This window comes from Oncorhynchus clarkii, chromosome 27 (assembly GCF_045791955.1).
Source record: "Oncorhynchus clarkii lewisi isolate Uvic-CL-2024 chromosome 27, UVic_Ocla_1.0, whole genome shotgun sequence".
In the NCBI taxonomy this organism is placed as follows: domain Eukaryota; kingdom Metazoa; phylum Chordata; class Actinopteri; order Salmoniformes; family Salmonidae; genus Oncorhynchus; species Oncorhynchus clarkii.
In genome coordinates this window covers 8,546,985-8,682,469 of record NC_092173.1, presented here as the reverse complement: position 1 = coordinate 8,682,469, position 135,485 = coordinate 8,546,985, and the positions used below count along the sequence as shown (strand labels likewise).

Below are 135,485 nucleotides of genomic sequence, written 5' to 3'. Positions count from 1 at the left end.
TTACAGGAAACTTAGAAGAAGCAGCGCTTTTTCCTCTTCACCAAGACAATGTTTAACAATAATGCCATTCAGCTGAAATGCAAGTACTATCTTGGAGAAATTACAAGATTGTGATAATAATACTGTTATTTGATCAAATGGTTGTTTTATGCTACAATATAGGGTTCTTAGAACTCTATTGTGTCTGTGTGAACTGAGAGGAGCTTCTGAGATTGAACTCTAGCAAGTGATTTATGATCGTCTTATTGTCTCTCGGAGCCCGCATTCCATAGAATGAGTTGGTGTTTGTGTGCCGGGAGGTACCAAGGTGGAGATGGCTCCGGTATGGATAATGATGAGAGGAACTTTGTTTTGGGGGTCAGACCCTGGTTTCTACACAATGAGAACAGTCTTTACAGCAGATAATGTCTGCTGTGAATTATTAGTATCTTTCATACAAATCCTAACCTTGTGACCCATTCCATACATCTGTTGTTTGTCATGAACATTCATGAGGATGTACTTTGCTATAAAATACTGTGGCTCAAATCCGCTCGTTGGGCTCTCAACAAATCACCCATTGGTGGGTCGTTGACAAGCTCCATTACTGCAGTAATTAAATAATAAAGTTTGATTGTTTTGAAGAAATCTAAAAGTCTCTTCTTTTGATTAGAATAATTCCATGACAGTAGGCTATAACCTCTCTTATGTTTCTGCAAGTTAGGATAAAACTCAGTTATTTACTGAACCATGTAGAATATCATATAGCAAGAACATGATTGCCCCTTCCTATGACTAGAATTGTAGGATGGTATACTGTCAATGCAGGATATTTATATGATTGTCACAGATCCCCCAGTACTGCTGCTTATTCCATTCAACTGCTCCGGAGGTCTACGTCACCGGCCTTCTAGGCGTCACTGAACTGGACTCATTACCACCTACCCCGGACTGTCTTGTCTCATTATGCACACCTGGTTCCCATTCCCCCTGATTAGTAAGTTATATATGTGCCCTCTGGTTCCCCAACCGTCCTTATTGTTACCATGTCCGTTGGTCCCGTGAGTACCTGCGCTGTTGCTTCCATGCTACGTGTATTTGTGCACTTGCTTTATGGCTATTGTCCCATGTATTATTTCGAAGTTTACACCTTGCTCTTTTGTTTTGGTGTAGAAAATGTAAAAAAAACTATTACGTATTCTTGTGCCTGTCTCCAATCATTAGACAACGTGGCAATGATATCATTACTGTATACAATAAGCTACTTTATTGTGTCTACAGTAAGAGCATGTGGAGGAAGTTGTTGGGGGAGGAAGTAGTAGCCTCTAGCCCTGGCTCTGGCCCTCAGACAGGAACAGATCTGGAGGGAGCTCTGTGACTAAGTTGTTTTCATAAGATGTCTGCTGTTTCAGGGTTGACAGAACACTGTGAACCTCCGTAAAACTCACCATCTCCTGGTGCCTAAGGAGCTCCCGCTTCCACGAGGTATTCTGTCTCCACATAAGTTCCTCTCTCTCATTTAGAAACTCACTGCACTCTGAATGGGCTCATTCAGGCTGTTGTATTCCATAAACTCTCCAGCTTTTCCTTTTTTCAGCTTATTCCTTGTTCTCAGTTTAACAACAGGAAATGCAAGATATAGGGTCTCGATAAGGATTCATGTTTTTTGACTGTATAGACAGTGTGGTTTGTGCAAATACTTATTAACTTATTGACTTTATCATACCTGTTTGATTTGCAACTTCAGAACGACAGCTGTGAAACAGGAAGGAGGCAGTGGGATCTATGTGTATTATCAGTACCCTGCCATTTGAGTGCACACAGCACATGATCCACAGTGAGGTACAGTAGGTGGCAATGGAGGATCTCATAAGAAAGTATAGTGGCACTTTATTTTACGGTACCTCAGAAATATCCCTGCATTTACATGGTAAAATTTTATTTACACACAGTAATGATAGACTCTATAGCTACGCCATATAATGCAATATTCAGAGATACATGTCTGGTTCTGCGAGATTAATTACACATGAATGATCTTTCGTTTTAAATAAGAGCTTTGATCGTAGTTAACTTCCTATTAAATGGCAAGTAGAACTAGTGGGATCAGTACAGTGAAATAAAGTGAGGGAAAAAGCATACTGCAAACAGCACAACGGTGAAACAAATACCATAACCTCATATGTTCCACCTCACTCTTTCATGTCGTCTTCCTGAGTTTCTTTGTTCACAAGTGTGACCTAATGGCCTGGTACTCAGGGCTCTATTGTTCCTCCATCAGGTCTTAATGGCCTGGTACTCAGGGCTCTATTGTCCCTCCATCAGGTCTTAATGGCCTGGTACTCAGGGCTCTATTGTCCCTCCCTCAGGTCTTAATGGCATGGTACTCAGGGCTCTATTGTCCCTCCATCAGGTCCTAATGGCCGGGTACTCAGGGCTCAAATATCACTCTGACATCAATGCATGGAAAATCACAACAAACACTTATCATCAAAACAGTAAGACCATTCTACTTTTAAAACTCACCTCACTATGATGATACATTTGAAGAAAGAAGTTCAACAGCAGGTTGAGAGTGCAAAACATGGATGATGTGGTTTCAAAGCCTAACATAATGAAACGGACAGCGCATTCTAAGGTGATTAATTCAAAACACTCCTATGCATATTAGAGCTTATGCATATGCCTAGGCTTATGAGCCCAAGCCCAACAAAAAAAACGGAATTAAAATTATTATTGTTGAATACAATACATAGCCTACCGCATATTACGCATGGCAGAAAAACGTTAACGTTATTTTCTAATTGAACTTTTATTTAACTAGGCAAGACAGTTAAGAACATGTTCTTATTTACAATGACGGCCTACCAAAAGGCCTCCTGCGGGGATAGGGGCTGGGATTAAAAATACATTAAATATAAATATAGGACAATACACACATCACGACAAGGGAGACAACACAACACTACATAAAGAGAGACCTAAGATGACAACATAGCATGGCAGCAATACATGACAACACAGCATGGTAGCAACACAACATGACAACAACATGGTAGCAACACAACATGGTAGCAACACAACATGGTAGCAGCACATGGTACCAATACAAAACAGGGTACAAACATTGTTGGGCACAGACAACAGCACAAAGGGCAAGAAGGTAGAGACAACAATACATCACGCAAAGCAGCCACAACTGTCAGTAAGAGTGTCCATGATTGAGTCTTTGAATGAAGAGATTGAGAAAACTATCCAGTTTGAGTTTTTGTTGCAGCTCATTCCAGTCGCTAGCAGCACTGAACTGAAAGTGGAAAGGAAAGCGGGATACCTAGTCAGTTGTACAACTGAATGCCTTCAACTGAAATGTGTCTTCCACATTAAGACATGCGACCCAGGGATGTGTGCGCTTTGGGGACCTTTAACAGAATGTGTCTGGCAGAACGGGTGTTGTATGTGGAGGATGAGGGCTGCAGTAGATATCTCAGATAGGGGGGAGTGAGGCCTGAGAGGGTTTTATAAATAAGCATCAACCAGTGGGTCTTGTGACGGGTATACAGAGATGACCAGTTTACAGAAGAGTATAGAGTGCAGTGATGTGTCCTATAAGGAGCATTGGTGGCAAATCTGATGACCGAATGGTAAAGAACATCTAGCCACTCGAGAGAACCCTTACCTGCCAATCTATAAATTACGTCTCCGTAATCTAGTATTTGTAGGATGGTCATCTGAATCAGGGTTCGTTTGGCAGCTGGGGTGAAAGAGGAGCGATTACGATAGAGGAAATCAAGTCTAGATTTAACGTTAGCCTGCAGCTTTGATATGTGCTTACAGAAGGACAGTGTACCGTCTAGCCATACTCCCAAGTACTTGTATGAAGTGACTACCTTAAGCTCTAAACCCTCAGAGGTAGTAATCACACCTGTGGGGAGAGGGGCATTCTTCTTACCAAACTAGATTACCTTTGTTTCTGGAAGCGTTCAGAACAAGGTTAAAGGCAGAGAAAGCTAGTTGGACACTAAGAAAGCTTTGTTGTAGAGCGTTTAACACATAATCCAGGGAGGGGCCAGTTGAGTATAAGACTGTATCATCTGCATATAAATGGAGGGGAGAACTTCCTACTGCCTGAGCTATGTTGTTGATGTAAATTGAGAAGGGCGTGGGGCCTAGAACTGAGCCTTGGGGTACTCCCTTGGTGACAGGCAGTGCCTGGGACAGCAGATTTTCTGACTCTATACACTGCACTCTTAGAGAGAGCTAGTTAGCAAACCAGGCCAAAGACCCCTCAGAGACATCAATACTCCTGAGCCGGCCCACAAGAATGGAGTGGTCTTCCGCAGGTATTCCCAAACTGGGGTACGCGCAATGCCGTCGGGGGTATGACAGCTTGGTGGACAAAGGGAAGAAGTTGTGGACTGAGAAAGAAGCAGGATCACTACACACAGTTGAACATTTCCCTGAAGATCAAAGTATTTCACTGTTAGAATGCATACTTCAGAGTACCATTCAAAAATGTTCTCATAGATTAGATGTTTTGGCGGTTGTTGGTATTCTCGTCCCAGGTTTACATAATTTCTAGCTGCAGACTAGTAATTAGTATCTAAGGTTTGCTCTCATTCTGTAGGGATAGATAGGCTCAGAGTTTTAACTATTTCCATCTGTGTAGCCAATGCTCAACGTGGTATGGTTATAAATTCAATAACTATTCGCAATCACAGCTCATGCTGTGGTTTTGCTTAGTCTTGGTACTCAAACCTGTGCCACCTCAGCTTACACCGAGGTATGCGTGGTCTGGAGAGGATTTACCTCAGGAGGGGGTTTTATTCGTAACAATAGAAAATGCGGTTCCATGACGCCAGATCATGTCTGTGCTCACAGGGGCGGGCCAATGACTTAGTTCAACTTTAAAGGGAATACAATTCTCCCACATTAAAGTTTTGACATCACATTACATCATTTCACAAATAGTTTAATCTTTACTCATTCATTTTATACAAGAATTAGATGCAAACACCATAATTGAGAAACGTTCACATTCAGAGATATAGTTATGTGTGTTTCCTGTCCTTCGTGAGGTCACCAAATGAAACACACTTAACATAACTGTCCCTTAAGTGTCCACGGACATTTCCCACATTCTCACAAGTGGACATATTGTTTCATTTTCCCATTTTGGGTATTTAAGTGTTCGGCCACGTGAAATCCTTTGTTTACTCTGTGGTCTCTCTTTGCATGAAAAGGGGGAGAGAGTCTCCGCCAGGAATTTACAACCTGAGATAACAGAACCTGGGTGTAGGAGAGAGTGAGAAGCCATGATCTATACCCAGAAAGGGCCACATCATGACAGCATTAACATGGAGTTGGTCCCCTCTTTTCTGCTATAACAGTCTCTACTCTTCTGGGAAGGCATACCACTAGATTTCTGTGGGGACTTCATCCATTCATTCATCCACAAGAGCATTAGTGAGGTTGGGCAGTGACGTTGGGCGATTAGGCCTGGCTCGCAGTCGGCATTCCAAATCATCCCAAAGGTTTTCGATGTGTTTGAGGTCAGGGCTCTGTGGAGGTAAGCCAAGTTCTTCCCCACCGATCCTGACAAACAATTTCTGTATGGATCTTGCTTTGTGCACAGGGGCATTGTCGTGCTGAAATAGGAAAGGGCCTTCCCCAAACTGTTGCCACAAAGTTGGAAGCACAGAATCGTCTAGAAAATATGTGCAAGAGGCCTAGCCCGAACCATAAACTGCCCCCGATCATTATTCCTTCTCCACCAAACTTTACAGTTGGCACTATGCATTCGGGCAGGTAGAGTTCTACTGGCATCCGCCAAACCCAGATTAGTCCGTAGGACTGCCAGATTGTGAAGAGTGATTCATCACTCCAGAGAACATGTTTCCACTGCTCCAGAGTCCAATGGCGGTGAGCTTTACACCGCTCAAGCCAATGCTTGACATTGTGCATGGTGATCTTGGGTTTTTTGTGTGCAGCTGCTCGGCCATGAAACCCACTTCATGAAGTTCCCCATGAACAGTTATTGTGCTGACGTTGCTTCCAGAGGCAGTTTGTAACTCAATAGTGAGTGTTGCAACCGAGGACTGACAATTTTTACACGCTACGTGCTTGTCACGCCCTGACCTTAGAGATCATTTGAATTCTCTATTTGGTTAGGTCAGGGTGTGACTAGGGTGGGAAATCTATGTTTTCTATTTCTTTGTTGGCCTGGTATGGTTCCCAATCCTAGGCAGGTGTCTATCGTTGTCTCTGATTGGGGATCATATTTAGGCAGCCATTTCCCACCTGTTGTTTGTGGGATCTTGTTTTTGTGTAGCTGCCTGTGAGCAGGCCAGAACGTCACATTTAGTTTCCTTCTGTATTGTTTTTGGTGAGTTGCATATTTATTAAACATGTGGAACTCTAAGTACACTGCGCCTTGGTCCATTCATTCCAACGATCGATCGTGACAGTGCTTCAGCACTCGGTGGTCCAGTTCTGTAAGATTGTGTGGCCTACAACTTCACGTCTGAGGAGTTGTTTCTCCTAGATGTTTCCACTTCACAACAACAGCACTTACAGTTGACCGGGGCAGCTCTAGCAGGGCAGAAATGTTATGAACAAACTAGTTGGAAAGGTGGCATCCTATGACGTAGCCATGTTGAAAGTCACTGACCGCTTCAGTAAGGCCATTCTACTGCCAATATTTGTCTATGGAGATTGCATGGCTTTGTGTTCGATTTAAAACACCCGTCAGCAACAGGTGTGGCTGAAATAGCCACACCTGTTGAAAAAGAGAAAAAGCCCACTAATTTGAAGGGGTGTCCAGATACACTTGGCCAAAAGTATCTAATGGTAATGTGTAACAATAAATTGGGACTTTATTAACACAAGCTGATCTTCATTTTACCACAAATAACTAATTGCACTATTTTATATAAGGAAAATAATAGCCTTTTTTTGCGCCATGATGGTGTAGGCTATGTAGATGTTCCAAAGGTCTGCATCAGTGGTTTGTAGGCTATGTGTGGAAGGAAGGAGCTGCTAAATGTTTTTATGTTAATTAACGTTCAATTACCGTGAGACCTACAGTTGTTTGCGTGACAATCACTGGCTGATGAAATTTCGTGACTGCCACAGCCCTAGGTGTGTGCCTTTCCAAATCATGCCCAATCAATTGAATTTACCACAGGTGGAATTACAATCAAGATGTGGAAACATCTCAAGGATGATCAATGGAAACAGGATGCACCTGAGCTCAATATCAAATCTCATAGCAAAGGGTCTGAATAGTTATGTAAATAAGGTGTTTCTGTTTTGTATTTGTAATAAATTAGCAAAATATCTAAACCTGTTTTCACTTTGTCATTATGAGGTGTTGTGTGGAGATTCATGAGGGGAAACAATTATTTCATACATTTATGAATAAGGCTGTAATGTAACAAAACGTGGAAAAGGTCCAGGGGTCTGAATACTACAGCTATATTGATCACTTTGGCTATAAGAAATGGCATTTGACACTTTTCAGAGCTGTTTCCTCAAAGCCAAGTCTCTGTGGTAGATATCTAAATGAATAAGTGTTGTGGCTCTTCAAGGGAAAACATACTTGGCTTGAATATGAGGTGGATATTCACAATAAGCTCCTAGAACTAGGTGACCCAGCAACTTGTTTAATTCTATTTACTCAGGACCACCAACAACCTCTATACGTTGAAGTCATTTCACACAAGATGTAAACAGATGTCTCAACGTCTTCATTTGGCTGTGTCATGGCTCCCATGTTTTTTCCTACTTTTTCAATACATGCTGATCCAGTTCTATGCAAATTTCTCAGTTTGCATGTAACAACTGATATTTCTAATGGTTCCTCAACTGCCTCCGTAGGTGGTCATCCGCAGCCAATCACGATCAGACACTCAACCAGGACCTCATTGTCTGACATTCATCCAATCACAGGAAGCGATTTGATATTTGTCATTTTACTGGTGTAGACGGGGTCAGATGGTTTCCCTTTCTATTCAGTCCTGTATTGTGGCGACACAGCCCTGTGAGCTTCTGTACAAAAGGCTTTATCAGTAGCTCCTGGCCCAGAGCTCCTCGCTTTGACAGGAGAACTAAAAGTCAGAGGAGTCAAGCAGACTCTGGAGCTAACATGATTACTGGTGACATGGTTGTGGGGCTCCCGAGTGGAACCAGGGGCTGAACCTGTTTTTAATTCTAATTTTCTTTATGGGGGCGTGTTTGTTAACAATATCATTGAAGATATCAAAAAAAGGAACGTTCAAGCTTCTTCGACAGAGTGGATCAAGCTGATTCTATTCCAATTTACAGGGGCACTGGCAGGGGGGCCAGTGCCCCTGTGACAACAATTTTGGACCCCCTTGTGGTCCCCCTAAATGTGGAGTATGAAATAATTTTTTACATAACTAATTTTTGCTATCTGTCGTTTTTACATTCATTATTAGACAGTGGCAACGATGATGATTATGAACATGGTCTTTTGTCTGCTAATGCCTGCAATGCAGTGAAGAAAACGAAATGGCAACAATAACGTCTAATGTAACTGGCCCCTCTAACAGTACAACTGTCCCCAGCTTGGCCCCCCCAGTTGAAATGGTCTAGAACCGCCACTGCTGGGTAGATGCAGGAACAGAGTTGGAGAGCCCATGGCATTCAGAGTTTGAGCGGAATATCACCTGTAGGCAGCGAGAGCATGCTCCTCAAACAGTGGTTGATCCGTGGAGGTTGGTTGCTAGATCAAAAGGATGCTAGATCAAATCCCAGAGCTACCAAGGAAAAAAATATGTCGTTCTGCATTTGAACAAGGCAGTTAACCCGCTGTTCCTAGGCCTTCATTGTAAATAAGACTTTGTTCTTAACTGACTTGCCTAGTTAAATAAAAATAAATAATGGACCGGCGGAAAAGCGTGCAGCATTCAGATAACACGCATTTTTTCCCCCTCTTCCTGACAATTTGATAATGGGCTACTCTAAATCGAAACTAATTTGACATAATTTGGCATATCTTGTCAGCTAAATCAACAAGCCTACAGTTTAGCCAGAAAACATAGGCTTACAGTAGGCCAGCTTTTATTCCGTTCTTTTAAAATACATATTCTTCGATGAAAATGTTTCTTTTAGACCTGACTAAAATAAATAATGGTTTTATTGTGATGGTGTATATTAAGATTTATTAGACTTTGTAAATGTAGATGTTCCAAAGGGGAGATGCTAAACCTGTTTTTGCTGACTAACGGTCAATTACCGTGAGACCAGCAATCTGCATAACAATAACTAGCTGACAAAATGTCATGACCGCCACAGCCCTAACTCCTTAGCATCACTTTGATGCAATGGCTCAGACCTGGGAGGATGGCCTTACATGTTCATCGTCCACATCAAAGAGATCAAGGAGAAGAGCAGCGCAACCACTGACTCTGTCCCACCACAGAACTGGGACATCCAACATAAAGAGGTCCATGAAACCTGAATCCAATACATTAAAACTACATTAGCTAATAGGCTAATATTACTGTTATGTCCTTCACCCCCTGCAGTGGAAGTCAGTATGAACGGGAAACCATGATTACATTTCAGCTTCAGAATGGCCTCTTATGATTGTAAGTCAATGATGTTGTGTGGTATATATGTATAACACACTCTATATTCTAGTTTCATTACTTGTAGTATGATAACTACACGTCCAGTTCGCCACTGAGTGTGTTGTTGACTAAATTAGTTTTTCTAGCCCGAGTTATAATACTCTACACTGCCATTCATTTTTCACATTGTGAATTTCACAAAAATTCAAAGGAATGGTGTGTTTGGTGTAAGCTTACCTTGACCTGACATTTTTGATAGCCATGTGGTTCTCTCTCAGACAAATTGGGAGTGTCCTGTCAAGTGGAGAGAAATGGAGGCCCAGCTGGTTTAGCTAGCCTAGCTAGCATGGAGCCTCAAATGGAGGACGCTAACAAACATTTTATGTAAGGATCGATGCTGGTAGAGACGAGAAGCAGGTACAGGGAGTGAACATTTAACTATCAATGGACATGGAACGGCACAGGACAGTGTCTGGACATGAACACGTAATGACATTAATGTAGACACAAGGAACAAACGGGGGAGTAGACAGTTATAGACTGGGCAATCAACAAAGGGAAGGAGTCCAGGTGAGTCCATGAGCGCTGCTGCGCGTAATGATGGTGACAGGTGTGCGTAATGAAGGGCAGCCTGGAGCTCTAAGGGAGAGCGGGAGCAGGCGGGACAGTTTTCAACGCTGCATGAGCTGTGTTTATTTTGCTTTCTTCCGGGACAATGTGGACCGCCCAAACTTTAAATGTAGCAACTGTTTGCTTGCAGAGGACTACAGAGGCAAAGTGGCAACTCTCAGCAAACAATTAGTGAACCTACACAAGCTACTGGGGAATCCAGGGCTGCTAACTTTTTCTTTATCTTTGACCCCTGTATCCGGACACCACTCTGGCCTGGTGGAAGTGTCGCAGCCGTGTCGGCTCTCCGCAGCCAACTGGCCAATACTCTGCAGGGATCCCTGCCTGTTTTCAATCCTATCGACCAGCCATGGAGATATGTCACTTGCTGTAGAAATCGAAAACATCATCCTCTAGCAATGGGGGCTTCCTTGGAGATGTTAATCCTGGCCCGGACACAGACCAGAAACAGCTTTGCCTCCCTGGATCCAGAGGTTCCGGCGCCTTCTTGCCTGTGGGCTTCGGATTCGAGATCGGATACGGAGGTACCTGCGCCTTCGTCCTCTGTTCTTTTTCCCTCTCCGATGGCTTCTACCTCGGGTTCAGATCCTCAGCGCTCCCACCCTCATCAGACCATGTGGCTATCTGAGACTCCGGCCCATTCATCATCCAAGATGGATACCACAGCTGGCTCGTATCCATCGGGCCGCACCGCACTTCAGTCCTCGAGGGGTTTGCAAAATCACTCAATGGAAAGAACGGCTGGACCTCCTCAGCCATTGCACCAGCTGTCATCATCGGCAGTTCTATGGTAAGAAACATAATGGTTCCCGGGGACAAAACCCTGTGCTATCCTGGAGCACGAGTACAGGACATTACAAGGCATAACACGGTGTCTGCCCGGTCCACCTCTCTCCACGGTAAGCACGGGGAGTTGGCGCAGGTCTCCTACCTGACTTAGCCACACTCCCCGTGTGCCACCCCCCCAATACATTTTTGGGGCTGTCAGAGTCTTCCTCCTGCCCAGCGCTGTCCGAGTCTCCCGTCTGTCCAGAGCTGCCAGAGTCTCCCTCCTGTCCAGAGCTGCCGGAGTCTCCCTCCTGTCCAGAGCTGCCGGAGTCTCCCTCCTGTCCAGAGCTGCCGGAGTCTCCCTCCTGTCCAGAGCTGCCGGAGTCTCCCTCCTGTCCAGAGCTGCCGGAGTCTCCCTCCTGTCCAGAGCTGCCGGAGTGTCCCTCCTGTCCAGAGCTCCCGGAGTGTCCCTCCTGTCCAGAGCTCCCGGAGTCTCCCTCCTGTCCAGAGCTGCCGGAGTCTCCCTCCTGTCCAGAGCTGCCGGAGTCTCCCTCCTGTCCAGAGCTGCCGGAGTCTCCCGTCTGTCCTGAGCTGCCGGAGTCTCCCGTCTGTCCTGAGCTGCCGGAGTCTCCCGTCTGTCCTGAGCTGCCGGAGTCTCCCGTCTGTCCTGAGCTGCCGGAGTCTCCCGTCTGTCCTGAGCTGCCGGAGTCTCCCGTCCATTCAGGAGTCGGTGGCAAGGGTCGGCACTCCTGAGGTCACATAAGTGGGCCGAGACTATGGTCCCGCTCCAGAGCCGCCATCGCGGTAAATGCCCACCCAGACCCTCCCCTATAGGTTCAGGTTTTGCGCCCGGAGTCCGCACCTTTGGGGGGGGGGGGGGGGGTACTGTCACGATCTGACCCTAGTTCCTTTTTTATGTCTTTATTTTAGTTGGTCAGGGCGTGAGTTGGGGTGGGCATTCTATGTTGTTTTTCTATGTTTTGTTCTGTTATATTTCTATGTGTTTGGCCTAGTATGGTTCTCAATCAGAGGCAGGTGTCAGTCATTGACTCTGGTTGGGAGCCATATTTAGGTAGCCTGTTTTCTGTTGTGTTTTGTGGGTGGTTGTACCCTGTCTTAGTGTTTTCACCATACAGGACTGTTTCGATTGTTTGTTTGTACTTTTGTAATTTTGTTCAGTGTTCTGTTGATTTATTAAATGTATCATTATGGACACTTATCACGCTACACATTGGTCTGGTCCTTGCTGCTACTCCTCTGAAGAAGAGGAATTTCATTACAGCTACCCAAGAATAGTAAAGCCCCCTTTACTGACTCAAATTGCCGACCAATCAGCCTGTTACCAACCCTTATTAATCATTTGGAAAAAATTGTGTTTGACCAGACACAATGCTATTTTGCAGTAAACAAATCGACAGACTTTCAGCACGCTTATATGGAAGGACATTCAACAAGCACAACACTTAAACAAATGACTGATGATTGGTTGAGAGAAATTGATGATAAAAAGATTGTGGGAGCTGTCTTGTTAGTGGCTTTTGACATTATCGATCATAGTCTGCTGCTGGAAAAACGTATGTGTTATGGCTTTACACCCCCTACTATAATGTGTATAAAGACTTACCTGTTTAACAGAACGGAGGGTTTCTTTAGTCTCTCCAACATAAACCAGGTAGAATCAGGAATTCCCCAGGGAAGCTGTCTTTGAGCAAAGCCAATGCGTCTATGCATGCGGATGACTGAACACTATACACGTCAGCTACTACAGCGACTGAAATAACTGCAACACTTAACAGCTGCAGAGCTGCAGTTAGTTTCAGAATGGGTGGCAAAGAATAAGTTAGTCCTAAATATTTCCAAAACTAAAAGCATTGTGTTTGGGACAAATCATTCACTAAACCCTAAACCTCAACTAAATCTTGTAATGAATAATGTGGAAATTGAGCAAGCTGAGGTGACTAACCCTGGATTGTGAACTGTCATGGTCCAAACGTGTTGATACAACAGTAGCAAAGGTGGGGAGAAGTCTGCCCATAATAAAGTGCTGTTCTATATTCTTAACAACACTATCAACAAGGCAGGTCCTACAGGCCCTAGTTTTGTCGCACCTGGACTACTGTTCAGTTGTGTGGTCAGGTGCCACAAAGAGACACTTAGGAAAATTACAATTGGTTCAGAACAGGGCAACATGGCTGGCCCTTAAATGTACACGGAGAGCTAACATTAATAATATGCATATCAATCTCTCATGGCTCAAAGTGTAGGAGAGATTGACTTCATCGCTACTTGTTTTTGTAAGAAGTGTTGAAAAGCTGAATGCACTGAGCAGTCTGTTTTAACTACTAGCACACAGCTCAAAAAATACACCTCATGGAACAGCAGGTACTGTGAAGAGAAACACACACAGGTACAGACAAACGCATACGCACACACGCTAGCACACGCACTCTAAACACGCTTACGTTGTGGTATGGTGGTATTATACATTTTGTATTGTAGATACACTACCGGTCAAAAGTTTTAGAACACCTACTCATTCAAGGGTTTTTCTTTATTTTTAAAAACTATTTTCTAAATTGTAGAATAATAGTGAAAACATTAGAACTATGAAATAACATACATGGAAATATGTAGTAACCAAAAAAGTGTTAAACAAATCAAAATATATTTTACATTTGACATTCTTCAAATAGTTACCCTTTGCCTTGATGACAGCTTTGCACACTCTTAGCATTATCTCAACCAACTTCACCTGGAATGCTTTTCCAACAGTCTTGAAGGAGTTCCCACATATGCTGAGCACTTGTTGGCTGCTTTTCCTTCACTCTGCGGTCCGACTCATCCCAAACCATCTCAATTTGGTTGAGGACAGGGGATTGTGGAGGCCAGTTCATCTGATGCAGCACTCCATCACTCTCCTTCTTGGTAAAATAGCCCTTACACAGCCTGGAGGTAGGTTGGGTCATGGTCCTGTTGAAAAACAAATGATAGTCCCACTAAGCCCAAACCAGATGGGATGACGTATCGCTGCAGAATGCTGTGGTAGCCATGCTGGTCAAGTGTGCCTTGAATTCAAAATAAATCACAGACAGTGTCACCAGCAAGCACCCCCACACCATAACACCTCCTCCTCCATGCTTTACGGTGGGAAATACACATGCGGAGATCATCCGTTCACCCACACAGTGTCTCACAAAGACACGGCGGTTGGAACCAGAAATCTCAAATTTGGACTCCAGACCTAAGGACAAATTTCCACCAGTCTAATGTCCATTGCTCATGTTTCTTGGCCCAAGCAAGTCGTTTCTTCTTATTGGTGTCCTTTAGTCGTGATTTCTTTGCAGCAAATCGACCATTGAATGAGTAGGTGTTTCTAAAACTTTTGACTGGTAGTGTATGTAGTGGAATAATAATGTTATATGATGTATTGTTTTATCTTTTGTTTTATGTGTGATGCAATTGCCTTAATGTGTTTGGACCCCAGGAAGAGAGGGGGAGAGGTAGGGGATGGAGAAAGACAGAAGGAAAGAAAAGAGACAACCAGAACTAACAACAGTGTATTTTCTCTGGGAATGATGGGCTGCAAAGACTGTGACACATACTGTCTACATGATGATGGTTAGAAGTTGTTGTGTAAGGATGCCCACAGGAAAAGCTGGTTTTCTGTGGAGTCACACCTGGAATGAAACTTTGAGAACTTTGAACCAGAGCTGATTTATCTGAACCAGAGCTCTGAACCAGAGCTGATTTATATTTATCTGCCCTTGATTCAATGACCACTGTATCTGCTGTACCAGATATACAGATCAGAATGAGACAGACAATACATCTCAACCAAAAGCTTCCTGTTGCACTCCTACTGCCCCACCTACGCATCACATCGTTGATGGTAATGACTGCCATTTCCATAACTCATAAGGGTTGCCTATCTTTCAAACACAGAACTAGCTGTGAAGTAGTGTGCAACATGGGCCTGGTTTCGTATGCTTAAATAGAAGAACAGAATGAATATATAATATAAAAGTCACAGTCACAAACAACACAGTTTTATGACGAGCAGAGGTAGTTAGTTAGGGTGTTCTCATAACACGGTTGAGGAATGAATAAAACAGAAGGATTGAAATGTGACAAGCATGCTGATTCATATCTTAGCCATGGGGAAAATTGGCACCTTTTTGGCACGTTTTGATGCTTTTTAAAAGGCTGATTAAGTGGTGGTGTAGGGTGTATTATTATCTTCCATGAGTTGCTTGATGTAGTACAAGCTGTTATGCCACCCACCAACCCCTCTGTAACCAGTGGTGACCCAGTCATTCAGGGCAGGTGGGCCCCACATTTTTAGATTTTTTTTGGGGAGGGGGGGTTGCCTGTTTTGCATGTTATTTTGGCAGTAATACATGACACATATCAGTTTGAAAACAATGTAGACAAATATAATACTAATTGAATTAATAAAGCTGCATACAAATTGCTTTCTTGAGTAAGGCAGCTCCAAAATGCAGATGTTTCAGCCTACCTAGCTCAGTGCTTTCTGTGGTGTTGGGGCAGCCAGCAGAATATACGGAGCGTAGGGGTTGGTAATGTTCTCTAGTTGCGCTGTGATTGTCTCAGTGTTCTGCCACTTGTGGGGACACTACATCACAGCCAAATCTAAGAATAGACATCGAAAAATCAAGCCCCTTGGGTGTTGCCATAAATTTACATTAGAACTTCCCATCCAAGACGTCTTAATGTCATTGGCCACAGATAGAATTACATAAAATCTCGTTATATCTACAGTAGCTTTGATTGGACTGACAATGGCAGCAACATACAAATCTTAGTTATCAGTCAACATCATGAAACATGTCGACAATCTACTGGCAAATAATTTTTAAATCCTTGTCATATGAAGAGCAATAATGAAGAGAAATTATAGATAAAACATATCGGTGCTCATCGGCCATTGGACATAAACACTACACAACAAGTTAGAAATAGCAAGTTTAGCAATGAGTGGTTTGGAAGGAATCGGTGGCTAAGTGCAAGCATTGTAAAGCAATCACTAGCCTGGCATTCAATGAAGTGGCTGTGTGGTCCCAAGTCTGGGTTTAAGAGTCTCTTTTTTTATGGGCTCTTTTTAGGCTCCTGAGCGGCGCGGTGGTCTAAGACACTGCATCGTAGTGCAAGAGGTGTCCCTGCAGCACCTGGTTCAAATTCAGGCTGCATCACATCTGGCCATGATTGGGAGTCCCATAGGGCGGCGCACAATTGGTCCAGCGTTGTCTTAACTTAACTGTTCTTAACTGACTTGCCTAGTAAAATTTTAAAAAATATTAAACATTGGCCATGCTGTCAATCCAGCATAATTTCTGCCACGCTCAAAACATCTGTTAACTCAGAACTGGGAAATCTGACTTCAGTGAGTTCAAGGCTGGGAACTTGGGCAAAAACGAGCTCTGACTGGGAAAATACTTCTTGAAAGGTCATCCAACTCAGTATTGTAAGTTGGGAACTCGGGCCTTTTTCTAGAGCTCCGGCCTGAAGGTCACTGACGTCATAATGATTCGACCTTGTTATTTTCCGAGTTCCCAGTTGTCTTGAAAGCACCATAAATCCAGAGAGTGCCAGACTTTGATGACAAAATTTGCGCACAAAGGTCCGCCGCAACACCTTTCTGTTCAAGTGAGCTCAGCACAACAAGGTGAGTCCAAAAATGTATTGTATGCTGCTGCATAAATGATGTAATATGCCAGGGCTCCTGGCTGTAGCTAAGAAAGTACTACTAAGTGTATGTTGTGCAGTAAGCTGTTAGTAGCCTATGTGCCTCAACCTAAAAATTTGGTTTATTTTCCCCTCTTAATTTTGCCTACTGTTCTGACTTGGTGGTGCACATGTAGCCTATAACCTGTTTTTGAGAAATGTAATCATTGAATATTGTAAGAGCTTTCATTGTCTGTTTATTATGCCTCCTTTATTTATACTACGATTCTGACTTGGTGTACAGGGAGAACACTGTAAGAACGGCCCATGTTCTGAATTCTGTTGCTGTACATTTCAAAAGTTCTGAACAAATAGTTATATTGACTACGTCCATCTTAGCTCGCTCATTAATGTCTTAATCGAAATTACGGATTGCCTCTTATCCTCTTGTCGTCCCCTTTTGCCATAGTTTGTACATCTCAATTGTCAGTAGAAACCATGTTTTTTTAACCAAGTCAGCCATATCAGCTCAGTTTTTTTTAAAGGCAGTAAACAAGGCTGAATGAACTGTTTTGTTGCCAGGCAAGGCTCCGCTTATAGCCAGGTGTAGCAGTGGTAAGGTGTTGGGACTGCTGTTGGGACTCTGCTGTTAGGACAGCTATGTATCCCCCTAACAGTTTGTGGACACTGTCTGTCACCGTTATAGTGAAATTAATGTATTGTTCAGTGATGTGTTCTGTGGTGGCCTTGCCAGCATTTTTTGGTTTGCCCCACAAAGATTGACATGCTAAAATCGCCACTGCCTGTAACGTACCACAAAGGAGATCACATCAATCCCCCTCATCCGCCGATGTCGCACTTCCACTCAATGGAAGGGAACACGATGGTGGTCTCCGTTTTGCTCTACAACCCCCGCTAGTATCACAGGACTCGTCTGAACGTAACCCATACAAACAAATGGAGGAAAGGAGGTACTGTAATTTTGTGCCCAAAGAAAGAAGTTACATTTGTGAAACAAATATATATATATATATATATATATATATATATATATATATATATTTCCTGAGCTTTTTTACATCTCCTAGATATAGGACAGACGCTTCAAAACCTTGTTTCTTATGATCTATTTTTTGATCGTCCTTTTTTACATTTATGAATGTGTTATTTAATGCGTTTCTATGGGCTTTAGTAGTAAAGGCCAAAAACTTTATATCTTTTTCAAATTCTTTCTTGAAATGTTTTTTTTTATATACCTAAGGGGGTACTAAAATTCTAAACCAAATGGCTAAATGATGCATGGTATGAGCATCTTAAAACAATTCCATGTCAGCTTACTTCTTTATTAACGTTTCGACCCTTAGGTCTTCACCGGGCATCCATAGACCTAACGTTGTTAATAAATATCATCTGGGAGCAGCAGTGTGCAGCTTTTTCCTTTCTGGTTTCCATGAGTTTGCATACAACTCCAGCATCTACGGAAAGTACCTGGATGTGTGTATGTTCTTCAGCCTTTGTACACAGGTTACTTATTTAGCCATACTTTGTAACTATTTTAAGCTATAAATAAATAGATAAACAGTGTCAAAGCGAATAAATAAATAGATCAACAGTGTTGATGCGATGGGTCAAGCTTAGCCTCCACATAGCCTATATTATAAGATAAAAGCACCTACGTCTATAAAGTGATAAACACTGTTAAATCGCCTCTAAACTTACCTTTAACTTAATGTATATGAGTGGTCGTGTTTGCCTCGACTTTGCCCAACAATCCCCTGGAACATCCGTCCCCTGTTTGTTCATTGATCTACCCGGTCCCTCAGCATCATCTCAAAGGGTTTTGTTCCTGCCTTCCAGGTCCGCTCTGCACCCAGGAAAGTCCGATGACACGCCCCGATTACCACCCGCTCACCCAATTGGTGGCTGACTTCGACCTTACGCCCTGATGAGTGGTGCCTCATTTTATTGTCTCTAGTCCTTCCTCCGCGATCACGCCCCCTTGAACAGCCGCTCTCTCGATGCTCTGGAAACAGCCCGGGTACCTGTGCTTGGCATCAGCCGCTGTTCTATGTTCTTCTCCTTTTGCCCATGCAGTGTGTGTTACTGTAATTTAATTATACCAATATGTATTCATTAATTGAATTCCCTTAATCTATTTTATGAGAATTTGTAAGATTCTTGTTTGCATAAAATAGACGGAGACCAGTCTTTTCAATAATAGGTAACAGAATTTATTCTCAGAGCGCGCTGCCACGTTACCACGAGCAACAGTTTATATACAATAACATGAAGTCATTTCATTGCTTAACAGAATCCCCTCCTCTCGACCGGGACAAAGGGAACTTTAAAAGTTAATTCTGACCCCCCCTAGCACATACACAGGACACACAACACAACTGAATTAACTTTTGAACCCTCAACATTATCGATCACCACTTAGCTGACAGTTCTAATTAACAGAAAACCTAGGAATGCACTCAGTCTTATCTAAAACACCCCAGAGCTAAGTTTCGTCGGGTTCAACCATAGGTTAACTACCTTGTCTGTTTACTTAATCCACAACCCATTTCTTTCTTCCTAGTTGGAATGGTGTTCATTAACTGTAATTACTCCTTGTCCGTGTCACACAATCCCTTCTTATGAACTCATATTGTTAATCAGATATAATAAAACAGAGTATAAGTTTACTTAGTTACAGTTCCATTTAAAATGATTTGTTCAGTCATTTAGTCATAATTTTCCTAACAGTGTGTAAATCAAATGAATAGGCTGGCAAGCGTAGGCTATTAGCAGTGGTGGAAAAAGTACCCAATTGCCATACTTGAGTAAAAGTAAAGATTCCTCAATAGAAAATTACTCAAATAAAAGTGAAAGTCAGCCAGTAAAATACTACTTGAGTAAAAGTCTAAAAGTATTTGGTTTTAGATATATTTAAGTATCAAAAGTATAAAATTTAAATCATTTCAAATTGCTTATATTAGGCAAACCAGACGTTTGTTTTTGTTATTTATGGATAGCCAGCGGCACACTCCAACACGCAGATATAATTTACAAACAAAGTATTTTTGTTTAGTGAGTCCACCAGATCTGAGGCAGTAGGGATGACCAGGAATGTTCTCTTGATAAGTGCGTGGACCATTTTCCTGTCCTGCTAAGCATTCAAAATGTAATGAGTACTTTTGGGTGTCAGGGAAAATGTATGGAGTAAAAAGCACATTATTTTCATTAGGAATGTAGTGAAGAAAAAGTAAGTTGTCAAAATTATAAATAGTAAAATACAGATACCCGCAAAATCGACTTAAGTAGTACTTTAAAGTATTTTTTACTATTTTTTTAAAGTACTTTCCACCACGGGCTATTAGTCGGCAGAGGTGGAAGTTAAAAGAGGTGCTGATGAATAACTGAATAACAATCAACTTTATTCATGAATTGGTTTGTAAAAGTCTGTGAAATTACTACAGTAACACAAAAATATTAGTTATTTACAAACACATGAGAGAACATTTCTTTAATGAGCAAAAGCAGAACATAGAAACTGTAATAAATGAGATAGCTGCAAGTATTAGGTAATATTTCCCCCTTTATTGAGCACTAGAATGTATATATTACATTACATAGCAGTGTGGAATGTTTGACCAAAGGTGTGTTGCCAGAAAAAAGGAAAACAAAAAAAACGTTCAAATATTTGGACTGTAGAAAGTCTAGTAAAGTAAATGTGTGCTTTCCTGGTGTTTCTGCAATGCTGCTATCTAGTGATAAATTGAATGAACATTCACGACAATGATGTATGAACATCTGTCAAACAATAACAACAATGGCAATATAAAATACAAATCTTAAAATGGAGCGAGAGATTAATGTAGGATTTTTGTAGGCTTTCCCTGATGTTTTATGAGTACATGGTCAACTGAAGCCACTGTGGAGAAAGCAGAACACAAAAAGATGTGTGGTTATTTAGGTCTAATTTCAGTTCCTATATCCAGTCATTCATCTTAAAAATGGTCCCGTACCCTAAACACACCGTTCAAATGCAAAGAGAAAATAGTGAAAACTAATTTACCTCCTGGATGTTGACTTTGATAGTTCCATTATCATCTTTGTCCAGAGTCTTGAAAGCTCCTGAAAATGCACAAAACACTATTACTGAAGGGTAATGAAAAGGAAATAGTCTGAAATCAAGAACATAATCGAACTGAGCAGGGGAGCGTTGAGGATCAGTCACTTACGACACATAGCGTCCAGTCTGACCAGGCACCCAATGAAGTTGTCAAAGTCCATGTTGCCCTGTTCATCACTGTACCTGCGGACCATCAACTGGAAGAGCTGGTCGTTGAGAGGGAAGCCTGCACAAGGACATAACAGGAGAGAAACACCAATGAGAACAAACACATAAATGCAGGGACAAGCTGGCTTTCATCAGTTGTCATGGCTGTTTGTTGTCACTGTTATAAAGGGCCTTACAGTATGATGTCAAAGATATGCAATTCCATGTTCCGTTTCTCCTGGTCTCTGAGCTCACCTGCAGCTTTGAAGGTAGCAGGAAGCTCTTGTGAGGAGATGAGCCCGGAGCGGTCCGCGTCATTTGATATGTAGATGCACTGAATCATAGAGGGAAAAAAGTTACACCTAGAGGTCAAAGTTCATCAAATCAAACTTTATTTGTCACCTGCGCCGAATACAACAGGTGTAGACCTTACCGTGAAATGCTTACTTACAAGCCCTTAACCAACAGTGCAGTTCAAGAAGAGTTAAGAAAATATTTACATAAAATAAATTATAAAAAGTAACAACGAGGCTATATACAGGGAGTACCGGTACCAAGGCAGTGTGCGGGTGGTTCAGGTTAGTCAAGGTAATTTGTACATGTAGGTAGGGGTGAAGTGCCTATGCATAGATAATAAACAGCGAGTAACAGTAGTGTACAAAACAAATGGAAGGGGGGGGGGGGTCAATGTAATAGTCCTGTGGCCACAGCACCTTTTATAAAGAGTGTATTAACATAACATTTATAAAACAACATTCTTACATTACTGGAGTAAGAGGACAGTTGGAAGTTGTATGGGGTGTTATAGGAATTTCTTGCAAATACATGTAAATCATTTCTAGTTCAAGGCAAACGTTTCACAGAAATGTCCATCATTTCACACAATTGTTCATACAGTGCCAATTGTCAAAAATGTAACAAGTGGACTGAACTCACCTGCCATTTCTTGATGTTGTTCCATAAAAACTTGAACTCATGGAAACCTAGTTTTCCTGTGCTGTCGCTCTGTGTGCTCAGGGTTAAGGTAAAACTTAATATCAACTACTCTGATAGTATAGTATAGTACAGTAAAGAATAGAATAGTATAGAATAGTATAGTCCTCCATCCTAATACAGACACTGATGTGGAAGGATACGTCCATGACAGCCACCATGCTCCTGCATGACTCGATGCTAAAGCCATCAGTCTTCAGGTCACTACCTGAAATGAACACAGACAGACCACTCCTTGACTACAATACAGAATTCCCTGGAACCAGTCTTGCGCTTCGACTCCATTATGTGTGCAAGAGGTGTACAAAGACAAATATAGACACAAGCATGGTGTTTGTGTAAGAATAGGACTCACGTTTGCCAATGATCCTGTTGAGGATGTTCATCAATTCAGTGGGGCTCACCTCCATGTCCTATAATACACAGAGAGATGCAGTAAATCCTCATACGCTCTATATGCCTACATGTACTTGGGTCACAAGTCAACTCGCAAAAGGATAAGGACACCGAGACTACTTTAATGAACATACAGTGCCTTGCGAAAGTATTCGCCCCCTTGAACTTTGCGACCTTTTTGCCACATTTCAGGCTTCAAACATAAAGATATAAAACTGTATTTTTTTGTGAAGAATCAACAACAAGTGGGACACAATCATGAAGTGGAACGACATTTATTGGATATTTCAAACTTTTTTAACAAATAAAAAACTGAAAAATTGGGCGTGCAAAATTATTCAGCCCCTTTACTTTCAGTGCAGCAAACTCTCTCCAGAAGTTCAGTGAGGATCTCTGAATGATCCAATGTTGACCTAAATGACTAATGATGATAAATACAATCCACCTGTGTGTAATCAAGTCTCTGTATAAATGCACCTGCACTGTGATAGTCTCAGAGGTCCGTTAAAAGCGCAGAGAGCATCATGAAGAACAAGGAACACACCAGACAGGTCCGAGATACTGTTGTGAAGAAGTTTAAAGCCGGATTTGGATACAAAAAGATTTCCCAAGCTTTAAACATCCCAAGGAGCACTGTGCAAGCGATAATATTGAAATGGGAGTGTCAGACCACTACAAATCTACCAAGACCTGGCCGTTCCTCTAAACTTTCAGCTCATACAAGGAGAAGACTGATCAGTGATGCAGCCAAGAGGCCCATGATCACTCTGGATGAACTGCAGAGATCTACAGCTGAGGTGGGAGACTCTGTCCATAGGACAACAATCAGTCGTATATTGCACAAATCTGGCCTTTATGGAAGAGTGGCAAGAAGAAAGACATTTCTTAAAGATTTTCCATAAAAAGTGTTGTTTAAAGTTTGCCACAAGCCACCTGGGAGACACACCAAACATGTGGAAGAAGGTGCTCTGGTCAGATGAAACCAAAATTGAACTTTTTGGCTACATTGCAAAACGTTATGTTTGGCGTAAAAGCAACACAGCTCATCACCCTGAACACACCATCCCCACTGTCAAACATGGTGGTGGCAGCATCATGGTTTGGGCCTGCTTTTCTTCAGCAGGGACAGGGAAGATGGTTAAAATTGATGGGAAGATGGATGGAGCCAAATACAGGACCATTCTGGAAGAAAACCTGATGGAGTCTGCAAAAGACCTGAGACTGGGACGGAGATTTGTCTTCCAACAAGACAATGATCCAAAACATAAAGCAAAATCTACAATGGAATGGTTCAAAAATAAACATCCAGGTGTTAGAATGGCCAAGTCAAAGTCCAGACCTGAATCCAATCGAGAATCTGTGGAAAGAACTGAAAACTGCTGTTCACAAATGCACTCCATCCAACCTCACTGAGCTCGAGCTGTTTTGCAAGGAGGAATGGGAAAAATGTCAGTCTCTCGATGTGCAAAACTGATAGAGACATACCCCAAGCGACTTACAGCTGTAATCGCAGCAAAAGGTGGCGCTACAAAGTATTAACTTAAGGGGGCTGAATAATTTTGCACGCCCAATATTTCAGTTTTTGATTTGTTAAAAAAGTTTGAAATATCCAATAAATGTCGTTCCACTTCATGATTGTCTCCCACTTGTTGTTGATTCTTCACAAAAAATACAGTTTTATATCTTTATGTTTGAAGCCTGAAATGTGGCAAAAGGTCGCAAAGTTCAAGGGGGCCAAATACTTTCGCAAGGCACTGTATGTTTTAGGAGTACAATCATGGACCCAATGCATCGCTCTCTCTGGATTTGTGCGTGACATATTAGAACAACCTAAGTCATTTGTATCAACTTTCAACAGACACATTTGCGGCAGGTATATCTTCAGGTTTCATTCCATATGAATCTTCTGTTCCCCCCCTTTATGAGTAAGGCCTCAATGAGTTTGGGCAGTTGAAAGTCGATCGTTGCCAGCTGAGCCTACCAGTAGAACATGTATCCACCCCTATCTATGACTCACACAATCTACAACCCCACCCCCACAAAACCTAAACAGGCAAGAGAGCCGCCCTGTCAGACAATGGTAGGAAGCACATAGAGGAGGAACCAGTCCCTCTTCTTGTCAGTGGAATAAACCAGGGTTGGGTTGTCAGCAAACCACATCCCGGTCTCTTACTCCACCACTGCCTGATCCAACAGCAGTGAATCATTGTGAGCAACGAGGCACCCAATGAAGTTGTCAAAGTCCATGATGCAGTGTTCGTCACGGGAAGGAAATGTCTGTGGAGCCCTGGGCTTTAGTGACTATAACCAATGGGGCAGAATCAATGATTTAAGCCAACCGGAGCTCTTCACTGTACTCTTCCAAAATGCTTCTATTAGTTGGTAGCAGTGCATGACAGAGCACATTTGAAGCCTCAAATTCACCATGTCTGTGTAGATGGTTGAACCACATTCTGAAGACTGGCTCCAGATTAAGCAGGGTGAATGGCTGGAGGGGAGGGGTTTGGAATGCAAACAAGACTTAACTGGGATACAAGAGGCAACAACAGGGTTACACTGATTGTGCCAGTGTATCATCAGCCCAAAAATGAAATACCATCCATGCCATGGATAGTTGGCTGCACCTCCAAAAGATAATACACCACAAACAATACTGGAACTGAATTAACACACTGGTCGTTGGTCTGCACTATATTACAATAAACCACTAACAGTAGGTTAATGTAAATCATTTGTACAACTGTGTGTTGTCCTTGTGGAAACCCACATAACGAAACAGCCTCTTTAAAACATTCAACAACAGACCTGATTATACAATGGCACACTTATGGAAACTGAATTTGATAGCCGAAAGCCTTAGGTGAACGTCTCTCAATGACTCATAGCTGGAATCAAGAGAATCAAGAGGCACTCTTGACTTGACTTATCTGGGCTCTTTACTTCTCTGAATAGGATAGGAAAGGACAGTAGGTTTGGAGGTGCAATAGGATCAGATATGATAGTAGTAGGAGTGCATAAGTTGAAAAACAATAGGTACTTACATCCCCAGCAAGTTGCTGGAACACCTTGCGGAACTGTCTCTCCTCGTCGTTCTCATTCTGCTCCGCGTAGGCCAGAGGTCTGCGTGGTGGGGGCTAGGACACAAACACAGAGTTCTGTTAACACTAACACTCACATCCCTCTTCACTGCGGTCTGGCATGCAGGACAGCAACAGTTGTGGCTCCTTTGCTCAAAAGAGTAGTGTTAACTTCTAAAACTTTCCAGTCGGCAGTGAGTGCACTATCATAAGACAACCCATTGGGTTGTGCTGTGGCGGAGATCTTTGTGGGCTATACTCGGCCTTTTCTCAGGATGGTAAGTTGGTGGTTGAAGATATCTCTCTAGTGGTGTGGGGGCTGTGCTTCGGCAAAGTGGGTGGGGTTTTATCCTGCCTGTTTGGCCCTGTCCGGGTGTATCGTCAGATGGGGCCACAGTATCTCCCGACCCCTCCTGTCTCAGCCTCCAGTATTTATGCTGCAGTAGTTTGTGTCGGGGGGCTTGGGTCAGTCTGTTATATCTGGAGTATTTCTCCTGTCTTATCCGGTGTCCTGTGTGAATTGAAGTATGCTCTCTCTAATTCTCACTCTCTCTTTTTTTTAAAAATCTTTCTTTCTTTCTCGGAGGACCTGACCTGAGCCTCAGGACTACCTGGCCTGATGACTCCTTGCTGTCCCCAGTCCACCTGGCCGTGCTGCTGCTCCAGTTTGAACTGTTCTGCCTGCAGCTATGGAACCCTGACCTGTTCACCGGACGTGCTACCTGTCCCAGACCTGCTGTTTTCAACTCTCTAGAGACAGCAGGAGCAGTAGAGATACTCTGAATGATCGGCTTTGAAAAGCCAACTGACATTTACTCCTAAGGACCTGACCTGTTGCACCCTCGACAACTACTGTTGTCAACTACTGTTGACCCTGCTGGTCATCTATGAACATTTGAACATCTTGGCCATGTTCATAGCCTGGTTCCTCTCTAGGTTTCTTCCTAGCTTCTGGCCTTTCTAGGGAGTTTTTCCTAGCCACTGTGCTTCTACACCTGCATTGCTTGCTGTTTGGGGTTTTAGGCTGGGTGTCTGTACAGCACTTTGTGACATCAGCTGATGTAAGAAGGGCTATATAAATACATTTGATTGATTGATTGATGATGTTCTGAAGGAAAATTGGTGCTAAAGGGTTTACTCACAGGATCTGATGGCACAAATTGACCAGGGTCGATGTTGCTGTTGGAGAAAACAAGAAAGACCTATTACTATTTAATAAATGTTAGAAATGTCATGAATGAAGTCAGTATACTGACAGTGTTTGTGCGTGTGTGCGTGTGTGCGTGTGTGTGTGTGTGTGTGTGTGTCTGAAAAGGAGCCAGGCCTACCTCACAACATCCAGGATGCCACCAATGAGTCTTTTGGCCAGAAACATCTTGTGAAGGGACAGAGGCGAAAATCTACAAAAGGAGTCAAGAGAGAAACATCTGACATCAAACATCTGATCGATTAAACAAAAAGGCGACAACAGAGAGAGAAAACGAGCCATAATACAGTATGTCCGGCTGTAATAAATGTGTTATTGGTGTTGGGGCTCCCTCTGAAAACTTTTTCTCCCTGGCCTGTATTGGTAAGTAGCACAAACAGTATAACCTCTGCAGCAGATGTCAAAAGTGACGAAGAAGACAAAACAAATCAACGTCAAACAGTCTGATAAACTTGTGAAAGCAATCTGATTTCCTTAAATTTATAATAATACTTACAGGGAACAAATGCGTTGCTGAATTCGGCAGATACTGACTTGACGGCACTCCTTTTTGGTACAAACCCAATTCCGCAAGGAGTTATTTTTCAATGCATCAGAGCTCCACGCCCCTGCCCAATAGAGAAGTGCGCACCATAGGGCGAGACAGGTCGGAAGGACTCTGGGTCCTACAACCCGTAGGGTTATGTCAAGAATAACTAGCATTTCCCTATTGATGATATTAGGGATGATGAGACTAATTCAGACGACACTTTTAAAACACTTGTATTATGTTTGAGTCACATAGATTTAAAATAATGATCAATTGAGGGTACAAGGCCTAATGTTCATTGCATTAACTGATGCTGTTTTACAAAACAATGGCATAAGATTTAATGTCCTAATAAAAATAAATTTAGAATGCCATTTTTTCCTTTCGAACTATAGACCTATTTGCATAACCTACATCTTGCATGCAATGTAGATGTCTGAAACGGGGGGAAACATTTGAAAACGAAGAAGCAACGCTGTGTGAACTTGTCCAATAAGAAAGTACATTCTCCTTCCCAAGTTGAAAACGTTTTCTCCGGTTTGTTGTCCACGGAAGGCCGCCTACATTGTGATGTCAGACAAAGGACCCAGGCAGGATGCAGGAGCGCTCGGGAAGTCGTCGCTGTGGATTCGTCCTGGTACAAATGGCGAGCGCCATGAAAACAGTGTTATTGACCACGCACAAGACAAGACAACGTACACTGTTCACGTGTAAGGTAGGTTTACCCGGCTCTGACACTGCATTTAACGGGCGTGTAAAGTGAATACAAGTTAATAAAAATGTCACTTTTATTATGCTATCAAAGCATCATAGGTAGCCTAGATAGGCTATGATATCTTGTTAAGAACATTGTTTAGTTCAGCCAGATTAATCTATTTCAACAGTTGATTAAACTGTCGCAATCTACAAAAGGAGGCATTGAGACAATACTTGCCTTCGTTTTACGCACCGTGCACCATTCTGGCGACAATGTAACATTGTAACCGCTTCCACTGTATTATACGCAATGTAACACTATGATTCTCCCTTGATTAGGCCGGCCAAATGATCCTTATTTTTTTACTCTATCAGTGTTAGTCAATATGGGTTTGTTTCACGACTAGTCAATACAAGTAATAAATAGTAAGTGATCCGATCCATTCATTCATAGACATCCTGCCCCTGCAAATATTGAATCTTGGCTCACCATCATGACTACCTACGTTCCAACTATTCAGCTATTTTGTTCAGATCATTTAAAACCCAACAGGTTTTTAATCTAAATGTTGTCCAAATCTATTTGCAGTACTCATATGTTTGCCATTTTTTCACAGCTTGTGTTACAGGAAACTTTGAAAAAGCAGAGCTTTTTTTTCCCTCTTCACCAAGACAATGTTTAACAATACTGTCATTCAGCTGAAATGTAAGTAGGCGATAACCTTGCTTATGTTCCTGAAAGTTAGGATAAAACTCAGTTATTTACTGAACCTTGTAGAATATCATATAGCAAGAACATGATTGCCCCTTCTTCTAACTAGTATTGTAGGATGGTGTACTGTCAATGCAGGATATTTGTATGATATCATTACTGTACACAATAAGCTACTTTATAAGAGCATGTTGAGGAAGTTGGGGGAGGAAGTAGTAGCCTCTAGCCCTGGCTCTGGTCCTCAGACAGGAACAGATCTGGAGAGAGCTCTGTGACTAAGTTGTTTTCATAAGATGTCTGCTGTTTCAGGGTTGACAGAACACTGTGAACCTCCGGTAAAACTCAACATCTCCTGGTGCCTAAGGAGCTCCCGCTGCTTCCACAAGGTATTCGGTCTCCACGTAAGTTCCTCTCTCTCATTTAGAAACTCACTGCACTCTGAATGGGCTCATTCAGGCTGTTGTATTCCATAAACTCTCCAGCTTTTCCTTTTTTTCAGCTAGTTCCAATTGTTCTCAATTTAACAACAGGCAATGCAAGATTTAGGGTCTCGATAGGGAGAGTAGTGTCATTCATGTTTTTTGACTGTATAGACAGTGTGGTTTGTGCAAATACTTATTAACTTACTTATTAACTTTATCATACCTGTTTGATTTGCAGCCTCTGAAGGCAGGGAGCTACTTCAGAACGACAACTGTGAAGCAGGAAGGATGCAGTGGGTTCTATGTGTTTTATCAGTACCCTGCCATTGAGTGCAAACAGCACATGACCCACAGTGAGGTACAGTATATGGCAATGGAGGGTCTCATAAGAAAGTATGGTGGCACTTTATTTTATGGTACCTCAAAAATATCCCTGCATTTACATGGTCAAATATTAATTACACAGTAATGTTGTGTGCCAGACTCTACAGCTACGCCATATAATGCAATATTCAGAGATACACATCTGTCACGCCCTCACCTTAGAGATCCTTATTTATTCTATATGTTTGGTTAGGTCAGGGTTTGACTCGGGTGGGAGAATCTATGTTTTCTATTTCTTTTTGCCTAGTGATGTTCCCAATCAGAGGCAGCTGTCTATCGTTGTCTCTGATTGGGGATCATATATAAGTTGTGATTTTCCATTAGGGTTTTGTGGGGGGAGTTATTTTCTGTTTAGCTGTTTTGTTGCATGACAGAACTAGGCACGTTTGTTTTTTCTACTTTGTTATTTTGTTGCGGTGTTCAGTTAACGCCTACCACGCTGCACGTTGGTCTCCTTCCTCAACCCACGAGAGCCGTTACAACATCTGGTTTTGTGAGATTAATAACACAGCAATGACCTTCTTTGGTTCTAAATAAGATAGCTACTAGCGAAGTTAACTTCCTATTCAATGGCAAGTAGAACTAGTGGGATCAGTATAGTGAAATAAAGTGAGGGGAAAAAGCATACTACAAACAGCATAACGGTGAAACAAATACCACAACCTCATATGTTCCACCTCACTCTTTCATGTTGTCTTCCTGAGTTTGTTTGTTCACAAAAGTGTGACCTAAATATAGCAGCTCGTAACTGATCATTGTGAAGTGCTTGTAATTCTGAATAAGTGTTTTCATACATTACAGCTCATGGCGAGGCTATGTTATGGAGTTATGGAGTTCACAGCATATCATTGTCTAATGGTTGCTACTCTGCTTTGTTTTCAGTAACAGGTCTTTCTCAACAGATTTGAGGAGCCGACTAGGCTTACTGTAAACTAAAGCTTTTTTTTCTAATTCTGTAAACTAAAGCTTTGGTTGTTTTCCTCTCAGGCTTCCATGTCTTCTCCCTGGACCTCCTCAATGTCCACCTCTGGAACATCAGACTCTGAGGCCTCATCTTCACTGTCACTTTCCAACCTTGTTGAGGATGGCTTGTTGTCAGGCTCCTCAAAGAACCTTGCCCTCATCCAGGCCAAGGGGGCGAGACACGGTAGTGATGACACCATAGGCCTTGTTGATCTCTGCGCCAGACAGGATGCTCTTGCCAGCATACTTGGGGTCCAACATGTACGCTGTGCTATGTATGGGCTTCAGGCTGATGTTTTCACGCTTTTTGATGTATTTCAGAACTGCAGTTTCCTCTGCTTGGAACAACAGTGAAGTGGGCAGGGCAGTATGGATTTCTTCTCTTACATCTGCAAGCAGAGTTTGAACATCAGACAGGATGGCATTGTCTCCCTCAATCCGTGCAATGTCTAGTTTCAAGTTTCAGGCTGCTTACCACTCTCTCCCAAAATACATCATCCAGGAGGATCCTCTTGATGGGGCTGTCCATATCGGCAGACTGTGATATGGGGATTTTATGGAGAGACACCTTCCCCTCCAGGAGACTGTCAAACATGATGACAACACCACCCCAATGGGTGTTGCTGGGCAGCTTCAATGTAATGCTCTTATTCTTCTCACTTTGCTTTGTGAGGTAGATTGCAGCTATAACTTGATGACCCTTCACATACCTAACCATTTCCTTGGCTCTCTTGTAGAGTGTATCCACTGTTTTCAGTGCCATGACGTCCTTGAGGAGCAGATTCAATGCATGAGCAGCACAGCCAATGGGTATGATGTGAGGGTAGGACTCCACTTTACACAAAGCAGCCTTCATGTTTGCAGCATTGACTGTCACCAATACCTTCTGTGGTCCAAGGTCATTGACTGCCTTCAGCTCATCTGCAATGTAGAGACCGGTGTGTCTGTTGTCCCTTGTGTCTGTGCTCTTGTAAAATACTGGTTGAGGGGTGGAGATGATGTAGTTAATAATTCCTTGCACGTGAACATTTGACCGCCCATCAGAGATGATTTCAATACAGTCTGCTTTCTCTATGATTTACTTGAACTCTGCATCCAGCAAATGAGTAGATAAAGCATATCTGGTTGGAAGGGTGTATGCTGGGTGACGAACATTCAGAAATCTCTTCCAATATACATTGCCTGTGAGCATCAGAGGTGAACCAGTTGCATACACAGCTCGAGCAAGACATTCATTAGCATTTCTCTGACTACGTTCCTCCATTGAGTAAAAAAAAAACGTATAATTCCAGGAGGAACATGAGCTGTTGCTATCAATAAAGGGGTCTGCTTCATCATTTTCACCTCGAATATAAGTAGAGGGACTTTTGTCAGAGGTTGCTTGTGAGCGCTGAGGGAACTTTATGCACTTGGCCAGATGATTCTGCGTCTTTGTTGCATTCTTCACATATGATTTGGCACAGTATTTGCAAATATACACAGCTTTTCCTTCTACATTAGCTGCAGTGAAATTTCTCCACACATCAGATAGTGCCGTGGCATTTTCCTGTAAAGATTAGAAACAAATTAGTAAAAAAAACACAAACGCAATTCCATGTACAGATAAATAGTTAAGCAGTTAGATTAAACAACTCCTTTGTAAGATAAATGTTTTAAAATAAAACGTATAGAAACAGGCAAATTAACACTCCTCAGTTAGCAGGCTCAAGTAAGCTAAAACCGGCCTCCCGGGTGGCGCAGTGGTTAAGGGCGCTGTACTGCAGCGCCAGCTGTGCCATCAGAGTCCCTGGGTTCGCGCCCAGGCTCTGTCGTAACCGGCCGCGACCGGGAGGTCCGTGGGGTGATGCACAATTGGCCTAGCGTCGTCCGGGTTAGGGAGGGATTGGTCTCCTTGTCTCATCGCGCACCAGCGACTCCTGTGGCGGGCCGGGCGCAGTGCGCGCTAGCCAAGGTTGCCGGGTGCACGGTGTAGCCTCCGACACATTGGTGCGGCTGGCTTCCGGGTTGGATGCGCGCTGTGTTAAGAAGCAGTACGGCTGGTTGGGTTGTGTATCGGAGGACGCATGACGTTCAACCTTCGTCTCTCCCGAGCCCGTACGGGAGTTGTAGCAATGAGACAAGATAGTAGCTACTAACAACTGGATACCACGAAATTGGGGAGAAAAAAGGGGTAAAAAAAAAAAAATTACAAATAAAAAGTGAGCTAAAACCCACATATTAGCAAAAACTAACTACCAGAAATTGTAAACAAGTTAGAAATGATTGAAACACTTAGCAGTGAAAGATTTTTTGAAAGATTTAAGCAAAGTACTCCAAATTCCCAGGCTTGACTTCCCATGGAAAATTTTCTGAAAAATTCCGGAAATTTACCGGAAAGTTTCCGACCCTTTGCAACCCTAATAGTAACACAGTAATTCACCTAGGTGTCATTGGAATGACTGTCTTTATCCCCCTGTTTTAGCCTGTCACTGTCAAGGACAAAGAGATGAGGAAAAGGAGCGCTGAGGATCCAAAGGAGGTAAATCAACTCAAACACCCTCTGATATCATAATCAAATATATGCTAAGTGTATGTAAATGTAGATGTATGTGAATAAGGCGATTTGGGTCCTGTGATTCCCAGCCTAGCAACAGGCCTCCATATCAGGGAAATCAGCTTAATCATATTTTCTCTCTTTTAGACGTTTTCTGTCAAAGCAGAGGCAGCTGTGGCCACAGGCAAAGCCCCAGCCCCCGCTGCAAAGAAACAAGTGGTGAGTGTTTCCTTGTCCCCTAAGAGCCATGCCAGAATGAAGACACAGTTGAAGTCAGAAGTTTGCATGCACCTTAGCCAAATACATTTAAACTCAGTTTTTCACAATTCCTGACATTTAATCCTAGTAAAAAACCCTGTTTTAGGTCAGTTAGGATCACCACTTTGTGATGGCCACTCCAATACCTTGACTTTGTTGTCCTTAAGCCATTTTGCCACAACTTTGGAAGTATGCTTGGGGTCATTGTCCATTTGGAAGACCCATTTGCGACCGAGCTTTAACTTCCTGACTGATCTCTTGAGATGTCGCTTCAATATATCCACATGCTTTCCCTTCCTTGTGATGCCATCTATTTTGTGAAGTGCACCAGTCCCTCCTGCAGCAAAGCACCCCCACAACATGATGCTGCCACGGGTTTTAATGACTCCAACCTGAGTGTATGTAAACCTCCGACTTCAACTGTATGTATGGTGTACATACACATTGGCTAAACAAGCAGTGTGATTTAGATACACCAGCACACAATTTCTTTAATTGCCGTTCTGCATTTCTTGTACCGCAGGGAAAACATTTGTTCAGCTATTTCCTAATGCCTGGCTGTCTTAGACGTAGAGATCCTAAAATGTAGCTCTATGCTCCTAGACTCCCCAGCATCACTTTGATGCAATGGCTCAGACCTGGGAGGATGGCCTTACATGTTCATCATCCCACATCAAAGAGATCAAGGAGAAGAGCAGCGCCGCCACTGACTGTCCCACCACAGAACTGGGACATCCAACATAACGAGGTCCACCGATCACATGAAACCTGTGTCCAATACATTAAAACTGCATTAACGTATAGGCTAATATTATGTCCTTCACCCCCTGCAGTGGAAGTCAGTAGGAACGGGAACCTTTTGACTACATCTGTTTCAATTCTGCCGTGGTAAGTTGTCTACATGGAAAACACTCTACGCTACAGCTTCATTACATGTAGTATAATGAACACAAGTAGCTTCTAAGGTGTGGTCCTATAGGACATACTCTCTATCTTACCGGACAATACAGACTCTCTAGTTCCTTGCCAGCTCACCTAACTGTCCCTTTTGCAGTTCTACATGGTGATGTGTGTCATCTATGTGTTGCTGGGCCTGCTGTGGCCTTGGCTGTCAGCCTGCTACTGGAGAGAGCTGCTCGGGATCCAGTTCTGGATCGGCGGGGTCATCTTCCTGGGCATGCTGGGGAAGGCCGTGTACTACGCCGAGTTCCAGAGCATCCGCTATGACGGCCTCTCCGGTCAGGAGGGGGAGAGACAAGAACCTTACAGAAAAGCCACTTGATTTCACTTATGAAATTTCACTTGAAATTCACGTGATCACTTGAGAAACACGTTTTTGTCTGTTAAGGAAATCAACATGGGGTTTAAGTGGTCATTTTTGGTGGACACCCCTAAACACATATTTTCAGCCAATTTTGTTTTTCTACCTAAATCTTCCTGGTGGGCAAGGTTGGAATTGGGTAAAAGATAGTTGTTCCTAGTGTGGTGCTAACTGTGCTGTTGTACTCCATTTTAATAAGCTTTATTTGTGTGCTGTGTCCTCCAACAGTCCAGGGGGCAGTAGTTTTTGTGGAGATCCTTTCAGCAGTGCGGACACTGGCCCGTGTGCTCGTCATCATCGCTAGTCTTGGTTATGGAATTGTCAAGGGAGTCAGTCCCTTCATAAGAGGTCACATTGTTAAGACAGTGGAGAGTGTTAAACTCTATTTCCAATTCTGTCTCTCTCTCTCTCTCTCTCTCACTCTGTCTGTCTGTCGCTCTCTCTCTCTCTGCCTGCCTCTCTCTCTCTCTCTCTCTCTCTCCGTAGGCCAAGGCTCAGTGCATTGATACACAGGGTGGTTGGGGTGGGACTGCTCATTTCATTTTGACCTTATATTCTCCGTTGTCGAGGGAATCCTGAGGGTCAATTCGGGTAAGTCTGGTCTCTGTCCTCTCCTTTCTGATCAATATACTACCTCGGTATTCCCCAAAATATATTGTCCACCTAACTAGACTATTAAAACATGTTGATACGAAACTAAACTAAACAATGCCATGATGCTCTTTGTTGAATATCTTCATCTTTGGCCAAAGGATGCCAGGTATCTTGTGTGTGTAGTAGTACCGTCATTCCACTGTCAGTGTTTGCCTGTCTTTCTCACAGGGTCAAGGGGGTAGTAGCAGACTACTGTGTGACATTATTCTGGCGTTCACTGACTCGTGCGTTGTGTGGTGGATGTCCTTTTGGAGTGGTCAGACATTAGAGGCCATCAGTCTGCCTGTCTGTCAGTCAGCGTGTTAATCTAGTTGTCACTGTATGCAGTTAGTCTGTCAGTATTAAGACCTCTTTTATTTTTCTCCCTCCTGGGCATGTTTGTCTTGAGCTGTGTTTCCAAAGCTTACTCAGATCTCCTCATCCCTTTTACCAGTGTCTCTCATAACTTCTCCAACAAGTTTGATTCCAACCCTCTTTGAGTGGCAGTTTGGTTATACACGGGTCCTCTTGGTGTGTATCTGTCTATCTGCATGGCTGCCTGAAGAGTATGTGATAATGTCCCCTCGCTCCCTCTGTCACTCCCCCCTGTGCTTGTATCCGTTCCCCTCTCTGTCCCTTTCAGGCTGAAGATGATCTGGTGCCGCTTGCTGCCATTCCGTTAGCTGTGCTCGACTCTACCCTCTGCTGGTGGATATCCTGTACTGTACTTCCCTTCACATCTCACTTTCTCTCCCTCTCACCCCCCCTCCCACCCCTCCCCTCCGACTTCATCTTCCAACGCTCTCACTTCCTGAAATCCCTGTGTGCGACAGTGCCTTGGTGGTGGTTGGTGTTGGCACTTCTCCCTCTATTTCCGCCTGCCTTCGCCTTTGTCTCAGAGAAGGGAATAACCCAGAAGGGAATATTTCCAGAAAATATCCTCCGCCTCACCAAAACAAATGTAGACATCAGAGGGAGCCATAGTCACATGGATTTATGACGTGTAATTACAGGGCCACTTATAGCAAGGCTATCAATAACTTTATTTAGAAGAGCTCGTAGGCACTGCTGACTTTTGACAAATGCATTATTTTATTCTCACGGATGGCCACATTCTTTTTCTCCTGCAGTTTGACAGGACAGTATTTTAGTGGATTCAGTTAGTTAACCAATTAGCCAGAAAACCAGTTAGTATAGCGATGACTAAGACCATACCAGGTTTTCCAGCCGTGCTTAACCTGGCCATGGGGGGCAGAGGGGAGCTCAACGCCTCCTGAGTGATGAGAAAATGGCTGAAAACCCTCACACTTACACCCTGATTAGCTTGGGTTTACGTTCAGGTATATCAGCTCGGTTGACAAGGTAGTCAAACTCTTCGGTGTTGGTTATGTTGAAAGTCAATGGAAGAAGACTGGTATTATTGGGTTAACTGTTTCTGTTGAGAATTGTATTTCAAAAGGTGGGCTGTTAGTTAGCCGCGTGTGTCCTGGAGTTATGTTGGGAGTCCTTGACAGCCAATCACATCTTTATCAGCCTGGCCCAGACCATGAAGCTCCTTCGCCTCCGAAGAAACGTGGTCAAGCTCTCCTTGTATCGCCACTTTACCAACACCCTCATATTCGCCGTTATTGGTGAGGAGCTGTCTGCGGCTGTGCTACTGCAACCACTTAACAGAGACATTTCATACATAGTGTACCCATGATTACAAGCATTCACTAATCAAATATATTTGGCCTGTCACTGTTCTACTCTGCAGCCTCAGTCATTTTCATTATCTGGATGATGAAGACCTAGGTTTCAAAGTGCCAGTCGGTGAGTAGTGTTTGTTTACTACGTTACGTAACTTTTTAAGCCACGGGTGTCCAAACACGTGCGTGTGGTTTGAGTAAAAATAATAATAATCGAACTCAATATACTTTAAAATGTCTAAAACAAAATCGAAACTGTAGAAATTATAATGAACCCACATTCATAGTTTCTTGACTGTTTCCAGCGCGCTAACAAATGATAAGCTAGACGGTCAGAGAGCATCGGAAATAACATTTTCTTGACAATTTTGACGGCGAGGAAATATAACCAATTTTCCGCACACACACACAGTTGACCTCTAGTGAACTGGTATTTGGCATTAGATATATTATCTTTCACATTCTCTTCCTCTCCCGTCTCTCTTATTCACTCTCTCTTTGTATCTCTCCAGGACTGGAGGGAGCTGTGGATAGACTGCTTTCTGGCGGTTCCTCTTCTCCACCATCCTTCTGGTCATCATGTTTCTGTGGAGGCCGTCTGCCAACAACCAGAGGTAAGAGGTCACGGCTAAACAGTTCAACACAAGGCCAAAACCCTCTCAACCAAAGTCATGTTTGTTTTTTAATCTAGGGATTGGGTTACTGGCTAGGATCTTTCAGTATGTCAACAGAGACATCTGTGGCAAAGTTAGGGTCAATTCAGGACATAAAATTGCACTTGTATGGAGAAATCCCATGTCCAAGTCAACTCAAATTGAATTGAGATGGCACTGAGCCTAAGTGGGCCACGTTCAGTAGCCAAATGTTGTCGACCGTTGCCGATAGGAATCCCATGAATAGAGCCGGCGTGATCCCTTAGTCTGTATGTCAGAGAATATTGATTGTTCCACATAGACATATGCTATCTGAACGTTCCACAACATTGTGTCATGTTGAACGTGCCCCTGATCTGTGATGTCATGTCCTGTTCCCCTTAGATACGCCTTCAGCCCCTTAGTGGACGAGGAGCGTGACGACGAGGCAAAGGAACAGCTGATGAATGATACATTTGGTAAGAGTCACTGCTGTTTTGGTATTTCAGTCATAGGAACACAAGTTGATACTGCATATGGTTCACTGGAGGATGAAATACAGTATCTTACCCGGTCTTGATAGGTAGTTAGACCTCTTTGGCCTAGTTGTCACACGCCCGTAGTGTGTTGATAGTCTATGAGATGAATGTACCTTGGTTCTCTCTCCAAGCAGCCATTTTTGATAGAACGTAATTGACTCAGCCAACATACGGTAATCATATCTGTGTTTCTGATCCTATCCTATTTAGTGTACTTCCAGAGGGCGTGAAGACGAGGGGTCCGAAGTCCGAGACAAATGGAACAGCCAAGCCGAACAAAGTGGTAAGAGCCTCCTCCATAGCACAGCGATACCACCCATACTAAGAATATAGGCTATAAACTACATTTTCTGGCTCAGAGAAGTTGTTTTGGTGATAGGATTATTATTTTTTTCCCCAGGATGAGGATCTGAAATGGGTCGAAGAGAATATCCCATCTTCAATGGCAGATGTGTAAGTGCGAACAAATTGAAGTTGTGGAAACGTTAGAAACATTAACCATGATTGACAGTGATAATATAATCACTTTGACTAGAAGTGTATTACAGGGTGGTTATTACATAGTAAGAACATTGAAACTCTCAACTTAATTAAATCAGTTTTACACTCTGTGATGATGTGCGAAACAAGCACAGAAAGGATAGTTGATTTTTCTGACTGAGAAGACAACTGTAATCCAGTTCAGCTGTAAATCAAGCCAACATATTTTCCTTTCTGTCCCAGTGCACTGCCCCCTCTACTGGACTGACGAGTTAAGACAAGGTGTTATTCCTGGTGTGAACAGCAGGTGGTGCCAGCTCCATGCTTATTAAAGAGCAGTAGCTCGTCGGGTTTACATCAGCTTGTTTATCCCTCCCTGTTTTCTTGCTGGCTTGAACAATGAGAGGGTGTGGAAGGGTGGTGGATCTTTTTCATTTTTTTTAAACCCCACATCAAATAAAGCCATTAGGATTGTCAATGCAAGGGATATCTTTAAGATATATTTTTTACTTCAAAATGTGAATATACTTGTATGGAAAGGGTCGTCGGTAGATCAGATCGCATGTATCTTTTCTATTAAAGCTTTTGTGAAGATCGATGGACTTCAATGTCCATCTTTGTTTTTCAGTCCACCATGTCGCCTTTGGAAAGTCATTCCAACTATGCTTTTATTTACCCACAGGAGACCATGACAACCAATTTTGAGATGTCTAAAATGGAATAGACCGAGGGAGACGATGTGCACTGCAGACAGAGACCGTGCGTTGGACAACCCTATGTCTGTATATGAAGGATATTATCCCTTATGAGCTTTGTAAGCAGCGGTTGTAAATACGATGGGATAAACTATGACGTAATGAGCTCACTATTTTAATTTTATTTTTGAATGCCTGCTTATTTATATTTTTGTGGATATCTGTTTTTTTTATTTTTTAGATTCTTTACTACAAATTGTATCTTGCCTTTCACTGTTTACATAGGTAAAGTGCGGGAATGTGATTAAATGTGTTTTTTTGTCCAGTATGCAGTCTTGCACTTGGCCCAGCACAATCATACACACTCCCCTACAAATCTCCCCATACACAGACTCGTTATTTTTCTTCTGATCTCTGACTGTCCCTCTCTCGCTTTCTCTCGCTCACTGTTATACACACACACACTGCACTACAGTCCCTGGTTCACCCTTTTCTTTCATTTTTCTACACAAGTGGCCATTAGTGACATTCCACTGATCTGTGTATCATACAGTAGCCTTTTTAAAGAGTGACTGTTTATCTAAGCGGGTGAAATGCTCCAGACATTATAGTCAATACACAGTGACCTGCCTGAGGGCAGAGCACCATCACTGCGTGGGTCAGAATGGATTTATTGTGTCTGTTCCCACTGATAACCACCAACTATCTGGTCAACACATCCAACAACGAGACCCCTGGGGTGTTTTATCTTACAGCTTCCACTTAGTATTTCCAACAATATTGTATTACAGTTGTGCAACATTGCCAAAAACAAATACCTTTTAAGTCATATTGTGAGCTTTTGTTTGTTCCTAAAAAAATGAACTGCTAACACACATACGAAAACAACGGCGCCTTTATTTGTCCTAATTGATTTGTCATTTGGCAGAACAACAGGAATGTAATGACTATGTCATGATCATGTCATGAACACCTTTAGATGGTTGAAGACCACATTCCTGGGATGGCTGTGGCTTGTGGGTAACATCCCGTTTCAGTGATGCCGCCCTGTATTTGCCTGTCACTGCAGGTTATCACTTCATGCCCATTTTGTGTCCTATTTTTCTTTTTCTAGCCTATAACGTTACATAACATGTATCTATTATGTTGGGTTAATATCTGTTATAATATGCTCTTACTGTCTGTCATCTCTATAATAACTTAATCCCAGAGATTTAGTTTTAACAGACAACAGTATGGTGGTGATTTCATGTATCGTGCTGTATCAAGCGTATTTACTAGAACGGTAACAGACATGTCCCTCAACTGCCAGGGCAGTGACACTGACTATAGCAGACATGTTTATCTGCAACAGGATGTCATTTACTCTGAAGGAGCTCACCTGTTGACGCAATTCATTGTGAAATGGAAGTACTCCAGATAATGCATACTGCACAAATCTGCCATTATGTAAAAGGATGTAGGATTATCAAAATAGAGATTAATGACCAATAGCATTTCCATAATGCCTTCCTACACACAGTACGTCAACATTTTATGCATAAATAGCCTCCACAATTGTTTTTTTAGTTGTTCGATTTGAATCTTTATTGTTCTAGTTTTTGACAATTTCCTAGCGAACACGTGACATCATTGATCAACAAAACATATCAACGGCAGATCAATCTGCATTAACAGTGAGAAGATGTGTTTAGAAGAAAAAAAAACATTTTGACTTCATATTTTATGGTGGTTTATTCATGTACACAGCAGTCTAAAAACAACACAGAAAGAGATTAAAACACATTACTTAATTAAGGAATCCACATTGGGGGTGGGGGGAGGCAGTCTTTAGGGCAATCATTTCAAATGTGCACTTTGAAATATCTATTGACAAAACTACAAACAAAAATGGCAATTGATATAAAACTAAGTATTTTTGATCCTGGAATGAGAGATCATAGAGATTAACATTTGACAAGGATGGAATGTATTCCCTTCTGCTGACAATATAAAATCTCACTAGTAGAGGACAAGCAAAACATTTACATTGATCATGGAATGGTAAGCAAGAACTGCGCTGATTGATGACTGATTTATTGCTTTTGAGTATTTTTTCATCTATATGGATTGCATCGCTCTCACCATGAAGAATCGTGGCGAAAAACATGTGATTACTCCGTGGGGGGGGGGGGGGGGGGGGGGGTGTCAAAGCTCCTTGCTGAACGAATCCCATGCAGATCTAATCCTCTTTGTGTGTCGTCACACGTTTCCCGCCTTTTTCTCTGGTGAATGATAACAGAAAAAAATGAAATGTATTAAAATATACATTTAAATCAGAACATTCATAGAAAACATTTTAATTAGTCTTTGTGAAGTGTTAGTATTACTCAAAGACTATTGGACAGATTCACAGCACATTCGACTTACTCCTTAGAGTGAATCACAATATTGTAGACATGGCCCCTGACTGAAAACTGTGAATCGAACATGCAGGAAAAACTACTTTCATCGATAAACTGGTACCCCAGGGAGAAAGGTGCTTAATCTTGTTCCTAGACAGCCCAAGTGACACTTTGATTTAACTAATCCTTTGATTGACTAAATGTTATTGATGTTCTTTGACCCTCTTTCCCTACAATAATGAAGTGGCCCTGTTATACACAGTGACCTGTCTATTGTGTGCTGTGACATGGATACCTATGAGTAACCGTTTGGTTCAGTGGTTCTTTCCCTGACTATTTACATGCTTCATGTTACCTACTGCAGCGTTGAGTGTCCTTAAAGGGATTTCAAAGTGTTGCATCAAAGTAGTTGAACGGCTTCCAGTATCACATAACTACACTACGCTTCCACTTAAAGCTTCACCCAGCACCATATTTGTAAACGCTCAATGACGAAAACTGAGGTCAATATCACATGACCTTTTCTTGAACAGTTAGAAAATGAGAAGAACTTTCTGGACAACGGTCAAAAGTGTTCCCACTATTGGCACAATGAGAACACTTTTGACCATTGTCCAGAAAGTCATTTTCCAACTGTCCAGTGGCCGCTGACATAATTATCTGTACGGTGGATGCAGCAGCCTCATAGAACATCCTCTTCCGCGCTTCCTCTTGGTCACGTGGCTCAGCGTTGGCCTCCCCTGACTCAGAATGGGACCCTCCATTTTGAGGAATCCCCACCCCCCTCTCAAAGCTAGTCCCTAGTTCTAATTTGGCCTGTGTCATCATGTTAGCTCTATTTTGCTGGAGGTCACCATCACCACAGTCTATTTCTACTGCAAACTCACCAATTTGGGCAACTGCATTTCCTGTACCGAGGTTCAGCATCTTCGCGTCCTTCATGGAGTTTGTGTTTTCTTGTTTGGCCTCGTCTGTTGGTCCGTCTTTCTTCGGGGTCGTTTCATGATTGTGTATGGCGTCTTCTTCGGGCGTGCCGTTCGAGCACCCATTCTCACCGTTGATTTTCACCTCTTCCACGGGCTCTGCTGGTGCTGCGGGCTTAGCTGAGTTGGCCTTCTCTGGCTCAGGACCAGACGGTGTGCTCGTTGTGGGCTCCTTTGCCTCTCCGTCGGCGACTGTGTGCTCATTGACCACCTGAACCTCTCCTTTGTCGTTGCTCTCGCCCTGGGCAGCGTCTGCTTCTCCCTGCCGGCTGTCAGACGTGCCAGCTGGGGCAGCCGCTCCCTCTGTGTTCTTCGCCTCCCCGTCTTCTGCCTCCTCACCCTCTTTCGGAGCTCCGTCTCCCTGGTCCACGCTGGTGCTCTTCCCCTTTCTCATGATGAAGTTTTTCAGCGAAACGGCACGGTTGAAGTGCGTTCGCTTGGTCTTGGCCGACTTGGCCTGTTCTTTGCCTGCCTCTTCCGTCTGCTCGGCCAGTTCAGATGCGGCAGCACCTTCCTCCTCCCCGCTGGCAGCCACCGTGTCTGCTGACCGCTTGGACTTGGGGATCACGCGTTTCTTGAAGGAGGTCCAGATCTCATCTGCGTGTTGGTTCATTGATTTGTGTGGGGCGGCGGTGGCTCCTTTTTCCTCCTCTCCGTCTGTGTTGGTCTTCTCCTGTGTTTCACCGTCTACCTGTGCCTTGGCTTCGTCTGTTTCAGGCGCAGCCGCTTCATCGTTCTCTGTGGGGTTTTCCTCCCCTTCCGCCTTCTCGCTCTTATCGGCTTTGCTGATGCCTACGACTGACGGGTCTCTCTTCAGCCCTTGGAATGTCCATGACCTTTTCAGTTTCCACCGTTTCTGGCCACTGGATTCTGAAGCCTTGGAGTCCAGTGTACTTGTGTCACCAGGTGTGCCCCCAGATGCACCCTCGCTGCCCTCAGCGTCCTTAGACTCTTCTGTGCTCTTCTTGTGACTCTTCTGGGCCATAAGCTTCTTGAAGGAATGCCAGCGTTTCATGTGTTTGGTCGCTGCACTAGAGGCAGGCTTCTCTGACTCTTCTGCTGCCGGGGCATCTTCCAATGTGTCCACTGTGGCATTGAGGGCCTCAGGGTCCTCTAACCTGTCCAAGGATTTGGATCGGACCTTCACCTGGTTCTCCGGCACTTTCTCATTGGCCTGGTCCTCTGCCGCTGCCTCTGTGCCATTGGCTGCCGGCTCTTCTGCTTGGGCAGAGGCCTTTTTCTGCTCTGTGTTGCCCTCTCCATTAGCCTCCACAGCCTCAGTGCTCTGCTCCTTCTTCTTCTTCCCTCCCATGACTTTTCCCAGCCCACTCTTATTCAGGAAGGAAGAGAAAATATTCTCAGAGGCCTGTTTAGCTTTGCCATCGGCCGGCTGCTCTGTGCTCTCTGTGGTCTCTCCGGCAGGTTGTACCTCTTCGGGTGGAGACGTGACAGCCTCTGTGACAGTGTCTGAGTTTGTGGGCTCCACCTCTGTTTTGGTCTCGGTGGTGGTGGTGCCATCTTCCTGTACAGGTGCTGCACATGCATCTGTCGCCGCCATATCCGCAAAAAGGTGTCTGTGTCGTTATATCCCCTCTTTTTCTTCAGTAGTTCAGGTTAGTTCCGTTTGTGCTTGAATGGACTGAGTTCATTGATCACGAGCTGACACGTATGGCAGTATTCCCATCCAACTTCCCTTCGGAGAGGAGGACCTCTGCATCATATTCCGTGGTGAGAATGGGGGCCACGAACCTGGTGGAAATGAAATGAGAAAGGATTCAATGTATAAATCAACAACACAGACAGTCCATTACTTAGTCTAGGGTACTCCTGACAGAGCAGATGCAATACACACGGCATCTCTACAACAGCAAAGCTCTGCTCAAAAGGATTTAAAGCCAATGCATCCAACCACAAACCAACATAATGTGACAAATTCTACGTGAGAGGTGATGGGTAATTTGAAGAATGTGGAAATGACATGTATGGCCCAGAGCAGTCAGAGGGGAATAAACACAGGGCATAACATGCCCCAGATAATCTCATGTTGCCACAAGGGTTTGACTCCTGTCACCTAGAGGCTAGAGAGCATTGCTGTTTAGAAAAGTGGATCAGTGGTTTTGTTTAGTATTCAGCACCATTTGAAGGGTTTATGTCTGGGCTTTAGTATCCAGGAAAAACAAGCTGACATTCTAGATAGTACGCTTACACAATAACATGGAATGACAGCAGAGGCGAGTGAAAATCAAAAATCTTCATAATGGAAAATGACAAAGAAAAAGGCTTGGCTAATTTTAAAATGTCTATTGCTTTAAGACATAAAATGTCTGCTTCCAAAGTAAAAGCCACCTTGATCATTTTTTTTATCTGGGAAAGTGTTTATTAATGCATCATAACATCATTACAAGGTTATAGGCAAAAGAGAAACGAACAAATGCCCTATTTTCTCTGGCCATGATTTTCTATAGACTCGACTCCCCTGATAATAGACATCTCTTCACCCACAGACAACCCCTTTATCTCATATTGTGTTTTGGAGCACTGCCCTTGTTCTCCAGTCTGCATTGGGTTATTTTGCAACGTAGCAATGTCATCCATGGTTAAGCTATCTTTATAGATTAATACCGATTTCACGTTCTCTCCGAATCATCCATCTGAGAATTTGAAATAGATTCTCCCTCCAATCTAAAACACCAGAGGTGCGTGCACCTTATGATGTCGGCTAGTCATACTTTGGCATATTCGATGATTCAAACGGTCCCTGTGACTGCATGTGACGTACAATGAATACAGCAACATACATTGTAAAACAATTTTCTTGTATTTCGAGAAAGGAGCACGATACTAATAACACATTTTAATCTGATATCCCAGTTAGGTTTCTACTGCGGGCAAATGTGCGTCTGTGGAGGGAGTGGAGACCACGCTTGCATGTCCTGCCACAAGGACAATCGCGCGCTTTAGCCTTTTTGTCTGGTTTTCAGCCGAGTACTCTATTCCCCCTTTGTTATGTTAAACCGGCAGTGAGAGCGAGGGGGTTTAAGATGCCCCTGCGATTGAGTTTAGCTGTGAGCTCCAATCAAGCGCTGCAGAAATAGAACATCATTTTAATGAGGGAGAGACCGAGAGAAATGGGGGGGGGGGGGGGGGGGGGGCATCGGCAGTTCGCATTCAAAATAAAGGTACCCCATTGAAACTAATGCAAATAGATAACAAAATAGTGGAATCATGCCACAATTGGACTAGATTTTTGTGGGCGAATGTTGTTATATAAAGTCAACAAAGGACAAGTATTAGTTTACCCCCCCCCCCCCCCCCCAATATATAGATCTTGTAATTGCACTTCTTGTAATTGCACTGCACTACTTATCAATGGTGTAAAGTACTTAGGTTTTTTTTTTAATTAAGTACTACTTAGTGGCAGAATTTAACTTTTTGGGCGACCCGACCAAATTCACATAGAAATGTGAGTTATAGATCTATCATTCTACTTGAAGGCAAGTTTAAGAAGCGGTAGATTTGTTCTATGTGCCCTATTTCTATGCTTCCCGTTTTCAAGTTTTGTTTTTGCATATTTTACTTTCAGTTTTGTACACCAACTTCAAATGGAACAAATATTTCACAGATGGTACAATGATTCTCTCCATTTTGTCACGTAAACAAAAATTAGGTGAACTGTTAAAAGTTTTAGCAACCAGGAAATGACAGAGCGATTTCTTTATAGTGTAACTAACTAAGTAGGGAAAGAGGGATACCTAGTCAGTTGTACAACTAAATGCATTCAACTGAAATGTGTCTTCCGCATTTAACCCAACCCCTCTGAATCAGAGGGGCTGCCTTAAATCAACATCCACGGAGCTTGGGGAACAGTGGGTTAACTGCCCTGTTCAAGAGCAGAACAACATAATGTTTTTTTTATTTTACCTTATCAGCTCAGGGATTCGATCCAGCAACCTTTCGGTTACTGGCCAAACACTCCTACCCTCCAGGCCACCTGCCGCCCCATGTAGGCTTTGGGGTATTTGTACTTTACTATTTACTAGGGATGCACCGATATTACATTTTTGGCCGATACCAATATCCAATATAGTTTTTTTTGGCAAGTAGCTCACAGATGTGCATTTCAACTAGAGGTCGACCAATTAATCAGAATGGCCGATTAATTAGGGCCGATTTCAAGTTTTCATAACAATCGGTAATCAGTATTTTTGGACACCGATTATATTGCACTCCACGAGGAGACTGCATGGCAGGCTGACTACCTTTTACACGAGTGCAGCAAGAGCCAAGGTAAGTTGCTAGCTAGCATTAAACTTAACTTATAAAAAACAATCAATCAATCTTAACATAATCACTAGTTAACTACACATGGTTGATGATATTACTAGTTTATCTAGCTTGTCCTGCGTTGCATATAATCGATGCGGTACCTGTTAATTTATCATCGAATCACAGCCTATTTCGCCAAACAGGTGATGATTTAACAAGCGCATCCGCGAAAAAAAGCACTGTCGTTGCACCAAAGTGTACGTAACCATAAACATCAATGCCTTTCTTAAAATCAATACACATGTATATATTTTAAAACCTGCATATTTAGTTAATATTGCCTGCTAACATGAATTTATTTTAGCTAGGGAAATTGTGTCACTTCTCTTGCGTTCTGTGCAAGCAGAGTCAGGGTATATGCAGCAGTTTGGGCTGCCTGGCTCGTTGCGAACTGTGTGAAGACCATTTCTTCCTAACAAAGACCGTAATTAATTTGCCGGAATTGTACATAATTATGACATAACGTTGAAGATTGTACAATGTAACAGCAATATTTAGACTTAGGGATGCCACCCGTTAGATAAAATACGGAACGGTTCCGTATATCACTGAAATAATAAAAGTTTTGTTTTCAAAATTATAGCTTCCAGATTTTACCATATTAATGACCTACGGCTTGTATTTCTGTGTGTTATATTATAATTAGGTCTATGATTGGATATAACAGTATGACTGAGCGGTGGTAGGCAGCAGCAGGCTCGTAAGCATTCATTCAAACACCACTTTCCTGCATTTACCAGTAGCTCTTCGCTGTGCTTCAAGCATTGCACTGTTTATGACTTCAAGCCTATAAACTCCCAGGATTAGGCTGGCAATACTATAGTGCCTATAAGAACATCCAATAGTCAAAGGTATATGAAATACAAATGGTATAGAGAGAAATAGTCCTATAATTCCTATAATAACTACAACCTAGAACCTCTTACCTGGGAATATTGAGACTCGTGTTAAAAGGAACCACCAGCTTTCATATGTTCTCATGTTCTGAGCAAGGAACTTAAACGTTAGCTTTTTTACATGGCACATATTGCACTTTTACTTTCTTCTCCAACACTTTGTTTTTGCATTATTTAATCCAAATTGAACATGTTTCATTATTTATTTGCGACTAAATAGATTTTATTGATGTATTAAGTTAAAATAAAAGTGTTCATTCAGTATTGTTGTAATTGTCATTATTACAAATATATATATGTGTCCGCTTAGTAATTTTCTGCTTTTGTTCTGTGTAGCGCTGTATTTTTCGTGGCGTCATTACGTCATCTACCTATGTTTTATAGGTATGCACGTCAGCATTGACATTGGTTTTGCACATCGGTGTTAACCTAGACAATCGGCCAATGTCGATGTTGGCATTTTTAGCTAATATCGGCCCGATTCCGATATGCTCACCGATATATCGTGCATCCCTACTATTTACTTTTAGTCCACTATATTCCTAAAGAAAACATGTACTTTGTACTCCCATGTATTTTCCCTGACACCAAATAGTGTGTTTGTACATGATGTCTGAGTGTTGGGAGTGTGCCCTTGTACGTCCGTAAATAAAATAAAAAAACAAGCCATTTGTGCCGGATGGTTTGCTTAATATACTGAACAAAAATATAAACACACATGTAAAGTGTTGGTCCCATGTTCCATGAGCTGAAATAAGATAGCATACATTTTCCAAAAAAACGTATTTCTCTCACATTTTGAGAATACATTTGTTTACATCCCTGTTAGTGAGCATTTCTCATTTGCCAAGATAATCTATCCACCTGACAGGTGTGGTATATCAAGAAGCTGATTAAACAGCATGATCATTACACAACTGCAGCTTGTGCTGGGGGACAATAAAAGGCCACTCTAAAATGTGTTTTTTCACACAAGTTTTGTCACACAACACAATGCCACAAGTTGAGGGAGCGTGCAATTGGCATGCTGACTGCAGCAATGTCCTCAAGAGCTGTTGCCAGATAATTGAATGTGCATTCCTCTACCAAAGGTTGTTTTTGAGAATTTGGCAGTACGTCCAACCGGCCTCACAAACGCAGACCAAGTGTAACCATGCCAGCCCAGGACCTCCACATTCGGCTTCTTCATCTGCTGGATCGTCTGAGATCAGCCACCCGGACAGCTGATGAAACTGTGGGTTTGCACAACCAAAGAATTTCTGCACAATCTGTCAGAAACCGTCTCAGGGAAACTCAATGGGCCGACTTCTACAAAGGTGAGCATTTGCCCTTTGAAGTGTGCTCTTCATGGATTACTCCCATGTTCAACTGTACTGGGCAGATGGCATGCACTCGTGTGGACGAGCGGTTTGCTGATGTCAACATTTTGAACAGAGTGACCCATGGTGGCGGTGGGGTTATGGTATGGGCATGCATAAGCTAAGGACAACGAACACAATTGCATTTTATCGATGGCAAGTTGAATGCACAGAGATACCGTGACGAGATCCTGAGGCTCACTGTCGTGCCATTCATCCGCCTCCATCACCTCATGTTTCAGCATGATAATGCACGGCCCCATGTCGCAAAAAATCTGTACACAATTCCTGGAAGCAGAAAATGTCCCAGTTCCTCCACGGCCTGCATACTCACCAGACATGTCACCTATTGAGCATGTTTGGGATGCTCTGGATCAACGTTCCCGCCAATATCCAGTTACTTTGCACAGCCAAATGTGTCACGTTGCATGAAGCAAATGGGGGTCACCCCATTTTTATCCACACCCCCTACCTTTTTTTAAGGCATTGTCCAACAGATGCATATCTGTATTCCCAGTCATGTGAAAACCTTACGATAAGGCCTAATGAATTTATTTAAATTGACTGACTTGCATAAACAATGCAAAAAAAGCTAAAAGTAACCCAAGCATAAACAATGCAAAAAAGCTAAATGTAACCCAAGGTTACTCATTAAGTACAAAAAAAGCAACCCTGCTCCTAAATCCATGGCACACCAGCCCCGTAACTCAGTAAAACACTTGAAATTGTTGCATGTTGCGTTTACATTTTTGTTCAGGATATAAGGAATTTTACTCAAGTATGAAAAGGTTGTAGTTTTTCCACCACTGATATGTATATATGCACTGCACAACCTATGGATTCTGAACCCATTAAATTGGGTATCGGCCTACCCAGTGACACACACACAGAACACAACTCTGTAGAGTTTACACAAATATTAGCGTCTTAGCTCTTATTGCAGGGCTTTGACTGGGGAAAATCACCTCCCCAGTTAGTCTATCGTGCGTATTGAAACTCATATTGCACTCTACAGCCTAACCCAGCGTTTCTCAAACTCGGTAACCCAAAGGTTGCACATCTTGGTTTTGGCCCTAACACTAGACAGCTGATTCAAATGATCAAAGCTTCGTGATTAGTTGAATCAGCTGTGTTGTACTAGGGCAAACACCAAAATGTGCATCCATTGGGATCCTGAGGAACGAGTTTGGGAAACCTTGGCCTAACCTATGGATTGTGCACCCATAAAATGTATCAGCCTACTCAGTGACACCCACAGAACAAAAATCTGTAGAGTTTACACACATATTAGCGTCTTTTGCGCAATACAAGCCAAGTTGGGAGTTGATTTTCTACAGTCAAAGTCCTGCAATAAGAACTAAGATGATAATCTTATGTTATGTTCTGTGGGTGTCACTGGGCATGCTGATACCCCATTTCATGGGTGCACAATCCATAGATTAAGCTGTACAGTGCATATTAGTTGAATGTAGTCCAATTGTGACAGGATTCCACTATTTGTATACATTTCAATTAAGGGACTTTTATTTTGAAAGCAAAACACTGTTGTTGCTCACGCTAATGTTTTTCACTACACACTGGTGAAAAAACCAATGCATATGCTTGAGACAGCAGGTGCCCGTGCTTTTCAAACGCTCATTTGCATTGCTAATGTAACAAAGCCACAAGCCCAGTTTTGTGTAGGCTAGCCTAAAATAAACGTCTACCGAATTATTTTAAACTTATGCTTTCCTCTCGAAATGTTTGGGCTATTGCCTATGTAAGGGAATTCAATCCGTTAATTTAATTACAACAGAAATTATTTCCAAGTTGTAGCCAAGACGCATTCCGAACAATAGATAGGCTGGCCTATTGAGAAAGCTGTCCCGCGTTATAACGCGTAAATGCATCATCACTGCCAAAAGTAATGTCGAGGGAAAAAAATGCTTTGTAGCCATCTTTTCGATGAATGAGTCAATATTACATTCATATAATCCTGGAATCAACACATGTGTGATTAGTAATATGAAATCCTCACTGACAAAAAACAACAACAGCGCCACATTCCCAACAAATCCAGCGCTTGTCTATTCTCTTATAATGTTTTCCCTCTCGTGAGAGATCACATTTGTAAAAACGGAATTAAGGTCATACTTGGCCCCGTTAAAATTCACACTTGAATGCCCTTAAATTATAACGTGTAAGGAGGCAGTCTGGCGAATGGGAGTGGAAGTTGATTTAATGAGGAGCCTCAGGTCCTCAGGCACCAAAGTACGTTTTGGAGCGCACAATTGTCTTCCCAAACAAGTGTCTATCGAACCAAAGCAATGCCAGAAAAAGACAAACATTTAATTTATGTAGGCTATCCATAGTTGAGATGCACCGAGCGCGCACGTTCACCCATCAACAGCCTGTTCATAGTCCCTCAACGTTGAGATCCTTCAACAAAAACCAAGCTGTGCTGCCCATCCAAGATCTTCATCATCAATAGCCATATTGTATGACTAAAAAGGTTAATCAAACGGTAAATGTAAATCACATAAATTAATCATCATATGCATTTAATAGCTTATTTAACAAACAGGCTACAAGAAAAAAACGAATAATCTCTGCAAACCTTGTTTCGTGTGGCTAAATCCGTTTCTGTGTGCGGGAGAAAGGTAATAAACTGCTCCAGACGGGAAAGACACAAACTAAATCCCTGCTCGCATCCTCATGCCTTGAAGCAGCCAACCCAGTGTGGAGAATTGCGCGGGGACGTGAGGGTCGCGTTGGTATTAACAGACGCGCAGCTGCGGCTCCGCAAATACAGACCATCTATCTCACCCGTTGCCCTTAGCAACCATGGAGATCACCCACCCCACCCCCACTACTAAGCGGGTTAATTTTAGTAATTTAACCTTTATTTAACTAGGCAAGAGGGTTAGAGTACGGTTCGGATTTGTTTCCCCTCAGTAATTTGCCCAGTTAGAGCGAAGAGCCACTTGCATTTGATATGCGTAAAATTGTGCGATTTAAAGCGCAAACTCGTGTAATCTTAGGACAGGTTATCCTCCCATGTGCTCCCATTCCCATAATTTTGGTGTGCAGCCAACCGTTGCTTTGTATCTTAGTCTTGAACTCATGTGACTTGGGAACAATGGCCCTTCAAGCACATGAAGAACAATTGACACCTCAAGTGGATGAACTGTCCATTGAAAAGTAAATTCATTTAATCAATCACCAATTAAATACACAGAGGAAAAGCCCTTTAATTACATGATTTTTCTTCTTCTGGAAACCATCTCTTGATTCCACAGGATGTATCCGCCTTCGCCTCACCAATCAGCATTGTTCAGCCATGTTGGAGAGCCAATTGGCCATTTGCTTGCCACACAGTGAGACAGCAACACAGAAGACAAATGAAGGTGTATGGAGAGAAATAGCCAATCACAAAAATTCCATCAGTGGGCCTGGGGCGCCAGAGCAGAGGGAGGATGCAGTGGAACATTGTGCTGTGGGCTCAGGCAGTCTGTATGGATGCCATCATATCTGTCTGTGCCTATCCGTTTTCATATTGGACAACATTTGTCCCCTGGATAGAGTAAATTGTGCGCTGCACTGGAAAAGCATTGCTGCGTGATTCATATTTTATAAGACAGTACATCTGCGAGGACTTGGTCTCTTTCGTTCCCTGAGCCTTCATTTCCTTGTGGAGGATGCCAGCGTGTCTATCTGTGCAGGCTAGGCTACACTGCTGGCTTTGAGTCAGCAAGGCATCCATTTAATGGTTAAGGGCACAGGGGGCATGGTGCAGCCGAGCTAGCCCCGTGTCATGCATGGCTCCATGTGAAATCCTCTCCTTATATGGGATGTTGCATGGTGCATCAAAGGGTTTAAGAAAGGTGCAGACATTAGCTGAAGCGGGAATTCAGAATGTTACCAAAGTTTGGCACAATAAATCATTTGGTGGGCATGGCTTGGTAGGGTGGAGGATGGCACCTCTGTTACAGTAGGTGGAGTTTCTACCATCTATGCTTCCTCAACAACAATACACAGTGGGCTCTTCCCAGTAGCCCTGTTAGCTGTTCTTTTTGGGGTGGTCATTTATCTCCAGAGTGGGGTGTTTGTCTTTTGTGTGGGATCATCCGCTAGAACTTCTGGGTCTCCTATGCCTCTGACCAGCTTAGGCAGGTTGGAGCCAACGTGCTTGAAATATTTCATCATTCCTTCCCCTCCATCACTGGCTGATCCAATCAGAGAATACATTATTTTCAGCCGCTATCCGAGTGAGCAAATCCCAATGTCATTTGGATGTCGCAGACAGGCAGAGGGAAAGCTGTCTGTGCCTGGAGAGGCTCTTGCCGCCTCTGGTGACGTGTGTGTAGGGTAATGACATATTTTCCATTCAAGGGCTTGATCATAAATAACACTCATTCAGATGCACCACTACATTTCAGTCATTTAGCAGACACTCTTATCCAGAGTGATTTACAGGAGTAATTAGGGTTAAGTGCCTCACTCAATGGCACACCGACAGATATTTCACCTAGTCAGCTCAGGGATTCGAACCATCAACATTTTGGTTACTGGCCTAAAGCTCTTAACTGCTAGTCTACCTGTCACCATAACAGTCAGTACAAATTAAGTTCCAACCTACAAGGGATGGGAGCTTGGAACAGTGTCAAAGTAATGGCTTTAGTTTTTGGCATTCTGTATCGGATGTCTGTCTGCTCTCAGACCCAGACATCCCACAGCCAGCAGACAGCAGAGTCCCTACAGGGACTGAAACATAAAAACAAATGTCCCCCAAGCGGAGGGATTTCAGTGTGAACACATTTAAGTGAAGCCTCACTAATGCCAGGCGACAGCGTGTGCATGTATGTCAGGCTCACACTTCCTGTCAACTCCATTTCCCGGTCTCTTGTCCAGGGCGACAAGGTCTTATTTTAAGAAGCCGGTTTCTGCAGCCTGATGACCAGCACGTGCTCTGACACCCAGCCGTAAACACACTGGCTCGGAGGCGCTGGCAACCAATCTAATTGCATCTGCAGCCCCTTCATTTACTGCAAATAGATTTACAATAGGCCGACATCACTATCTATAAAAGTATGGTGTTAGAAGGATTAAGCCTTCCATTTAATCAATGTGGACTGCAGAAACAATGACGAACAATAGGAAGACCATGGAGGAGGAGTCAGGGTTAAAAAGAGGAGGGGGGGGGGGTACTTTTCAATGCCTGTGCTTTGATGCATGCCTCGGTCAGCCTCCGAATATTTCTCACAAGACATCCATTCAGACGAATTACAACAGAGTGGAGGCGATAGGGAAGGGGGGATTTATCTGGGCTAACAGTCATTGTCAACTGAAGTAGCCTAGGCACTGGAATGAAAGAGTGCTCAAAATCGTATCCATCTTAGGAGAGAGCAAGGCAGTGCAAAGATATGTTTTTTCATCTGGCCGATTTGAGGCATCCATTAGCATTTAGACCGAAAATGTTTGGGTTTTGATGTGCGGAGTCCTCCACTCTCTTTTTGGGTCCATTTAGGTAATGGCACTTTCCACGGTACATTAATCTGTGTAATTAGGTTTGAGCCACACTCTCCTCTGAAACAGATCGTGACGGGCCATGGTACCTCTTCTTTTTTTTTTTTTTTGCAGTTCCTGCCCTGGAGGAAAATACGTGGAATGCTTTATTCTTTTTTATCATCTGAATTCAGTGCTCATCGAGAGCAGGGAGGAAGCAATGGAGTACATGACTGTTTGACAATGTTGACTGATGGACCCGCTGATGTACTGTGATTCACTGATGAGGCAAATATGGAACACACCTCTGGTTATCTATCCAAATGAGGGAGGTGGTTTGCTTCCTCTGCGTTGTCAGACCATCCCAATCAACCTTCCCATAACCAGACAAACCAATGATTGGTTAAACCATAGACTATCATCCCATACCTCAACCAACGGCCACTTCAGAGTTCATCCGCACCAAAATGGATGCCCTGACTGTGTCTTCACACGTCCATCCACCACCACCTGTAGGTGTCTTATGGGCACGTCTCCCCGCATCGGTGTTCACAATGCATTTAGATACTTCATCTGGATGTCCAGGGAACGGTCCACACACACACACAGCACAGAAAGCTGACCTTTCTAGATGTGCCGACTGGTTGTGTCGCTCACAGCAGAGGCCACGTTGACGCCACTGCTCATGCATGGGAGACTGACGTTGCAGCTGTCATAGCCACCCAATACTACAACAATCCTGTCCTGAAGTGATGCCTTCCCAGGGATTTCCCTATAATCTCTTTATGTGTGCACAACCTGTCAATCTCAATCATGGCTGTTGTTGTGCCAGCCTCCCGCTGAGGGTTGGATGGGAGGGGTGTGATGTGGGGCCCTGGCCAATGGTGATCCATTCTGTCGATTAGCTGCATGCTATCTCCCCCCACCAGTGCTAGGCTGAGGGCAGAGATACGATGGGGAACAACCATGGATTTAGCCATTGTGACATAGGGTAGGGGACCGGTCACAGAATACCTATGGAACAACAGAGCTACACAACTGTGAAACACCATTTTGTTAGTCAATCCCTCTGCCAACCCTAGTGGATGTGAAAAACCTCTTTCCACAGGTGGGGAACATGTAAACCCTGTGCCCTAAATCCCAGGAGGTCAACATGTGTGTATTCCTCCAACACTTGACATTTTCATTAGCTTAGTTGTAACCAGTAGTGTAAAGTACTTAAATAAAAATACTTTAGTACTTTAAAGTATTTTTCAGCAGTATCTATACTTTCCTATTTATATTTTTGACAACTTTTACTTCACTACATTCCTAAAGAAAATGTACTTTTTACTCCATACATTTTCCCCAACACCCAAAACTACTCGTTACATTTTGATTTTATTTTGATTTTCTTAACCTTTATTTAACGAGGCAAGTCAGTTAAGAACAAATTCTTCTTTTCAATGACGGTCTAGGAACAGTGGGTTAACTGCCTGTTCAGGTTACTAGTCCAACGCTCTAACCACTAGGCTACCCTGCCGCCATTCTGTCTCCACTTTGCAGGACAGAAAATGGTCCAATTCGCACACTTATCAAGAGAACATCCCTGGTCATCCATACTGCCTCTGATCTGGCAGACTCACTAAACACAAATGCTTTGTTTGCAAATTATGTCTGAGTGTTGGAGTGTGACCCTGGCTATCCATAAATTAAAAAGAAAATTGTGCCATCTGGTTTGCTTAAAGGAATTTAAATTTGTACTTTTACTTTGATACTTAAGTATATATAAAACCACATACTTTTAGACTTACTCAAGTAATTTTACTGGATGACTTTCACTTTTGATTCATTTTCTATTAAGGCATCTTTACTTTTACTCAAGTATGACAATTGAGTATTTTTTTTCCACCTTTGTGTGTAGTGCAGAAAGCAGGATGAAGGAGTTACTCACTAAATATCCTGACAACTAGCCAAGTGAGCCAGCATGACAACACTTCCTCCCCTCCATATTGTTTTTTTACATGTAGACATACTCTGACAAATATGCAAATATTAAATATGTGATATGAGAAAGTTGATACTTTTATAGCTGACAATTTAATCAGACATAAAATTCAAGGCAAAGGACGGAGTAAAGTAAAGGATTTCAACTCAGGAAGCCCAATGGCTTGTGCAGTTTGGTTTGTGTTGTGATTCAATTAACTTGTTTTTCTTATTTACAGTGCTAAACAATGCCTCCTTGTTAGAGCTCTGTTGGAATTTTGGCCAGCTTATTCACAAGAGCAGCTTCACAAGAACATACATTTTTTGCTTCTCTTAAGTTGAGGTAAGATACTGTATAACCTGTGATATATAGTGGGAACACTTCAGGCAAGGCTTCTATTGAGCGTAGAGACTTGTAGTACTGTCTGTCTATGCACTTTCTTTCTGCAAGGTCAGTTGCTCCTTCTGGAGTCCAAACTTCAAATAGTTAGCCTGATCATAGCAGTCCTTCTCAGGAGCCATCTCAAAACTCAGTTGGCGATGGTAACTAACGCGAGTCATGCTAGCTCATACTTACATATTTATTTTATAGGCTCTGAAATATACTGCTGGTGCTTTAGCAGGAATATAGCAAAACAAATCACTTTGCTGCAGAGAACCATATCCACAGAGAAAAACAATAAGTTCCTTTCATCTCAGCTTTTACTAGATTGGCCTAAAAACATTGGCCAGTACTGTACAGTTAGAGAAGGATTCAGGGACAAATCCAGGGGAATAATGCAGACATTCTTCACACTGGCTTTTACAGTACGCACACTTGCTGTGCAAACGGTACATCAGTGTCAGTGCCTTAGAAGTCAGCTGGAAAGGTCTGTTTACTCAGAATGTCTCGGGGGACAAGTCTCATTTACTCAGCAGACACCCGTTTCTCCACTGGGCCCGCAATGCTTGTCCTTCAAGGGATAATAGCAGCATTTACTTGTTCCGTTTTTTACAGTCATATGGCCGGTGGCATCAGATCCCCGGCAGTATAGCTCGGTCCAGAGTCCAATCTAGCGTGCCGTGCCCTTCCGTCTTTACACAGGTCCTAAATTATGTTGTTAACAGTTGTGCCAAACACACAAACCAGCAATTTGCTCTCTATAATCGACTCCCCCTCTACTAGTCATTGGGAAAACAGGACAAAAACAACCAAAAAGCATAGATTGAAAACATCACAATTTGCCTCATTAGCATGGGTGAACTGAGTGGCCCTGTTAATCAAGACTATGTCTCCTCTTTAGCCACACAATCCTGATTCCCTGACCCTATGCATCAGAATTCACTTTCACTGGCCAGCCATGGACAGGTCATCTGCAAATTCTTCCGACATTCACTCATTTGCGTACTAACTGAATTTATAACATTCTTGGGAGCATTTTTTGCATGCACCAGCACAAAAACCCCTTTCAGTTCACCCACTAGCCCAGATACTTACAGGCCGTCGCACTATGGCAAAAATCAGAATCACACAACATACCATTCCACACACACACACACACACACACACACACACACACACACACACACACACACACACACTCCATAGTAGAAGAAAAATAGATCTATACTCCTCTGTTCACACTGTTCTTTAATTTCATGACGCATGTACAGATCTTGAAATCCACATATATAAAAAAAACAAAAAACAAAAACAGGAATCCTTTACTGTATAAAGGGGAAGTTTAAAAATCATCCATGAAAATGCAAGAAGCTGAGGAATCTGATTTGAAGAAATCTGATTAGTTACACTTCGCTACATTTCCACGCTGATACACACTGGATGGACAAGAATCAAAACTCTGTGCAAACACTCCCCCACAAACAAACACACACACACCTACAAGCATAAGGCAGACATATTCCAACATTTTCAGATGAGCTGCATGTACCTCACATAATATTATGGAGTTTTGATCCATTCACTTCTTAAGACTGACTTTACATTTGTGACATACGGATGAGATCCAGGATTGCATCCACTATGTCAAAAACATAGCCATTGACCATAAACCATTACATAACACATACAGTATGTTTAGAGGCTTACACGGTCTTCACTGGCCTCAGATGAGTTGGCTTTTGCCTGATTGTTTTCCAGCTGGACCCCGTTGGCGTCGCAGCAGATGTAAAAGAAATTCATTGAGTATATAGGAACGACCCACGCACATGCAAACAAGGTCTCACCCACAGCGGCAGCACAAAAGGAGTGCTAATTTATCCTAAGTGCATTAACCAGGTCACCTATCCCATTGACCTACAAATGGGTTATCTCTGCAAGTCGCCCTAGTAAATCCGAACTCGGGCATTCAGTATTTTTCATTTGAGGAAACCCCATGTGAAATGGAGAGCTTGGGACTAACGATTACCTGCAAATAGATGATTCTAATGTTTGTCTGATATTCTTTTGAATTTAACAAGATTGGGGTGTTGAGTACTATATGGGTAGAGAACATTGAACAGAACAAGGCTTGATCAATAACTCAATTTGGACAAAAATGCAGATCGAACCAATAGTCCCAAGCTCTTGCAATATAGAGTGCAGAATAAATCGAAAGCTCTCTCTAGTTTTGACATAATAAATATTGATATACAGATCATTTCAAATGCCCAAAAGAGAATTGCTCAAAGTATTTGCTATCATTAAGTTGTCCATATAGATTATAATCACCACATAAATAAGCTACAAATCCATCATGACAGACCAATCAACAAAAGTGCTACCCTGGCATAGTAAGACATTATGAATGCCATTAGAGAGCGTTATAAAATGAGGCCTATTAAGTCATGAGCTACTTCTGCCAGCAGGCTGGTGGAGGGATTCAGATAATAAATACCAAGGCCACATTTTTATTGGGCCTAATAGTTCTTAATTTCTCTCATTTCTCATACGGCCTCCTTGTTAATGCCTTACTCATGGTTTTGAAATGGAAAGGCTTTCTGGGACTGTCCCCCCTGAATAAGGTGTGTTCAGGGCTCACCACAGATTTAATGTGACCACCTTCTGGGACACTTTTGTCCCTCAGGTTGGCGGGGGCCCGTTGACGTAGCTCAGGGCCAGTTGGAAGGTGCGGGCAAGGGAGTTGGAGCGGTGGCACTCTGGGTCCATGAAGAGTGTTGTGGGCCAGACCAGCAGGGCTAGGAACACAGCCAGCAGGATGACCAGGAACACTGGGCTCCTCAGAGTCTTTAGTGCCCCCAGGGGCCACGAGCTGCACTGGGTTTGTCTGTCAGGGCACTCATTTGGCCTAGAGGAGGAGGGAAATGGATAGAAGGAGCATGATAGAATTACAAAGTCTCAGCATCGTTGAAGTCAGGGGTTGTTATTGACCTTGGGGACTGGGAGTGTGTGCTGTTTTTAATGTCTATAAATCACATGGAGGAGTGAGATTTGCTATCATCTTCTAATTGGTATTGAGTGGAATATCAAATGTCACGACGGGTACTTGCAGTGTTGTAGTTATGAAAGTTAAGCCTATTTGAGTGCATCTACGTATAATAAGTAAAAACTATGATAGTACAGTAATATAAGTTGAACCAAAGCATTGAATATTAAAACATATAGGCTACGTTTACACAGGAAGACCAATGCTGATCTTTTGCACAATTATTGGCAAAAGATCTGATTGGTCAAAAGATCAGAATTGGTCTTCCTGTTTAAAGGCAGCCAAAATTTACACGTGAATAACACTTTACTCACAGTTGCTCACTATGGACCACCTCCCATGAGGCATTGCAGTGCAGCTCTTCCTCTGGAGACTGGCAGATAAACAGGGGAATCAACAGAGAGGGACTGTGTGTGTGTGTGTGTGTGTGTGCGCGCACACACACACACACACCCCCCCCCCCCCCCCCCCCGACAGGGGATGCATTAATTTTGGCCTCTGCTCTGTAGGCCTATACAACATTTTACAAGGCAGCTGGCAAAGGTTTTTACTTTTAGTGTGATCTGCATGCATACAACCTGCCATCTTCATAAATAATGTGATACTGTTACCTGTGGGTTTGATTGAAGTCTACAAGTCATCGTATCAGACTGGAGCTGGAGGTCACATGACTGTGAGTTGCAGGCGGCCAAGCACAGCTTCTGGGCGTGTGTCTGAACAGCTATGTCCCCAAGACTGTGGCTTCCCTCAGAGCAACAAGCACACTGACACACAGCAACAGCAGTTTGGGTTACGGCACAGGCTAGACTCATTCTACATGCAGTGTTTCTATGCAACAAAGGCCAATTGTAAATGAAAAGAGACGCCGAGACGTGGTCCAATGAGGTTCCCGTGCACCCCCCCCCCCCTCTCTCTCATGGGACCAAACCACCAGCGCCTCTATCCACTCACTGGGTTCTAACGACCGCTCGTGGCCTATGGTGTGTCTTTATTCGCTCGTCTGCAATTACAACAGACATAAAAAAAAATCCAGTTAACGCTAGAGCGTTCCGCCGTCCCTGTAAAGCTGCCAATTAAGCCACGAGCGCAAAGAAATGACAAGAACCCCTTTGAATTGGAAAAGTTTCCTCTGCAAGGTTTGAGGCTTTGCAGTGAAATCAGGCTTTCCATCAGCACAGCGATTCACTTTCTTATGGACGTGTCCCCCTCTGGCGAACAGAATGCTTTAGTCAGGCTGGGCTTCAGACTGCTTAATTAGAAAGTAAAAAGCACCCTCCACAAAAAAAAAACAGAAGGGAAATGTTCCTGGGCTGTTTCTGTTCTGGTGACACTTAAAACGTGGCCTCTGCTACACCGATATATTTATAAATCTCAATTTTATTGTTTTGTTTACGAGTGAGACGAGGTATAAGATACTCTTTGTAGGCGGTGACACTTCCAAAATAGTGGGCAATGAATTTAAAGCTGCATGCAATGACACAAAACACAAAAGTGTGGATGAGTCTATGGATATTCACTTTGGTCGTGATGCCACTGAAGTCTCCATGCATTTCTGCAAATATTGAAAAGGAAAGTCGATTCCTAGAGCTCGTCACAGTATAATTTGTATTTATTTTTTTATTTAAAAAAAGTGAGCCTTTTCCACAAAGCAGGTCTGCATAGAACCAAACACCTTTGTGTGTATGTCTCACTATACATGCCCCTCTCTGGACCAATGCTAGTAAAGAGGAACATAAGCAGAATGTAATCAGTGTGGAAGGTCAGGAGTCTTGGAGGCTCCAAGGCACATCTTCTCAGCCGTTCCAGAAAGCTACACACACGCACACGTGAAGATTCTCATGTGATGCAGTACGCCGCTCAATGAAGGCTACTGTTGCTAGCAGCTCATTCCTCCAACTTTACTCGTTTGACTGCAGAGGCTATACTTTTTTGGGTGTGGGCAAAGTCAATGTCCTCAAAGGATCAGAGGGTTTCTGTCTAAGTCATTATTTCCACCAATTAACTGAGACGACAATGAATTCTAATTTTGAGGAGATATGGGTCAGAGGGGACACTAGATCAGTCTTAAAAAGGCAGAGGAGTTTTACTGGGTTTAAGGCATACCTTCCCAGTACTGTCGGTCTGGACAGCCTTGGAGTAGGCTCTGTGCTGTTGGACCGAAAGGACCCTAGTGGGGACGGTGTGGCCACGCGTCTGTCCCAGCCAAGCGCTGATGCGAGCAGGGTCAAAGGTCACAGGCTCCGGGGAGGGTCCATCGGGCGTGGAGGTCGTCCAGCGGCCAGAGAGTAGAGGTCTGTCATCTCTGACACTCTGGGTTGTGGGAGGTGAGAACACCTCTGGACCTGCATACTCAAACCTCTCCAGACTCTGGAAACACCAGCCACAAGTGAGGATAGATTGTGTAATTTTACCTGGAATGAACTAACACATTTCATTGAGGTTTCCTGCTTTAATATGCAAAATCCTCAGAGGCTTTGATGTCTTTATATTGCTGGCTTAATCAGATGCTAAAAATCAGTCCTACACTAATGTATCTTCCACTATTAATTCCAATGGGTTTTGGTTTGAGTTCAACAGCAGTGCAACACAATCAGCATTATATTAGTCTCACCAGCAAAACAAAACTTCTCCCTACTGACACCGATGATAATGGAAGTATTGGCTTTAGGGTTAACTAGAAACAGAGCACTAAGATTGCTTTCGCTCTAACACACACATTTTCCACCTCTCGCGCACACACACACACACACACACACACACACTAACTCCTTGTTAATCAAATTGAACAACAACATTGTGCCTCATCATAATTTCAATGGATCATTTGTTTCACCCTGACAGGCGGCTTGCACATACTTCAGTATACACCAAATTCTTTTGCCGGTTGAACATAAGTTTACATTCCTGATAATATTGCAAAAACATGTTGACCTGCCTCTGAGCCTAAGGGAACAGTGGCCAAGCGAAGCGCCAGAATACAGATCAGTAGGAGGAGCTACTCACCATGTCCTCTGCTGCGCTGTTATTTAGATCAGACTGAGAGCCTATGGAGCTGAGGTAACTCCGCCTCTTCACACCATCTCTGGCCAATGGCTTCTCTCGATCTGTTTGAACGACACAAGCACACCTCAAATCTGGTGCCAAGCCTCACCGACGCACATCGGAAACAATGACAGCGTCAATCATTTAAAAATGTTCTAATGGTATCCCAATGTTTGAGGATAGAACATGTGGATTATTCTAGAAGCGTCATTAACTTTTAATCCATTGTAAATTGTTTCATTGCCTACCTGTGTGGGCGCTGAAATATGACAAGTCAGCGTCGTATTGGGAGACGGGGCCCCCGATGTCGACGGAGGGGTCCCACTCCAGCACCATGTGGTCCAGGTTGGGGGGGTTACGCTGGTCTGGGGCGCTGCTCTTCTCAAACACACCATCCTGCTCCAACAGGATCTCAGATGGACAGCCGGAGTCAGAGGCTTGAGTCAGTACCCAGTCATCCTCATACACCTGACATAGGGAGGAGGGAGCAAAGGAGGAGGTATAAGCGGAAGGTAATAACGATAAGGATGCTATAAAACACACTACTGGTAGAGTTGTTCTCGGTGTTTGGCCTGCAACAGCTGATCAGAGCCAAGAGAGAAATTGACATTTCACAACCCAAAAACCACCTCGCTTTTCTTCACTAGCTTCCTGTAAACCATATATGCCTTTCAGAACAGCAGACAGAAGCTTAGAAGAGCAGGGTCTTAGAGTGGCAGGTGCAGTTAAAGATACAGGTTAAGCAGACCATACCAGTCTCATGCTGAGCAGGCGTGTGTGCAGACGGCCCACTCCCTCAAATACTTGGGCACAGTAGAGCAGCAGCTCCTGCAGCCCCGCCTCGATGTCTTGGGCGTCCTCTGGCTCGCTCCTCTGGATTAACGCCTCACCCCGCTCCAGGAGACAGTTCAGACGCCTCGCATTCTCCCCCACTGCCTCCTGGAAGGTCTGAGGTCACACACACACACAAAATCAGAGAGGAGACATTTACCAGGGGAGAGGCCTGGTACTGGCATCTGGTAGTCAGGGACAGTTAATGGGAATTACAGATAAATTACCAGGTAAAGCAGACACAAAATGATGTTAGGCACAAGTGAGGACCGCTGATTACGTGGTCAGATTACTTAGCTGGTCAGTCCTGTCCAGTACAGTCCCAGGCCATGTCCTTTACCTGCAGCTCCCGCATCTTGTCACAGGTGTCCCTTCCAGAGAAGTGTTCCACCTCGGTCAGCCTAAGGTCCATGTCAGCAAGCCACACAGCCATCTCCTCCCTCTGGCCCTCAAACTCCTCCCGCTGGGACACACGGTGCTGGGGGAGGTGCAGGAGAAGACAGGGTAGGAAAGAGAGCATGTGAAGCGGGGGGAGGAATTGGATGTAGCACAAAAAATAAATGTCCCCTATATACACTGCCTTAGACATCTTGTGCCTTCTACCTTGAGTCTGCGGCAGACACTCTCAACGGTTCCGTGTAGGCGGTCCCAGCGCTGACCACAGTCCTTGGCCATGCCCAGCAGGCGTGACCGCATGGCCCCATCAAAGAGCCTGGTCAGGGTCCTGTTCCTAAGGGTCAGACTGTCCAGCTGCACTAACCGAGCCCCAGCCTGGGTCCTCAGGCTCTGGGAGGGGAGGGGAGAGCACAACAACTGGGGGTTTAGATAGAGACTTGTTGTTCTGTCTGTTCTATTATACAGGTGAACAAAACAGTGCCGTAATAACACCACCAACATGGGGCTTTAGACGGCCATTAGACAGCCTGATCTGGTCTCTTTTACCTCAAATTTCTTGAGCTCCTCCTTGGCAGTGACAAAGAGCACATTGGCAGATCTCGGGGAGTCGGCAGACTTCTCAGCCAATTGGAGCCAGTCGCCGAGAGAGGAGCACTCCTTCATGAACTCATGCCATAGCACCCATTTTCTTTCCAGCCTTTGTGAGATAAAAACAAAGGCCAGACTGGTAAACAGAAAAGCACATTGATTAGGGTAGTATGGTTCACTGCTAGGAGAGACTGCAGAATCGCCCCGTTGATCAATATAATCTACTATCCATTAATTAACTGTCCACGTTAATTAGGTCTTAATCCTTCAAGTCAGCAAATACACATGAAAAAACCCCATAGGGGAAGAGAAAACAAATGTGTTGAGTTGAGAAAGGGGACTTTTCTGATACACACTTACTGGACACATCCATCCAGAGACAGGCTTCCATCTTGGATCAAGCAGCTTCCCAGTGGCAGACAGTCTTGGGGCTCCTCACTGATATCTAGAAGAGGAAGGAAATGGGACTCAGAAAGTAGGGGCTCAGTGTGCTCTAGGATCAGGTCCAATCCCAAGGGGCTGTTCACAGACTGGGTAGCGACTCGACGTTCATCCTCCTCCGACATTATGTCACTTCCAATGCTGCAGGGACAATGGTGTCCATGACTACCGGCTGGGAGTTGCACCTCCACAGGCATCTTGGGCTCCACCTGTCACCTGGGCAGCTCCACCTGTTTGGGGTGGGAAAGTGTCGCTGCATTACAACACTCCGAAATGAGGGAACAATCACAACACATATACCCAATGCAATTCATTTGAAAGCATTTTTCACACGAACATGTAACAATGTCTATAGTATGTTATCAGATGGAAACTACATGCTTTCAATGCACTCCGTAAAAAGGTGCGATCTTTGAAGAAACTATAAATCAAGGGTTGGATGTCTTGGAGCATTGTGTTGGGTGAGCACCTGAGTTAACCCATCCGGGTTATTCATAGAAGTAATTACAAACAGAGTTCTGAATGACTGCCCAGGAATTGAGAGAGACAGCGTAGATGGTGCGTAGCTGAATGCCTCTCCCAAAGTGTGGCAACTACCCGAATGGTCAAGAGGTAATTTTCTGGGCCATCTAATCGTTTTGTAGTAGCAATCCCTCTTATGAATTATGACTCAGCAGTCCCACACTTCAGACCATTCTAAAAAAGGGGTTAGGAGCTGAAAACAGAGGAAGTTTTCACATTACAGACTGTTAGATAGGAAATTAAAACAGTAAAGAGTAGTCTTTCAGTCGCGTCGATGTTGACATTAACCATTTCTGCCTGCCTCTAGAAAATCATACAACAAAAGATGAGGGTGTGTAATTAAACCAGTCTGAAACATGCACTTGTCTGGTCAGTGCATAGGAGATGTTGTACCCACCGTGACTATTAAAACCTACCCAGAAACCGTGGATGGATGGCGGCATTCACGCAAAACTGAAAGCGCGAGCCACCGCATTTAACCGTGGAAATGTGACTGGGATTATGGCAGAATACAAACAGTGTAGTTATTCTCTCCGCAAGGCAATCGAACAAGTGAAATGTCAGCAGAAAAGTGGAGTCGCAATTCAATTCAACGTATGTGGCAGGGTTTACAAACAATCACGGACTACAAAAAGAAAACCAGCCACGTCACGGACACCGACGTCTTGCTTACAGAAAAACTAAACACCTTCTTTGCCAGCTTTGAGGAAAATACAGTGCCACCGACGCGGCCCGCTACCAAGGACTCTGGTCTCTCCTCTGTGGCCGACGTGAGTAAGACATTTAAGCGTGTTAAGCCTCACAAGGCTGCCGGCGCAGACCAGCTGGCCGGTGTGCTGACAGACATGCTTCAATATGGCCGCCACTGTTCCCCAACCCAAAAAGGCAAGAGAACTAAAGGACTATCGCCCCGTATCATGCACTTCTGTCATCATGAAGTGCTGAGTCTAGATAAGGATCAGATCACCTCTACCTTACCTGACACCCGAGACCCGCTTCAATTTGCTTACCGCCCCAATAGATCCAGACGATGCAATCGCCATCGCACTGCACAATCCTCTACCCCATCTGGACAAGAGGAATACCTATGTAAGAATGCTGTTCATTGACTATAGCTCAGAATTGAACACCATAGTAACCTCCAAGCTCATCATTAAGCTAGAGGCCCTGGGTCTCAACCCTGCCCTGTGCAATTGGGTCTTGGACTTCCTGACAGGCCGCCCCCAAGTGGTGACTGTAGGAAACACATCCACTTCACTGATCCTTAACACTGGGGCCCCACAAGGGTGCGTGCTCAGCCCGTTCCTGTACTCCCTGTTCACCAATGACAGCGTGGCCATACACGCCTCCAACTTAAACATCAAGTTTGCAGACGACAACAGTTGTAGGCCTGATTACCAACAACGAGAGCCTACAGGGAGGTGGTGAGGGCACTGAGTATAGTGTCTGCAAACCAACCTCTCAATGTCAACAAAACATTGGAGATGATCGTGGACCTCATGAAACAGCAGAGGGAGCACCCACCTATCCACATCGACAGGACAGCAGTGGAGAAGGTGGAGAGTTAAGTTCCTCGGCGTGCATATCCCAGACAAACTGAAATGGTCCACCCACAGACAGTGTGGTGAAGAAGGCGCAACAGAGCCTCTTCAACCTCAGGAGGCTAAAGAAATGTTGCTTGTCACCTAAAACTTTTACGGATGCACAATTGAGAGCATCCTGTCGGGCTGCATCACCGCCTGGTACAGCAACTGCACCGCCCACAACTGCAAGGCTGTCCAGAGGATGGTGCGGTCTACACAACGCATCATGGTGGGCAAACTACCTGCCCTCCAGGACCCCTACAACACCCGATGTCACAGGTAGGCCAAAAAGATCAAAGATAACAACCACCCGAGCCACTGCCTGTTCACCCCGCTATCATCCAGAAGTTGAGGTCAGTACAGGTGCATCAAAGATGGGACCGAGAGCCTGAAAAACAGCTTCTATCTCAAGGCCATCAGACTGTTAAACAGCCACCACTAACCGAGAGGCTGCTGCCAACATACAGACTTGAAATCATTGGCCACTTGAATAAATGGATCACTAGTCATTTTAATTATGTTTACATATCTTGCATTACTCATCTCATATGTATATACACACTGAATTTTAGATAATCTTGCCTATCCTTTACTTAGATGTGTGTGTATTAAGTAGTTGTGTAATTGTTAGATTACATGTTAGATATTGCTGCACTGTCGGAACTAGAAGCACAAGCATTTCACTACACTCGCAATAACATCTGCATGTGACCAATAACATCTGATTAGATTCATGCAGGCCGGTCTGTTTAATCCTGGTTGTAGGCCCGGTCTATTTAATCCTGGTTTTGTCTGTTATCTCTACAGTATAGTATATATAGTTTCTCTTTCCTTCTTTCTCTCGCTTTTATTCAGTGATTGATGGCACATTGGGCAGCAGCCTGTGAGATAACGTTTCAGAGTGGGCACAGGTTTTTGAGGCTGTCAGATCTTTAAATCGTGAATTATAAACAGAAAAGATTGGCAAAAAGACTAACATTTATCTACAGTGCCTTGCGAAAGTATTCGCCCCCCTTGAACTTTGCGACCTTTTGCCACATTTCAGGCTTCAAACAAAGATATAAAACTGTATTTTTTTGTGAATAATCAACAAGTGGGACACAATCATGAAGTGGAACGACATTTATTGGATATTTCAAACGTTTTTAACAAATCAAAAACTGAAAAATTGGGCGTGCAAAATTATTCAGCCCCTTTACTTTCAGTGCAGCAAACTCTCTCCAGAAGTTCAGTGAGGATCTCTGAATGATCCAATGTTGACCTAAATGACTAATGATGATAAATACAATCCACCTGTGTGTAATCAAGTCTCCGTATAAATGCACCTGCACTGTGATAGTCTCAGAGGTCCGTTAAAAGCACAGAGAGCATCATGAAGAACAAGGAACACACCAGGCAGGTCCGAGATACTGTTGTGAAGAAGTTTTAAGCCGGATTCGGATACAAAAAGATTTCCCAAGCTTTAAACATCCCAAGGAGCACTGTGCAAGCGATAATATTGAAATGGAAGGAGTATCAGACCACTGCAAATCTACCAAGACCTGGCCGTCCCTCTAAACTTTCAGCTCATACAAGGAGAAGACTGATCAGAGATGCAGCCAAGAGGCCCATGATCACTCTGAATGAACTGCAGAGATCTACAGCTGAGGTGGGAGACTCTGTCCATAGGACAACAATCAGTCGTATATTGCACAAATCTGGCCTTTATGGAAGAGTGGCAAGAAGAAAGCCATTTCTTAAAGATATCCATAAAAAGTGTTGTTTAAAATTTGCCACAAGCCACCTGGGAGACACACCAAACATGTGGAAGAAGGTGCTCTGGTCAGATGAAACCAAAATTGAACTTTTTGGCAACAATGCAAAACGTTATGTTTGGCGTAAAAGCAACACAGCTCATCACCCTGAACACACCATCCCCACTGTCAAACATGGTGGTGGCAGCATCTTGGTTTGGGCCTGCTTTTCTTCAGCAGGGACAGGGAAGATGATGGGAAGATGGATGGAGCCAAATACAGGACCATTCTGGAAGAAAACCTGATGGAGTCTGCAAAAGACCTGAGACTGGGACGGAGATTTCTCTTCCAACAAGACAATGATCCAAAACATAAAGCAAAATATACAATGGAATGGTTCAAAAATAAACATATACAGGTGTTAGAATGGCCAAGTCAAAGTCCAGACCTGAATCCAATCGAGAATCTGTGGAAAGAACTGAAAACTGCTGTTCACAAATGCTCTCCATCCAACCTCACTGAGCTCGAGCTGTTTTGCAAGGAGGAATGGGAAAAAATGTCAGTCTCTCGATGTGCAAAACTGATAGAGACATACCCCAAGCGACTTACAGCTGTAATCGCAGCAAAAGGTGGCGCTACAAACTAACTTAAGGGGGCTGAATAATTTTGCACGCCCAATTTTTCAGTTTTTGATTTGTTAAAAAAGTTTGAAATATCCAATAAATGTCGTTCCACTTCATGATTGTGTCCCACTTGTTGATTCTTCACAAAAAAATACAGTTTTATATCTTTATGTTTGAAGCCTGAAATGTGGCAAAAGGTCGAAAAGTTCAAGGGGGCCGAATACTTTCGCAAGGCACTGTAAATACCATTTAGAGCAGTGATATTCAAAGTTGGGGTTGTGACCCCTAGTAGTATCACGGGGGAACTTCAGTGGCGTTACCAAAAACAAAACCTTTCGAGTACAGATCATTGTATGGGACAACAAAATGTTTTTGAGAAAGATAATTGTATTTATTGGTTTCTTTCATTTTGATGTAATGAATTGATGGTTATTTGTTGATGTAAAAATGTAAATTTGTCATTCAATTTTGGGTGGGGTCGCAAATAATTATTGGGAGAAAAATATGGGCTCCCTGCGAGAAAAAAAAAACATTTGAATACCACAGATTTAAAAATGTATTTTTTGCATTCATTAGCTACGGAGGATACTTTTTGATGCAGTCTTCTCATTGTCGTTCATGACTAATTTCCATGTTGCCATGCTTCAGGGCGGAAGGCATGTTGCCATGTGAAAGGAATGACAGCTCCTTCCAGGGGAAGTAGAACAGTGTGGAGGATGTTTCCAACACACATCACTGGCAATCTGCAATCCCACTTGTGAGAGTCCATCGACCCAACTGTCTAAACTTAGTATTCCTTTCAGATCCTCTTGAGGAACAGTCAGGATTGCAGAAGTTCTTTAGTCAGTGCAGAGAACTTCTTACGTGGTTCTCAGTTTGTTCATTTGTGTGGCACAAAGACGTGAGCAACTCTCCATTTGAGCCAACCTCTCAGACAGTGACATGCCCACAACTAATGACTAAACTGAAGTCCATAGGTCACAGAGCCTGCCAGGAAAAACGTTATGTAGGGCAGATGTGAGACCAGGCTGTCGGTGGAGTCTGAACTACTATCATGTGCGATACAGTTATGGACAACATCAATAAAAATGGAAGGGGATGATTATATGACCCAAAAGTAAATATTGCTTATCTTACGGTGACATGAAACAGGGAACACAAGGTTCACATGGTTACCACTGCGTTATGCCAACCCAATCTGCTTACATTACTAGTGTTGTCAATCAAAATGTCCCGTAAACAACTTGATTGAGATGCCCTGGAGACTTAACACTTCACAACAAATTACCACAGGACTGTTCTTTTCCATGGCAGCCATTTTTTGTATGCAGTTAAATAGAAATCCAGATTGTGGAAGTAGCCTGTAGGCTCTTTAAGAATTCCCTCAGCCTTGGAGGCCGATAAACCACTTCTTCACACTTGTGTCCGGAAGAGTTAAGTGGGCACCACTGTTTCCCTGGTATAAAAAAAAGCCAAATAGATTTCCCCCGGTCCTTTACCTGATGAATACGCCATGGAATATACGCTTTGGCAAGTCAACGGCCCTCTCCGGACTAATGTCACACTTGATAATCCGGCACAGGAGACTGCTGCCGCACCGACCGGCCTGAGGTTGACCTCTGCCCTTAGACTAATCATCCAGAGTGAGACTGGGAATAACACTACCAATCAGACAGATTTCTCAATGGTCATCTTCTCTTCATATTCAGATAGAAGAGAACGCAGGGCTCTCAAAATGGCTGCCAGCCATTGGTTAAATATGAACACCATGAAAAATCCTTTCTTTTTTACTCGAGAGAGCAACATCAGTCAGTCGCATCTGAACATTCATACGCGTGTGTGGCTGACTGCTCCATTGAAAGAGGGCAAGGAGTCACTGGATTGGGCCTCGAGGCGATGGGAGTTGAAAGCAGTTTTATTACTTTCGTACCTGTTAGAGGAGCTCAGTCCATTCTGGAGTATAATGGAACACGCAGATGTCACAGCTTCTGAAGGGCACTCGTAATTTCTGCAGGCTGGGAGGGAGAGGGGGCTGGGCGGCAACGAGGCTCCAGATCTATGGTGAGACGTTAATCAATTCTCCAGTGTTGAGTAGTGTGTTTGTGTGTGTGAGGGGGTTAGGGTTGCAGTATATGATGGAAGCTGACAGCCAGTAGTTGAGTAACATGTAATTCCATGGGGACTCGGGCCAGAAGCTCAGGTTTCTACACATACATGCCTGTATCATATACACCCTCCATACATTTTTTTTTTTTTTTTTTTAAAGTGTAATGTTAGGTTTCAGTCCCCATCTAGACAGCACAAAGGGCAGGGGGCTTCTCTGTCTGCAGGTGATGATACAGTCTCAATAGGCTACTTCTCAATGACATTACATTTACTCTGTTAAAACCTTCCTCTTTACAGTATGGCAAAGGCCATCCGTGTATATAGTACAGTCCCAAGACACTGGATGTTAAGTCACCATTTCTGCACAGATCAGAGTAACTACCTGCCCATGAATAAATTAATAGGGATATGACAAGTAAACTAATGTCAGCTTACGCCCACAATGTGCATGAGTCATATTACTGTCGGGGTAGGGGTGGAGGGGGGCAAAGCAGGTGCATATTGGTAGTTTTCCATAACAATACCCGCATTTGAATAAGTGAGAGCTGAATGAACCCAAACAGTGAAACTGCTGTCTGCTATGGAAGAAAAAAAAACTATACCTCTCCGGCTCAAACAAAAGGTGAGCTGCTGACATCATCAGCCAACGATTGCCCAGATGAGCCCTGCTGCGCGAGAGACACATGAAAAATAATGACAGCGTCAACACAGCCATTAAAGCATGATTGGCCGCTGACATTTCCTTGATGGATGCCTCATCAGCTGACACCAGTAGCATCCTGGACCACCTGACGGACAGGCTGGGAGCGAGAAGCAGGAACATTACCAGGGAAAAGAGGTTAATCCGCGGAGTCAGTCTGCTATTCAGTCTTTGACAGAAAGTATCAACTGTCATTTGCCTAAACATTGACTCAACCTTCAGGTCACGTACTGCTGGCTACATGTTCTTATTGGGACAGTGTTCGGGGACAATCATTAAATGGCAATTGCATCCCTTTAGCAGTCTGACTTGTGGTGGACACAAAGTTTATAAGCAGCTGGGACAGGTCGTTCTTTGTCCGGGTGTGTAAAGGCAGCTCCTCTCCTCTTCTGATGGTGAAAAAAACCCACAAAAAAAAAAAACAGCTATTGGTATGCAGGTCCTATACCCGGAGGAGAGGCTCAGGGCTGAACAGACCGAGGCACCACACCGCTGCATGAATCACATTTATCTGCCTGGATACTATTAGATGGGCTCTACAGCACCACCAGTGACCACGTAGTTAGTCTTGCTCAACAAAACTTAACTTTGACTTCAGCACTTTTTAGTCCATGCCAACTAGTTCAGTACTTCAACAACACTCGGAGGGCGAATGCAGTTCAGTCGAAAGGACTAGGCACAGCAGGCAAAATTAAACAAATAACAAGTACAGAGCCATTGGAAACATTACATACTATTTGTGAAAAGTGACAACTGTGCACGTCACCATAGCTGAAATAATGACATCTTAACAAAACACCTTGATCTGTTCTCATCCCAACAGTTAGCATGCCTATCGACACGTTTACAGTGCCCGTCTCTTTTGCAGCATGTCCGACCACTCCCTTCTGTGCCATACCACGGGCAGAGTGAGGAAAAGCAGCCGTGGGGGACATCCGGTGGGACAGCCAGTGAGTAGCAGAGAAAATGGAGCGCAGCGTCACATCTTCAACTGCTCCCAACCCATCCCCCTCAAACTCACTCCCCTCACCCCAATGGCCCAGAGACTGCGGCCATTGTCTCGGTAGCACAAAAGACTCAAAGTGAACAAATGCGCCTTTCTGCTGTCCGGATGGAGTGCGGAAGACAGGCCTGCGGAAGACAGGCCTGGGACACCTGATCTATCCCTCCATCTGCACAGAGAAAGAGGCAGCCAGGGAGAGAAACTCACCGTTAGTCATCCCTGAAACTGATCCAAGATCAGAACACAGTCAGTTGCGGGAGAGGAAAGGAGCAGGTCCAGAGGAGAGATCTGGTGACCCTCAATGGAAACTTTTTCACCCTCCAACTAAGTCTCTGCATTAATTGAGTGAGAACGAGAAAGAAAATGGCAGAGACAAAATGGAGGGCGAAGCAGAATGAGAAAGGAGAGAAACAGCGATTGAAAGACAGTGGGACAGATAGGAGAAAGGATGATAGGAGAAAGGATGATAGAGTGAGTGAGTTGTGTACTGTAGTACCGAGACTGTAGAATTCAGCCCTCAGTGACTGAAAGACAAATATTAGTTTGTAACTACTGCACTCTATTCAGCCCTCAGTGACTGAAAGACAAATATTAGTTTGTAACTACTGCACTCTAATAAAAAAGTGGTTAAACATCAAATAGACTACAAAAGCTCTCATATTTCATAGGCTGCTAGAATTACTGAGCCTTCCCTACTAATATTTACTAAAAAGGTGCGTTTGGAAGCAATGCTACGTTGGTTAAACCCGACCCCATGTTTCCAACAGCAATACCTCAGTCTTTAGATTTCAAGTCTCTGTATAAAAATGCCTAAAGTATGTGATGAGTACAAAACAACAAAGACCCAAAACAGAGAAATTACGTGAACACAATGGAACAAGAAGCCTGGCTGTGAACAGGAAGAGATTGTGTGGTCAAGTACACTTTAGGTTACACAGATTATGTTTGGTGTCAGATAAAATCTCTTTTAATGAGGGCTGTATCTAATGTTGTGCTTGATCAGGCATGGGAAACTGGTGCTCTGGATATCATAGCTATACTATCGCTAAGAGGAGAGAGGGAATAACCCAAGTCACACAAGAGCCCAGGACTGAAGAGTACAATATTATTATTATTTATTTATTTATTTTTGAATTTTTTGGGGGGGGGTCATCTTTCTCCAAATGCAGAGCACATTCCTCCATCATTGACCGCACCTCTCGTTAGGGTGACCATCATGCAGCCACACACAATGCCGTATAGGATAAGGGAATGTAACAATTCTTAGGGCTAGAGCACTCAATTAGACTCAGTGGTTCGCAATGTTCCTTGTGTCCTACAATTAATTTATTAGACATCAGGGGAAATTAACAGAATGAAATGTGTTTTGCTAAATAACTAAAAGAGCAAGCTAATGAATGCAACGGAAATTGACTGGAATGAAAGCCAAAAAAAAAAAAAACCTTTCTGGAAACAATTTAGAGGCCTGCGATGGACGTCTGCAAGACGGACAGATAGAGACTTAATCAAAATGGATGTCTGGACGGAAACCAAAATAAATCACAACACTTTAGAGTCCCTGTTAAACAATACAGTTTTGGTTATAGGAGAGCAGCAGGTAAATGAAACCGACCCTGAATCCAGTTCAGAAATCTTTTATCTGTTTATTTACCCTCTCAGCTCCACGTAGGGAGCTTGGAGAGACACTCTACTGCCAGATGCTATTCTTGAGGAGCTGAGCCCCTGAAGAGGGGACATTTTGTGACCACGATTAAGAGATCTGTAACCTTCAATGATGAGAGGGTATCATATCAATACCGAAATGAGAAAGGCCTGCAATTCTCCTTCTGATTAATGTCCTTACACCCTTTATCTCTAGGTCAGGGATAGTAAATTAAATAGCTATCTAAGATATCCTGATAGACATCTGCTCACAAAATCACGAGTTGGGTTTCACCGTTTCACAGACAGCACCGTTGTCAGCTTTCTGGTCCAGGGCCTGGCACTTGTCTGAGGGACGTTGCTGACTGATTCAGTAGTTAATTAGCCGACACCAATTTCTTCAGGTCAAGCACTGCTCAAAGGAGCAGAATCATTTTTATTTAATTGCTGGTCACTAATGAAAAAAGGACTGTCAAAGGGCTGTGAAGATACACGGTCATTCCCATTAGGCCTATACAAACTTGCTTTATTTCACTGGCATTACAAGGTTTAGACATCGGCCCGCAAGCGACGTGCAATTTGTTGTGTAAAAGTACTCTACCTTTTTTTCTTTCACCAGGTAGGCCAGTTAAGAACAAGTTCTCATTTTTCAACTGCGACCTGGCCAAGATAAAGCAAAGCAGTGCGACACAAACAGAGGTACACATGGGATAAACAAACGTAGTCAATAACACAATAGAAAAAACCTACATACAGTGTGAGGAAATGAGGTAAGATTAGGGAGGTAAGGCAATAACTAGACTATAGTGGCAAAATAATTACAATTTAGCAACTAAACACTGGAGTGATAGACCTTGTGAAAAAGAGCACAATTTTCAGTGAAAATTAGACGGCTGAGGAGTATTTGGTTCCACTAAGAGTTGTAGGTCCAGCAGTAAGGCTATTGATGCCACATCCTCAAAAAGTAATAACCTCAAGGCATGACAGGGAATTCACTTGTAAAAATGAGTCATGCATACTGTAGTTTCATAGTACAGCAGCCAGACATTAACCGGTTCCTTGTGAAAACAATTTAAGTGGAAATGACACTTTAGGCCTACATGTTAGTACTACCTGAGATAAACACCATTCCTGCCTGCTCTTGGAATTTGTAATAACATTGACGAAACTCGAATGTTGTTAATGACCCACTTTGTCTCTCGCCAAACAAAAAGTTAATGAAATAACGTTATAATTGTACATTTTAATAGACCTACCCGAACGTTTAAACTATGCTGACGTCAACAACAAAAAAAATCACCAATAGCATTGAGACAGTGAAACAAACGGGCAACTTACGATTCTATTTCGTCTGGATTCACAGGTAGAATTCATACAGCTGGGAGGTCTTGACACTTGGAAGCCCCATTTCGCTTAACGCCTAAATATGACAAACACCTATTCGAAAATGCGGCGGGACGTTTGTGCACACTTAAAGAAACAACCATAGGATGACATTTGTGAAGTTGATCTGCTTTCTCTTGTAGATGTAACCACTATCGAATGAGCACGCCGGTGTTATGAATGTAGCAGGTAACTTGACCTGTCACAGGTAGTTTGAAACCACACCCCTCGCGTTCTACTCACCTGCATTTAACTTCCGCCTACCTGCATGTGTCCCAAACAAAAATAGGATCTATCAAAAAATGTTGCCTTATCCATTCTTTCATAACTGAAAAATACAGTGGACAATTCAATTGAAGTTTCTCTTACAGATTTTTTTTTTTTTAACTCAAAAGGTTATTTCCAGACTGTGATACAAAAAATATATAATTCAAAGACAGATGTCTGGATCATTTTAAATAAATGCAAACGTTTACATGTATTATACAGGCCATGTGCACAGCTCTTCTAGCCCTTATATGTAATTATTCAAATGAAGGCATACTGTAGGCCAGTTACATAAGGATGGTATAAAAAGAGGTTGAAGTGTCTTGTATAAGATTTTAATTCTAAATTGCAGACATTTTATACTCATATGAGTATAACTTAACTGACTTGCCTAGTTAAATAAAGGTTCAATACAAAAATGAGTATATTATAATTTTCACCCCAGTTGTCTTGAACACAGAGAATATCTTGGTAAATCTATTTGGCTCAGGCCTCCAGAAATAGTGGAGTGACTAGTATAAAGATGTGACTCATAACCCCCATGATTTACAGTAGATCCTGTGGTTTTAGGGGACAGTGAAATAAGATAGAATTTATACAGATTCAGGGTGCATTGTAATTGTATTTGTGTCATTAGAGAAGGCACAGCTGATTAACTCACACTGTACTAATAGGTAGCCAACCCCCCCCCCCCCCCCCCCCCCCCAAGGAGTCCCTTTGTTGTTGATTACAGTGAAACAAAGGAGGGGCATCAGAAAGGCAAACATTCCCCTCACTGTAGTCACATATACAGGCTACAGAGCCTCAGTGTGGGGCATGAACACAGCATGCCAGAGAGAGAGCGATTGTAATGTCTTTATTATTTTGAAACTTCTGCGAGTGTAATGTTTACTGTTAATTGTCATTGTTTATTTCACTTTTGTATATTATCTACCTCACTTGCTTTGGCAATGTTAACATGTTTCCCATGCCAATAAAGCCCCTTGAATTGAATTGAGAGAGAGACAGACAGATTCAGGCTTTTACATTGATTGCTTCACTCTCTCAGCTCATGTCTTAGAGGAGGGCTCAGTCAGACGGTTTTCGTTGGTGCTTCAGTAGAAACAGGGGGAGTGAGTGAGAGAGATAGAGATTATATGCTTACCGCGTTCCCACTCTCCAACCGAATCTAACGCCAAATCTCTTTTTAACAAGGGGAGAGGGGAGATGGGGGAGGGGCAAGGCATGCGAGATAACTCACTGAGCACGACTGAATGGATTACCCAATCGGCTAATTATGACAAAAAACACTGTAAATATACATCAGAGTGGTTTTACTCTCCATGCTCTCTCTCTCTCTGTTTTAATTATGCTATGGAGTGGGAAGGGGGCTTACCAATTGGCCTTTCCGGAGAAACAAAAGAGAAGAGCCACTGGTGAGGAGGCCACACACTTCCTTTAGACAGAGTGCAGGGAGGAAGTTCATCATCAGAGCTCCACAGAGAGAATGAGATGGCATCTCAGTAGTCAATACAGAAGACGATGACAGCCCTCACTGGACGGTGTGCGTTAACTCGTTTTTTTCTACCTGATTTGAGACACAAGGAAGGAACCTAGTTTGAATGGTCTTCTGTGGCCAACTTAATTCATTCCATTGAGATATGTAATATACAGTTAGTACTATAAAGTGGACACGGTTGTGAGCAAGGTAGGCAGTCAATGGCAGAGTAGGTGGGATAGTCGTTTAGCGAAGCATGCCGAGTGCAGAGGTCTGACAGGGTTCACAGCAGCATCAGCAGGAAGGCGACTCAAACAGCGGATCCCTTCCATTTATGGAGAGCCCTTCCAGGAGACACAGCCTTAAATAAAAGCCACATCTAATGGACAAAATGTCCGTCCCTGGTCTGGCCTATTAACCTAGAATGAAATGGTGCCCCTATTCTGTTGATGTTTATGCTGATTGGTCCCTCCAATGTAATTCACAGCCTTCTTTTTTGTGACTGACTTGTCTACTGCCTTTGTTAGACTTAGCACATCTATAGGAGTACTCTAAAGCATGGAATGTTATGTAATGGCTGTGGATGGTATTATAATTTTGGGGCATGTGTATTGCCTACTACTGCCCATAGCCTGAACTACACTAGACAGACAGTAGGTAGGCACATTGAATCTTTGATCAGCAGAATCATTATGTAAGTGGGCTGGCAAATTGAGCTACTTTTCCATGCATACTTGATGCGATACTCACATAATATTCACATTCCCTGTATGGTGACGAATTGAAGATAAATTATGATTAAGTCATTGGCATTGATTTGTAGAGCTAAAACATGAGAAGAATACTATCATTTCGAGCCATTACCTATCTATTACTGGTGTGAGACACAATTTACAGTATGTAAGCGATTCTTCAGGCATTAAGATTGTTTTTAAGATGTCAGTTTAACAAGTCACATCATCTCGATAACCCCAAGAGGATATCATTTCCACAAATTAAACCTAGTAATAAACACTGAGAAAAAAAAACATCTCTTTAACATGAACCCTCCCTCCCTATTTTAGAGTTTCTTACTCCCATTGGAAAAAGCTGCAGTTGTCAGCTCAGGTCTTCATCTCAACCAAGAGTAAATATTTTAGCGTTACACTTAGCGGGAGCAAGGCAAGTAGAAGCCTTGGTTAGCATCCTAGCTGATTGAATCTTAGAGGAGTCAATGATTAAAAAAAAACATTCCAATGCTGTGCTTTGTCAGGGAGGAATGCTTACGCTGACCAAAGATGTCTCTTAATTTGCCACGCAAACAGACATTATGTATGACTGAATGATTGGTGCAGAGGACATAATATCTCATCGGGAAAGAAGACTCCCTGTATTTTGATTATTCAGTTTAACGAGATTGGCCCTGATGGTAACATATTGTACAATATGCACATTTTATTTCTGTATTTCACGTAGGTTCACTTTATGAGAATTAGGTCATTTCTGGGTTAAAGCCCAAAACTCTAGAATAGTCAACTCTCAGTGTGTGCAGACAGGGAAGCTGAGTGATGACGTGAGTCTTGTTAAGTGAATGCTTGTCCAAATCATTCACAGCAGGCAGAGGAAGTCAGGTGAAGTAAATTGACATTGAAGGGTAATATTTTGTCAGAGGTTGTACCTTCAAACTAGGGTACTCGGTAGTAATAATGAATCCTTGTAACAAAGGCCCGGTATGCTTTCTCCTGTCTGATTGTGTTTGTGCAATGATGTCTGGTTTCACATGCAAGGATGTCATATGCTTTTCTTTGGCAGCATGTGCAATGTTACATACTGCAATTGTCAAGACAATGTAACCACATAAATTACTACGTTAACCATAGAATCCCATTCATTAAACATTCAACTGCCACTGGGAGACAGATCACTCCATTCAAAATGTCGTTTTTTATACATACGCTCCCATTTTGAGTTCATTGTTACATATAGTTTAACATCAAAGAGCCAGCTATGGTCTGGTTTCTTATCTCCTTCATTGATGACCATATGAGTTTCTTTACATTGACGATCAGTACTGTCAACATTTGCAAGTCTAACATGCCTGAGATGACAACTCTTTTATCTAAAACATGGATTTACATATAACCTACATAAATCATATGCCATCTAAATATCATATGGACACTTGTGTCATAACTGAGTTCAAGAGGGCCACCATTGTTCCTGTTCCCAAGAAAGCTAAGGTAACTGAGCTAAACGACTACCGCCCCCGTAGCACTCACATCCGTCATCATGAAGTGCTTTGAGAGACTAGTCAAGGACCATATCACCTCCACCCTACCTGACACCCTAGACCCACTCCAATTTGCTTACCGCCCAAATAGGTCCACAGACGATGCAATCTCAACCACACGGCACACTGCCCTAACCCATCTGGACAAGAGGAATACCTATGTGAGAATGCTGTTCATCGACTACAGCTCGGCATTCAACACCATAGTACCCTCCAAGCTCGTCATCAAGCTCGAGACCCTGGGTCTCGACCCCGCCCTGTGCAACTGGGTACTGGACTTCCTGACGGGCCGCCCCCAGGTGGTGAGGGTAGGCAACAACATCTCCTCCCCGCTGATCCTCAACACTGGGGCCCCACAAGGGTGCGTTCTGAGCCCTCTCCTGTACTCCCTGTTCACCCACGACTGCGTGGCCACGCACGCCTCCAACTCAATCATCAAGTTTGCGGACGACACAACAGTGGTAGGCTTGATTACCAACAACGACGAGACGGCCTACAGGGAGGAGGTGAGGGCCCTCGGAGTGTGGTGTCAGGAAAATAACCTCACACTCAACGTCAACAAAACTAAGGAGATGATTGTGGACTTCAGGAAACAGCAGAGGGAACACCCCCCTATCCACATCGATGGAACAGTAGTGGAGAGGGTAGCAAGTTTTAAGTTCCTCGGCATACACATCACAGACAAACTGAATTGGTCCACTCACACAGACAGAATTGTGAAGAAGGCGCAGCAGCGCCTCTTCAACCTCAGGAGGCTGAAGAAATTCGGCTTGTCACCAAAAGCACTCACAAACTTCTACAGATGCACAATCGAGAGCATCCTGGCGGGCTGTATCACCGCCTGGTATGGCAACTGCACTGCCCTCAACCGTAAGGCTCTCCAGAGGGTAGTGAGGTCTGCACAACGCATCACCGGGGGCAAACTACCTGCCCTCCAGGACACCTACACCACCCGATGTCACAGGAAGGCCATAAAGATCATCAAGGACATCAACCACCCGAGCCACTGCCTGTTCACCCCGCTATCATCCAGAAGGCGAGGTCAGTACAGGTGCATCAAAGCTGGGACCGAGAGACTGAAAAACAGCTTCTATCTCAAGGCCATCAGACTGTTAAACAGCCACCACTAACACTGAGTGGCTGCTGCCAACACACTGACACTGACTCAACTCCAGCCACTTTAATAATGGGAATTGATGGGAAATGATGTAAATATATCACTAGCCACTTTAAACAACGCTACCTTATATAATGTTACTTACCCTACATTATTCATCTCATATGCATACGTATATACTGTACTCTATATCATCGACTGTATCCTTATGTAATACATGTATCACTAGCCACTTTAAACTATGCCACTTTGTTTACATACTCATCTCATTTGTACATACTGTACTCGATACCATCTACTGTATCTTGCCTATGCTGCTCTGTACCATCACTCATTCATATATCCTTATGTACATATTCTTTATCCCCTTACACTGTGTACAAGACAGTAGTTTTGGAATTGTTAGTTAGATTACTTGTTATTACTGCATTGTCGGAACTAGAAGCACAAGCATTTCGCTACACTCGCATTAACATCTGCTAACCATGTGTATGTGACAAATACAATTTGATTTGATTTGATTTGTTTTGAGTTCTAACAGACACATCTTTCTTTGAACATAAACAACCCTTTGGTCAAAGGTCTGAATGGTCATACATAATGTATTCCTAACGATACAGTATGATTTTAAAACAAATTTCCCAAACATTATTGATATTCCTATATAGTATCCCCTCATGATTGAGGATGCCCTGCCTCCTATGTACAAAAAAACGGATCGTATGTTAGTCTATTGGACAGATATGAATAGCGTACATAAAAAACTAATAGAAATGTTAACCTATACTCGGTTATTTACGTAGGGATTTTACAAAGCATCTCTGATTGGCTCCAGTAATTGACTGGAATGGAGTAGGCTAGGCGCATTACTCTTGATCCGTTCAGTGCATAAACAGTGACATGTGCCGTCTCAAACCACCGATCAAAAGAAGGTTTCAAACACGACAATTTGGGGATTAAATATTTCACAAACGTTGTTCGTGGATAGGATTCGGGTGCTAGTATCGGGTAGTTGATTATTTCCTTGTCTCATGAAGTGTTTTCGCTTTGCTCAATTGATTGTGCTCGTGCCCTACTTACGCTTCTAATCAACAAAGTAAACAAACACATTTTTAGTCTTTAGGAAAGGGCACCACCAGCTGGTTACAAAGATAATTGCAGCATATTTCAGACAAAGGACACACATAACTGGGTTATGAATAACTATGCCAACAAAAGGCTACTGTGAATGCTCACAAAATAATTGTGACGTTGAAAATGGAAGTCTGGGTAGCCCACATATACGAAAGATCATAAGACTCACTCATGCGACTGTCTTTTCTAGGCTACAGGTGTAGGATCTTAATTTGAGCCAGTTTGCTACCGCAGGAAAATAATAACGGTACTACAGGAACTTTGAATTATTATGTGCACTATAATTAGACATTTTTGTAGGGGTTGATGCAATTTTAGTAAGGGAAAATCAAATAGAACATTTCAAAGTGTAAATGAGAAACTCTAGAAGCCTTTGAAACCTCAAATACACTACAATTTATCCAGCAAAAGGGTGATCAAATTAAGATCCTACACCTGTATTTATATTCCAGAGCGTGTAAAACCTGTCTATGCTTAAAACAAACAGTAGGCCTTTCTTTCCTTGAAGTCTCTGTAGTATGCAGTGACACCTAAATGCACTGTACATAACTGTACATAACCTAGCCTATTATTTAATTTGATAGCACATCTGGCATTATAGTTTGACACCATTTTAACATAAATGATTGACATGTTAATCCACTTTTTTAAAAAAACTTTAAAAAAAACGTATAAACCAAGAAGCACCATAAGGCACCATAAAGTTAGTATCATCCGTTTCGACCGTACTATCTAATCAGTCAATAGACAAATTCCAAGCAATCACGTGTATGACTTTGATTCAAGGACATCAAAGACATTATCCTTTGAACCAAAGATGTATTTGGTATTTTATGATGAACCAGGACAGTTTGAGATGGACATATTCAAGAAAGGTGAATCCATGATGCGCCATTAGGCATTTCATTTGACAGCTACTCTTTTTTTGAAGTGTCAACGGAGGAGTATATAATCTGGGGTTCATCATAAGAGTGTACATTTGAAGGACAGTTACCTTGGTTGGAGAGGTGAGACAAAAAGTAGCCCTGAGCACCAACCTAACTATTTTTAGGGACTTTTAACTCTGAGCATGGATGCGAAAAAAATCTCAAACTTAAGTATCGATCACATTTTAGGCACTGGATAATGACCTTCTTTTCCAACTTGGACCGAATCTTTACAACATTTTGGATGTTTGTCTGGCATCTTTCTGCACGGACACTCAAAAGGACATAATGGAAACTGGAAATATGGTATGCCGAGGGATCTGACAACCGCCCACATGCTGCAGGTTTCGACCATATCACACACGTTTGATTATAGTAGCAGTTACCTTAGCTATGGGTCATTTAATTGTCATCATGCAGATATAAAGCTGTATTCTAGAGCAACTCAAAACAGAGTTTTCAACGATGGAAGAGGTGAGATCGTGTTACATTTGATTATTTCACAACATCGACTGTCGAGGCCACAAAGTATTGAACTGTAGAGCTACATTGTTACAAAGTATTAGGCCTATTTTTCAGACCTACCGTTTTTTCTCTCTCTCTCTGCTTGCTTTCGACTACTTAATCATGTATTTTTTTTGTATCTCAGGGTCTCAGCCTCTGTGCACTTACTTGCACCGAGATGGAAACTAGACCAAACCAGACCAAGATGGACAGCCAGACCAAACAACTGGAACAGCTGTTTGAATAAACGGATTACACTGGCGACGGGCGGACGGGCCTAACTAGCCAGGAACACGGGCCTCACGGATGAAACCGTTAGGGCAAGAGAAGGATACGTTTGCTCTTAACTTAAAATTTGTTTAGAAAGTGGTTGTGAAACTGTAAGTCACACGTTATTTTCTGGACTTCTCTAGCTATGGTTAAAAAACCGTTGTGCGCTCCGAAAGAGGCAGAAGAGCGGCACCAAGGCAAAATCTCCAGATTTGACTACGACGAAAAGAGATTTGCAAACAGTCTATAACAACCGCAGCTTCCAGGGAAACAACTTCTCACGATTCTTCAGACGATAACAAGCACATTTGCTTTCTTTACTCTAATTTATGTTCACTTGAGTTCATAGGCCATTAGGCCTACTCACCATGCGCAAATATCCCCACATAGCAATTCATTGGTGGCATTTAATGTAAAAACTAAATTCAATTGTTAGACCTGCAATAAATGCACATTTGAGCAATTACAATAAATGTCAGAGTGATTGAATCTCTAGTTGTTTGAACAAAAGCAAGCAACAGAAAATGTAGAAAACAACAAACTTTTATTAGATTCATAGTCAGAGTTGTAATTATAAGCATTTTCATGCTGAGATACACCGTTGGAAAAAGAAACTTTCAGAAAATGAAGAGCATGCAAAAAATATTATTCCTGACACTAATAAATCCAACATTACAGCCCCCTTTACCTGTTTTGGGACACAGACACCAACACACTACAAAACTAAATAAAAGTACACTTAGTGAAATTATCCAAATATATTTTTAACAAACTGCTATGACATGTCTGTGAAGAAAATGAACCATTGTTGAGATCAAGTTTTAGAATAACATTTTTTAAAAACTTTTTTAAATAATGACAGTACACCACTTAATAAGGTTATATCAACGTACATAATGTTGAATAAATAAAAAACATTTGAAGAGTGGAGGACTGACTCATCAATGTAGATTCTTGTCGTGTTGTTAGTTGTAGAGATGATAAAAGTGACACATTAGTGACATCTACTGGCATATTGTGGGACTTATTATGCTACTAGAGTGTTATAAAGGTCAGGCAATAACTACACCATCTTGGTCACTTTACTTGAGCATTAAATCTGCCAGTCAACCACCTACTCAACGCAACCATTTAGTAAATACGAACAATGTTGCTATACTTATTTCTAATGACATTTCTCCAACATAAGTAGTAAAGACAAGAAATGGTTAATGTATTCTTACTCATTATCAAGCACTTCAGCATGAGGCGAGGATTATTTTCTTATCTACTAAACAATGCTCACAATAGTAAAGAAACTCAGTCCTTCTTGACACAATATCATTTTAGTATATTTGGCTAACAGAAGTGAGCTGTCCTGACAAAGTTTGCAACACTTTGTGTTGACATAGTTATAATTCAATTCAATTAAAAAGGAGAAAAGTTCCAATTGCCACAGGTTACTAAGTATCCCATTACATGACTTTGAGGTGTAATGAACAAGTTCCTCTCAAACTGGATATACTAATGTCCCTTATTCAGATCAAATGAAGCTGAAGCCGACTCCCTCATAGCATCCTCGTTGTTCTGCGGCTCTCTCACAGACCCAGTCATAACCGTACGCTAGCAATATCAAAAACAACCACACATTGTTGCCTTCAGTTCCACATTGTTCAGTACCACATTGGATAAGTGGCGATTTCGGAATACGACATGGTGCACAAGTTTTTAGACCCTTCCTGATAATGAGTATTTCTTGCCGTTTCACGGTGCTGTTATTAACACAGGATGTTCACAACGGTGTTCAAAGAGTGCAGGAGCAAGTTCAGGTGTTTTTTTCTCCTCCTCATGATGTGCTTACATAGTGTTCAGTAGACAAAGACACTATCCATATCCACATAGCTAAGTACACAGGTTAAATATTTCAGTTTTTATGCACACTCGTAGGTTTTGACATTAAGCACACACAAGTTTAGACGGTCAGATTTGTATCTAATGCTCACACTCACAAACCAACCAAAGTCTAACTTTGAGAGAGAAGGAGAGAGAAGCATGGGAGGATAGTCAACAGGGGGTGTAAACTGTGGTAGCACTGAGCTAGCAGGTGTTCCGTCTGTGCAGATTTAGCCTGAGATTAACACCATTGCTGCAACAACAAACCTAGAGATGGGGAGGAGGGCACTGGTTTATCAAGAAATGTACCTTTAAAAAGTATATTGTGGTACCCTTGTAGATTTCATATTTCTATAAACAAAATGTAACTGTGGGAAAATAAATACTTTTCGCTAACAGTACGTTTAAGTTAAAGTTAAGCAAAAGTTATGTTATTGGTACTTCATGCTACACAATAAAGACAACAGCTTAAACAATATTAATCTAGGTGGTTTTCCCTTACATTACCTGCCATTACATTTTGGGGTTAGCAGACATTTTGGTTAGCATAACTTGGATTTGAGACCAACTGGCTCAAAGTGCAATAAACACCTACGACCAAGTTATGAAAGTCTTATTTGACCCAGTTATTGACAAATTGCGCTGTCTATATTACCACGATTTAAACCATTGCTAGAAAATTGTCTTTCAAGGGTACAGAAGATATCTGCGCAGATAAAGTTCTCCTTCTGCAATTAAGTTGGGACATTATGATGAACATATATGTACGTGCTAGCATTACCTTACCTAAAACAGGTAACTAGTATTTAACAGGGCTCTGTCAACAAATTTAGTAGGCTACCAGAGACCACGAACCTTGTTTTTGTATCACCTGTGAGCATACTACAATTAACACAAGCCCATTAACAAGCATATCAATATTATATACATCATTCCAATTGCATATTTGGGAAAATGCTCAGAGTGCAAGTGGAGAAATAGCAGATGTCGGAATCCTGAATAATATTAAACCCTGTTTACTTTTGAACATACGGCATCAGAAGAACATGACCGATGTTCATATCACATCTTTTCACAATAAAAGGCATGTTGACGTGAACATTTATTTGGAACACAATTTGACTCACACATCCACATTTTGGATAAATCCCTTTAGCGCAACATGGCCATCTACAGTCGGTTCACACTGACAGACCAGGCATTACTTTGAGGCCCTTGGTCTCCTCTGAAATACAGGGAATTAGGATGAAGCAGCAGAAAAACAACAGAGTACAGCATCATGTACTTAGTCATTTGAAAGGTTTCCTAGTAGAAGCTCCATGGCATAAGAAGTTGGCTGACTGGACAAAGGGTGTTGGCAACTTCTGACGTTTTGGCAACTTCTGAAATAGAGTAACTTAGAAAAAACTAAGTGATTTATATCTATTAGATAATTGCTTTTGTAGGGTTTGTATCCCAGATTTCGGGTTACAATGATTTAGTCTCGTTATTAGTGTTACAAACGGAATGCGGGATGTTAGTTAACGTACAAGGCACTAGGTTTTGCTATAGGACTGACTGAGATCATGGGGGGGGGGGGGGCGTGGTTCACTACTGTAATTCTGACAGCAACAGCCAGAGGAAAGCACAAATAAAAGATGGACATTAAGAGGAGGAGAGCAGTAGATCTTTTGAGGAGGAGGAAGAGGAGGAGGAAGGAGGAGGGTGGTTAGGACTGCATCTCAGCACGCAGCATCCAGGGGAACCAGCAGCAGAACAGCAATCTGAGAAAGAGGATGAGCAGGAGGAAGAGGAGAGGGATTCGAATCAGTGGACACATTCATAAACAGGAGCTTATTTCTAATCTGCTATTTGTTGACTCAGAGACAACAGAGGCAGGAAAAGAAGAGGCTGTACCTTGATATTGAATTCTCAGAGGTGATGTCCTTGGGTGACCTCACCGTGTTGAATTTACGCTTTGGCTGGTTCACTAGAATAAACAAAGAACATATTTGGATAGAATGCAGACGTGGGAGTAGAAGGTACATCATGGCATGGGGTGGCATGGCACGCTGGCTAACATGGCCGGACGGATTTGACCTTAGATACTTACTAGACACCTGGTGGACTTTCTTCACCATCGTGCCGTCACCGCTATGACCGTCCTTTGGTCCGCAGATTCTGAGAGATCATTAACAGCATTAGCTAGTATTGTTCCAGACGGTCAGTCTGTTCAGAATGAACCTTTACAAATCACAACAGAGCATGTCGTATATTGTCTAGCTCTCCGTCTGAGAATGACTGATAAGCATGGTTACACAAGGTAACTGTAAAATGCTTTCTTATCAATAAAGTTGTTACGTTATTTTATTTCCGGGTCCTTTTTTGAACCAGGCGTTAAAGTAGGTGTTATGTTACCTCTGCACGCGAGATGGGGGTGCAAAGACGCCGTACTTGGGCATGCAGTTGAAGTAGCGGACACCAAAAACAGACCCATCATGCTTTCCTGTGGGATTCTCCAGCTCCACACCAAACCAGTAACCTGGACACACACACATCATCAATCATTAAACTTGACTAAACATCTATAATCATTTGTCAAACATTGCTGCAGTGACTTGATTTCACAACAGACCTACCTGGGGCAAAGTCTGTCTTTCCGTAATAGCGTATGATTCCCTGCTTCACACCAGCAACCAGCACCTGATCTCCAAGTTCCACCTTCACCCCATCTGGGTCCAGACTGGCTACGGACATGGACTTTTTCCTCAGAGCTGACAGAGAAAATCAATCAAATGTTTGTTAACATAATATATAATAGTGTGTTATAACGTCTATGAGTCATGCGTTATTTATGTGCTGTGCTCATATCAGAATGAATGCAATGGCCCTTGATGGGAAGACTCTTGTACCTCTCAATTAAATTAAATTCAAGGGCTTTATATTGGCATGGGAAACATATGTTATCATTGTCAAAGCAAACCTTTCTCTCTCTCCATTATTTCCTTCTTTTCTTTCTTGTTCTTTCCTGTGACGCGGGAGAAGTCCATGCGGGGCGTCTTGGGTGTGGAGGTGACAGAGGAGGGGGCCAGCTCAACAGCTTTAGCGATTTTTGACACTGGAGCAAAGATACCTTCAGGACAATAGAAGTGATTAGAGAAAACACTGAAAAAAGCTGCAAGCTCAAATCAGGTTTACCACAGCTGTTTTTCTGAAAACTAGCTGTACACAAAAGTCATGAAATCAAGTCTTCTCTTTGCTCTTTTCTCAAGGGGAATCTTGACACACTTCAACAATAGATTCAATAAAAAAATCCCAAAATGGTCATGTGAAATAAGAAATCAAAATCAAATCAAATCAAATGTATTTATAGAGCCCTTCTGACATCAGCTGATATATCAAAGTGCTGTACAGAAACCCAGCCTAAAACCCCAAACAGCAAGCAATGCAGGTGTAGAAGCAATAACAGGTGGTTACCCAGTTTGGGGGGGCAGATGAAGTAACGCACCCCTCCCACACTTCCGTCGTTCTTGCCCTCTGGCTCGTCCAGCTCCACCCCCACCCACTGGCCACTGGCGAACTCCGTGGTCCCACAGAAGCGCAGGGTGCCCGTCTGTGGAGGAGAGACTGTGTGAGGGCCAGGATTCAACATCAGCTCTGACATTTACCTCTGTTGTTTATGTTGGATTTTTACTAGCAAATTGAAATAACCTTGTTGCTCTCCACAGGGGCCCATTGGAGAAAAAAAACACATGATTTGTATTCTTGAAGGTGATACCAGGCAAGATTAAATAGTTAACAACACTTCTCCACAGCACTCAGACTTCTCTAGACCAGGGCAGCATACTGATCTGCTGTTTTTCTGTCATACTTGACTACTGACATACTAGGCTATGGTTAGTAGAGTAGTCTACACATCTCAACACAATACCATGTTTTAAGAGGTTATATTGTGGTCAGTAGGACATACACTATATATGCAAAAGTGTGTGGGCACCTCAAATCAAATCAAATCAAATTTTATTTGTCACATACACATGGTTAGCAGATGTTAATGCGAGTGTAGCGAAATGCTTGTGCTTCTAGTTCCGACAATGCAGTAATAACAAGTAATCTAACTAACAATTCCAAAACTACTGTCTTGTACACAGTGTAAGGGGATAAAGAATATGTACATAAGGATATATGAATGAGTGATGGTACAGAGCAGCATAGGCAAGATACAGTAGATGGTATCGAGTACAGTATGTACAAATGAGATGAGTATGTAAACAAAGTGGCATAGTTTAAAGTGGCTAGTGATACATGTATTACATAAGGATACAGTCGATGATATAGAGTACAGTATATACGTATGCATATGAGATGAATAATGTAGGGTAAGTAAAATTATATAAGGTAGCGTTGTTTAAAGTGGCTAGTGATATATTTACATCATTTCCCATCAATTCCCATTATTAAAGTGGCTGGAGTTGAGTCAGTGTCAGTGTGTTGGCAGCAGCCACTCAGTGTTAGTGGTGGCTGTTTAACAGTCTGATGGCCTTGAGATAGAAGCTGTTTTTCAGTCTCTCGGTCCCAGCTTTGATGCACCTGTACTGACCTCGCCTTCTGGATGATAGCGGGGTGAACAGGCAGTGGCTCGGGTGGTTGATGTCCTTGATGATCTTTATGGCCTTCCTGTGACATCGGGTGGTGTAGGTGTCCTGGAGGGCAGGTAGTTTGCCCCCGGTGATGCGTTGTGCAGACCTCACTACCCTCTGGAGAGCCTTACGGTTGAGGGCGGTGCAGTTGCCATACCAGGCGGTGATACAGCCCGCCAGGATGCTCTCGATTGTGCATCTGTAGAAGTTTGTGAGTGCTTTTGGTGACAAGCCGAATTTCTTCAGCCTCCTGAGGTTGAAGAGGCGCTGCTGCGCCTTCTTCACGATGCTGTCTGTGTGAGTGGACCAATTCAGTTTGTCTGTGATGTGTATGCCGAGGAACTTAAAACTTGCTACCCTCTCCACTACTGTTCCATCGATGTGGATAGGGGGGTGTTCCCTCTGCTGTTTCCTGAAGTCCACAATCATCTCCTTAGTTTTGTTGACGTTGAGTGTGAGGTTATTTTCCTGACACCACACTCCGAGGGCCCTCACCTCCTCCCTGTAGGCCGTCTCGTCGTTGTTGGTAATCAAGCCTACCACTGTTGTGTCGTCCGCAAACTTGATGATTGAGTTGGAGGCGTGCGTGGCCACGCAGTCGTGGGTGAACAGGGAGTACAGGAGAAGGCTCAGAACGCACCCTTGTGGGGCCCCAGTGTTGAGGATCAGCGGGGAGGAGATGTTGTTGCCTACCCTCACCACTCTTCAGGTTGTTATAGCAGCAAAGGGGAGACCCTCCCAATATTAATGCCCATGATTTTGAAACGAGATGTTCGACGCGCAGGTGTCCACATACGTTTGGTCACGTAGTGTATGTTTGAACACAGTGAGAGGTGCAATACAGTTGCACATTATAGACAGAAAAACCCCCCACATAGTCCACACATTGGTTTCCAATGCATTTGAACTGCAGTGAGTGATGCATAGTTAATGGCAAATGAATGCATCAAGTGAGACTACGTCATTTAGTGCAGTCAGTAATGCAGTCAGTCATGGAAATACACCTGAAAACACAATTAAATGTGTTCAGTTACGCAAGTAGACACACAGGTCGAAGGGCTACCCACCTGCTTCAGGTGATGCAGAGCTGAGTTGTCAATTTCATCACTGCTCGATTTTTTGGGGAGCTATACATGTTAACACAAGTTGGAATAAATGTTTGCTACAATTCACATGTTCTCTTCTCACACAGTACAACAAGCAGCAGGGCTCCACCATATAGGATGAATGCCTCACACTGGCCACTTTAAAAAAAAGATAAAGATAATTGAAAGCCATTTAAATGGTCTCATGCACATAAACGTGCTCACAAAATTCTGCAGTTCATTTTAATTCACGGTTTCAAATCTTTGAGGCTCCCATTTCTCACCCTTTGCTTCCCAATCCCGACAAAACACACAGACCTTCATGTCGTCCAGCACCACACGGTCGCCCAGTTTCAGGCCGATGGAGGTGAGCATGAGGTTGCCAGGGATGTTGTCGTAGTTGAGCAGGGTGGCACGGGGCAGGTTGCAGCTGAGTGGCACAGAGTCCAGCAGCAGCTGCTTCAGCTCCTTGGCCACCATGGCCGCCTCCGCTTTGTCCAGAGTCATGTCCATGGGGTCAGGGACCACCTCGGCTGGCCCCTGCCCTTTATCATTCTGTTAGAGACAGAGAGACAGAGAGACAGAGAGACAGAGAGACAGACAGACAGACAGACAGACAGACAGACAGACAGACAGACAGACAGACAGACAGACAGACAGACAGAGGAGCATGGAGGGAGAGAGAGAGATGGAGAGAGATGAAGAGACATGAGGAATAAATTGGCATATTTTTACTGTTTTGTGTAGAAGTCATCCCTACATATAACAGACAGAATCTGTTTTTATCTGAACAGTGTTTTCAAAGAGCGACTGCACCTAAAAAGCAACTTCCCATTTTGAAAATGGCCTATGTGGCTTCGATATGAGCCATAAACATTTATTCTAGTGTCAAAATTGACTACAAAGTGTAAATAGGATAATTTGTCTCGTCCAAAACTGAGAGTTAAGAGATGATAGGAAAATATCGTATGTCACGGAATGAAGGCAACTGTAACAGTTTTCCTTGGATTGGGTTTACTTCAATCCTTCCCACATGCCTGCAGCTGGCAGCCTCCAAGTAATCATCAATCTGGTTGCGCGGCTGCACGAGACCTGATCATAATGTCCATGGTCAATTTGGTTTGACATTCGATAGCTCTATGGGGCTAGTTCGGGACCATCAGTAAATTACACAATGTGCACAGAACAATATTTGAAAATGCCAATAGCTCCAAATCGCTATGTCTTAACCAACTATAAATTGTAGAAATCCATATACAAATATTGAAATCATTTAATGAGACAACTAAAATATGTGCAACATGAAAATATTGTGCCATTTACATTGTGTAATTTATTGATGGTCCCTAACTAGCCCCAGCGGTATCTAATGTCAAACAAATTTTGCCACGGTCGCACACCAGCCAGCTGAAACTAAGTGGTAAAAGAAGTTGGCTAGCAATAGCTTTCCTAGGTGACTTCAAGACATAAGACCTGGTTAGACTGTTTCATGTTATCTAGAAGGGTGAGTGGCTGTAACTGTGTACAGTTTCGGGAGAGTGAATGTATAAACCATACACTGCTTGCCACGTGAGAAAACACACAAAAGAGACACATATTAACCCCCCCCTCAAGACAACTCTGGTTTGGCTTCAGTCATTTCTTAATATCCAAGCTGAAAAACAAAGCCATGATAATCGAAAACTTCAACAAGCATTTCTCAACCTCGGCCAACAGCTCCGCCCCCCCCCCGCAGCTACTCGCCCAAGCCTCCCCAGCTTCTCCTTTACCCAAATCCAGATAGCAGATGTTCTGAAAGAGCTGCAAAACCTGGACCCGTACAAATCAGCCGGGCTTGACAATCTGGACCCTCTATTTCTGAAACTATCCGCCGCCATTGTCGCAACCCCTATTACCAGCCTGTTCAACCTCTTTTTCATATCGTCTGAGATCCCCAAGGATTGGAAAGATGCCGCAGTCATCCCCCTCTTCAAAGGGGGAGACACCCTGGACCCAAACTGTTACAGACCTATATCCATCCTGCCCTGCCTATCTAAGGTCTTCGAAAGCCAAGTCAACAAACAGATCACTGACCATCTCGAATCCCACCGTACCTTCTCCGCTGTGCAATCTGGTTTCCGAGCCGGTCACGGGTGCACTTCAGCCACGCTCAAGGTACTACACGATATCATAACCGCCATCGATAAAAGACAGTACTGTGCAGCCGTCTTCATCGACCTGGCCAAGGCTTTCGACTGTCAATCACCATATTCTTATCGGCAGACTCAGTAGCCTCGGTTTTTCTAATGACTGCCTTGGCTGGTTCACCAACTACTTTGCAGACAGAGTTCAGTGTGTCAAATCGGAGGGCATGTTGTCCGGTCCTCTGGCAGTCTCTATGGGGGTGCCACAGGGTTAAATTCTCGGGCCGACTCTTTTCTCTGTATATATCAATGATGTTGCTCTTGCTGCAGGCGATTCCCTGATCCACCTCTACGCAGACGACACCATTTTGTATACTTCTGGCCCTTCCTTGGACACTGTGCTATCTAACCTCCAAACAAGCTTCAATGCCATACAACACTCCTTCCGTGGCCTCCAACTGCTCTTAAACGCTAGTAAAACCATTTGCTGCCTGCACCCGCACGCCTGACTAGCATCACCACCCTGGATGGTTCCGACCTAGAATATGTGGACATCTATAAGTACCTAGGTGTCTGGCTAGACTGTAAACTCTCCTTCCAGACTCATATCAAACATCTCCAATCTAAAATCAAATCTAGAGTCGGCTTTCTATTCCGCAACAAAGCCTCCTTTACTCACGCCGCCAAACTTACCCTAGTAAAACTGACTATCCTACCGATCCTCGACTTCAGCGATGTCATCTACAAAATAGCTTCCAATATTCTACTCAGCAAACTGGATGCAGTTTATCACAGTGCCATCATTTTGTGTGCCATCATTTTGTTACTAAAGCACCTTATACCACCCACCACTGCGACCTGTATGCTCTAGTCGGCTGGCCCTCGCTACATATTCGTCGCAACACCCACTGGCTCCAGGTCATCTACAAGTCCATGCTAGGTAAAGCTCCGCCTTATCTCAGTTCACTGGTCACGATGGCAACACCCACCCGTAGCAGGCGCTCCAGCAGGTGTATCTCACTGATCATCCCTAAAGCCAACACCTCATTTGGCTGCCTTTCCTTCCAGTTCTCTGCTGCCTGTGACTGGAACGAATTGCAAAAATCGCTGAAGTTGGAGACTTTTATCTCCCTCACCAACTTTAAACATCTGCTATCTGAGCAGCTAACTGATCGCTGCAGCTGTACATAGTCCATCGGTAAATAGCCCACCCAATTTACCTACCTCATCCCCATACTGTTTTTATTTATTTACTTTTCTGCTCGTTTGCACACCAGTATCTCTACCTGCACATGACCATCTGATCATTTATCACTCCAGTGTTAATCTGCAAAATTATAATTATTTGCCTACCTCCTCATGCCTTTTGCACACAATGTATATTGACTCTTTTTTTTCTACTGTGTTATTGACTTGTTTATTGTTTACTCCATGTGTAACTCTGTGTTGTTGTCTGTTCACACTGCTATGCTTTATCTTGGCCAGGTCGCAGTTGTAAATGAGAACTTGTTCTCAACTAGCCTACCTGGGTAAATAAAGGTGAAATAAATAAAATAAAATAAATAAAAATAAAAGTTCAGCCCCCATTTAAGTTACCATGAAATCATATCAAAGAGGACATGAAACCTCAACATGTGCACCCATTTTATTAGGTGCACCCATCTAGTACCGGGTTGGGCCCCCCTTTAACCCTTTAACCCCAGAACAACCTGAATTATTCTGAGCATTCTACAAGATGTCGGAAACATTCCATAGGGATGTCGGTACATGCTGACGCTATGGCATCACACAGTTGCTGCAGATTGGACAGCGGTAGATTCATTCTACGAACAGCGCATTCCATCTCATCCCTAAGATGCTCTATTGGGTGGAGGTCTGGGGACTGCGCAGGCCACTCAAGTAAACTGAATTCGCTATCATTTTCTAGGTTATGTATTTCCACTCCTCAACTGTCCAGTGTTGGTGATCACGTGCCCACTGGAGCTGCTTCTTGTTTTTAGCTGATGGAGTGGGAAATGGTGTGCTCGTCTGCTGCAATAGCCCATCCATGACAAGGATGGACGAGTTGTGCATTTGGAGATGCTGCTCTGCACACCACTGTTGTACTGCAGCGTTATTTCTCAGTTTGCTGCCCGCCTGTTACACTCTTAGAAAAAAAGGTGCTATCTCGAACCGTAAAGGGTTATTCGGCTGTCCCCATAGGAGAACCCTTTGAAAAACCCTTTTTGGTTGCAGGTAGAACCCATTGTGTTTCTACAGAGGGTTCAACATGGAACCAAAAAGGGTTCAACATGGAACCCAAAAGGATTCTACCTGGAACCAAAAAGGGTTCTCCTATGGGGACAGTCAAAGGACCCTTTTGGAAGCCTTTTTTCGAAGAGTGTAGCTTGCACGATTCTTACTATTCTCTATCGACCTCTCTCATCCTTTTGCTCCTCCCTTCCTATTGGCAGAACCTCAAAGGGCAGTACCCGTGCTAAGGTCTATTTCAATGCTGGTCAGACCAATCGGAATCCATGCTTCCAGATTGTTTTGATCACGTGGAGCTGATCGGGACTTCAGGAAACAGCAGAGGGAGCAAGCCCCTATCCACATCAACGGGACAGCAGTGGAGAAAGTGGAAAGCTTCAAGTTCCTCGATATACACATCACTGACGATCTGAAAGGGTCCACCCACACAGCCAGTGTGGTGAGGAAGGCACAACAGCGCCTCTTCATCCTCAGGAGGCTGAATAAATTTGTCTTGGCCCCTAAAACCCTCACAAACTTTTACAGATGCACAATTGAGAGCATCCTGTTGGGCTGTATCACTGCCTGGTATGGCAACTCCACCCCCCTTAACCGCAGTGCTCTCCAGAGCGTGGTGCGGTCTGCACAATGCATCACCGGGGGCAAACTACCAGGACACCTACAGCACCCGATGTCACAGGAAGGCCAAAAGGTTAATCAAGGACATCAACCATACGAGCCATGGGCTGTTCCCCCTGCTATCATCCAGAAGGCGAGGTCCGTACATATTCATCAAAGCTGGGACCGAGAGACTGAAAAACAGCTTCTATCTCAAGGCCATCAGACTGTTAAACAGCCATCGCTAGCCGGCTTCCACCCGGGTATGCAACCCTGCACCTTAGAGGCTTCTGCCCTATATACATAGACTTGGAATCACTGGTTACTTTAATAATGGTACATTAGTCATTTTAATAATGTTTACATACTGCTTTACTCATCTCATATGTATATACTGTATTCTATTCTACTGTATTTTCGTCAATGCCACTCTGACATTCCTCTATCAATGCCACTCCGACATTCCTCTATCAAAGGTTAGTCATTAAAACTCGTTTTTTAACCACTCCACAAATTTATTGTTAACAAACTATAGTTTTGGCAAGTCTACTTTGTGCATGACACAAGTAATTTTTCCAACAATTGTTTACAGACAGATTATTTCACTTATAATTCACTGTATCACAATTCCAGTGGGTCAAAAGTTTACATACACTGTTTACGTACCCCAGTTTCTGTGTTCTTTCTGCTTCCTGAAATTCCCCCAAGCAGCTGATTGGTCGGCCCCATTGCTAATTGGAGCTGACCCCGCCCTCTCATCAGAGGATATCCCCTTTACAGCTGTATATGAGCCAGTGTTCCTTTGTTAGGAGAGAGATGAGGGTGATAGCCTGTATAGGTTGTTTTTTAGAAAGAGATTTGGTATGTACTATGTTAGTTGTTGCTGAGAGAGATGATTAGTGTGTCCTGTGTTGGTTGTTGCTGAGAGAGAGCTGATTAGTATGTCCTGTGTTGGTTTTTGCTGAGAGACAGGTTTTTGTACATTGTAGCCACTGCTTTTAAGGTATGTGTCTCCCCATAGGAGGCAGTGCTTTTGATTTATTGAAATTGTTTACTTATGTTTGTATTCTGTCTTTGTTCCCTGGGGGGAAGGGGAAGGCACCTAGGGAGTGCTTAGGCAAGAGGCCTGCGGGCATACATAACCCGTAGTATTTACTGTCTATACACACTAGGTAAGACCTGGGTGGACCATCCCCTGTATTTTGGTTAGCGCACCAGGTGGTGCTAAGTTAGGTGGGTAGGCAGGTAAGGTAGAGGGGGCTTTGACATTAACTTGCTGGTTCCGTTCAGCCCCTTTTCCTGAATTACCGTTTGACGGAATAAATTCCCAGTAAACAGTAAATTCTCTGCCTTCGTCATCCTTACTCGCACCTAAAGTCTCATAACTATTTTGCTCCACGGGGAGTTGAGTTGTAGCAGGGTGTTGCGTTCCCTCTTCTTAGAGGCGTACGTAACAACACTAAGTTGACTGTGCCTTTAAACAACTTGGAAAATTCCAGAAAATTATGTGATGGCTTAAGTTGCTTCTGATTGACATCATTTGAGTCAATTGGAGGTGTACATGTGTATGTATTTAAAGGCCTACCTTCAAACTCAGTGCCTCTTTGATTTTCCCATGATGTCATGCAATCAGCCAAGACCTCAGAAAAAAAATGTAGACCTCCACAAGTCTGGTTCATCCTTGGGAGCAATTTCCAAACGCCTGAAGGTACTACGTTCATCTGAACAAGCAATAGTACGCAAGTATAAACACCATGGAACCACACAGCCGTCATACCGCTCAGGAAGCAGATGCGTTCTGTCTCCTAGAGATGAACGTACTTTGGTGCAAAAAGTGCAAATCAATCCCAGAACAACAGCAAAGGACCTTGTGAAGATGCTGGAGGAAATGGGTACAGAAGTATCTACATCCACTGTAAAACGAGTCCTATATCGACATAACCTGAAAGGCCACTCAGCAAGGAAGAAGCCGCTGCTCCAAAACCGCCATAAAAAGCCAGACTACGGTTTGCAAATGCACATGGGGACAAAGATTGTACATTTGGAGAAATGTCCTCTGGTCTGATGAAACAAAAATATAACTGTTTGGCCATAATGACCATCGTTATGTTTGGAGGAAAAAGGGGGACGCTTGCAAGCCGAAGAACACCATCCCAACCGTGAAGCGCGAGAGTGGCAGCATCATGAAGTGGGGGTTCTTTGCTGCAGGAGGGACTGGTGCATTTCACAAAATAGATAGCATCATGAGGGAGGAAAATTGTGGATACTGTATATTGAAGCAACATCTCAAGACATCAGTTAAAGCTTGGTCACAAATGGGTCTTCTAAATGTACAATGACCCCAAGCATACTTCCAAAGTTGTAGCAAAATGGCTTAAGGACAACAAAGTCAGGGTATTGGTGTGCCCATCGCAAAGCCCTGACCTCAATCCTATAGAAAATGTGTGGGCAGAACTGAAAAAGCGTGTGCGAGCAAGTGTAACAGTATAACTTTAGACCGTCCCCTCGCCCATACCCGGGCGTGAACCAGGGACCCTCTGCACACATCAACAACAGTCACCCACGAAGCATCGTTACCCATCGCTCCACAAAAGCCACGGCCCTTGCAGAGCAAGGGGAACTACTACTTCAAGGTCTCAGAGCAAGTGACGTCACCGATTGAAATGCTATTTAGCGCGCACCGCTAACTAAGCTAGCCGTTTCACATCCGTTACACAGGGAGGCCTACAAACCTAACTCAGTTACACCTGCTTTGTCAGGAGAAATGGGCCAAAATTCACCCAACTTATTGTGGAAAGCTTGTGGAAGGCAACCTAAACGTTTGACCCAAGTTTAAACAATTTAAAGGCAATGCTACCAAATAGTAATTGAGTGTATATAAACTTCTGACCCACTGGGAATGTGATTAAAGAAATAAAAGCTGAAATAAATAATTCTCTCTACTATTATTCTGACATTTCACATTCTTAAAATAGTGGTTATCCTAACTGACCTAAAACAGGGAATTTTTACTAGGATTAAATGTCAGGAATTGTGAAACTGAGGTTAACTGTATTTGACTAAGGTGTATGTAAACTTCCGAATTCAACTGTATGTCTGTAGTTAGTTACCATGAGAAAGAAACCTACTAAACAGAGGTCTAGACAGTCAATAGTGCTCTTACCCTGACAGTGGGGTTGGCTCCATGCTCTAGCAGACACTGGACTGATCCCAGACACAGGTTGGAGGCAGCAATGTGCAGGGCTGTGCCATAGTGGAAGTCACTGCAGGTGGAATTCAGTACTACAGAGACAGTACAACCAGGTTCAGATCAAATCAATCTGAATTTGATTTCCAAAGACAGCTATTATCTTTGTTTTATTCTGAAAGCGTAACCAATTTTTTCTCTTAGGAGTTTCTGAAAGCGTTACCAACTTCTTCTCTTAGGAGTCTCGTGTGGTGTTTGAGCCACATGGCCCGTAGACAGGAGAATAACAATGAGACGAAATGGCCCCAATCAATGGTCAGTGTGGAGGAGCAATGAGAAATCAATGTAGCAATGAGAAATCAATGTATCAATAGTTAATGAAATGGCCTTGGGTCAAGGCTGGTATGGGCTTGATGGAGTGTTAGTTCTGATTGGAAGTCTAGGGAGGGTTAGGAGGAACACAGACATACAGGAGCATGCCAGAACTGACAAGACTGACTATGTTGTTAGTTGGCTAGGTAGACAACATGGGTTGTGTTGATGCTACTCACCTCTAGCTTTGGAGACCTTGAGGAGAATGCGAATCAGCTCTGGCACGTCGAAGTATGCAGCATAGTGCACGGCGTTCATGTTGGTCCAGCGGCTGCGGAGACTAACGTCTGCCCCCAGGGAAATGAGCTGATTGGACAGCCTGAGGGCAGCGGCAGGGTCACCTGGATGGGGTCACAAGATGGACAAAACTGGTAGGAAACTACATTGAATCTTAAGCTTAAAAACACTTTATTTTATGAAAGCTTTATTGAGAAATCAGACACTTGAAATGAACAATCAGTTCAAGGTTTGAGAGTCTCACCAACACCATGGGCCCCGGCTTTGCAACTGTAGTGGAGCAAGGTCATGTCTGTCAGTCCATCACGGTCATTGACATGGCAACCACGCTTCAAGATCTGTAAAAGGAGACAAGAACTGTTCAGTGAACTGAGAGAGGGAGAGAGATGCTAGGGGAAAGGCAGAGAGAGCAGTAGTATCATATGCCTTTTTAAACACTATGAAACATTGAAAACACCACACATACAGACTATAGGGCTATAGCCTCTCATCTCTTTGAGAGATGCATCCTGTGCTTATCGTAGCCACATTAGCAGGATGAGCCATTCACACCCAATTCGCACAGACGACACATGTCTGTGAAGTCTAATGATGGGGAGTCATGAGATCCTGCTGAGTCATGAATTAAGCACTACATTTATTTTCACTGCATTGCAATTTCATCAGAGGCTATCATTGCTGAGTAGCATACGTCAACATGAGGAACTGGCACCCATTTTGCATAGGTAAAACATTTGAGGGACACAAATATTGAAACGATGGCAGTCGTTACCGGAAGTGACATTAATTTACTATGCTGTTTCAGCTGAATATCTAAGCTTGTACTTGGTACATTGAAAATAGTACAAATAGGAGTTAATAGCAAACTATTCATAGCAGCCTTTACAATGTCGAATAACCTCCATCAATGTCTTGCTGAGTGTAATGCAAAGCCATATTCCCAATGGTGTAGATTGAAGAAGCAGTGAAACTCCAGTTAATTAGCTCTTTCCTCTGGTGCCAGCAGACAGCAGTGACGGGTGCCGAGTGACAAGTGAAAAAGGACCCATCCGGATTCCCGAACAAGACTAGCAACTATCTCGGGACAGTTCATTATCCACCAGTGTCAATCAAGAGAGACGAAATGAGCACACTCTCCTCAAGCCCTGACATTATGCCTTTTCATACAGAGACATGTAGTCCAACTGAATGAACATGATATTATCAGACAGGTCCTCTCCTGAGGCTGAACGATGACACCCCCATGCACACTTTCATGATTCAACATGGATTCAACGTGGATTCTATAAGGTGAATCGCCGTAGCTGCAGTGCTAACACGAAGCTAGCCTTACACATCTGATTCAACTTAATTTAGGACTTTGTTAGGTTAAATCAGGTGCGTTAAAACTATGATTGGAGCAAAAGCCTACACCCACACAGCCTTTTGTAGATAAGTCAATGCATCTCTGTTAATAAAAATACTGTACAATTTGCCAGAGGGCTGAGGTTGTTTACTGACAGTGCAGCGACGTGGTTCTTTACCCATATCTGACAGCCTGGTCTGATTTAGAGTCTGTCTTAGTGCAGAGCCTGTATGGGTAATGGAAAGGACCTATTATCTCAGCCATCAATCACAGCCATCACGGCGTCCTGGGGGACACCCAGGAACTGAGGCTGACTTTACGATCAGTCCTAACACTAAAGCTGCATCAATAAGAGGAAACCGAGTTAACTAAGAGTGTGTATTTGTATGTGTGGATACGTATGTGTGTGTGTGTGTGTGTGTGTGTACATGTGTTTTTATGGGGCATATCTTCCCTCTCTCTAAGACAGTAGAGCGGGATTAAGAAATTAATCTGAAACTAGAAGTATGCATACTTTATGTTGATTCACAACCCACCCTCATCACTCTTCTTCTTCAGGGTTATGAGAGTTCCCTCTCCCACGATCACATTACCACTACTCACACTGCAGTAATGGTTGGTCCTGAGCTAAAGATGTGCACTTTCATCTAAGCAACAGCAAAATAAAGGGAATCAACTGAAACATAAACTACACCTTATATGACCTTATAGTAAGGTGTTTTTTTTAAAGCACACTAGTAGAGCCTCAACTTTGCTAAGGTAACCCAACGGGTTGTAAGTCATGCCTCCAACTGAACCCAAAGCCTCTCGTTCCATGTTCTCTTCAACTAATGACTGTATCACTGTATTTTGTTTCCTGTGTGTATTGTATTTTGGTTGGAGACCTGTATCTTTGGTGCACTATGCAGTAATATACTTTATCTGACTGTTATATACACAGTAGAAATAAAGAAGAAAAGTATTTGGTTCCAAGCAATGAGCCTTGTGGGACGCCAAATTCAACTTTGGAACATTCAGAAGATTTGATACCAATACTGATACGTTTAGGCCAGGGATGGGCAACTTGTGTCCTGCCACTTTTGTAGGCTCGCGGATCAATTTCCACAAAAAAACTCAGAACTTTTAGGAACCCAGTCAGGATCTCATCTTGTTGTTGAGAGTTAGAATATTACAATATACAAGGTGCAAATTTGGTTGTGCATCAGAAGTCTTTCTCCTGAGATATCAGTCGGACAGTCACTCAATTATCCCATGTCAGCTAACATTTTTTAGATTGGTAAATTTGTCTAGCCAGCTATGTAAACTTGTAGCAATCATAGCCAAATTACCGACTGTGGGGCCCCCACTGATTCTCTTAGTCACTCTCACTCAGATATCATACTAAAAACTGCAAACATTTCTCTCTACCTTATGGCACAACGTGTAGAATTGCAGGACATTTGCTGTAAAACTGCGCATTTTTCTCTCTGCCCCATGGCAAAACGAGTAGAATGGCATGAAATTAGTTATAAAATGGCAAAATATTCTATCCGCCCCATGGCAAAATGTGTAGAATTGCAGCAAACTTGCTTTGTAACTGCAATATTTTCTCTACGCCCCATGGTAAAATGTATAGAATTGCAAGAAATGTACTGAAAAGGTTCCTTTCTGCTGTCAAGAGAAGCAAAATGTTTCGCTCAGGAGGTAGGCCCCCCCCAACAAATGTTTTGCTTAAGGCCCCCAAAAGGCTAGGGCCGGCATGTGTGGGTATGAACGCAGACCCGTGAGCCACTGCGCCCCACATGAAGAGTTCAGATTTCTTGTTGCCCCCCACCCAATCAAAGTTGCCCATCCCTATTCTAGGCCTACAGATTTCTACATATATCTGTATGTTTCTGCCAGTGTTGTGTGAGCTGTAGTCAGGCCTGTAGTCTGCTGAAAGTCCTTACTGGCAGTAACTCACCTCGTTTCCGATGAGGTCGATCTTGTGCTGGACCTGTGGGACCCACTGACGGATGATGGCGAAAAGCTCTGGGATGGTGGTGCGCGGATCCAGCAGGATCTCCAGACACGCAGGATCATTTGGGTCAAAGAATGTGAAGACTGGAATGGTAAGGAAAATGCCAACAAGATTATTACCCTCCTCATGAAATCAGTATGAAATGTGCCTCTCTTGCTATTCTTCGTTCTTGTCCAGACAGCATATTGACTCATTCTGAATGTGTGACATTAAATATCATACATATTTTTATCTTGTAAAAAATGTCATTTATATTTTGGGTTGTATTTTTCAGTAGGCCTCTTAGTGCGCTCTATTTAATTACTTATGGAGTTCTCTCTGTTGAACATCCAATCGTTCTGTCCTGTCTGAAAGCACTGTTTCTATAAGCAGCACGAGGTAGATTGAAACCCTATCAAAGTGGAAACGTTGCACTGAAATAACACAATCATTCTTACTTTGTTTTTATAACACACCATCATAATAGATGCATTGAAGCTTGTGGGCAAACTGAAATGAAAAGCTTTACATCACACTAGTCTGCAGAAAACACTTACATTCATTGGCATAGAGTGGAATAAGTCCGGCAGTATCATACTGTTTGCATATAACAGCCCCAAAGCCAAGATCCATCTACTAAAATAATCAATAACATGCTATAAAAGTCCTTGTTCACTTATTTATGATAATATACATTTCATTAAATATTTTAATTATGTTTCTATGAATCTGCAGAGGTTGTTTTGACCAGGCAGTGGTCTGTGCTTGGTGAAAGGCTCTTTGTGGATCGAGGCTACAGTAGCACACGTCCCAGAGCCCAAACTCCACTGTTACATATAAAGCAGTGTTGGGTAGGGTGCATTAACAAAGGGCCTGGGCCTGTATTCACAAAACATCCCAAGGTGCTGATCTAGGATCAGGTCACCCCTGTCCATATAATCGTAGACAAGATAGTAGCTACTAACAATTGGATACCACGAAATTGGGGAGAAAAAGGGGGTAAAATTAAAATAAATAAATAAAATAATAAATAAATAAAAAGCACTCCTACTATGAGACACTTCCTGTGAATACGGTCCCTGGAGCCTGAGACCTAGGACCCACCATAGTCTTTGGGGAGGGGGGCCTGTGCAGATGGGTGGACCATGGGCCTCTTCCGGGGCTCATGAACTGGGCTCTGGTACTCAGAGGCAGGCTGGGCCTCCTCCTCCACCTCGGCAGTCTGCTCTTTAGTCATTCTGCTAGATGTTGCCAGGCCTGGAAAAGATGACAAACATTTATTGAGTGGCGCTACAAAACAAACAGCTCTATCGCAGGTTTCTCTGAACAGTTGTCATACGTCTGTGACTCAGCCAAGAGTCACATGAAGTAGTTGCTTATAAGAGTCTTGTTCCCATGACAGTCTCTCTACTCTGGCAAGTCTATGCCTTGCAGATGCCCCTCCCAGAGCAGACAGGCTCTATGTTTGGCTCTAGGGCCTGTGAGAGACGTTCACTAGTGACTCACTGATAACTGCACTTACTGACAAGAGATGAGGAGATTCAGGGAGCAGGCAGACTAACAGGCAGGCTAATTTATTGTACCATTTCAGTGCATGCTAATGCTAACTCTTAATGTCCATCATTGAACTGTAAATAGCTAATGGGCTGAGCTATATTTTCCAAATAGTATATGTAGCAGCATATCTCGCACATCCGTCCTATGAGAAATCAGGGATGCGTGTACTGTACAGTATGTGTTGGACATTGCAGCACTAATTTCTAAAGTGCTGCTGAACAAACCGTAAAACATCTATGTAAAAGCCCTATAGTATCAGTATACCAACGCTAATGCAATTTTGTATACAACACAATGGACCCTTTGGCCTATAACATTCACAGACCTGACTAGATTTCCATCCTAAAATAAATGTTCACACTCTCATCTAGGGTCAGAAAATAAGTTATGTGTATGTGTTAATAAACACCCCTTTAGAACAGAACCCATAACCACTATTTATCCCAACATTGAAATGGGAACAAAGTCTATGATAGTGGAAATTATTCACTGGGTCTTTTTAGTCAAGTCCAAAGGTTTCCTCCTCCATAGTCTGAATGCACAGTGAGCACACCCCATGTAAAATGATTAATCTGCCAATTAATCTAATACACGGACTAAATTGTCCATCTATGCCTCTGCTAAGCCTTTTTGTATTTTGAAAAAAGTCCAGAGAGTGGGGAGAAAGAGAGAGAGAGAGGGCTAATCACACAATCAGTAAAAGCCTTATCCTGTTGCGCAACTGTGCTACTGTATCAGTCTACCAACTCATTGTCCCAAGCACTATGGGGTCAAACAGTGAGTCAAAACAGAGGCCATACATTGGTCTGTGCTGTATTCATTAAGCTTAGAGAAACTACATTAACAGAGACCGATTCTGCTGTTATACAGACATATACTCAAAGCCAAATGAACAACCCGCACTCAGGCAGATACCACCCTCCTGATACTCTCTCTATGAGTTGCCTGTTGCCTTCAGTTGCATCATATTGAGGGGGATTCCTAGTCGTGTTTGGATATGGATACATAAGATGGATACAAAGCCTGTAAAGGTTTTCCTCCTCTTCGTCTGAAGAGGAGGTGTAGCAAGGATTGGACCAAGATGCGGCGTGGTAAGTGTCCATGGTTGTTTATTTAAAAAACATAAACACTATGAATACAAAAACAATAAACGTGAACAAACCGAAACAGTACCGTGTGGCGACAAACACAGACACGGAAACAAAGAACACTAAGGTCAGGGTGTGACACAGCCAAGATAGATCACGGCCTGGATGATTTGGGAGCAACTGTCCCCGTGCAGTTTGTCACCTTACCTACAAGCTCCTACATGTCTTTTTATTTCTTCCTTTAATTATAGACTTTCTTTACCGCTTCCCACGATTTGCTGCTGAATCAATAGCCACTGCAGAATGGGTGATAAAACACATTGCCTGACATCCCAAAAGGATTATGTTGAAATAAAGGGTATCCATGATATAGCGTCCAATGACTAGCATACCTGTGCAGTGCAGTACCTGTCACCTATTATGACTATACTGCTAACAGAGTCCAGTAAAGGCAGCCATCATCGTCTCCTCCGAGTTGCCCGGCTCCTCCTAGTTCCTACCCCTGATATGACAGTAGTGTGTTTCATGAATAAAGTCTCAGTCACAGACAGCATTTTCCCTGGTATAGATGTGATGTATAATTAGCATGAGCACATTATTTGTTTAATTAAATGAGTACTGTATACAACTAAGTCTTATGCAATAGTGCTCATATGAGTCAACCAGATGTATACATTTTTGGAGGCAAATACATTCAGATAGCAAAATAGGAGAAAGAAAATGGTGCGACAAACTTGACAGATTTTGATATTCTACTCAATCCCTACTGTAATGGAATGAATAGCATTTGATCATTTGGCTGGGTCACACTAATGACAAAAACAATAGGCCAGAGCTGTATTTTTGAGTTATTAACGATAAATAAAAACAACATATTAGTGTTGCAACGAGCAATAATGCAAATGTGCATATCACATCGCCCAACAACGTGTGTGATAACAGAGCTTTTGACAAGCCTATATGAGAAAATGTGTCAATTCGTGACTTGTGCGTAGCAGAGGGCGTGTACACAGCCAACCAGGAAAAAAACGCCCCGTTGGCAAACAATGAGAAAGATGCTGGAGGAGGAATATACACATGGCATGTGCAACTATTAATTTGATCTAATAACAATGCGCTGACGTCTTATGTTTGCGCTTATATTATAAAATGGGCGCAAAAAAAACAAACATCTGCCCGTGAGAGTTCATGGAACAGTGTTTCAGAGCATCTCCATCTTTCTAGGCTCCGTATCAAGACAAACACACCGGCTGTGAAAAACACAGACGCAAATAAATCTAATCAAACTAAATATATCCAATAATTAGAATCGTATATGCATGAATGGTATTCATCTTACCTCAAAACAAGCCTTGTCGATTATCTCTAGCTTTTCCTCGCGGTTCAGCTAGATGAGAACTGCAATGGTGCTGAAGATGCTGCTGTACTGCTGCGAAGGTCTTTCTCTGTGCCTGCGTCACGTTGGACCACAACGTTGGCTACCATTGCGTGTGTCCTTCCTAGGCACACGAATTCGCCTAGATACCACAGTCAGAAAATGTGCTATATCTTAATAATTCATGAAAAAAACGTATTTTTGATCTTAACTTAAGGTTAGGGTTAGATATAAGGTGTGGTTAAATTAAAAAACGTTTTTTTCTATATAGAAATATGCGGGGTTCTGACTTTGTGGCTGTGGTAACTAGTTACGATCATCTTCAATTTATATATATTTTTTTTTCATTTCATCTTTGTTTAACCAGGTAGGCAAGTTGAGAACAAGTTCTCATTTACAATTGCGACCTGGCCAAGATAAAGCAAAACAGTTCGACACATACAACGACACAGAGTTATACATGGAGTAAAACGAACATACAGTCAATAATACAGCATAAACACGTCTATATACGATGTGAGCAAATGAGGTGAGATAAGGGAGGTAAAGGCAAAAAAAGGCCATGGTGGCAAAGTAAATACAATATAGCAAGTAAAACACTGGAATGGTAGATTTGCAGTGGAAGAATGTGCAAAGTAGAAATAAAAATAATGGGGTGCAAAGGAGCAAAATAAATAAATAAATAAAATAAATACAGTAGGGAAAGAGGTAGATGTTTGGGCTAAATTATAGGTGGGCTATGTACAGGTGCAGTAATCTGTGAGCTGCTCTGACAGTTGGTGCTTAAAGCTAGTGAGGGAGATAAGTGTTTCCAGTTTCAGAGATTTTTGTAGTTCGTTCCAGTCATTGGCAGCAGAGAACTGGAAGGAGAGGCGGCCAAATAAATAATTGGTTTTGGGGGTGACTAGAGAGATATACCTGCTGGAGCGTGTGCTACAGGTGGGAGATGCTATGGTGACCAGCGAGCTGAGATAAGGGGGGACTTTACCTAGCAGGGTCTTGTAGATGACATGGAGCCAGTGGGTTTGGCGACGAGTATGAAGCGAGGGCCAGCCAACAAGAGCGTACAGGTCGCAATGGTGGGTAGTATATGGGGCTTTGGTGACAAAACGGATTGCACTGTGATAGACGGCATCCAATTTATTGAGTAGAGTATTGGAGGCTATTTTGTAAATGACATCGCCGAAGTCGAGGATCGGTAGGATGGTCAGTTGGTCAATATGCCAAACAAAGCCATCATTAGAAACACCCCTACACACACAAAACGAGTAGGCCTATATAGACAAACATAAACGTATGAAAAGTAAAATCAACACGAAATAGCCTGTCTGCACCTTGTTATATCACTCTTCAGCCCACTTTTAATCTGATAATAATTCTAGACATTGTTTTTTAGCCCCATATTATTTCACTGGATAGTGCATTTAATGGCCCTATGTTTATAAATAGTAATGGTTTAATAATGGTAAATTAAATAAACGACTGAGCCCATTACAATAGACACAAAGTTTGTCTGCAAAATATGAAGTAAATCCATCTTTAGTCGAGTGGAGGACAATGAAAGCCTACACTTTGATATGTGAGAATGCTGTTCATCGATTACAGCTTGGCCTTCAATAAGCTCATCACAAAGCTCACTGTCACGTGGGCTCCCTCTCCGGCCTCTAGGTCACCAGGCAGCTCGTTATGGCGCACACATCACCTCCCTGATTTCCTTCCCTATACATGACACTCCCTTTGGTTCCTTCCCCAGGTGTTATTGTTTCTGTTCCAGTGTTATGTCTGTGTGTTGTTCGTGTTTCTTGTTTTGTTTTGCGTTTATTTATTATAAACACTCACTCCCTGAACTTGCTTCCCGACTCACAGCTCACATCGTTACACTCACAATCCTGGGACTGAACTCCTCCCTATGCAACTGGGTCCTGGACTTCCTGATGGGCAGCCCCCAGGTGGTGAAGGTAGGCAACACTACCTCCTCCACACTGAGCCTCAACACGGGTCCCCATAAGGGTGCGTACTCAGTCTCCTCCTGTACTCCCTGTATACCCCAGACTGCGTGGCCTCACACAGTTCCAACTCCATTATTAAGATCGCTGACGACCAGACAGTAGTAAGCCTGATTACCAACAACGACAAGATGGCCTACAGAGAGGAGGTAAACAACGTCTCCCTCAATGTCAGAAAAAAAGGAGAGGATTGTGGACTTCAGGAGGAACCAGGTTGGGCACGTCCCCACCCTCATCAACGGGGCCACCATAGAGAGAGTCAAAAAACGTCAAGTTCCTCGGCGTACACATATCTGATGAGCTGAAATGGTCAAAGCACACGAACACCGTTGTGAAGAAGGCACGGCAGCGACTCTTCCACCTCAGGAGGCTGAAGAAATTTGACCAGTCCCCAAAGGCCCTCACAGTGTTCTACAGGAGCACCATCGAGAGCATACTGTCGGGCTGCATCACGGCCTGGTACGGCAACTCCACTGCCTCTGACCGCAAGGCTCTACAGAGGGTGGTACGCTCAGCCGAACATTGGGTGCTCACTGCCTGCCCTCCAGGACACCAGGTGTAGCAAGAAGGCCAAGAAGATCATCAAGGACCTCAGCAACCCGAGCCATGTCACCTGTTCTCCCCGCTTCAGTCACTCAGACGCGAGCAGTATATGAGTATCATGGCAAAAACTGTCACATTGGCCAATAGCTTCTACCACCAGACTATCAGGCTGCTGAATAGCCACTAGGCAGCAACCTGCTCTCCGTGTCCCCCTCCTGCCCCCCGGACTTCCTGTCCCCTCCCCACAAACATTTACCCTGCCCACACTCCCTCCATTGTTACAGCTGTGAATATGTATATATTTATATATATAAAAAATATATACTACCGTTCAAAAGTTTGAGGTCACTTAGAAATGTCCTTGTTTTTGAAAGTAAGCACCATTTTTGTACATTTATATAACACAAATTGATAAGAAATACAGTGTAGACATTGTTAATGTTGTAAATGACTACTGTAGCTGGAAACGGCAGATTTATTTGTATTTTTATGGAATATCTACATAGGCGTACAGAGGCAATAAAAGTGGCCTTCTTTAGACTTGTTGAGTATCTGGAGCATCAACATTTATTTTATACATGTCTTTTATACTGATAACAAGTTCAAACAGGTGCCATTAATACAGGTAACGAGTGGAGGACAGAGGAGCCTCTTAAAGAAGAAGTTACAGGTCTGTGAGAGCCAGAAATCTTGCTTGTTTGTAGGTGACCAAATTTCCACCATAATTTGCAAATACATTCATTAAAAATCCTACAATGTGATTTTCTGGATTTTTTTTCTCATTTTGTCTGTCATAGTTGAAGTGTACCTATGATGAAAATTACAGGCCTCTCTCATCTTTTTAAGTGGGAGAACTTGCACAATTGGTGGCTGACTAAATACTTTTTTGCCCCACTGTACATAAAGAGTATTTTTTGATATACTAAAAGCTCTATTGTTTTAACTACTCCTATTGAAATGGTAGTCGGTCAGGTACTCAGCAGGAAGGTCTGATTTCTCTATTATTAAAACAAGACACAGATGACAAATATAAAGACCCAGTCTATCTAAAAAACTGGAGGCCCCTTACACTTCAATGTTGTGATGCAAAACTACTAGCAAAATGCATAGCATTCAGAATTAAAAGGGTTTTACCAAAGACAGGTTTTTTTACATGGACTATACATTGGAGATAATACACGACAACTACTAGAAATAATAGAACATCATGAAACATATATGAAGCCAGAAATGGTATTTATAGCAGATTTTGAAAAGGCATTTGATAAAGTAAGACTAGATTATATTTATAAATGCCTGGATTTTTTCAATTTCGGTAATTCTCTTATAAAATTGGTAAAAATAATGTATAGCAACCCCAGGTGTAAAATAGTAAATAACGGCTACTTCTCAGAGTTTTGAATCGTCAAGAGGAGTTAAACACGAGTGCCCGCTGTCACCATATCTATTCATTATGGCCATCGAAATGCTAGCTATTAAAATCAGATCCAATGACAACATTAGAGGATTAGAAATCCAAGGCTTAAAAACAAAGGTGTCCATGTATGCCAATGACTCAAGTTTTATATTAAGTCCGCCAAGCTAGATCCCTGCAATGTCTCATTGAAGATCTAGATAACTTTTCTGTACTCTCTGGACTAAAACCTAATTATGATAAGTGTACAATATTACGTATTGGATCCTTATAAAATACAACTTTTACATTACCCTGCAGTTTACCTATAAAATGGGCTGATGGTGAAGTAGACATACTCTGTATTCATATCACAAAAGATATAAATAATCTCTCCACAATGAATTTCAATAGAAAACTTGTAAAAAAAATAGACAAGATCCTGCAACCATGGAGAGGTAGATAGATACCTGTCTATTTATGGAAAAATTGCCCTGATTAACTCCTTAGTCATATCTCAGTTTACTCACTTACTTATGGCACTGCCTACTCCTGATGATTTGTTTTTGAAATCATATGAGCAAAAATATTTTGCTTTATCTGGGATGCTAAACCAGACCAATTAAAACGTGCCTATCTATACAATGAATTAGTAATGGGTGGGTTGAGATTATTAAATATAAAAGCACTAAACCTCTCTCTAAAAGCTTCACTCATTCAAAAGTTTTATTTGAACCCTAAATGGTTCTCAAGGAGATTACTAAGAAAAGCTCATCCATTGTTTAAAAATTGCCTTTTTGCCTTTGCCATGTCTCATTTTCGATTAATTGAAAAGTATCTCTCTTTTTCAAACAAGCATTGCAAAGCTGGCTACAATTTCAATTTCATCCTCCTGAAAAGATAGAACAAATATTACAACAAATGTTACGACTGAACTCAAATATGCTGGTTGATAAAATACCTGTATTTATGGGAAAGATGTTTGAAAAGGGTATTTTGTTCTTAAATTATATCGTAAATTGGAATGGTAGAGTTATGTCCTTCATGGAGTCATCAGAATTGTACAGAAAGGTCTGCTCAATCCAAGAGTACAACCAATTTGATTACAGCATTACCCCAAAAACGGAGGAGGTAGGTGGCAGCGGGAGGAGGTAGGGAACTGGAGATAAAGTTCCTCCACCCAGGAATGAACAGATGCGCTTGTAGACGTGTAGGTGCTTGTAGGAGTTATATAAAAGGCTACGGGCATTATATGATTTTTAGAGCTCTCATGAATAAACTACAATGAACCTTTTGCAGAATCTGAGTCTTTGCCTAATTCTTATTAACCCTAGCTTTACAACCTAGGGGGAATTGGTCAAAGCGATAGTGATTGTTATCATCATTGGGATTGAAAATTCTCGTGATAAATAAAACAACGAGAGATTCAAGACTTTGTGCTTTTCAGCTAAAATCATTATAAAGAATTCTTGCCAACAACAAAATGTTGAATATTTGGGGTATAAAATCATTGAAGCTCTGCAGATTTTGAGGATACAGAATCAATAGACCATTTATTTTGGTATATCCCTCAGGTAGCCTGTTTCTGGTCTCAGTTTCAGGAATGGCTGAAAATGCATAGCATTGATCTAAAAATTGACCCTAGAAATAGTACTGTTAGGAGATCTGGAGAGACCGGGTCAGTCAATTACTAATATACTAATATTCTTAGTAAAAGTATTTATCTTCAACTCGAAATCTGTGGATTCTATTCGATTAGATATATTGAAATTGTACGTTAAACATCACAGCATAGTTGAAAGCTATGTGTTGCGTAGAAACCCGAAGTGGGTGGCCAGCAGAGATAGATGGGATGGGCTGAGGGAAGCTGAGGGTTGGTATGTGGAATTGGAGACAAGCGGGAGTGGAGTTGCTGTGTGGGAGATAGAATGATGGTCAAAGATAAAAGTTTTAAAAAAGAAAAAAAAGGTCAAAATAAAGCATAATAAAAAGTACATTTGCATGACACTAAGTGGCAGTGTTTTTTATAACTAATGCCGGTTTGCCTGAGGCTGATGCCGTGCAGGTGTTTGTACATATGCATATACACACACTCTCATTCAAATAAGCACATACAAGAACACACACATACATGTAATAGTGCCAGACATGCACACAAACATATACAGTTGGTATTGCTGTCATGATTTTAGTTGTCCTTGATGTCCTTTGTCTAAGATGTATTATTTAAAAAAGAAAATGTTGCATTGTAGTTTGCTGTTTTCTTCTGTCTTTCCTTTTTTCTCTTTAGTTCATTATCTTGGTTGTTGGTGCATTGGGTGGGTTCTTGGGGGTGGGGAATGGAATTAATTGTATATATATATTTTTTATACTTGGGGGGGGGGGCTGTGGGAGGGGACTCGAATGGTTGAGGGAGGGGGTGTGGGGGTGGATCTTGGAGGGTTCAGGTTAACTTTTTTTTGGCCTGGTGGTAGATCGGTCAACATGCCCTTGAGCAGGGCATTGACCCTGGGTGCTTCTGTGGCTCGCTCTGAATGGGAATCTGTTGAATGACTGGTATGATGTAGTTGTTGAGCGGCTTCACTGCAAGTATATTGTATGTTTCGAATATTCAATAAAAAAGAAATACAAATGTTTATAATAGAGTTGTTGGTGGCACAATATAACCATGATTTTAATGAGAAATCCACAGAGGAAGAACTGAAGAAATCAAGAGGACCTGAAGTTTAAGGAAATAATGGATTGTTCAGTTCACTTCATGGGACCATTACTGTATGGTCCTGCTGTTCAAGAGTGACATCACCATGCCTAACAGTCACTGTATTGTTGAGCAGTGTGTGCCGAGTTTGAAGAGAAAGTTGAAAAGAAATGAGAAGTATCATGAAGAATATACAGCTTCTCTAACTGATGTTATTGACAAAGGGCATGCTGAGGTCATGCCAGATCATCAGTTTAACCACAACGATGGTAAGAATTCCACATCATGGGGTGTACCTCCCAAAAAGAAAAGCTTGAGAGTGGTGTTTGACTTTGGGTCAGTTTTTCAGCTGAACATCCATGAACAGCCAACTGCTACAAGGTTCAGACCGCCACAAATACTCTCCTTGGAGTCCTGACAAGGTTTAGGGAGGAACCTGTCGCTTTAATGGCAGACATACAAGCCATGTTCCACCAAGTGAAAGTGTTGGAGACTTTCTACGTTTTTTGCGGTGGCCTGATGGAAATGTTACACAGGACCCAGTGGAGAACAGGATGCTGGTGCATTTGTTTGGAGCAACATCGTCACCAAGCTGCTCAAACTATGCTCTGAAGAAGACTGCTGAGGACAGCAGGACTCTCTTTGCGACTGATGTGTTTGATACTGTGCTTTATAATTTATTTGTGGATGATTGTCTGAAATCCCAACCTTCAGAAGAAGCCATGCAGATGGTAAAGGATCTTACTGCTATCTATTCCCGAGGAAAGAAGATCCAAAGCGACCAGAGAGCTGTGTTTGGATAAAGATGAATTTCTAGTGGAAAGGGCTCTGTGATTGCACTGGTGTGTTGAGACTGACACGTTCTAATTCAAGACCTCCTGTTTAAACGCCCATATACAAGATGTGGAGTCTTGTCGGTGGTCAGCTCAATATATGACCGCTTGGGCTTTCTATCTCAGTTTACTCTTTCTCCAACTGTTGCTATAGGAGTTGTGTAGCAGGAACATCAGCTGGGATAACAACATACACCAATCTATCTCACAGCAATGGCAAGAATGGATGTCGCATTTAGGGAAAGTGGCAGAACTCAAGGTGAAAAGGTGCTTCAAGTCCGAAGACTTTGGAAAGCCAGAGCATGCAGAATTTCATCACTTTTCAGATGCCAGTAAGTATGGTTATGGAACTGTATCTTAATGCTGGTAAACAAGAAACAAGTACATATTTTATTCATGCTGGGAAAAGCGAGAGTTGCTCCCTTGAAGCAGACTACCATTCCTAGGCTTGAGCTCACGGCCGCTGTGTTGGCAGTTAGAGTTGATAGAATGTTGAAGAAATGGTTGTCACTTCAACTGGGACAGTCAAGTTTTTGGGCGAACGGCATGGCAATATTGAAGTACAATAAAGGGGAGAAGAGACAATTTCACACCTTTCGTGGCAAACCGAGTAGCATTCATAAGAGAAGCCACAGAAGTCTCTCAGTGGAGATATATCAGCATCAAGGAGAATCCTGCTGATGAGGCCTCCAGAGGTTTGTTGGCTGACAGCTTTTTGGCTTGTAAAAGATGAATAGAGGGCCCAGACTTTCTCTTGAAGTCAAAGGAAGAATGGCCAAAGCTGGCCTTGGATCCCACTCCAATCTCTTCAGGTGATCCAGAGAAAAACGTGACCTGACGGTGAACTTTGTTGTTGTGAAGGACTCTGAGAGTGCATCTACTTTTCTGATTGGAGTTGAGGATCCAGTTGCAGAGAGTGGTGTTCAGTTCCAGTGTCCTAAGCTTGGTGAATAGCCTGGAGGGGACAATGGTGTTAAACACTGAGCTGTATTCATCTATTCTAGGTGGGTGAGGGCAGTGTGGAGAGCAATTGAGATTGCGTCGTCTATGCATCTGTTTGGGCAGTATGCAAATTGGAGTGGGTCTATGGTGTCTAGGATGATGGAGTTGATGTGTACCATAACCAGCCTCTCAAAGCACTTCATGTGCTACAGGGCGGTAGTCATTGTGGCATGAAGCCTTAGAGTTCTTGGGAACAGGAATGATGGTGGTCATCTTACAATGTGTGGACTGTGACACCAGGAGGTTGAAATTACGGTAAATATGCCTGCCAGCTGTTCTGCGCATTCTCTGACAAAGCACCGTGGAATACCATCGGGCCTTGAGGGTGTTCACCTGATTAAAGACTTTACTCACATCGGCCTCGGAGAGCGAGATCACCCAATCTTCTGGGTCTGTGGCGGCCCTCATACCCGAAACAATGTTATTATCAAAGCGTGCATAAAATACATTGAATTTGTCTGGTAGAGAGGCATCATTGGGCAGATCACAGCTGGGTCTTCTTTTTGTAATCCATAATGTACCGTAGGGCGTCGGAGCCTCTGTAATATGATTCCACTTTATTCCTATATTGTCCTTTAGCTAGTTTGGTGACTCTGCAGAGGTCATAGCGGGACTTCTTTTACTTGTTCCTAGCTGCCTTGTTGACAACATTACCGAGCGGCGCATATAACTTTTTGATTTGAGAAAGGTGCTCCTCCCTCCCCACTTTCGCTCCATGATGTGCCGGGTCATTGCCAGGTTCAAACCGGTCCATATAACGCCCGCAATATCAGTGTTGCCAACTTAGCGACGTTGTTGCTATATTTAGCGAGTATTAAGACCCCTCTAGCGACACATTTTCAAAAAAGCGACAAGCGACAAATCTAGCAATTTTTTCTGGTGTTATTGGAGACTGATGTGAAAGCAAGTATTGTTCTTACTCTTCTCAACGATTAGCGGGTGAGTAACGGCCGTTGGTGGAAGAAGGTGAGGACCAAGGTGCAGCGTGGTACGTGTTCATATGGTAATAGGAATAGATCACTGAAAATACAACAAAGTGAACGAACGAAACCGAAACAGTTCTGTCTGGTGCAGATACAAACACTCAACAGAAAACAACTACCAACAAAACCCATGTGGGCAAGAGCTACCTAAGTATGGTTCTCATTCAGAGACAACAATAGACAGCTGTCCCTGATTGAGAACCATACCCGGCCAAAAACAAAGAAATACAAAAACATAGAAAAAAGAAACATAGAATGCCCACCCTAGTCACACCCTGGCCTAACCAAAATAGAGAATAAAAGCCTCTCTATGGCCAGGGCGTGACAGGGTGCTGCCATGGGCCCCACCCCCGTCCACAGCACTCACAAGCGGCCCAGTCCTCGCGCAGCAGTCCCTCCCAGCTGCAGTCAGAGCAGCTAACCTGATTTAGGGCCAGAATAGTTATCATAATTTTCTCACATTGCCATTGACAGTTTTTTCTATTGTCTCTTTTTGGTCCATTTAGATTAATGTAGATTGTATACAAACAAAATGTAACAAATGTTATGGTTAAAAATGTTCATGTTTTACTGTGACTTGTTGTAGGCTCCTAAGTGGACCATAAGGTTAAAAACCAAACCAAATTAAATAAAAAATGAAAAATGATGTAACTCCGCCAGTGTCTCTTTTGGGTCACTTTTGCTGGTCCCAAGCCCGGATAAAGGAGGAGGGTTGGAATAGTTGCATTAAAAACAAGAATCGATAGAAAGTTCATTTGTAGTTCTAAACATATTTAGGGTGTTTTTGACTCAGTCTCTCCCACGATGTTATTCCTCTCTCCGACAGCATCAAAATTACGTTCACATGGGCAATTATGCAAATTAGGTACTGACGTAATTTAGCGACTTAACTAGAGACTTTTAGGACAGCCAATAGCTACTTTCCTTACTGAGGAGTTGGCAACACTGCACAATATTTGCTCGGTCACTCGGCTTTCTTGTCAATATAATGGATCATCACTGATGAAACTCACAACTGTGCAAACTATTGCACAACTTCAACTTCTATCCACTTTTTGCAGTAGAAAGCTCTGACCCTGTACAGAATAAAGCTTTCCGATATCAGATTTTCTGTTAACTCTGTAGGCGATCAATGTCCTCGACTCTACTGAAGATGGATGTACTTCATATTTTGCAGACGAACTTTGTGTCTATTATAATCGGATTTGTCGTTATTATTTTATTGTGGATGAATCGAGGCAAACAAAGCAACTCACGTTTGCCTCCTGGTCCTGCACCAATTCCTCTGCTTGGTAACTTGTTACGAATGGATGTGAAAGCGCCATACAAGCTCTACATGGAGGTCAGTCAAATACTTGAGCTAGATCAGTGGACAAGGTTAGGTCAAAGATGCAGAATCAGGTGTAGAATGGGATATCCATTTAATTACTTTTCCACAGAACTTGGCAAAAATTGATTATTTGCATTAATACAAGCTAAATGTAGGCTAGATTATTATTGTTTTACATTATTTTCTGTGTTGGTTACTGTAGCAACAAAACAGTTCAGTATTTTCATGTGACTGCTTAGTTACCAGCCTTCTGTACATTTTTATTGAATTGCCCCTCTGGGTTCAATATTCATTTAAAGTATACTACATGCATGTATTTGAGAACTGAAAAAGTGTGTGTATATATATCGATTACATAAATTAATTTGTGGAATTTCTTTCCTTCTTAATGCGTTTGAGCCAATCAGTTGTGTTGTGACAAGGACATTTTCCGTTTTGACTGACCTTCATGTCTTAGAAGTAATGTTGGACTGTCGTTTCTCTTTGATTATTTGAGTTGATCTTGCCATAATATGGACTAGGTCTTTTACCAAATAGGGTTATCTTCTGTATACCACCCCTACCTGTTCACAATACAACTGATTGGCTCAAACAAATTCATTTGTAGATTTTCTTTCCTTCTTATCTTTTAAGAAGGCACACCGGTTAATTGAAATGCATTCCAGGTGACTATCTCATAAAGCTGGTCAAGAGAATGCCAAGAGTGTGCAAAGCTGTCATCAAGGGAAATGGTGGTTACTTTGAAAAATCTAAAATATATTTTGATTTAACACTTTTTTGGTTACCACATGATTCCATATGTGTTATTTCATAGTTTTGATGTCTTCACTATTATTCTACAATGTAGAAAATAATACAAATAAAGAAAAACCCTTGAATGAGTAGGTGTCCATTTTTGACTGGTACTGTATTTGCTTGTTTGTGCATGTGTTGGTTTGCATGCTCAAACCCACAGCCTTTGTGCATTTACTACTACTACTGTAAAATGCAGTGATGAAAATGAAGTACATACTAACAACTAACGTCACACCTTGCCAAATTTAGACTTTTTGTATAATGTGATATTTATTATACATGATATTGTAGATTAACTTTTGGTTGAACAGATTTGTGGTTGCCAAAAACTTGGTCATTATTTACTCGTTAACCATCAGGTACAGACTGCCTTCTAAGCAAATAACTTCTATCTCTGAGGCCTCCAATGCCAACATGTCGAACAGAGTAGACACAGACACATCCTGGTTGATATATTACTGTGGAAAAGGTGCTCCTGTAAAATATATTTGGGAACCAAAATTGTTGACACATTTATTTAGTTTTAAATCTTTCGTCTCTGTGTTTTCATAATTTCCCTTCAATTCGCAAGAGGCTGAACGCATCTCACAGGAGAAAGCACTGAGCGAGCGAAACAACGCCCCTCTGTCTCTCTAGTTGTAGGCCATCTGTCTGATGCTGTCTGGTCCAAACGAGTATGACATTGTTCCAACCTCACTTTGCAGAATTCAAAATGATGATGCTTGTCTTCCATAATTCAGATATACAGTACCAGTTAAAAGTTTGGACACACCTACTCATTCCAGGGGTTTATTTTCTTTTTTACTATTTTCTACATTGATAAATAATAGAAGACACCAAAACTATGAAATAACACATGGAATCATGTAGTCAACAAAAAAGTGTTAAACAAAACTAAATATGTTTTATATGAGATTCTTCAAAGAAGCCACACTTTGCCTTGATGACAGCTTTGCACAATATTGGCAATATAACCAGAGTTACCTCTGCTGCAGAGGATAAGTTAATTAGAGTTGATGAGTCCAAATTTGAGATTTTTGGTCAAGTGAGGCTTCTGTTTGCTCCTCATTACACACCACGGACCAACAAATATTATTTACATCAACATAGGAATCACTACAACTTTTTATGTGACCTCTTATACACTATATTAGGCCCAGCCTTTGGATCGTTGATCTTCCTAGACATGGCTACAATATTGTTATCACTACATCCGATGGATCTAGATACTGCTTTCAAGCCTATTTTTGCAGCATTAGTCATGATTTGATCAATACATGTTGATTTCATTCCTGTGCAGTTTGTAACTACCCTGGTAGGTTGACTGATAACCTGAACCAGTGCGCAGCTCGATGAAAGCCAGTCAATATTTAAATCACCCAGAAAATATACCTCTGTTCATATCACATGCATTTCACAAATGTTATCCAGATACTGACTGTTAGCACTTGGTGGTCTATAGCAACGTCTCACAAGGATGGGCTATAGGTGAGGCAGATGAACCTGTAGCCATATTACTTCAACAGTATTTAACATGAGATCCTCTCTAATCTTTACAGGAATGTGGTTCTGAATATAATCAGCAACACCTTCACCACTCGCATTTCTGTCTTGTCTGTAAATGTTAAAACCTTCTATTCCTACCACTGTATCAAAGGTATTATCCAAGTAGGTTTCAAAATATGAATGTCATCTGTTACTAGCAAGTTATTAATTTCATTAACTTTGTTTCTTAAGCTACATATGCTAACGTGGGCTATTTTGAGCACTTTTCTGGATGCTTGCTTGTTTTCATTGCTTTACTGGGAAGTTTAGCAGAAGTAGATATTCTCATGTTATTTATATTAGTGCAGGGTGAGCTGCACACAGTGGACTTCCTACTAGGGTACACCGGCTCAGTGCCAACAGCATACATACATTCAATAGGCACATGATTGCTGAATACAAGTTGTATAAGGTATTCATGACAATTAGAGGGACATAAATTAGGTTACTTTCATTGTCTACCAACGTTCCTGGTATAATGTACATTTGATAAAGCATTATGACGACTCAGCAACACAATGGTAGGGATTAACTGAGCTGGGCTTGGGTCATTGATCAATCGTTGTCTCAACGCAACCTTATAATGCTGTGAAAGGATCCATGAACCCAAATGCTTCGCGTGGATCCCATCCTCTTTATAAAACGTGTTTTGTCTCCAAAAGGTATCGAAATTGTCAACAAACGTTACACCAATTGAGCTGCAATAATCACGTAGCAAGTTGTGAAGAGCGAGTATCCTGCTAAAGCGCTCAACGTCATGGTCCAGAGAGGGAACATATGATGGGTCTTTTTATTAGTGTCTAGCAGAGAGTCAATCAGCTCTTTAAAATCCAGTTTCAATTATTCAGAGCTGCCCTTCATAATGTCATTTAAATCCCACATGGACTACGATATAATCAATTTCCATCTCTTTGCGGGAGGCAGCTTTCACGGCTCGTAACATGCGAGCATCGTTGATTGTCATGCTCCTCTTGCTGTGCTCCTTCGACTCCGCTATCAGATGGTTGGAGGAGAGGCAGGAGATGACTCCCTGGTGAACAAACTCCGTCCGGTCAGTCGGATAATGACAAACGACAAGGCGGAGATGCATCAAACAAGTGCGAACCCCTTCCAGCCACCAGCGTAGAAAAGGTAAACATTCCACTGTGCGTTTCCCCCAGTTTCTTACGGAGGCTGGCGACCTACGTGATAAAGGAAGCCATCTCAAATAAAATTGAATTTGTCACATGCGCCAAATAAAACAGGTGTAGTAGACCTTACATTGAAATGCTTACAAGCCCTTAACCAACAATGCAGTTTCAAGAAAATACCCCCCAAAAGTAAGATAAGAATAACAAATAATTAAAGAGCAGCAGTAAATAACAATAGCAGGGCTGTAACGGTTTTCTTCTGTGGACGAAGGATCGGACCAAAGCGCAGCGTGGTTAGATTAGAGTTCAACATGTTTAATAAAGACTATAAACGTGACCACTACAAAATACCAAAACAACAAATGTGAAAAACCGAAACAGTCCTATCTGGTGCATAGACACAAAGACAGAAGACAACCACCCACAAAACCCAACACAAAACAGGCTACCTAAATATGGTTCCCAATCAGAGACAATGACTAACACCTGCCTCTGATGGAGAACCATATAAGGCCAAACATAGAAATGGGAAAACTAGACACACAACATAGAATGCCCACTCAGCTCACGTCCTGACCAACACTAAAACAAAGAAAACACGAAAGAACTATGGTCAGAACGTGACAAGGGCTATATACAGGGGTTAAAGAGCAGCAGTAAATAACAATAGTGGGGCTATATACAGTGGGTACCGGTACAGAGTCAATGTGCAGGGTCACCGGTGTCGAGGTAATTGAGGTAATATGTACATGCAGGTAGAGTTATTAAAGTGACTATGCATAGATAATAACAGAGTAGCAGCAGTGTAGACGAGGGTGGGGGGGGGGGGGGGGGGGGCAATGCAAATAGTCTGGGTGGCCATTTGATTAGCTATTCAGGAGTCTTATGGCTTGGGGGTTGAAGCTGTTTAGAAGCCTCTTGGACCTAACCAAAAGGTGCGGAGGGTCTGTCCACGGTGGCGGCTCTGGCGCAGGACGTGGACCCCACTCCACCATAGTCTTTGTCCGCTTTAGTCTCTTCCTAGGAACGGCAACCCTCGCCGCCGACCTAGGATTAGCAACCCTACTAAATGGCCCCACTGGACTGAGGGGCAGCTCCGGACTGAGGTAGCTCAGGGCTGAGGGGTAGCTCAGGGCTGAGGGGTAGCTCAGGCCTGAGGAGTATTTTAGGACTGAGAGTTAGCTCAGGACTGAGAGGTAGCTCACGACTGAGAGATAGCTCAGGCTGGTTGACGGCTCTGGTAGCTTCTGGCTGACTGATGGTTCTGGCAGCTCCTGGCTGACTGACGGCTCTCGCGGATCCTGGCTGAATGGCGGCTCTGGCGGATCCTGGCTGAATGGCGGCTCTGGCGGATCCTGGCTGAATGGCGGCTCTGGCGGATCCTGGCAGAATGGCGGCTCTGGCGGATCCTGGCAGAATGGCGGCTCTGGCGGATCCTGGCTGACTGGCGGCTCAGGCGGATCCTGGCTGCCTGGCGGCTCTGGCGGATCCTGGCTGACTGGCGGCTCTGGCGGCTTCTTGCAGACTGGCGGCTCTGGCGGCTCCTTGCAGACTGGCGGCTCTGGCGGCTCCTTGCAGACTGGCGGCTCTGGCGGCTCCTTGCAGACTGGCGGCTCAGGACAGACGGGAGACTCTGGCAGCTCTGGACAGGTGGGAGACTCTAGCGGGGCTGGATAGGAGGAAGGCTCTAGCGGCGCTGGACAGGCGAGGCACACTGTAGGCCTGGTGCGTGGTGCCGGCAATGGCGGTACTGGGCCGAGGACACGCACCTCAGGGCGAGTGCGGGGAGGAGGAACAGGGAGTACTGGGCTCTGACTCATGCACAGGAAGCCTGGTGCGGGGACCTGCCACCGGAGGGCTGTTGGGTGGAGGTGGCACTGGATAGACCGGACCGTGCAGGCGCACTGGAGCTCTTGAGCACCGTGCCTGCCCAACCTTACCTGGTTGAATGCTCCCGGTCGCCCTGCCAGTGCGGCTAGGTGGAATACCCTGCACTGGGCTGTGCAGGCGAACCGGGGACACCATGCGTCAGGTTGGTGCCATGTACGCCGGCCCAAGGAGACGCACTGGAGACCAGATGCGTAGAGCTGGCTTCATGGCACTTGGCTTGATGCCCACTCTAGCCCGGCCGATACGAGGAGCTGGTATGTACCGCACCGAGCTATGCACCCGCGCTGGGGACACCGTGTGCTCCACAGCATAACACGGTGCCTGCCCGGTCTCTCTCGCCCTCCGGTAAGCACAGGAAGTTGGCGCAGGTCTCCTACCTGGTTTCACCACACTTCCTGTGTTCCTCCCCCCAATAAATTTTGGGGCTGACTCTCGGGCTTCCATCCGCGCCGCCGTGCTGCCTCCTCATACCAGCGCCTCTCTGCCTTCACTGCCTCCAGCTCTTCTTTGGGGCGGCGATATTCTCCTGGCTGTGCCCAGGGTCCTTTCCCGTCTAGGATCTCCTCCCAAGTCCAGAAGTCCTGTGCGCTGCTCCTGCTGCCGCTGCCTGTCACCACGCTGCTTGGTCCTGTTGTGGTGGGTGATTCTGTCACGGCAGATTTCCTCCTCTTCCTCTGAAGAGGTGTAACAAGGATCGGACCAATACGCGGCGTGGTAAGTGTCCATGGTTTTTAATGTGAAATACTTATTAACATGAACACATATAAAAAATAAAGTGAACTGGCAACGAAACAGTCCCGTGTGGCACAAATACAGACACAGGAAACAATCACCCACAAAATACCTAAAGAATATGGCTGCCTAAATATGGTTCCCAATCAGAGACAACGATAGACAGCTGCCTCTAATTGAGAACCAATCTAGGCAACCATAGACATACAATCACCTAGAACGGAAACAGCCCCATAAACTTACAAAACAAAACACATAAATCCCCCATGTCACACCCTGACCTAACCAAAATAATAAAGAAAACAAAGATAACTAAGGCCAGGGCATGACAGCGAGGGAGAGCTTTGTACACGTGTTTGGAGTAAAGGTGGTCTAGAATTGATTTCCCTTTGGTTGCACATTTAACACGCTGATAGAAATTAGGTAAAACTGATTTAAGTTTCCCTGCATTAAAGTCCCCGGCCATTAAAGTCCCCGGCCACAGCTCATTGAGTTCGGTTTTAGTGCCAGCATCGGTCTGTGGTGGTATGTAGACATTTGAAAACTCTCTAGGTAGATAGTGTAGTCTACAGATTTTCATGAGATAGTCTACCTCAGGCGAGCAAAACCTTGAGACTTCTTTCCAGCTTTTGTTTACCTCGCCCCTTGTCTTACCAGAGGCTGCTGTTCTGTCTTGCCGATAGAGTGTATAACCCACCAGCTGTATGTTCTTAATGTCATTGTTCAGCCATATAAATGTATTTATTACCTCCTTTTTCGTGGTATTCAATTGTTAGTCTTGTCTCATTGCTACAACTCCCACATGGACTCGGGAGAGGCGAAGGTCGAGAGCCATGCGTCCTCCGAAACACAACCCAACCAAGCCACACTGCTTCTTATCACAGCACGCATCCAACCCGGAAGCCAGCCGCACCAATGTGTCAGAGGAAACACAGTACACCTAGCTACCTGGTTAGCATGCACTGCGCCTGGCCCGCCACAGGAGTTGCTAGTGCGTTATGAGAGAAGGATATCCCTGCCGGCCAAACCCTCCCTAACACGGACGACGCTCCCGGTCGTGGCCGGCTGCGACAGAGTCTGGGCTCGAACCCAGAGTCTCTGGTGGCACAGCTAGCACTGCGTTGCAGTGCCACCCGGGAGCCCGCATATTACAGTTTTTAATGCCCCGTTGGTATGATATACGTGCTTTCAGTTCGTCCCATTTATTTTCCAGCGATTGAACGTTAGCTAGCAGGACGGAAGCAGGACGGAAGGCAAAGGTTGATTAGCCACTCATTGCCTGATCTTCACTGTAGTATATCCCTCCCGTCCAACTCATTGAAGAAAAACTTGTTGTCTAATCTGAGGTGAGTCATCGCAGTTTTGATGTCCAGAAGCTCTTTTCGGTCATAAGAGATGGTAGCAGCAACATTGTGTACAAAACAAGTTACGAACAACGCAAAACAAATTAAAATAGCATGGTTGGTTAAAAGCCGATAAGACGGCAGCCATCTCCTCCGGCACCATCATAAAATGCTCAAGCCAATAACCCTCGTCAAACAAACAATTGCCGCATTGGAACTCGGAGTGATCCAGTTTGTTTCGAAACAAAGCGTAGTAGTTTCAGCTTCTACAGCGCTGGAACCGTTAATTTACTTCTCCAGACAAAGAGAGCTCCATTGTAAAACTTGTCTTGGACTAACTTTGTGAGCTTGATGGCTAGCAGCTTAGCTAGGTTAGTGTCTCTGTCAAGCAGACTTCAACCTGTCGGTTCAGAGGGATTCCGGGACAAGAAATAGCGGTCCTAACTGTTAAAAGCTAACCACTTCGATGGCATTGGCATTTCTCTATAAGTAGGGTGAGTCAACATATTTTTCTACTTTGAAATCAGAACCCTGGACAGCCATGTCATATTTAGCTTATGTTGATTGGACCAAATTGTTTTTGGTATCTTTTAGTTCTCACTCTATTAGACTAAGCAGAGGTGATTTGATATTGCTGAAATGTTGAAGTTGAAATGGTGCTGGAATAGCTACTGTTTTCTTTGCGATTTGTCGTAACTCTGTTGTTCTAAATCAATAGTTGTTTAGTGGTCCGAAAATGTTGGAAACATGAACTTGCTTGACCATGCGTAGGTCATGTAATTGTCTGTTACTGTACATGCAATATGCTTTGTGGACTTCACTGTGTTAGGGTTGCGTCAATTCGAATCTGGTATCAGAACAAGTTATAACACTGAGTCACTGATTGTACTCTATGTACTTTTATTAGCTAAGCAATAAATGGCACATGCAACTTTCGTATATACGGGCTCACTGTAATACCACGCAGGGCAGAACAGGGAACTGACAGGATGTAAGAAAACAGCTGTTCATATACTGTGATAGACATAGTTCCAACCCGTCTGTTGGCCTATCACAGTAGAGGCTGAGCGTGGTTTAGACTTGCTCAGCCTATCGCAGGCGCTCAGGCTTGTCCCCGCCTCTTGGCGCTTCTTGGAGTCCTCCCTCCGTAAATGTATAGATTCTTACTGTTCTGGTATCGCAGCCTAGTTATAACAGTTGCTCAGTTCCTGCTATTGTGTTGTTCAGTATTTTTCCATCTCAGTTAAACCTCATGATGACCACCCCTCCCTAAACCTGATTAACAACAACTTTGTAAGGTACAGCAAGTCACACCATGTGCTCAATATTGTCACATACAAACACAAGGACAAAGCATCTGCTGGGCTGTTATCTACAGTTTTGCAACATGCAGGTCACACCTTGTTACTCAGTTCTTGTCACACACACAAACAGGCAAGTAGATGTAGCAAGCAGTTGTTTAATCTCATGATGATGCTAAAGTGCACAAATGCAGATACCGCACACAGCCAACATCAGATAATATTTAATCATATATATACAGTGCCTTGCGAAAGTATTCGGCCCCCTTGAACTTTGCGACCTTTTGCCACATTTCAGGCTTCAAACATAAAGATATAAAACTGTATTTTTTTGTGAAGAATCAACAACAAGTGGGATACAATCATGAAGTGGAACGACATTTATTGGATATTTCAAACTTTTTTAACAAATCAAAAACTGAAAAATTGGGCGTGCAAAATTATTCAGCCCCTTTAAGTTAATACTTTGTAGCGCCACCTTTTGCTGCGATTACAGCTGTAAGTCGCTTGGGGTATGTCTCTATCAGTTTTGCACATCGAGAGAATTTTTTTCCATTCCTCCTTGCAAAACAGCTCGAGCTCAGTGAGGTTGGATGGAGAGCATTTGTGAACAGCAGTTTTCAGTTATTTCCACAGATTCTCGATTGGATTCAGGTCTGGACTTTGACTTGGCCATTCAAACACCTGGATATGTTTATTTTTGAACCATTCCATTGTAGATTTTGCTTTATGTTTTGGATCATTGTCTTGTTGGAAGACAAATCTCCGTCCCAGTCTCAGGTCTTTTGCAGACTCCATCAGGTTTTCTTCCAGAATGGTCCTGTATTTGGCTCCATCCATCTTCCCATCAATTTTAACCATCTTCCCTGTCCCTGCTGAAGAAAAGCAGGCCCAAACCATGATGCTGCCACCACCATGTTTGACAGTGGGGATGGTGTGTTCAGGGTGATGAGCTGTGTTGCTTTTACGCCAAACATAACGTTTTGCATTGTTGCCAAAAAGTTCAATTTTGGTTTCATCTGACCAGAGCACCTTCTTCCACATGTTTGGTGTGTCTCCCAGGTGGCTTGTGGCAAACTTTAAACAACACTTTTTATGGATATCTTTAAGAAATTTCTTTCTTCTTGCCACTCTTCCATAAAGGCCAGATTTGTGCAATATACAACTGATTGTTGTCCTATGGACAGAGTCTCCCACCTCAGCTGTAGATCTCTGCAGTTCATCCAGAGTGATCATGGGCCTCTTGGCTGCATCTCTGATCAGTCTTCTCCTTGTATGAGCTGAAAGTTTAGAGGGACGGCCAGGTCTTGGTAGATTTGCAGTGGTCTGATACTCCTTCCATTTCAATATTATCGCTTGCACAGTGCTCCTTGGGATGTTTAAAGCTTTGGAAATCTTTTTGTATCCAAATCCGGCTTTAAACTTCTTCACAACAGTATCTCGGACCTGCCTGGTGTGTTCCTTGTTCTTCATGATGCTCTCTGCGCTTTTAACGGACCTCTGAGACTATCACAGTGCAGGTGCATTTATACGGAGACTTGATTACACACAGGTGGATTGTATTTATCATCATTAGTCATTTAGGTCAACATTGGATCATTCAGAGATCCTCACTGAACTTCTGGAGAGAGTTTGCTGCACTGAAAGTAAAGGGGCTGAATAATTTTGCACGCCAAATTTTTCAGTTTTTGATTTGTTAAAAAAGTTTGAAATATCCAATAAATGTCGTTCCACTTCATGATTGTGTCCCACTTGTTGTTGATTCTTCACAAAAAAATACAGTTTTATATCTTTATGTTTGAAGCCTGAAATGTGGCAAAAGGTTGCAAAGTTCAAGGGGGCCGAATACTTTCGCAAGGCACTGTAGTAATGGCTATAATGTAAAATACAGAATCCCACAACTGGAGAGAGGTTGCTCTCCGGTTTTGTGATTAAACAAAAGTGTTTTACAATAGGCTGTGAAGTATTTGTAGTTAATCATATCAGTAATGTTAGTAAATCATATCAGAGCTGTAGCACCACGCACTGGTGAAGTAGAGCAGAGCATGCTGGGCTCGCTCCAGCTCAGAGAAGATCAGCTTGAGAGAAGTCGAGAGAAAGTTCCAGCCATCCTTATTTTCCTACCAGTTAACTTTCATTTTGTTAGCCAAGTCCTTTATGATATGTAAGTTCATATTTCATATTTTTCAGGTGTTTATGTCTGAAGATGCACTCTGCGACGATAATGTTGTATTTATGGTATTTGCTCATTAGTAGTTTCTATCACTAGCTACTATAGCTATTGTGCGCTGGCTAGCTCTGTTTTGGTTGTCGTCATTTTGGACATTTAACCCTGTATTTGGAAAGGGTAACGCCCCCAGTGTGTCGTTTATATGCCCAGTAATTGTATACTTGTATGGTACATCATTATATGGGTATTAGATCCTATTTCACTGTTTAGAGGTATTCAAGTTAATTGCGCAATTGTAGCCTTGTACTGAAGATGATGGTATGCTTTGGAGTACAGGTGTGGCGGCTCCCCGTACAATCTCAAATGAGTACAGTCAGATTCAAGTTTCTTTGCGCTGTATGGTCCTGTATAGCATTAAGTCATCATAGTCATGTTAAACCATGCATATTGTTTATAAGAGATGTGATTTGGAGACTGTATTCTGTCATTTACTATTGTATCTTTATTTATCTCTTTACTTGCAGACCTCACACACACACACACTTTGGTTGAAGCTTGTTGACAGACCACTAAGTGCCTTATCCCATCCATACTACATACACTGTGCGGTGCTGTTCTGTGCATCTTAACCGTTATTAAACCACCTCAACTGGAATCCTACCTGTCTGTCATCTGTGCCTTTACCAGTGTAATGTAGTGATCATTAAACCATAATTCAGTCTGTGTATTGGTACTGTAGGATTCCAGTTGCATGTTTTACAGTAGCCAGACAGCGGGAGTGATATGCCATGTGAACTGTGTAATACCAGCATACTTCTGAATGAAGTTAAACTAAAGTATACAAATGCCCCGACCTCAGTTCTTATGAACATAAGCAATCTAAATAACTGTGGATGTTACAACCAGCACACGGGAGCGAACACAAAGTAAACCTAACCTACAGAATATACAGTCCACCAAGTCCTCACTTACAGGTGTGGTTGAATGATCTTCTTATTGGCTCGACCTTTAGGCCTATATATTGCAAGGCATATGAATTGAAAGGTTATGGAGCAAACAATTAAATTATCACAACACATAAGTTGTAATATGGCTTGGGGGGGGGCTCGACTTCCTCAGTGATTTTACCCACACACCGCTACTGTTGGGAACATAAAATGACATGCTATAAATACACTTATTTTGACACATTTTGGATATCTAAGTGAGTATAATGTACTCTATAATTTGCCACTGCATTTCTTGCTCTCTTGTGTCTCTCCATCACTTATCCAAAGGAATAGCAAAGCCACAATCATTTCACTTCCATGTCATACATCCCAGGACTGTCAGCTGTGCTCCATATAAACCTGGGATCTGAGACATCACTGTCCTGGTTCCCTAACTATAATCCTGTGGTTCTTCTCTCCTCAGCTCAGTAAGAAGTATGGCTCAGTGTTTACTGTATGGCTGGGCTCCAAACCTGTAGTGGTGATCTCTGGCTATCAGGCTATCAAGGATGCTTTTGTCACACAAGGAGAAGAGTTCAGCGGCAGAGCCAACTACCCCGTGATCATGACAGTCTCTAAAGGATATGGTGGGGGATTTATATATACACTGCTCAAAAAAATAAAGGCAACACTAAAATAACACATCCTAGATCTGAATGAATGAAATATTCTTATTATATACTTTTTTCTTTACATAGTTGAATGTGCTGACAACAAAATCACACAAAAATTATCAATGGAAATCAAATTTATCAACCCATGGAGGTCTGGATTTGGAGTGACACTCAAAATTAAAGTGGAAAACCACACTACAGGCTGATCCAACTTTGATGTAATGTCCTTAAAACAAGTCAAAATGAGGCTCAGTAGTGTGTGTGGCCTCCACGTGCCTGTATGACCTCCCTACAACGCCTGGGCATGCTCCTGATGAGGTGGCGGATGGTCTCCTGAGGGATCTCCTCCCAGACCTGGACTAAAGCATCCGCCAACTCCTGGACATTCTGTGGTGCAATGTGGCGTTGGTGGATGGAGCGAGACATGATGCCCCAGATGTGCTCAATTGGATTCAGGTCTGGGGAACGGGCGGGCCAGTCCATAGTATCAATGCCTTCCTCTTGCAGGAACTGCTGACACACTCCAGCCACATGAGGTCTAGCATTGTCTTGCATTAGGAGGAACCCAGGGCCAACTGCACCAGCATATGGTCTCACAAGGGGTCTGAGGATCTCATCTCGGTACCTAATGGCAGTCAGGCTACCTCTGGCGAGCACATGGAGGGCTGTGCGGCCCCCCAAAGAAATGCCACACAACACCATGACTGACCCACCGCCAAACCGGTCATGCTGGAGGATGTTGCAGGCAGCAGAACGTTCTCCATGGCGTCTCCAGACTCTTCTGTCATGTCTGTCACGTGCTCAGTGTGAACCTGGTTTCATCTGTGAAGAGCACAGGGCGCCAGTGGCGAATTTGCCAATCTTGGTGTTCTCTGACAAATGCCAAACGTCCTGCACGGTGTTGGGCTGTAAGCACAACCCCCACCTGTGGACGTCGGGCCCTCATACCACCCTCATGGAGTCTGTTTCTGACCGTTTGAGCAGACACATGCACATTTGTGGCCTGCTGGAGGTCATTTCGCAGGGCTCTGGCAGTGCTCCTCCTGCTCCTCCTTGCACAAAGGCGGAGGTAGCGGTCCTGCTGCTGGGTTGTTGCCCTCCTACGGCCTCCTCCACGTCTCCTGATGTACTGGCCTGTCTCCTGGTAGCGCCTCCATGCTCTGGAAGCTACGCTGACAGACACAGCAAACCTTCACAGCTCGCATTGATGTGCCATCCTGGATGAGCTGCACTACCCGAGCCACTTGTGTGGGTTGTAGACTCGTCTCATGCTACCACAAGAGTGAAAGCACCGCCAGCATTCAAAAGTGACCAAAACATCAGCCAGGAAGCATAGGAACTGAGAAGTGGTCTGTGGTCACCACTTGCAGAACCACTCCTTTATTGGGGGTGTCTTGCTAAATGCCTATAATTTCCACCTGTTGTCTATTCCATTTGCACAACAGCATGTGAAATTTATTGTCAATCAGTGTTGCTTCCTAAGTGGACAGTTTGATTTCACAGAAGTGTGATTGACTTGGAGTGACATTATTTTGTATAAGTGTTCCCTTTATTTTTTGGAGCAGTGTATTTTTTAAATGGGAGTGGGTGTCATTGTCCTTGACACAGTCAAAAAACAACAACATTACATTAGGTTTATGTTATGCTATTCTAATTCTTCCTCTTTGTGCTTCTGTCATACTGTTTACTGTAGGGGTGTTGGTGAGCAGTGGGAAGAGATCAAAAGATCTTCGCAGGTTCTCGCTGATGACCCTTAAAACCTTTGGGATGGGGCGCAGGAGCATCGAAGAACGTGTCCAAGAAGAGGCTAAGATGCTGGTGAAAGCCTTCGGTGAATATAGAGGTAGGTTGTTTTTCTTAGTATTTTTCTTGCATTTGAAATACATTTTAAAATAACATTATGGGCAATATTACTCAGGTTGTTGGAATGTAAGAAACTGAAGATAAATGGTTAATTGCAGAATATAGTAACAGTAAAACCCATGGGGTGTACAGGGTTTTTATAGTATATACATGTATTATACCTGTAAACATGTACCTTTTTTAAGTGCTGAGGGATAACTGATGTTTGAGGTCGTTTCGATTAGATTATTGTGGTTTTCGGTTTCAGTAATGTTTTTAAAACATGAAGTGCAGTATGCATTATGTGTGTTGAATGTTGTTATAACACAGAATGAAACAATCAATACAAGTGTTTGCCCGTTACTCATTTATTAACCCATCATCAGCCACTTCGAATAAAGGTTGAGGGATTGCTGCTGTTTGTGGTCGTTTTGATTAGAAATCACGGTTTACATTTTTTTTTAAACATGAAGTGCGGTATGCATTATGTGGGTTGAATGTTGTTATAACACAGAATGAAACAATCAATACAAGTGTTTGCCCGTTACTCATTTATTAACCCATAATTTCTTCACATTACTTTGCTTTCCTTAGTTTCAGCCACTTCGAATAAATCTCATCGGAGAAAGCATTCGAGCGAAACAGCGCCCCTCTGTTTCACAGACACTATTCAGACCCCTTGACTTTTTCCACATTTTGTTATGTTACAGCCCTATTCTAAAATTGATTAAATACATTTTTCCCCTCAATTTTAGAATAAGGCTGTAACATTACGTGGAAAAAGTCAAGGGGTCTGATAGGTTTCCGAAGACACTATATCCCATGTAGAGAGTGACATGGCATACTATTTTTGTCCAGGGCTATACATACATGTCCTCAGACTCCACCACAATGGCATTGTCAGCAGCACCTGTCCTTTTTACCAAATAAATGTAAGATTTAATTTTAACAAGAAATGACCTTTCTTTTCTCTGCCCTGCTCAGAAAGTGCCTCATTTTGCAGGAGCTTCATTTCAATAAGTTACTTTTGCAATAATATTGTGGGAACTCTGTAAGGGTGGAATGGTCCATTATTATGAACCTCTCCGTGGGTGATTAATAACAGTTGTTTCTACTATTATGAGAAACTTGGATTATATTGATATGAAATATATGTATGGAAATAAGTTATTTGTGTACTATGAATTGTTATTGGATGGATTCATTTACTTTTTTCGAAGGCTTTTTTTCACCAAACAATCTGGCCTCATAACCTGGGAACAGTGGCCAGGGAAAACCCCCCTCCCTCCCAATTTCCCTTGCAACCTTAAAGCTTCCTGCAGATTTTACTGCTTCTGAAACAACCTGCTGATGCAAGACAGAATGAGAGCGACGAGCTGAGCAGTCCACAACAGCGGGTTGGGGGGGCCTCGAGTGGTGCATGGGGGGGGGTGTATCAAGCTTTGAAATTATTTATTTAAAACAACAAAAATATTATGCCCAGCTCACGAGTGAGGCCCCTTGATGTTGTGAGCCTAATGGTAAGTCCACGATTGGTTAAACCTCCGCACTACAAAACCAGACAGAGCACTAGGACCTGCCTCTCCCTCCAGAACCCTAGGGGTAATGTTTGTTTTGGTAATCGGTGTAACCGAGATACATTATTCTCAGTATTATCTTCAGCAAGATTTTATCACTAAACATGTCATTGAAATGGTACCATTTTACGTTAAAATACATGGAAAATCGAGTGTTTAATTTAAACATAGTTGTTGCTTCTCACAGATATTTCTAAAAGTTTCACCATCACAATATTATATATGGATAACCAATCAGGTATTTTAAAAGTATCTGTGTGTTCTTGCCTTCCTTCTCTAATCTAGATTCAGTTGTCAATCCCAAAGAATTGCTTTGCAATTGTGTTGGCAATGTGATCTCCTCCATAGTCTTTGGGCACAGGTTTGAAAATGACGACCCAATGTTTCAGCTCATCCAAAAGGCTGTTGATGCCTACTTCAATGTCCTCAGCAGCCCTATTGGAGCGGTACAGTAACTTTTCAGCTCATCTCTTTTCATAGAATCTTCCATTGCTCTCAACGCCCTGCTAAACTGAAGGTCTATTACAGTAATTGCACAAAATGGTCTTGGGCTGACCAAGCCATTGTTTTCACTAACAAAACCCCCTCCCCTTCCATCCCCTTTCTTTCAGATGTACAACATGTTCCCTAGAA

General features: G+C 43.0%; 6 protein-coding genes and 1 pseudogene across 10 annotated transcripts in view; 3 read left to right on the top strand and 4 right to left on the bottom strand.

Annotated features, from left to right (window-relative positions):
• Positions 1 to 20,214: 20,214 nt before the first annotated feature.
• On the bottom strand, positions 20,215 to 27,281 carry LOC139386329 (calpain small subunit 1-like). The gene is made up of 11 exons (XM_071131851.1): positions 27,086 to 27,281; positions 26,711 to 26,782; positions 26,525 to 26,561; positions 25,347 to 25,439; positions 22,265 to 22,322; positions 22,053 to 22,117; positions 21,853 to 21,921; positions 21,172 to 21,250; positions 20,879 to 20,995; positions 20,713 to 20,771; positions 20,215 to 20,568 (listed from the first exon to the last, which is right to left on the bottom strand). The coding sequence occupies exons 2-11, from the start codon at positions 26,755 to 26,757 to the stop codon at positions 20,542 to 20,544; spliced, it is 651 nt and encodes a 216-aa protein (XP_070987952.1). The 5' UTR covers positions 26,758 to 26,782; positions 27,086 to 27,281; the 3' UTR covers positions 20,215 to 20,541.
• A 409-nt stretch (positions 27,282 to 27,690) lies between these two features.
• On the top strand, positions 27,691 to 35,752 carry LOC139385688 (transmembrane protein 87A-like). Of its 2 annotated transcripts, XR_011628985.1 has the most exons (9): positions 27,691 to 27,828; positions 28,432 to 28,520; positions 28,836 to 28,927; positions 29,187 to 29,306; positions 32,757 to 32,813; positions 32,976 to 33,047; positions 33,690 to 33,834; positions 33,920 to 33,974; positions 34,141 to 35,752. XR_011628985.1 is itself a non-coding variant. In XM_071130960.1 (7 exons), exons 2-7 carry the CDS (start codon positions 28,490 to 28,492, stop codon positions 33,828 to 33,830), a joined length of 513 nt encoding a protein of 170 aa, XP_070987061.1. In that variant the 5' UTR covers positions 27,696 to 27,833; positions 28,432 to 28,489; the 3' UTR covers positions 33,831 to 33,936. The 2 variants fall into 2 exon arrangements, 1 of the variants encoding a protein (XP_070987061.1); XM_071130960.1 differs by lacking the exon at positions 34,141 to 35,752 and having other exon boundaries at positions 27,696 to 27,833; positions 33,690 to 33,936.
• On the top strand, positions 34,147 to 39,959 carry LOC139385405 (transmembrane protein 87A-like; annotated as a pseudogene).
• Positions 39,960 to 40,634: 675 nt separating this feature from the next.
• On the bottom strand, positions 40,635 to 58,890 carry LOC139386258 (myristoylated alanine-rich C-kinase substrate). 2 transcript variants are annotated; one of them, XM_071131752.1, is made up of 3 exons: positions 58,560 to 58,890; positions 42,346 to 44,190; positions 40,635 to 41,338 (listed from the first exon to the last, which is right to left on the bottom strand). In XM_071131752.1, the coding sequence occupies exons 2-3, from the start codon at positions 43,997 to 43,999 to the stop codon at positions 41,316 to 41,318; spliced, it is 1,677 nt and encodes a 558-aa protein (XP_070987853.1). In that variant the 5' UTR covers positions 44,000 to 44,190; positions 58,560 to 58,890; the 3' UTR covers positions 40,635 to 41,315. The 2 variants fall into 2 exon arrangements, with proteins under 2 accessions (XP_070987853.1, XP_070987852.1); XM_071131751.1 differs by lacking the exon at positions 58,560 to 58,890 and adding an exon at positions 51,618 to 51,760.
• A 12-nt stretch (positions 58,891 to 58,902) lies between these two features.
• Positions 58,903 to 71,648, bottom strand: LOC139386257 (nesprin-1-like). Its single transcript, XM_071131750.1, has 12 exons — positions 71,585 to 71,648; positions 65,113 to 65,423; positions 64,711 to 64,861; positions 64,372 to 64,554; positions 64,109 to 64,246; positions 63,691 to 63,885; positions 63,186 to 63,405; positions 62,899 to 62,999; positions 61,999 to 62,262; positions 60,507 to 60,659; positions 60,210 to 60,268; positions 58,903 to 59,757 (listed from the first exon to the last, which is right to left on the bottom strand). The coding sequence occupies exons 2-12, from the start codon at positions 65,388 to 65,390 to the stop codon at positions 59,532 to 59,534; spliced, it is 1,968 nt and encodes a 655-aa protein (XP_070987851.1). The 5' UTR covers positions 65,391 to 65,423; positions 71,585 to 71,648; the 3' UTR covers positions 58,903 to 59,531.
• Positions 71,649 to 84,978: 13,330 nt separating this feature from the next.
• LOC139386090 (CAP-Gly domain-containing linker protein 3-like) lies at positions 84,979 to 108,278 on the bottom strand. Of its 2 annotated transcripts, XM_071131511.1 has the most exons (15): positions 108,101 to 108,215; positions 105,221 to 105,373; positions 104,081 to 104,220; positions 101,038 to 101,131; positions 100,736 to 100,897; positions 100,161 to 100,279; positions 92,346 to 92,582; positions 92,010 to 92,069; positions 89,780 to 89,915; positions 89,286 to 89,435; positions 88,942 to 89,076; positions 88,721 to 88,844; positions 88,416 to 88,483; positions 88,220 to 88,292; positions 84,979 to 88,086 (listed from the first exon to the last, which is right to left on the bottom strand). In XM_071131511.1, the coding sequence occupies exons 2-15, from the start codon at positions 105,351 to 105,353 to the stop codon at positions 88,032 to 88,034; spliced, it is 1,686 nt and encodes a 561-aa protein (XP_070987612.1). In that variant the 5' UTR covers positions 105,354 to 105,373; positions 108,101 to 108,215; the 3' UTR covers positions 84,979 to 88,031. The 2 variants fall into 2 exon arrangements, with proteins under 2 accessions (XP_070987612.1, XP_070987613.1); XM_071131512.1 differs by lacking the exon at positions 92,010 to 92,069 and having other exon boundaries at positions 108,101 to 108,278.
• Positions 108,279 to 114,671: 6,393 nt separating this feature from the next.
• The window catches only part of LOC139386387 (cytochrome P450 2M1), a 23,513-nt gene continuing 2,699 nt past the window's right edge, over positions 114,672 to 135,485 (top strand). The window contains exons 1-5 of one of the 2 annotated variants that reach the window (XM_071131945.1): positions 114,672 to 115,941; positions 131,244 to 131,406; positions 133,127 to 133,276; positions 135,138 to 135,298; positions 135,464 to 135,485. The exon at positions 135,464 to 135,485 is cut by the window's right edge and continues 155 nt beyond it. In XM_071131945.1, the coding sequence (XP_070988046.1) occupies positions 115,912 to 115,941; positions 131,244 to 131,406; positions 133,127 to 133,276; positions 135,138 to 135,298; positions 135,464 to 135,485 (526 nt within the window). In that variant the 5' untranslated portion in view covers positions 114,672 to 115,911. Of the gene's footprint in view, positions 115,942 to 116,445; positions 118,937 to 131,243; positions 131,407 to 133,126; positions 133,277 to 135,137; positions 135,299 to 135,463 lie in introns of those variants that run through there. The other variant, XM_071131944.1, reaches the window with a different exon arrangement.

Excerpts from the sequence above, each read along its gene's own strand:
- LOC139386090 (XM_071131511.1), bottom strand. The coding sequence starts at position 105,353 with ATGACTAAAGAGCAGACTGCCGAGGTGGAGGAGGAGGCCCAGCCTGCC. Across the intron at positions 89,916-92,009 it reads CTCTGCATCACCTGAAGCAG|ACGGGCACCCTGCGCTTCTG; the intron begins GTGGGTAGCCCT and ends TCTCCTCCACAG. Across the intron at positions 88,087-88,219 it reads TCTGAGAATTCAATATCAAG|ATTGCTGTTCTGCTGCTGGT; the intron begins GTACAGCCTCTT and ends CCTCTTTCTCAG.
- LOC139386257 (XM_071131750.1), bottom strand. The coding sequence starts at position 65,390 with ATGCCTGTGGAGGTGCAACTCCCAGCCGGTAGTCATGGACACCATTGT. Across the intron at positions 64,862-65,112 it reads TCTCTGGATGGATGTGTCCA|GCTGGAAAGAAAATGGGTGC; the intron begins GTAAGTGTGTAT and ends TATCTCACAAAG. Across the intron at positions 62,263-62,898 it reads ACAGCGCAGCAGAGGACATG|AGTCTGGAGAGGTTTGAGTA; the intron begins GTGAGTAGCTCC and ends TGGTGTTTCCAG.
- LOC139386258 (XM_071131752.1), bottom strand. The coding sequence starts at position 43,999 with ATGGCGGCGACAGATGCATGTGCAGCACCTGTACAGGAAGATGGCACC. Across the intron at positions 41,339-42,345 it reads AAATGCAGTTGCCCAAATTG|AGAAAAAGGCGGGAAACGTG; the intron begins GTGAGTTTGCAG and ends ATCATTCACCAG.
- LOC139385688 (XM_071130960.1), top strand. The coding sequence starts at position 28,490 with ATGTTTAACAATACTGTCATTCAGCTGAAAT. Across the intron at positions 28,521-28,835 it reads TACTGTCATTCAGCTGAAAT|GGTTGACAGAACACTGTGAA; the intron begins GTAAGTAGGCGA and ends CTGCTGTTTCAG. Across the intron at positions 32,814-32,975 it reads GCGCTGAGGATCCAAAGGAG|ACGTTTTCTGTCAAAGCAGA; the intron begins GTAAATCAACTC and ends TCTCTCTTTTAG.
- LOC139386329 (XM_071131851.1), bottom strand. The coding sequence starts at position 26,757 with ATGTTTCTGGCCAAAAGACTCATTGGTGGCATCCTGGATGTTGTGAG. Across the intron at positions 22,118-22,264 it reads CAACAGGATCATTGGCAAAC|GTAGTGACCTGAAGACTGAT; the intron begins GTGAGTCCTATT and ends TGTTCATTTCAG. Across the intron at positions 20,772-20,878 it reads CAGACTGGACGCTATGTGTC|GAGCTTTCAAGACTCTGGAC; the intron begins GTAAGTGACTGA and ends GTGCATTTTCAG.